Genomic DNA, 143,565 nt, shown 5'->3' with positions numbered 1-143,565 from the left:
AATCAGAGACATCACTTTGCCTGCCAAGGTCCAAATAGTCAAAGCTATGGTTTTTCCAGTAGTCAAGAATGGATATAAGAGCTGGACATAAAGAAAGCTGAGCACTGAGGACTTGATACTTTTGAATTGTGATGCTGGAGACGAGTCTTAAGGGTCTCTTGGACTACAAGGAGATCAAACCAGTCCATCCTAAAGGAAATCAACTCTGAATATTCATTGGAAGGACTGATGCTGAAGCTGAAGCTCCAGTCTTTTGGCCACCTGATGCGAAGAGTTGAAACAATGGAAAAGACCCTAATGCTGGGAAAGACTGAGGGCAAGAGGAGAAGGGGGTGACAGAGGATGGGATGGTTGGATGGCTTCACTGACTCAATGGATATAAGTTTGAGCAAACTCAGGGAGATAGTGAAGGACAGGGAAGCCTGACATGCCGCCTTCCATGGGGTCACAAAGAGTCAGACAGGACTTAGGGACTGAACAACATACACACTCATGTTCACACATACAATGAGCTTTGAAATTCACAACTCTTACACAAATGCAGTCATATTTACATACAGTCAATGCCCACACACATATTCCCATGTGCACACCCACATTTATATGCACACACTTGATCACATGCTCACATACCCACTTCACACACACACATTCACACTATGTGACTTACACCCCCACACATATTGTGCCCCCACATTTAGACATACTCACACTTTATCTCAGCTCTCTGAGGAGAACCAGAATGAGATACATTAGAATTTTTTTCCTTAATTTTCCCGTGTGGGCCGGTTAGGGATCTTATCATTATTATCTTATCTATTATTTCTCTTGCATTTATTTGTGTTTTTCTTCAAAAGCTTTTCAGGGCCTTTCATCACAAAATAAAATTTTTAAAATCATATTAATAGTACACATAGGCATGTTGCACATAAAATTTGCTTAAACATAATAGAGATTCTTGCTAAGCTTGAGAATGCTAAAACCAAAGAAAAAAATCACAATGTATACCACACTACAGAGTTCATAATTACTCCCTCTCAGCCTGTTTAATTTAATATGTTTTAAACAGAGCCTCTTTAGTTGGTTCAAGTACTGTTGAAGCCTGGCTTGGTGAATTTTGAGCATTACTTTGCTAACATGTGAAATAAGTACAATTGTGAAGGAGTTTGAACATTCTTTGGCATTGCCCTTCTTTGGGATTGGAATGAAAACTGACCTTTTTCAGTCCTGTGGCCACTGCTGAGTTTTCCAAATTTGCTGGCATATTGAGTGCAGAACTTTCACACCATCATCTTTTAGGATTTGAAATAGTTCAGCTGGAACTCCATCACCTCCGCTAGCTTTGTTTGTAGTGATGCTTCCTAAGGCCCACTTGACTTCACATTCCAGGGTGTCTGGCTCTAGGTAAGTGATCACACCATCGTGGTTATCTGAGTCATGAAGATCTTTTTTGTACAGTTCTTCTGCGTATTCTTGCCACCACTTCTGCTAGGTCCATACTGTTCCTGTCCTTTATTGAGCCCATCTTTGCATGAAATGTTCCCTTGGTATCTCTGATTTTCTTGAAGAGATCTCCAGTCGTTCCCATTCTATTTTTTCCCTCTATTTCTTTGCATTGATCACTGAAGAAGGCTTTCTTGTCTCTCCTTGCTATTCTTTGGAACTCTGCATTCAAATGTATACATCTTCCCTTTTCTCCTTTGCCTTTAGCTTCTTTTCTTTTCTCAGCTGTTTGTAAGGCCTCCTCAGACAGCCATTTTGCCTTTTTGCATTTCTTTTTCTTGGGGATGGTCTTGATCACTCTTTTTCAGAAGGATTCCCTAGATCATAGAGTCTGGACCCCAAAGGCCAGCTACTGTTTTCTTTCCAAATGTACATGCTGCTCATCACCAGGTGTGAGTAGATCCTTAGGCCCCAGGCCTCAAAAAGGGAAAACTACCACTCCTTTTCCTTTCTCCTCTTTTAGGGTCAAAGCAGGTCTACTAATCCTCTCCCTTTCAGCTTTATTTTAGGGTTTGCGGCCAGTGAGTATAGACCAATATCCTGTTTTTCAAACTGAAAGATCTGAATTTATGGGGCAGGACACTGGTGATAGTAGACTGGAAACAGTCGTGGTGATGGTTTGTGCAATGGAGGTGGGAACGCTGATGTTCTTAGTGAGGACATTGATGTTAATAGTGGTGGTGGGGGATGGGTGTTGATGATGGTGGTAATATTGATGGTGAGGGTGGTGTGCTGGTGGAGCTGGTGGTGATGATGGTGATGAGCTGTGTATGGAGGTGGTGATGGTGGTGGAGGTGGGGGAGATGGAAGGCATGATGGTGATTTGGTGCTGCAGGTAGAATGGTAATATTGGTGGAGTTGGGGATGGTGGTGAAGGTGATGGTGGTGGTGGAGGTGATGGTGGTGGGGGTGATGATGGTGGTGGAGGTGATGTGGTGGTGGACGTGATGGTGGTGGACGTGATGGTGGTGGTGGTGGTGATGGTGGTGGTGATGGTGGTGGTGGAGGTGATGGTGGTGGGGGTGATGGTGGTAGGGGTGAGGATGGTGGTGGAGATGATGCTGGTGGAGGTGATGGTGGTGGTGGAGGTGATGATGGTGGAGGTGATGGTGGTGGTGGTGATGGTGGTGGAGGTGATGGTGGTGGTGGAGGTGATGGTGGTGGAGGTGATGGTGGTGGTGGAGATGACGGTGGTGGAGGTGATGGTAGGGAGAGCATGTGAGATGACAAAAGTGGGGGAGGAGGTGGTAACTGTGGGTGGGCACTGGCATGATGGTGTGTAGAAGTGAGTCCTGGTGGAGGTTCTGGTGCTGCTGTTGGCCATGGTTGGTGGCTGATGTACAATTGATGGTTTACTCCTCATAGCTAAGAGTGGCCCTGAAGACTTGCTCAGCTGTGACCTGGCAGCCTCTTTTGCTGAAGAAGAGGGAAAGAACCCTGGTGGACCCCACCCCGCGACCCACTGAGTTAACCACAGTTTTTAGCTGACTCAGGTTTGAGTTACCACAATAAACTGGATACAGCTTCTGCTCCACCTTATGGGGCAGGCATCCCTCAGCAGACCTGTTCTCATCCTCATAAAGTCTCTAGTAAGTGAAGCTCCTCGGAAGCCCCAGCAGGAGGGGCCTGGGTATGTAGGGAGGGGTCTGGTGCCCTGGGTGGCACTCAGCCCCTCAAGCTCCCTCTGCCCCCAGATGGAGCCTACACACGGGGCGCCTTCCCAGCATCTCCTGCTGTCACCCCACCCCAGACTGCCTGTGTCAGGGCTCACATAACTGACCTCAGCGTAACTCTTCACCATATGGTGTGAAGAAGGCAGGATTCTCCCCACTGTATGGATGAGAACACTGAGGCTCAGAGAAGGGCAGCGGCTCCCTGGGACTGCACAGCTAAGGAGCGGGCAAGGCCCCGCGTGCCCGCTCTGCTTTGCCTCACTGTGCCTTCTGCCCATCACAGAACGGAATCCCCAACAGCAAAGTCTTAAACCCGGCCAGGCTTGGACAAATAACGGCCAGTGTACCCACAGGGGTACAAGGCAGGCAGGAGCTACCACTGTCAATGTGGATTTTCAACATCCTGTTAAAAAGCCAGCACTGAGTTTCTGACCAAAACAGAGACATTTCTGCAACTGGAAATCAAGTTATTCAAGAGTTGCTCCCAACAAAAAGATGAATTCCTCTTGACCCAGGAATGCCCTTTCAGAAAAATACAGAGGCTTAGAAGGAGCCTACGTGTCTCTACCAACTTCTATTTCAAAATAAATATTTAAAGAGGTTTCTCTTTGCAACATGTTTTGCTAATAGACAGACAGCGGCTCGGGTCTCCCCTGGGGAGCTGAGGAAAGGGGCCAGGAGTGATGATCTGGAGCTGGGCCATGCGGAGGCCAGGCTGGCACACAGCCAGCGGCTGCGGGGTGCTAGGAGCTAGCGGCTGTCCCCATCTCCCGGCTTTGCAGCTGTCTGGGTACCTCTCAGTGCCTCGTGGCAAAGGCCTGGGGACTCTGAGACCATCCCATGCAGCTAAACCAAAGTCCCATGCCCTGCTCCAGGGGCAGGGATCGAACCTGGAGCTCTTGCCAACCCAGGGATCCAACCCGGGCCTCCCGCAGGGCAGGCAGGTTCTTTACCCTCTGAGCCAGAAGGGAAGCCTGACCAAAGCCCACATCTCAGGATTTTTCCGGTGGTCGTGTTTGCAAACACGTGAGGAGCAGGGAATGGGGCCCAAGAGTTGGCTCTGAGTGCTGGTGGCCATGAGCTGCTGCAGGGCCTCCTGGAGTCCCTGCCTTCAGCACTTCACGGCCACCTTCCACAGTCTACTGCATTTAGAAAAGTCCCCAACCCTGCTGAATTTTCATCCATATATCAGTCCTGGAATTATTCCTGCCTTCTTCCACAGTTACTGATGAAGTACCTCCTATGGGCTGAGAACTTACTGGATGATGGGGAGACTAGTATAAAACCCCATGTTTACTGGGTGCATTATTATTCCCATTCTACAGATAGGCAAACTGAGGCACAGAGAGGTGTTAGAGCAGTGAAGGTGCTAGATCTGTCCCCTGCCCTTGGGGAGCTTATGTTCCCGAACCGCGGGTAGACATACAATGAAGAATGACCTGATGACTTCATCGTAATTGTGGTGGAATGTTAAAGAGGAGGTGGGAGCTTGTCTGGGGAAAAGATACGAAAAGAGGTTGGGAGATGGCTTTGGAAGACATAGAGACAGGCCAGGGCTGGAATGAAACAAGCGGGGCCCCGAGGGCTGGAAATGTGAGGGTACACTCCCGGGGGCCCTAGATATACCCTCTCCTGACCCACCCTGGTCCCAGAGGTTGGAGAAGGCAAGAGGGAGGTGTTGGCTCCAGACTGGAGCAAAGATACTTCATTTCAGCAAGAGGGAAAGCTGGGGGTTTGGGAATGCACGCAGGTGAAGTGAGAGGTGGGGCTAGGACGATGGGAGAGAATTTCTGACTGTTTTCTATTTTCTCGGTAAAATCCCAGACAAGATCGTCATCTGGGAGTGAAGCCGGAGGAGGGGACATGGGCAGTTTGAGGGCAGGAAAGAAAGCCTGTGTTCAGGAGTGGCAGAGCCTGCTACGGCCGTCCTGGTGAGGCCCCCTGACTCATGGGCATCGTGAACTGAGGGTGAGACCAGCGGCACGGCTGTGTGTTCTGCTCCAGCGGTGGTTTGTTACTCAGGCAGAGGTGTGGAGTGGCTGGTTGGGTGGATTTGACCTGAGCTGGGGTTTAACCAGGTGAGCACAAGGCGGGGAGAGAGGGGACAGGTGGTGGGCAGAGGCTGGCAGGTCATGATGGATCAGAGGATGCAATTCGGGGGGAAGAGGGACATGGGGACCTGAGGGGGCTGATGAACAGACAGAGGCTTCGGAACCCAATGTCTCCTCGGGGAAGCAGGGCTGGGTGAGGATGGGCCATCTGAGGAAGAGAGCTGGAAGTTTTCTGAGTGGTGTTTTCACCAGTGGTGTCAAGGTCAGGAGGATGACTAAGGGGGAGGGGGTGCGGCTGGCAGGGGGGATGCATCAGAGGAAAAGTGCAAAGGAGAGGAAGGAGTCAAAGAGTGGCAATGCCAAGGGTGTGGCGAGTCCTCTGGAGTGGCCCTGAAACTGTGATCACAGAGCCAGAAAGAGAGAGGGAGTCAGGGGCTAGAAACTTCCACAGGCCAGAGGAGATCGCTTCGGGATTGTTAGATGACAGGACCCGAGATGGGCTGAGATGCTCCAGTTTGAAAGCATGAACTTCAAGGGAGCTGGGACTTTGGCACGTGGAAGGATGGAAAACGGCTTGAAAGTGGTGATGGGAGACAGGGAGGGCGATCATGAGAACAGAGCGTCTCCACTTGGTGGGGCTGAAGCGGAGATGAAGCCTTCAGGGCGGACCCCGGTCCAGAGTTGGGGCAAGAGGCTGCGGGGAAGGTCAGAGAAGAGGTGAGGCACTGATGGTGGAGCGTGAGCTCCGAGGGGCCCAGCGGGAGGGTTTGAGGGCCCAGAGGCACAGCCTGAGGTGGAACAGGGGCTCAGGACAGCCCAGAGCAGTCCCGGGAGAGAAGAAGGGGGTTATAGTTGCTTCAGAGACTGCTACAGCTCATGGTCCATAAGGTTATTGTTTGGAGGTGAGAGGGAAAGAGTGCTAATAGCTCTGCCAGTAGTGATTCATGTATTTTTAAGAAATGATTTCCATTTGTAATCCTTTGATTGCAAAAGGTGATTAAAAAAAAAAAATCTTAAACACACCCTGGGTTGCAGTTTTGTTGAAACTATCACCAAATGCCCGGATCTTTGGTCTCTGCCCACCGAGACCCCCAGCACCAGAGTGTGGTAAGGAGGGGCAGGGAGTGTTGAGTCTGCAGCTCTGTCTGAAGCCACCCCCCCCAGGCCGGGGCCCTCTCCACATCCACCCAAGACGTCAGCCTGAGTGTTCGGGCCGCGGAGCTGACCGGAAGCTGTGCAGGAGCTCCAGAGACTGCGCTGGTGGAAACGATCTGGCCACCCTTCCCCTCCTCCTGCCCAAGTCCATCCTTCCCCAAACACTCTTCCTTAGCGGGAAGGAGAGGACACTAGGGAGGAATTTTATATTCAGGATCCCAAGCAAAATTTTATGATTTTTTTTTCTGCCCTTGTCTCTAAAACTAGTACATTTTCTGGGGGACGGGGATTCTTTCCTTGGGGAATTCTGTCCTGCTTTAAAAGGGCCCATGTCTGGGAATTTCCTGGTGACCCAGGGGTTAGGGTTATGGGCTTTCATTACTGAGGGCCCAGGTTTGATCTCTGGTCAGGGGAACAGAGATCCGGTAACCTGCATGGCATGGCCCAAAAGCAATTCGTGTGCCCATGGTGAGGTTTCCGGGGCAACAGCTCATGTGCCACAGAGGGCAGCTTTGTGCCGGGCCAAGAACCATAACAATCACATGTGGGAAAGAAAATAGGTGAAGTTATAGAAACCCCAGATGCAACAGAGATGCAAGAATTCAACAAACTGGGCCCAGAAGGAACACCCGGACCCAGGCAAACACCGTCCAGACTCCCCCCACCCCACAACTGTTTATTGCGTGTCCAGAGTAAAGAGACTGCAGAGCTGACTGTGGCCCGCAGGGGCCTTGATGGAATATCCTGGGGGCACACTTGTAGAGGGTGCCCAGTTTACAATGTCACGAATCAGAGTGACCCCAGTGAGTGATTATACCCGATATTCAGGAGGACACACGCGTGTGCACATACACACACACACACACGTCAAAACACTAGAGGCAAAGCCTGTGAAATCTGTGACTCATTCTGAGCTCTAGGTCTAATCATAGCTCTGTTTGGGGATGAGAATATAAACGGGCGCTGGGTTAAGACTGAAAACACTTCCAGGTCTGATTTGGAATTTTCCCAGCAAAACGCTGAGTTTGCACACTTGGAGTTGACGTGTCTGTGAAAGAAGAGAGGGGCTAAGAGATGGGAGGCTAGAAGATAGGAGATGGGAGATACGAGGTTTTCATAATCTTCTACCTAACATGCTGCAGTTTACAAAGGTCTTTCACCCAGATTGTCCATTTGATTTTCATGGCATCTTTAAGAGGTAGCTAATTCCCTGTCCTCTTTCTGGAGGAAGAAAGCGAGGTGTCCGGAGTTTAAATCTCTGCAGATCCAAGATCTGGGGGATTCAAGCTCATCAGCTTCCACCCTTTCACTTTTAGAAACGAAAATGCCAAGTACAATCCTTCTTTAAAGACAGTCACGTGAACTTATACCTGAGAAAAATTCCGTAGAAGGGTCTGCACAAATCAATGAGTTTTACCTGATCTGTTTACACAGATGCCATTTCTAACTGTTGAGGTGTCTCATTTGTTCCTGGGAAGCATGGAGACTGTGTTGTGGAGCTGAGCTGATTGTTCAGTAGACCTTAAAAGATACATCATTTTCCAGAACGTTCTAAGAAGAGGTTAATTGCTGAATGCTTGAAGGAACTTAAACCAGCTAAAACAGCTACTAAATCAGCCATAAAACCAAGTGGCTATTTTGCCAAGGGTGCCCTGACCACCACCTTTCAGATAAATCTGTGCACTTCTCCCCAGAGCAGCCAATCCATTTGGAATTGCCCACAGTTCTTAGCGACCCACCAGTGCCTTGCAGCAGCGTGTGCGCCACTAAAGTCATGCCTCCGGGTACTCTGCGCTGTCCATTTGGCTTCCGAGACAGTTCAGCCTTTTATCTGTGCAGACCTCGCTGAGGGGCAAGTCTTGCTGTGAGTTGGAAGTAGTTTAAATTAAAAGCTGCCCTGTGGGGGGAAACCCTATGAGTCCTCCCAGAAAGAAAGGCATTTTCTTAAGACTGTGACCTCATTCTTGGTGACCAGCTTCTTGCTTGTCTTTGTTTCAGCCTAGTCCTCGAGGGGTAGCATCCCAGACATCTGCACTCCAGCCGCAGGAAGTGGGAAGGGAGACGAGTCCCTGGGAAGGGCTAGGATGGCCCAGCAACTGGGGTGGGGTTGGGGGGAGCTGAATGCAGACCCAGAGTGGGGCCCCAGAAGCTGCACCCATCATTGGATGCAGGAAGCCCAGCAGAGGCGGGGGAAGGGGGGCTGGTTGGGACTCGGATGCCCAGCTCACAGCGGCGCCAGGCAGCGGGCACAGGTGGTTTGTGCCCTGTGCGCAGACACCCTGGTTCCCATGGCACAGATGGCCCCCCCGGGTGGTCATCAGGAAGCTGAGACACCCCGGTCCCCGTGTCTGGGTGACAACGTGGGCCGGTCTTGGCCTGTACTTCTTGTGGCTGAGTGCGGCCTGGGAAAGGCAGGGGCTGAGATATTTAAAGGAATAATAATAATAATAATAAAAACTCATCTCAAATTATTTCAACTACTAAAAGATGACAATCATGCGATAGAGGTCCTCATCATGGCTATAGTGACAACCATATGGCATCATATATGTGGATCAAAGTAACATTGACACCTTAAATTCACACAATGCTATATGTCAAATGTATTTCAGTTAAAAATTTTAAATACATAAAATTTTAAAAGCTCACTTCTCTAGGAGAGTGCGACCTCATGATAACCCAGGCTGACTTTCCTGGAGAGCGGAGGGAAAAGGGTCTCCAGGGGAGGGGCTGACCCACAGGCCGTCGGGGAAGATGGTAGGAGACGGGGTGGGGGATGGGTTTGGTGATACAGGTGGGGCAGAGACTCCAGGCTGGACAGACAGACAGTGATCTCTCCTCTCTGGTGACTGCCACGCCCACTGGCCAGCATGACTTCTGGGGCAGGGAAAATGTGCCATGGGGCTGGAGGATCACAGAGCACCAGAGCGGGCAGACAGGAACAGTCTCCTGGGGTGCAGGTGGAAGCATGGCCCTGGAATACCCGTGGGGGCCAGTTCAGTGTGGGGGGTCTCAGAAAGCCCACACTTGGGTTTAGAGCCAGGTCGGGTCCCCTAGAAAGTCTCCCTCTCCGAGCAGCTTGGGAGACAGCGCTGACCTCACACTCCGCTCGCTCAGGCTGGGCCCACACAGCATCCCAAGCCTGCACGCTGGCTTCCCCCTCCGCCTGCTGTGATTTCCCTCCCCCTTTTCCATTGCCACCTCCAGTGAGGCCCTTTCAACAAGGCTCAGCCAAAGCCCCACCCCTTCTCATTAAGCTTTCTGCTCAATTTCACATCAGTGTTTTTGGAGTAAAGATTTCTAAGTACCTCATAGGGTTCTTGGAAGGGGAAAAATGAAACAAAGTATGCAAAAGCCACTCATCCAAATACTAAGTGAAAGTGAAAATTGCTCAGTCCTGTCTGACTCTTTACAACCCCATGGACTATACAGTCCGTGGAATTCTCCAGGCCAGAATACTGGAGTGGGTAGCCTTTCCCTTCTCCAGGGGATCTTCCCAACCCAGGGATCGAACCCAGGTATTCCACGTTGCGGGTGGATTCTTTACCAGGGAAGCCCAAGAATACTGGAGTGGGTAGCCTATCCCTTCTCCAGGGGATCTTCTTGATCTAGGAGTTGAACCAGAGTCTCCTGCATTGCAGGCAGAGTCTAACCAACTGAGCTGTCAGGGAAGCCCAAATACTAAAAACCTATGAAAATGTGAGAAAGTTACATTTTATTAGGAGATGTTGTCTTTACAATTAGAGTCTATCCCTATTTTACCTACTACATGACAAAGAACCTATACTGTGTACTATTTTATTGCTGAGTGCAAGGTAGGTACCAGAAGGGTTAGTTGACTCGTTTCTGCCCTCCATTGGAACAGCCTGCCTCTCAGATAAGACAGAGGACAGAAGTCCAAGAGACCCCTAACAAAGCTATTCACGGGTCTGATTTACTCTGCTAACAGTATAACTATGGTAACTGGATTAGCCTCCAACTGTCCTTTGGAAAGAGCTCAGCTTGGAATACAGCTTGGTTCCAGAAGCGTTTATTCAGATAGGGCCGGGTGGAACCACACGGCCTTTTGCGCCCCCAGCCTCTTTATGGGGGTGGAGAGGTGGCAAGGAAACTTTTCCTTAAAGGATTGGAGAGTAAATATTTCAGGCTTGCCTGAATTTAAAAATATGGCAGGCAGGCTTGCCTGCCATACAGTCTGTGCTGCAGCTCTTGGACTCTGCCGATGAGGTGACCATCGACAAACCGGGCAAGACTGTGTTCCAAGAAAACTTGACAAGAACAGGCGGCTAGTCTGCAGGCTACAGAGGGACCCCTGTTCTAGAAAAGTGTATATAGTGAGAGATGCTGCTTTTTGAAAATACACCTGGCCACAGCCCACTCTCTGATCGGAGGAGAGAGAATACCGTCATATCATGTTAATATCATGTGTTCTAGAAGGTTCCTCTGAGTGGGTCAGAGGTCAGGCTGGCTCACAGAACCTTGGGAAACTTGAATGACTTCTTGATGCTTCACCATGTCAAGAAGGCATTACAGGTCCCGTTGAGAGAGTGTCTAAGTCAAGGGAACTCTCCTCCCACTCCATTCCCACCCCTTCCCCTCGCCATGGCAGCCGTAGCCTGGGCTGTTGTCAGGGGAGCCAGGAGGAGGAGCCCATGCTGGCTTCCCCCGGTAGGTGAGCTTCGTCTTCGGGGGTCCTCAGGGGCCTGCTCTTCCTCTCTGAAGCTCCTGGCATCCTGTGGCCTCCACGGATCAGCCAAGAGCCCCAGATCCAGAGTTGATAGAACATCCTGGACTTTCCTGGTGGCTCACTCACTGATAAAGAATCCACCTGCCAATGCAGGAGACGCAGGTTCAATCCCGGGGTCGGGAAGATCCCCTGGAGGAGGAAATAGCAACCTGCTCCAGTATTCTGGGAAATTCCATGGACAGAGGAGCCTGGCGGGCTATCGTCCCTGGGTTGCAAAGAGTCGGACGGGACTGAGTGACTAAACAGCAACAGCTTGGCACCAACAGGACTGCCCGTGTCTTCCCCTGAGTGAAGCAGATGAACGCCAAAGCTTGGAACGGGAAAGCTGATGTCGCGGAAGGCTAGAAAGCAGGCACCGGTCTCTGGTCTCCCTGTCTAAACTGGCCATGAAGGGGCAGATGGTGGCCTATGCAGGAGCCTTTTGCTCTGCCCTGGGCTGGAGCTGGGTTGCTCTAATTCCCTGTTTGCACTGATAGGGTCCCGTCCACAGGCCTCTTCTGGAGCTGGAAGCTCAGCTCTGATCTACTGCCTCCGCTGAGCCCAGAAAGGATGTCTGTCTCCTCTTCCTCCATCAGCTTCCAGTGCTGCTTTAGTTGTGTTTCTGTGTTCTTTCCCCACCCACGCCCTCTCTTTCATCCCAGTACACACACACAAACACACACACACACACACACACACACACACACAGAGGCATTCACTCTTTCACAGAACAACTAGAATCAGAGACCTAAAGACTGAAGCTACACAAGCAAGAGACAGGAGAAGACTCTTGGAAAGCAAGGAGTCCCTTGGACAGTAAGGAGATCAAACCAGACAGTCTTAAAGGAAATAAACCCTGAATGCCCTTTAGAAGGACGGATGGCAAAGCTGAAACTCCAGTACTTTGGCCACCTGATGCGAAGAGCGGACTTGTTGGAAAAGACCCTGATGCTGGGAAAGATTGAGGGCAGGAGGAGAAGGGGATGACAGAGGATGAGATGGTTGGATGGCATCATTAACTCAATGGACATGAGTTTGAACAAACTCCGGGAGACAGTGAAGGACAAGGAAGGCTGGCGTGCTCCAGTCCACGGGATTGCAAAGAGTTGGACACGACTTAGCAACTGAACAATAACAAAGAGACAGAAACTGATCTTTAGAAAAAAACAAACCTGACATTGAGATTGCTTCACTGCTGAATACAGTCCACAAGAGTAGCTGAGCTGGAGGTCTCCTGTCAGGACAAGTCCTATTCCTTCTGACCATTCCTCCAGGAGAGGGAGTGGTGAAAGGGGTGCTGGGAAAATCTCTGACCACTTTATGTTTTGAGATGGGCCCCAGGGGAAGGCACATTGGAACAGCAGCTCCCTACAAAACTGGGCTTTTGTCCCCTTTCCTGTGATGGATCTGAGTCTTCGTCTCCCTACAGAAGTTTCTGTAACAAACCGACTCCTTTATAAAACTAAACGCATTTCTCTCCTACATCTGATTAGGCTGGAAAACGCATGCAGGACAGAAAAGACCATGCACCTCCTTCCCACATGAGCCTGTGTGTGATGTGATGTGGCCAGGAAGAATGAAGACAAAGTTTAGCTTCCTTTCACATGGGTTCTTGGTACAGAGATCTGGGTTCTGGATCTCAAGCACTAATTGATCACAAGCCAAACCCTGATGGGATACGCCTTTCCTAGTAGCAACCCTGCCCTGTCCCCTCTCCACAGCCCCAGCGTCAGTAGATTCACTCACAGATAGCAATGACTTACGGAAGCATCTTGGCTCAGGCCTGCTGGGCAGGCGCTGATGCTGGGCAGGCAGGGAAGACCGCCTCAGCTTGGGGCAGGGTGTGCGGGACCTGGTGAGAGGCAGAAGGCCAGACATTGACTCCTCCTTTGCTCCACTCAGGCTCTCCAGGGACACTGTTGCTCGGTGCAGTCAGAGGCCCATGCCTGTGGGGAAGCCAAAATGTTTAATCGCTGATACTGTGGCTCAGAGGGTAAAGAATCTGCCTGCAATACAGGAGACCCAGGTTCATCCCTGGGTGGGGAAGATCCCCTGGAGAAGGGAAAGGCTACCCACTCCAGTATTCTGGCCTGGAGAATTCCATGAATAGAGGAGCCTGGTGGGCTACAGTCCATGGGGTCACAAAGAGTTGGACACAACTGAGCAAATAACAACATGCACACACACACAGGAACTAACTAGTCACAATGATTTTCTGCCACAATGGCTGGAGGAAGGTCCCAAAGTCTCCCTGCTGGGTCAGGCATCAACCCTTTCACTACTGGATTAGTCTGGGCTCTCCAGAGAAATAGAAAAACCGTATATGTGTATCTCCAAATCAAAGATATATGTATGTATACTAGTTCAGTCACTCAATTGTGTCCAACTCTTTGAGATCCCATGAACTGCAGCACGCCAGGCTTCCCTGTCCATCACCAACTCCTGGAGTTTACTCAAACCCATGTCCATCGAGTCGGTGATGCCATCCAACCATCTCATCCTCTGTTGTCCCCTTCTCCTTCCGCCTTCAATCTTACCCAGCATCAGGATCTTTTCCAATGAGTCGGCTCTTCTCATTAGGTAGCCAAGGTATTGGAGCTTCAGTTTCAGCATCAGTCCTTCCAATGAATATTCAGGACTGATTTCCTCTAGAATTGACTGGTTGGATATCCTTGCAGTCCAAGGGACTCTCAAGAGTCTTCTCCAACACCACAGTACAAAAGCATCAATTCTTCAGCACTCAGCTTTCTTCACAGTCCAACTCTCACATCCATACATGACTACTGGAAAAGCCATAGCTTTAACTAGGTGGATCTTTGTTGGAAAAGTAATGTCTCTGGTTTTTAATATGCTGTCTAGGTTGGTCATAGCTTTTCTTCCAAAGAGCAAGCATTTTTTAACTTTATGGCTGCTTTCACCATCTGGAGTGATTTTAGAGCCAAAAAAATAAAATTTTTCAATGTTTCCACTGTTTCCCCATCTATTTGCCATGAAGTAATGGGACCAGATGCCATCATCTTAGTTTTCTGAATGTGGAGTTTTAAGCCAATTTTTCCACTCTCCTCTTTCACTTTCATTAAGAGACTCTTTAGTTCCTCTTTGCTTTCTGCCATTAGGGTGGTGTCATCTGCACGTCTGAGGTTATAGATATTTCTCCTGGCAAACTTGATTCCAGCTTGTGCTTCATCCAGCCAGACGTTTTGTGTGATTTACTCTACATATAATTTAAATAAGCAGGGCTGACAATATACAGCCTTGATGTACTCCTTTCCCAATTAGGAACCAGTCTGTTTTTCCATGTGTGGTTCTGTTTCTTCTTGACCTGCATGTAGATTTCTCAGGAGGCAGGTAAGGTGGTCTGATATTCCTATTTCTTTAAGAATTTTGTACAGTTTGTTGTGATTCAAATAGTCAAAGTCTTTGGCATAGTCATAAACCAGAAGTAGATGTTTTTCTGGAACTCTCTTGCTTTTTCAATGATCCAATGGATGTTGGCAATTTGATCTCTGGTTTCTCTGTCTTTTCTAAATCCAGCTTGAACATCTGGAAGTTCATGGTTTATGTATTGTTGAAGCCTGGCTTGGAGAGTTTTGAGCATTACTTTGCTAGTGTGTGAGGTGACTGCAATTGTATGGTAGTTTGAACATTCTTTGGCATAGCGTTTCTTTGGGATTGGAATGAAAACTGACCTTTTCCAATCCTGTGGCCACTGCTGAGTTTTTTCCAAATTTGCTGGCATATTGAGTGCAACACTTTCACAGCATCATCTTTTAGGACTGGAAATAGCTCAACTGGAATTCCATCACCTCTACTAGCTTTGTTTGTAGTGATGCTTCCTAAGGCCCACTTGACTTCACATTCTAGGATGTCTGGCTCTAGGTGAGTGATCACACTGTCATGGTTATCTGGGTCATGAAGATCTTTTTTGTATAGTTCTTCTGTGTATTCTTGCCACCTCTTCTTCATATCTTCTGCTTCTGTTAGGTCTATACCATTTCTGTCCTTTAATGAGCCCATCTTTGCATGTAATGTTCCTTAGGTATCTCTAATTTTCTTGAAGAGATCTCTATTCTTTCCCATTCTATTGTTTTTCTCTATTTCTTTGCACTGATCACTGAGGAAGGCTTTCTTATCTCTTCTTGTAATTCTTTGGAATTTGACATTCAAATGGGTATATCTTCCCTTTTCTCCTCTGCCTTTCACTTCTCTTCTTTTCTCAGCTATTTGGAAGGCCTCCTCAGACAGCCATTTTGGTTTTTTGCATTTCTTTTTCTTGGGGATGGTTTTGGTTACTGCCTCCTGTACAATGTCATGAACCTCTGTCCATAGTACTTCAGGTACTCTGTCTTATCAGAACTAATCCCTTGAATCTATTTGTCACTTCTACTGTATAATTGTAAGGGATTTGATTTAGGTCATACCTGAATGGTCTAGTCATTTACCCTATTTTTTTTTCAACTTAAATCTTAATTCGGCAATAAGGATTTCATGATCTGAGCCACAGTCAGCTCCTGGTCTTGTTTTTGCTGATGATACAGAGCTTCTCCAGCTTTGGCTGCAAATAATATAATCAATCTGATGTTGGTATTGACCATGTGGTAATGTCCATGTGTAGAGTCTTCTCTTTTGTTGTTATAAGAGGGTATTTGCTATGACCAGTGCGTTCTCTTGGCAAAATTCTGTTAGCCTTTGTCTTGTTTCATTCTGTACTCCAAGGCCAAATTTTCCTTTTACTCCAGGTATCTCTTGACATCCTACTTTTGCATTCCAGTCCCCTATGATGAAAGGACTGGAAGGACTGATGTTGAAGCTGAAACTCCAACACTTTGGCCGCCTGATGCAAAGAACTGACTCACTGGAAAAAACCCTGATGCTGGGAAAGATTGAAGGCAGGAGGAGAAGGGGATGACAGAGGATGAGATGGTGTGACATCACCGACTCAATGGACATGAGTTTGAGTAAACTCCAGGAGTTGGTGATGGACAGGGAGGCCTGGCATGTTGCAGTCCATACGGTCGCAGAGTCGGACATGACTGAGCGACTGAACTGAACTTAATACCTCAGAGTCATCTCACGTCAAGACAAATGTGTTCTGCCTCCCCTTGCTTTCCTGTATTTATTGTGTTTACTTTTAATTATATTTACTCTGAGATCTCCGTCTGATAATAGGTAATAGAACATGACTGGAGTCTCACCGCTCAAGCTCTCCTGAAAGGACAAAATCTATCCATTTCTACTATTGATAGTAGTGGTCGAGACTTCCTGTGTCACCGCCCAGCAAGCGTTGTTCTGATTACACAAATGGACTCATTTAATCTTCACAACAGCCTGATGTAGTGAGTACTTTTTATTATCACCTCCATTTTACAATCATGAACTCCCAACGTGCCTTTTGTGTTGCTGCCGATCACCCTCTACTTCCTCTTCCGTGTCTTTTCACACAGACCTTTCACAGCCGTTCTAGAATGTTCTCTAATTTGATGACACTTGTCAAATGGTTGACAACACTTGACAAACACTTGTCAACACAGGAGAAGTGGAAGACAAAGGTGAGAGGGCCTTAGGAAGTCAAAAAGAACGTGCATTTCTGATTAGGCTCTATATTGTCTTGGGGAAAGCTATTACTTACTGCGGGGAATCAGGCTTTCCATTAAATGTATCAGAGGAAGCCAACTGGAGCTCTTGTTGCTGGAAAGGCCAAGCTGGATTGTGAGCCTTTCATCCCATGAGGTCACAGGACTAGAACACCAGATGCCTGTGACCTCCGGATGCAGCAAAACTCTCCTAGGTTGTTTAGTCACTAGGCTGTGCCTGACTCTTTTGCCACCCCATGGACCATCTCCTGCCAGGCTCCTCTGTCCATGGGATTTCCCAGGCAAGAGTACTGGAGTGGATTGCCATTTCCTTCTCCAAAACCTCTACTAACATCTGGCCGATTGAGGGCACCAGGGTTTAGAAGACACAGGCTGTGGAGGGCTGGGAGGTGGATCATGGCATTTGCAGGAGACAGGCTGCCTGTTCCATCCTGTGCCTGTGCTTCAAATGTCCTCTGTGCACCTTCCTGTCAGCTTAACTGCAATATTTACATGTCAAACAGCTTCCTAAAGCTGAGCACAGAAGAATGGATGCTTTTGAACTGTGGTGTTGGAGAAGACTCTTGAGAGTCCCTTGGACTGCAAGGAGATCCAACCAGTCCATCCTAAAGGAAGTCAGTCCTGGGTGTTTATTGGAAGGACTGATGTTGAAGCTGAAACTCCAATATTTTGGCCAACTGATGGAAGAGCTGACTTATTTGAAAAGACCCTGATGTTGGGAAAGATTGAAGGCAGGAGGAGAAGCGGCTGACAGAGGATGAGATGGTTGGATGGAATCACTGACTAGATGGACATGAGTTTGAGTAAACTATGGGGGTTGGTGATGGACAGGGAGGCCTGGCGTGCTGTGGTTCATGGGCTCGCAAAGAGTTGGACATGACTGAGTGGCTGAACTGAACTGTACCCTTTAGACTCTCTATTAACTTCCTGGGAACATGTGGGAAGAACTGACCACACACCGAAGGCATGTATTAACACACAACATGAAAGCTTTTCTCAAGTTCTGAGAAGACTTGGAGTTTTAGGGTCTCTTCCTTGAGGGCACTTCCTGTCTCCTGCCTGGGGTTCCCAGTGGGAGAAGAACACAACGGTAGAGACTGGGGCCGACTTAGGTGGAAACAGCTGGGAGATCTGTGAACGCTGTCTCAGGAGATACAAACAAGCCCTCAGTTAACTCCTAACATATCAGGAAAGGCGTCTCTCCCACCGGCTCCCAGAAGAGGTCTGTGAAAGGTCCTGGTCATCTGTGCATTGGACAGAGCTTCAAAACCAGCCGGCTCAGCCTTCTTGGCAGCATCCTCGAGACTCTCCAATGCGGTATTGCGGCAGACACGTGGGCCACCACAAAACTGTGCTGGTCAGGACTGTAACCTCCCCACCCTCCCCAAAACATCTAAGGTTTCTGCTGGGAATCGGAAAATTACTGAGTGATACTATTCCGTCTTTCCCTGCCCAGGCCAATTTTTTCATCTACCACAGAACCCACAACTTGGTATATGTACTACATCTCCAGGCATTTCTTCCCGGGAGGTTCTACTCCACAAATTTCAGTTACATATGCTCTCTGCAGGACTGTTGGTGAGTCTCCAAAAAGAGGGCTTGAAGAAAAGTAGGTAGAGCTGCAATAAAGTTGCCTCCAGAAATTTGGAGACAAAGGGAAGATTCTTAGGAACTAGTACAAATTAATCTGAGTCGAGGTAAGCAGCCTCCTTAGAATATTTCAAAAGAATATAGGATGCTGTGTTATCAGTGTATAGACTTTCACAGTTGAAACAAACTATGCGAACGTTGCTAGTAGTATCTGACATGGTAGGTACTCAACAAACGCCAGCATATTATTTTTTGTATCTTCTAGTCCAAAATCTATTTGTTGTAGAAATCATTTTGGGCCTCTTTGCTAGAATCTTCTTCTCTGAGAGTGAGCATAAATATATTTCTCTGCAGTTTTTTCTTATAATCTTCTATTTCTGGAGACTTTACAGAATAAGCCTTCTCTTTCTTGGCCGTAACAAATTTTGAGGGTAGTCATTTTGTTCCTCAAACATTCTTTTCCATTTGAAAATCCCCAAGGTCCTCAACCTTTCTGCTATGACCTGTTTTTGAGGCCTTCAGCATCCTCTTCACTCCCTCTTAACATAAGTACCTATGTTTGTCCCTCTTGGAATGTGGACACGAATGGGACACCTCAGGGCCATCATGTTTTCTCATTGTCATCTACGGAAGGTGGCATGAAATTTGTTTCACTGTCCAGTTTGTGCTAAGAAACTATCTTACTATCTTGCTAGTCAAGGAAACCTTCACAGATTTTTAAGTCACGTCTCCCATCTAAGAGTGAAGATGGCTGATGGTTCATGCACAGCTGTTTTCCTCTCCTTTCATGGTAGTTGGATACCTGGCTACGTAGCTAGAGATTACATTGCCCAGCCTTCTCTGCAGCGAGGGTCCTGACTCCACTGTTGTCAAATATAAGTGATGCACTCAACTTCCACATTTGGGCCTTTAAACATTGCCTCTGTGCTTCTCTGTGCCTTTTTCTTTTACTGATAGCTGGAAGCTGCACAGGCCTGTGACCAGGCTCTAAGGATGCAGATGAGGACCACATTCAAGGGGGCTGATGGAATTACAAGAGGGAGACTGAGGCCCTGAATGATCAGTGAAGCAGGGAACTGGCCAATCGGGACCTTTAACAACGAGATTTGTATCAGTCAACCATTGGCATGGTAGTGTGTAACAAACATCTCCCAAAATATCTGTATTCACGCCTGTGGGTCCGTCAGTCAGGGGCAGCTAGGCTGATCTAGGTTGGGTGCATCTCCTGGCTTGCTCCCCGTGTGTCTTATCCTCACGGGACCAGTGCCTCCTTCGGGTTCAGTCTTCCCTGGCAGGCCTTTAGAGTAACAGCACATATGAAGAAACATGTGACATCTATGAATGAATAGTGGTTTATGGTGTTCATTTTCTACAACCCTCTAACACATCATTACTTGCCAGTGTTCCTTAAAGATTCTTTACTAAGGTCCAGCTGTCTCATTCCTCTCAGGAGTTTGGGACATACTTCAGAAGACACAGTTTTAGGGTACCCAGAAGATCTTCTGTTACTTCTTCACCAACTTAGATCTTAATCTCTCAGTGTCCCAACACCAAAGTCAGAGGAGACAACCAGGTTGTGCCAGCCCAGAGAATGGCTTGATTTTCCCGGCTCCGGTGTCCACTCTGATCCAATTGTCTGTGGTCAAGGAGATAGGATCTTAAAATAACACGACACTTTCAACATCTTTCTTTAGCAGGGTCTGTGGATGAGAGGAAATTTCAAAGAAAAGGGTGGAGGGAGCTAGGTGCAACCCTAATCATACTGAATTCCTAGAAATGCAAAGTCATAGACCAGACAACGGGTCATGCATCCTTACCCAGAAACTGACAGCTAGGGAGTCCCAGCCTACATTGATCTCCGCCGCTGGCCTCCAATGAACCATACCTCCTGATGTTTACACCCTTCAGTGCTCCTCTCCCACATGACTCTGGACTTGACCATGGGCTTGCTTTGGTTATTGAGACATTAGCAAAGTGATGCCAACAGACTTGCTAAATGAACTCACACTGGGAACTGTCCTCTGGAAATGCTCCTTCTTAAAAGCCAACTGCCATTCTATAAGGAAACTTGGGCTACCATGCTGAATGGGAAGAGGAGGCCCCAGGCCCAGTCACTGAGTACATCCCACGAGTGACCTCAGACGTACCACATGGAAAAGAAGAACCACTCAGCTGATGCCAGTCAGTCCAGAGAATCATGAGAAATAATAAATTGCTGTTGTTTTAAATCACTGTTCAGGGAAGGTTTATAAGGCTACAAAAGATTTATTAAAATACAAGCCTTGTTTAAAATTTCCTTGGCTACAAGACTCATCTAGACATCCACATGTCTGGCCAAGGACTCTTGGAGAAAATTTTCTGGCTTTGGGAATACTGCCAAAGAGCCCTAAAAATGAAATCTGGAGATGTCTTCATTCTCTCTTGGAAATTGAGAAAATTTCCCCCTCAGATCTTGAACAGAAAAGGAAAATCCTTAAGTCACAAGGCATAAGAAAGTCTTGCTAACCAGCCAGGTGAGTCTAGACTCTCACAGAGCTCCACACATTCCTCTCTTAGGCCTGTCACTCCTGTTTTCTCCTCAATAAGTACATCAGCTTGAAGGGAAGGCTGCAGTTGTTTTTCTTGCTGGTTCTCCCAAGATACCAGGGGCGTTCCCAAGTGGTACAGTGGTAAAGAAGATGATCGCCAATGCAGGAGACTAAAGAGATGAAGGTTTAATCCCTGGGTCGGGACGATCTCCTGGAGGAGGAGAGGGCAACCCGTTCCAGTATTCCTGCCTGGAAGTTTCCATGGGCAGAGGAGCCCGGCAGACTACAGCCCATGGGGTTGCAAAGAGTTGGGCCCGACTGAGCAATTGAGTGCCTGAGCACGCACATGCACACACACACACACACACACACACACACACAAAGACACCAAGAGAGAAAATTGTTTTCAAGTAACTCCTGTTTTATCACCCAGTCTCCTGTGAGATTGCCTGTAGTGTGATGGGTTTAAGTCCTTAAATATTGAAGGGTAAATTTTCCTAATGACAAAGAAAGCTACCTAGAGAGGCAATCACCATCTTCTGAGGTCATGAAAAATACTACTAGGTGGGACTTCCCTGGTGGCAAGTGGTTAGGAATCCGCCTTGAAATGCAAGGGACACAGGTGTGATCCCTGGTTAGGGAACTATTATCCCACAAGCTGCAGAGCAACTAAGCCCGCGTATCATAACTGGAGAGCTTGTGCTCTGAACCAAAAGATCCCACATGATGCAACAAAGACCCGACTCAGCCAAATAAATACTTTGAAAACCATAAAAAATTCTTCTGGGATCTTGGGAATATTTTGGCTGGGTATCTCAGAATAACTGTCTCTGGCTGAAGGTGTCCCCAGTTACTTTCTGATTCCATTCAGGATGCAAGGCTCCAAGTACTATTAAGTGTACCAAGGGATTTCTATTCCAAAACACCAAGACTGACATTAAAAACCTCTTAAGTCAGAGACTAAGCACTGAACTTTGCCCAGAAGCAAACTTTCATTCATTCATTGAACAAGTATGTTATTGGGCAACTACCCTATGGATCCATATGATGGCTGAGCAGATATTTCTTCTTTTGAGGCTTGCCAGCATGCATTCTCACCTTGGGAAGAGTGAATCAAACAATTTTTTTTTTTTTTTTTGACGATGGGAGATAGCCTCCTTCTTTTGGATCCAGTTCGATGAGTCTTCTCTCCCTCCCCAAGCCAAGAGAGAGGCTGTGATCCAAGCCAGGCCAATTAAATGTTCTTGCTCTGGATTTTAAATCAAAACAGATTAAAAAGACTGAAAACAAGTTGGCACTCGGGGATCTCACACCCCAATCAGGCTGCTTTTACTAGAACATTTCCTGCCACTTTAACTTCACACTGTTTAGGACTGCCTTATTACTACTCGTTTCCAAGCCCTGTTCTCTGGCCTATTGATTCCAGATGTCCTTCCAACAAATCTCATTTTCCTTAGATTAGCCACACCGATTTCTGTTGCTTTCATCCCAAACACCCTGACTGGACACAAGAAATGAATGAAACAGACATAATCCCAGCTTTCAAAGTCTATCAGTCTGGTCGGGAAGATACACACTAAACAAATGAAAAAGTGTACATTACAGAGAGTTGTGAAATAAAGGGACAGGGTGTCATGAGAGCCAGGAATGGGGTGACCTAATTGACATTTCAGTGGTGTTGCTGAAATCTGAAGGCTGAACGGGCTCAGGGAGACAGGGTGGAGGGAAAGAACCTCTCTGGCCGAGGACAGAGAACAAGCAAAGGCCCTGAGGCAGGGAGATGTTTGCTATGTTCCAGGAAGGAATGGAGGCTGGTGTCTTTGGGAGGCATGAGCTAGGGCTACTCCTGGATCACACAGTCTCGTAGGTTACGGGGAGAAGTTAAGTTTGACATCAAGACAAGAGGCAGATGTTACTGGAACATTTTAAGTCTGTGAGGATGTGATCTGATTAGATTTTTAAACAATTCCTCTGGCTGCTGTGAAATGAGGCAGCTTAGAGGACAAGAACTAGGGAGCCATTGATTGTTCTGGGAGGGTGACAATGCTATTTAGGCTACATAGCAGCAAAGGAGAGGGAGAGCAGCAGAGTCCTACTGGAATTTGTCGGTTTGGACACAGGGCCTCCCGCTCCAGAGTGTGACTGCCCGTGGCAAAGACCAGCCTTGCTCCTGCCTGAACCCCCTGCAGATCTGCATCCACTGTGCTTCTCCAGAGTTTCATAATTTATGAAGTGCTGCTCTGTCCAAATCTCACTCGATCCTCGCAGCAACCTCGAGGGGTTGCTGAAAATCAGATAACGAAGGCTGGAAAGGGGCGGTTGAATGGCAAAGATACACAGCTGCTAACAACCAAACCAGGACTCAGATCCGACACCTTCCGTGATCGCTGCTGCCTCCAGCTTAGTAGAAGGAAAAAGAAAGTGAAGTCACTCAGTTGTGTCCAACTCTTTGCGACCCCATGGACTGTAGCCTATCAGGCTCCTCAGTCCATGGGATTTTCCAGGCAAGAGTACTGGAGTGGGTTGCTATTTCCTTCTCCAGGGGATCTCCCCAACTCAGGGATTGAACCCAGGTCTCCTGCATTGTAGGCAGGCGCTTTACCATCTGAGCCACCAGGGAAGTCCAACTTAGTATCTAATGTATAAATTGTGCAAGCCCCAGGAACGTTCACAGATCTGAAAGTGAGTCGAGATCTTCTATGCCGGTCGTGGACATTCCTCGCCCAGATGAGCCTGAGCTCTGTCTGTAGGATGGTCCTGCCACTTCATTTGCATCCCTCTCCTTCCCTTGCCTCGTGGCTTCTGAAACCACTGTCCAGCTTTGCCCAGCACACGCTGAGCCCTCTTTGGCCAAGACATCCATGCCTGCCCCCTTTCATCACATTCTGCCTGAGTCTCCGTCAACATTCTTTGAGTCATTTCTGCCATCCTTCCCTGGAACCTCTGCCTCCCTCTGCCTGGGTTAATGTCTGGACTGGCAGCATCAGCGTTCCATGGCAACTTGTTAGAAATGTGAACTCTCAGGTCCTGCCCCAGGCCTACTGAATGAGGAACCGGGGGGTTGCCCGGCCATCTGTGCTGTCACTGGCCTGCCAGGTGACTGATGCATACCAGAGTTTGAGAACCACTAGCCCACGTCTTCTCAGGAACAGCCCTGGTGCTGCAGACAGCTGAGCCCAGGGAAGGCTGTGTTTCCTATAAACCCAAGTCAGGGGCTGAAGTCCCTGACGGCTCTGACTGCACTTCTGGGCCCGCATGGCTGAGAAATGGGGACAGCCCCAAACTGAAGAACTCAATGAAGCTCCGAGAGGTATTTTCAGGGCCAGTCTCCCGTTAGGCCTCTCTCCTTGGCTTGCAGACAGCTCCTTCTTGCTGTGTCCTCCTGGAAGTCTTCTATCTGAGTGTGTGCACAACTAGGGTGTCTTTTTGTGTCTGATCTCTCTTCTTATAAAGTCACCTGTCAGGCTGGGCCAGGGTCTATCCATATGACCACGTGTAACCATGTGGTGGTAGTGGTCAGTCACTCAGTCGTGTCTGACTCCTTGTGACCCCATGGACTGTAGCCCTCCAGGCTCCTCTGGTCCATGGGATTTTCCCAGTGAGAATATTGCAGTGGGTTGCCATTTCCTCCCCCAAGGGATCTTCCCATCCTGGGGATTGAACCCCCCTCTCCTGCATGGGCAGACTGATTCTTTACCACTGAGCCACCTGGGAATTTAACCAAAACCACCTTTTTAAAGGCCCCGTCCCCCGATACAGTCATATTGTGAGGTGCTGGGGGGTTAGGACTTGAATATATGAATTTATGAGGGGACAGCTCTGTACAGACTATGACTAGAATTCTCTTCAGTGGAGTAGGGAACAACTGTAAGAGGTGGTCAGAGAGGGTTTCCCAGAGAAGATGATGCTTAACTTTAGTCCTATAATATGTTTCCAAGTGGACAGGCATTGAGAGTGAATTCTGGGCAGAGCAAGGTACCCTGGGCAGGTAAAGAAGTGGGACAATTGGTTGGCTTGGAGAGAAGTATGTCAGTGGCTAGAGTATGCGGTCCATGATGTTGTATCTTGCTGCCCAGGTCAGGGGAGTCCAGGGGCCCAGTCTAGAGTCTCCAGTAGCTTTGACTAATGTATCATTTGGGTTCTTTGGTTACTGACTCAAGTTAGGGTAAGTCAGCATGGAATTTATAAAAGGATATTAGGGAGCTCAGAGAATTGTTGGGACGGCAGAAGAATTAAACACAAAAATGGTGCCTTGGGGAATGGTGCCCATCAGAACTGCTTAATTACTTTGACAGAGTGATCCCTGCCAAGGGACCAACAAACAAGCTCTGACAGCTTTCTCTGCCCTTCAGTTCAGTTCAGTTCAGTCGCTCAGCTGTGTCCGTCTCTTTGTGATCCCATGGACTGCATCATGCCAGGCTTCCCTGTTCATCACCAACTCCCAGAGCTTACTCAAACCCAAGTCCATAGAGTCGGCGATGCCATCCAACCATCTCATCCTCTGTCATCTCTGCCCTTGAGACCCTTCAATCAAGATGCAAGATCCCAGACTGATAACATCAAGTATTGGTGAAGATATGACTGATAACATCAAGTATTGGTGAAGATATGACTGATAACATCAAGTATTGGTGAAGACAAGGAGCAGCTAGAACTATCCTAAAATGCTGATGGGAATGTGAACCAGTACCAAAACTTTGGAAAGTTGTTTGGCAATATCTACTAGATATAAAACATACTTACCATGATTCAGCCATTCCCTATTTTCAAATACAAGAACATTTGGTGACACTTGAAGGAATTAGAGTGTATCAAGTCATTGCACTATTTCCTTGCTTTTCCTTTAGCATCATCTTCTTTCAGTGCTCTTTCAGATCAACAGAAGTCTTGCCAATGAACACACATAATTTTTGTTTGTTGTGAACCATCTCTTCTTTTGTAGCCAGTGGTACTCTGAGCTATACTAGCATATAGCACAGTCATGGAACTCCACATCCTGACTGCTTTCACTGGAACAATGGGTGTAAATAAATGGAAAATAAGTAGAAAATAATTACTGTAAATGTTTCACATGGATATAAACTTGGCAGCATCACCTGAAAGTTTCTCTGTACACCACTGTGCCTGTGGAATGGGTTGAAGAGCACAGAGCTAGTCTTTGTATCTAGCAGGGGCTAATGCCAGGTAATAAAATGGCATTCATTGAGTTGAATGGACTCCCCATGATTTGCTTGGGGAAAGCCCTGCCTGACTTCTCCTGTTGGTCTGATTCCAGGCTGGATCACTCAACCACTGCCCCAGTGATGACTCTGCTCAATGCAAAAATAATCTTCAATTAGATACTTTGCTCAGTTTAAAAATTATGTTCATTTGGCCTCTTCTGACTTCTTGGCCAATGTTTTTCAGCCAAAAAACTAAAATCTGAAACTGTTGCCTGTGCATGTCCTTCAAAGGACTTCCCCCATTACAGTCATTTTTTTAGAGTGTCTGTACAGAGCAGTGTGCCCATCAGTGTGGTTTAGACCAATATACAGTTGATCCTTGTTATTCAACTTGGTATTATGGTATAATGGTATAATATTCTTGGTATTATGTCCTCTGAAGTCATCAGGAACACTGAATTAGTGAACACTGAAACATTGTTCCTAGCGGAAATAGAACCTTGACTATGAAAGCAATGCAAGTATTTGACTGGGGGGGTTACACATACATTTTAGTGAGTAGGTACCATTTGCAAATATAGACTCAATGAATAATGACGACTGGCTATGTATGGTTCATATTCTTCATGAGAACTTAAATCCTCTAACCCATCTTTCCATCCTTGCCCTTTCTCCCCAGTCTATGCTTAGCCTCTGGACTCCAAGCTTTTCAACAGTCATTTATCTTTATGCCATCCAGGATGGCAGGCTGCAGTATCCTGGAAGGCACACACTGCCTAGTGTGAGCATATATATACCTGATGGAAGGTTATAAGAGATACTCTCAAGATTCCTCCCACCCCCTACCTCCTTCAGAGCCCTTTTCCTCCTGTTTACTCTCCTTTCTCCCCCTTCTGCACTTCTTCCTGAGGCCCACTCCCCCACACTCTCACCTAGCTTTGCTTTCAGACCACATTTCCTCTCCCCTCACCTGTGACCCTCCTCCCCAGAAGGCCCAGAAGGTCTTTCAAGTACTTTCCTTTAGAAAAACTGATCCCTTGCAGTTTTGGTGACTGCAACTACATTGCTGGCTACTTTGTGATTTCATCCTGACCTGGAAGTTGAGGATGGAGAGTCCTTCAGAGGAACCAGCTTGCAGAGGCCCCCAGGGGCCCTGGTACCGTTAGAACAGAGCTGGAACCACCACGGTTATCTGGGGGCTGATCAGTTCTACCGTTGCAGGACACATCCATCTACAGCTCAGTGCTTGAAAACAAGCATGTTTCCCTCATACATCAGGGACTCCAGGCTGGGCTCAGCTGGGTGGTTCTGCTCTTCTCTGTTTGGCTTGATCATCACAGTCCACCGGGGGTCAACTGATCTGGGATGGACCTGTTGGAAGTGGCCCTGCTCCAGTGTGTCTCTTTCCCCTCCTGGAATGGTGGGTAGACTAGAGCATGCCCTTCCTAAGGCAACTGCATGAGTGCAAGAGAATAAGCAGAAGCACTCATAAAGCCTTAAAAGCCTAGGCTCAGAATCAACATACTGCCTGGAGTGTGGGGACCCCCAAACCCCCCTCTCAGGTGTGCCAGAAGTCACAGGGCTCAGTATCAGACGCACACTAAATCAGCAAAGGAACAAGGCACCAAGGGCCGGGTCTGGGGGCCAGCTGTCCTCTCCCGGGGGGGTCTACAGACAGGGCCTATCTCTCCTAGCAGCAACATATGATGACACAAGGGGAATATTGGCAACAAGGGACACTCCCCTGAGCCTTGGTGGCCAGGGTTCTCACCGGTCATGAAGGCACAGCTGGCTGCTGCTGTGTTTACCGCAGTGTGGACCAGCCCCTCCGAAGGTCCATGTGATGCTCTGTAGTCCCAGGCATCACCATAGATAGCACTGTGTCACTATCTGGTTTGGCTCCGGGTAAACAAGGACACTCTTGTCAGGCAGGATATCCCCGGGCTTAATGCTACCTCCCAGGAAGCAGGAACCAAGCCTTCTTTGGAATATGCAGAGTTTGGAGTTAGTCCTTTAACACAGGCTGTCTCTTCTGTCTCAGTCTAGTGACTGTGTCAGAGTCAGGGGGCAGTGTGGTGTCACAGCTGAAGGCATAGCTGCAGGGATGGAGGGTGAGCTGGGGCCACTCATGCCACCCAAACAAGGGCCTGTCTAGGGTGAGGACGGGGCCACAGTCCACCATGTTCTCATCATCCTAGAACACCACACTCCCTGCATCCCGTGTGCTGTCCTCCACTTTCCCATAGCTCCTCATTTACCAGGAAAGTCCCAACTCAGGCTGTAAAATTGAGGGCGCCCCAAAGCTCTCTCTGATGACCCTCAGCAAAGGCAGAGCCTTCTGAACTGACTCAAGCTCCACCCTGCCCAGTGCTCTGAGATGAGATGGCCCCTGTCCCACGCTCCTTTCGATTCTTCGTCTGTCCTCTTCTCCTGATTGGTCCCCGACTTAACTTAACCAGGACAATGATCTCCCTGCCTCACATGTGCCTTGGAGGCTCCCTGGCCCAACCGTCTGCTCCCATTCCTGACAGCCTGCCCACTGCCCAGCGTGGAAAGTGCAGATCAGTTCTTCTGAGGGCTGTTTCCAGTCCCCAGTCCCCATATTCCCACCTGGTTCTTCTCCTCCCAGCTGCTGAAACGATTTCCAGATTTTCAAGGCAGGGAGGAATTGGTGAGAACTCTTCACAATCCACGTCCCTTTGCCCAGGCTTGTAAAACACTTTATGTGCAAATATATTGTCTCCTCCTTGGCACCTGGGGTGTGAAACTGGGCTGGCAGCAAATCTGGTCTGAATCCAGGCTACTCCTGGGCCTCAGAGCAAAACCAGGCCACTCGCAGAGATTATTGACCCTGAAGATGAAGCTTTCCTCTTCCCAAATGTCACCTCCTCCATGAAGCCTTCCTTAGACCCTTAGGGGATAGTGATTTCTCTCCAGTCTGAAACCTCATGAAGGTCTCCATACAGATTCTTCCTGGTAGTACTTCCTTTTCCCTGAGAGCCCCATCTCATCTGTGTTGTAGGTAATCGGAACCATATCTATCCCCTTTACATCTACCCCCTAGAGTCAATGTTTGTTGAATGACTATATTTGATGATAGCTGACAGATGGCCCCATGGGCCCTAGTCTCTAAAAGGCAGATCTAAACTGGAAAAAGAAAGGTCAGCAGAGTTCTTTGTTCACCTCAGCCCTAAAGCAGGTACAACAGGCCACCCCATGGGGAGCCTGGCGCAGGGACCTTCCAATGCCTGGCAGGCGGCCCGTCAAGAAAGAAGAAACCAGGATGCAGGCTCCCTGAGGGTGGGGATGTGTTTTAGTTTATACCTTCAGGGCTCAGCAAAATGCTGCCCACCTAGAAACAGTGAGGTCCAACAAAGCCACAAGGAGCAGGTAATACAAGGCTCAATTTAGAGACAGAACTGAAGCAAGCAGCTTCTTAAAATAAGGCCTTCCAGTGGGGTGGGGGTGGGAAGGGTGGGGGTGGGAGAGTGGGCCCAGAGTCAGCCAGTAGGTTCTTTTTCTCTTCTGCTCCCTCCAGAGTTGAGGCTGTGTTCTTGGAGCAGCAGCGCCCCCACCATCACCGGCTCCCACAGACCCCCAGGTGCCAAGATGCCAGCAGGCAGTGGAGGCGTGGAAGAGGCTCCCTCCACAGCCGAGCTGCTCACCCTTCAATGTGCACGTGCTCAGCCCAGGTTTTGTGAACCTGCAGCTGCTGGGTTTGTAGGTCTGGGTAGCGCCTGAGATTCCACAGTTCTCCCAAGTTCCTGGGTGATGCGGATGCTGCTGGCTGAGGAAGGTATTTGAGTGGTGATGGGCCAGGCTAGCAACGGGTCTCAGAGCTGGCAGCCTATGGTCACCTGGCAGAATTTTAAGCTGCTGCTGCTACTGCTGCTAAGTCACTTCAGTCGTGTCCAACTCTGTGTGACTCCATAGACGGCAGCCCACCAGGCTCCCCTGTCCCTGGGATTCTCCAGGTAAGAACACTGGAGTGGGTTGCCATTTCCTTCTCCTATGAATTTTAAGCTACTGAGGCCTATTGCCAATAACTGGATGGTTATTGTGAGGTTAGTGGGTCTCCAAGTTCAGGCCCTGGGCTGGCAGCACCAGCATCAGCTGGAAACTTGTGAGAAATGTAAAAGCTCAGGGGCCCTCACAGACCCCCAAACTGCAAGGGCGAGTGCAGGAATCTAGGTTTTAACAAGCCCTTCAGGTGCACACTGAAGCCTGTGAATCTCTGCATTTTCTGCCTCCCAGTGTGATATAACAGGAGGTGCAGAATATCACACAGAATCACCATATGGGCTTCTTACCAGAAGTACTTGACCTGAGTCTCTTCTCAAGGAAACAGTGGTTATCCTATCCTGGTAATGCTGTGTGGTTGTGGAGAATGTCCCTTTTTTTTTTTTTTTTTTCCATTTATTTTTATTAGTTGGAGGCTAATTACTTTACAATATTGTAGTGGTTTTTGTCATACATTGACATGAATCAGCTATGGATTTACATGTAATCCCCATCCCATCCCTCTGGGTCTTCCCAGTGCACCAGGCCCGAGCACTTGTCTCATGCATCCAACCTGGGCTGCTGATCTGTTTCACCCTTGATAGTATACTTGTTTCAATGCTATTTTCTCAGAACATCCCACCCTCGCCTTCTCCCACAGAGTCCAAAATTCTGTTCTGTACATCTGTGTCTCTTTTTCTGTTTTGCATATAGGGTTATCGTTACCATCTTTCTAAATTCCATATATATGTGTTAGTATACTGTATTGGTCTTTATCTTTCTGGCTTACTTCACTCTGTATAATGGGCTCCAGTTTCATCCATCTCATTAGAACTGATTCAAATGAATTCTTTTTAATGGCTGAGTAATATTCCATGGTGTATATGTACCACAGCTTTCTTATCCATTCGTCTGCTGATGGGCATCTAGGTTGCTTCCATGTCCTGGCTATTATAAACAGTGCTGCAATGAACACTGGGGTGCACGTGTCTCTTTCAGATCTGGTTTCCTCAGTGTGTATGCCCAGAAGTGGGATTGCTGGGTCATATGGCAGTTCTATTTCCAGTTTTTTAAGGAATCTCCACACTGTTCTCCATAGTGGCTGTACTAGTTTGCATTCCCACCAACAGTGGAAGAGGGTTCCCTTTTCTCCACACTCTCTCCAGCATTTATTGCTTGTAGACTTTTGGATAGCAGCCATCCTGACTGGCGTGTAATGGTTGTGTAGTGGTTGTGGAGAACGTCCCTTTTCTTAAGGGAGACATGCTGAAACATTTAGGGGTGAAGTGTCAATGTGTGCAGACTGCTTTGGCATGGTTTGGCCAAAAGAGAATGCATGTGTAATAAGAGAGACAGTATGGGTGTGGCAAGATGTTAATAGCTGGTAAATTTAGATAAGAGGTTTAAAGGAGTCCCATGAACCCTTCTTTCAAATTTTCTGAATTTGGGGAATTTTAAAAAATAAACGAAGAAATAGTAACCATGCAGGGTCTGGCCTCTGGTGTTCTCTGATGCAGTTGCTTGAAGGTAAAAGCTGAATCCATTGTAAAATCTCCTTCTGGTAATGCAAACGCAGAGCCAGTATTGAGGACCTCAGTTGCAGGGCAGCTTTTCTTAAACTGTGTTCAAAACAACCACCTGCACCAGAACTGTCTGGGCTGCTGCTTTAAAATGCAAGTCCTGAGCCTCATTTGTGCCCTGGAATGAGGATCTCTCAGGCCAGCACCATGGAGAATTCTGATGCTAATATTTGAGAATCATTGTTTAAAACCCTTTGTCAGAGCATTAGGTCACCAATCCAGGCTACAACAGGGCCCAGGACATAAAATGAACTAGTACATGTACGCCCATGGCTGATTCATGTCAATGTATGGTGAAAACCACTACAATATTATAAAGTAATTAGCCTCCAATTAAAATATATAAATAAATTAAAAATAAAATGAACTAGTAAAGCAGGCTGGGTATAAGGCAGTAGGGAGCAGTGAGAAATAAAGGAGACAAGAGAACAGATGCTCCCTTTAAAGCCCCAGCTTCCAGCTGACTGTGGCAAGAATGTGTTGCCAATGTTGCCCAGCATTGTCAAATCTTTTTTTTTTGGAAGATATACAAGAAATTCAGAATTTTTAATCCCCCAGTTTAAAAGTGTTGATGACTTTCTCAATCAAAATCCAAACACTGTAGGGTCTGCAGTGATGTCCCTTCTTTCATGACTTATATTTGTAATACATGTGCTGTCAATGTGTGTGTGTGTGTATTCAGACAAAGCTAAACAAAACATCTCTGGGGGTAATGTGCAGCCTCCTTACCACTCATCTGTAACTTCTGACTTGGACTTAGCTAAGCAATCGGGATGCTATGAGGGTCATGGTTCAAGGGTTCTATAGCTTATCAGAGAAAATCCCACAGCCGGCATTCTAATCGTGTTGTCACATCCTGGAACAATAGTTTCCCCTGCAGGAATCTTCCCAAACATCCCCTGCAGATTTCCTCTGTTGTTCTTTAAGCCTGATGGGGCTGAGGGGGCGGGAGAACCTGAGTGAGTGGTGCTTCCACTCCAAAGGGGTTTCCCACTTACTCTGGGTACTTTCTATGATCCAATGGATGTTGGCAGTTTGATCTCTGGTTCCTCTTGCCTTTTCTAAATCCAGCTTGTATATATCTGCAAATTCTCGGTTCATATACTATTGAATCCTAGCTTGGAGGGTTCTGAGCATGACCTTGCTAGCATGTGAAATGAGTGCGATTGTGCAATTTGAACATTCTTTGGCATTGCCCTTCTTTGGGATTGAAATGAAAACACTTTTCCAGTGAGAGTTGGACCATAAAGTAAGCTGAGCGCTGAAGAACTGATACTTTTGAACTGTGGTGTTGGAGAAGACTCTTGAGAAACCCATGGAAGGCAAGGAGATCAAACCAGTCCATCCTAAAGGAAATCAACCCTGAATATTCGTTGGAAGGACTGATGCTGAAGCTGAAACTCCAATACTTTGGCCACCTGATGGGAAGAGCTGACTCATTAGAAAAGACCCTGATGCTGGGAAAGATTGAGGGCAGGAGGAGAAGGGGATGACAGAGGATGAGATGGTTGGATGGCATCACCAACTTGATGGACATGAGTTTGAGCAAGCTCCAGGAGATGGTGGAAGACAGTGAAGCCTGGTGTGCTGCAGTCCATGGGGTCGAAAAGAGTCGGACAGGACTGAGCGACTGAACAGCTACAGCAACTGGGCACTTTCTGCGGCTCCAGCCCAGCAACCACGCCACCTGCCTGCACGTCCTGGGCTGCAAGGTCTCCGTCCCAGCAACTCTGCTGCCCTGTTGTGTGAACCTGGGCAAGTCACATCCCCTCTCTGCACCACCAGCTCCTTTCCGTGGCAAGAGACTATAGCCATTGGTTTTTTTTAGCGCAGAACTCTTTTTTTTTTTTTTTAAATCGAATGAAAATTTATAGCAAAACCCAAATATAAAGCAAAATGACACAAGGTTAATTTTTCTAAGGTTGACTGGGACACATGAATACTTGCCAAACCTCTCATACCGCCATAAAATCCCAGGAAAAGAGTTTGAAAACTACAGAGCTTAGTTATTTTCAATAAAGTTTTCCAATTTGGAGATTTGCTTTTTTTTCCAATTTGGAAATGCCATTTTTATGGGATTTATGGGATTTCAGATATTTATGGGCAATTTGCTCTAGGTGTCCCACTTGTTAATATTTTACTTACAACTGTAGGGAAGGCCACTTCTTCAAAGCAATTTTTGAAGCCTCCTGATTATACAGAATTGTGCTAGAAGCTATAAAGGAAAACAGTCATGGCTCCCAGTTACCTGGCATTAGAATTAAAAATACTGAGAGGTCAAAGAGGAAATGGGCTTTGGACAAATTCTCATCCTGTGCTTTTTGACCTTTTCTAACCTATGGCTTCCTTATGACAAGCATAAAGATCTCATGGACTGAGAGTTCTTGATGTCATCCCACAACTGCTTTGAGAAAAATTTTGTTCAACTTTTCTTTGTGTAATTTATCTAACAATAAATTACAATTTATTGTAATAAATTAAAATAATTAAAAGACAATAGGTATTATATTTTCATGTTCCACATGAAATTATTTAACAGAGCATTATTTACTTGCTTTTTCCAAAACACACATGTATGCCACCACCAAAGAATGGAACCCTCTCCTTCCTTCCAGTCATTGAGTATAACTGACCAAATCCATTCATCCTCGTTTGTGCTTAAGCCTTGCTGTCTTCAGTTATGAAGTGTGAGGCCTTAATACTGGAAGTGAGGTGGGTCTGGGGAGTTGGTGGGGATACAGGTGAAACCAGAGTAGCCTTGGGTTGATTATTGTTGAAACTGGGCAAATGGTCTATGGAGATTCTTTGGTGTTCTCTCCACTTCTATATGTTTCAAAAATTCCCATAATGAAAGGGTTGAAATGAAGATGCTGTCATCTGCCTGCATGTTGGAGTGGAGTGTTTCGCCCCGCTGCAAACCTGGAAGTGTGTTGAATGGCATCTTCAGTTGCTATAGCCACTCCTGACCATGTTTCTCCTGCCTCCACTCCCCGACTCTATCCATTTTGTCATACCAGAGTATCCTACTGCGCCCCTCTGAGGACACCCAGGGAAGTGCAGCAGTCCAAATCCCAAGTCAGCGGAAGCCCCTCATTCTGGGTCCCTTCACTGGCTTCTTTTCAGTAACCAGTGGAGCTGGTCCCGGCCACTGCAAGTCCTCTCTAGCCTGGGGTACAGAGGGTTAACACTCTGCCTCTGGAATGACTGGGTTTCCCTTTGGTCAGAGCTGCCTTTTAGGCTCATGCCTTGGTGATGACTCAGTACAGACCAGCATGACCGTGAGTCTGTGGCTCCCGAGTCCGGCGTAACTGACCTGTATTACCAGAAATTAAGACTGTTTACACTTGACTTCTTCATCCAGGTTGAAACAACACACCTGTGTCCTGAGTGGTGGGAAAGGCTTCCGTAACACTGGGTGCCTCATGGACGGCAGCCTCCAGGGATAAAACAAATCAGAAGCTGCTGCTAACTAAAGAATCTGTGGCATTCAAACGCAGGGAAGGGGTTGTGGGGGTGCGGAGTGGGCGGGCAGGGCACCAAAAGGACTGACATGCGAAAAATCCATCTGTGACAAAATGGCTTCCAACTAATTAAACAGAGAAAAACCTCTTTTAGGGAAGATAATCCTATTGGATCAACTTGCAAGATTTTTCCAGCCACCTTCTGCCTCTTGGAGCTTCAATTAAAAGCTATTTAGCAGATGGCAGTTTCTGAGTCACAAACTTAGACTGTTTCTGAGTCACAAACTTAGACTCTGGCAACCATGTGAGCTGTTGGTTTCCCAGGGGGTCCCGGCCACATATGGCCCTGGAAGAGGTGTGACCGTACGTTCCTGGCGGTCAAGAGAGAGTCCTTGCACATCCTAGCATTCAGATGACAGGCATGTCAGTGCGCCCATCAAGGGCGATGAGCAGGAGGGACTTTACTGCTAATTCTGGAATTTGGGGGCTCTGGCCCCCAAACATAACATAGCAAGGCTGGCAAGGAGCCTAAAAACACATCGTGTGTGTGTGTATGTGTGTGCTCAGTCGTCCACGCGTGTCCGACTCTTTGTACCCCCAGGACAGTAGCTGGCCTGACTTCTCTGTCTGTGGAATTTTCCAGGGAAGAATACTGGAGTGGGTTGCTATTTCCTGCTCTAGGGGATTTTCCCGCATCTCTTGTATCTCCTGAGCTGGCAGGCAGATTCTCTACCGCTGCACCACCTGGGAAGCCCACCCTGGAGATATCATCTGGCACAACCCCTTCTTTTTATAGAACAGGGAAACCGAGACTCAGAGAGGCGATGTGGTCTATCCAAAGTCACCTCGCAAGGGAAAACCAGAGTCAGGAATTAGTCTCAGTCTTGCTTACTTTAGAAATGACTTCTCTGTTTATTTTAGGGACTTGATTCATTGCCTGGTTCTCTCCCAAGTTCTCTCCTTACACTCAGGGGGTGCCTCAGGGACATTTCCCCCATGATCTGACAAACTTGTCAGTAGAGAGGCTGGAAAAGGTCACTGTGTCCTTCCTCCGGTTCACTGCAGGAATCAGAGCTTTACTGCCCTCCTCCTCAAAGCGTCCTACTAAAGCTGAAGTCCCAGCTTCCCTTGGGTGCTGTCAAAGAGAAGCAAAGCCGAACATTGTTCAGAGGCAGCAAGACAGATTTCATTCAGTTCTACTGCAGTCGGGGAGAGAGCTCAGCTCAACTCCACTGAAACAGAGGACAGGAGGCCTTACACCCTGGGGCATGCTAAAGGAACGTAACAAAGGATGTGATGGAGGCTGGGTGATGGGTCAAGGCCACCCGTATTTTGTTGTTTTGTTTTTTTTTTTAATAATTTTATTTGTTTGCTTTTGGCTGTGCCGCATCTCTGTTGCTGTGTGGGCTTTTCTCTAGTTGCAGCAGGCAGGGGCTGCTCTTCATTGCGGTGTGCGGGCTTCCCATTTGTGGCAGTTCTCTTGTTGCAGAGCAGGGCTCTAGGGCACTCAGGATTCAGTAGCTGGGGCTCCCGGGCTCCAGAGCACAGGCTCGGCGGTTGTGGCACACAGGCTTGGTTGTTCTGCGGCTTGTGTGGTCTTCCTGGACCAGGGATCAAATCCGTGTCTCCTGCATTGACACGTGGATCCTCCACCACTGAGGCACCAGGGAAGTCCCCACCTGTGTTCTCTACTGAAAGTGGGCTCCCATCTCCACCCACGTTCCCCCTCCTCCCTTTGGAGGCTGGGAGACACGGCCCTGCCCTTCTTGATGATTACCTTTCAAGTGATGGCTCCTAGGTCCTCAAAAAAGATAGTACTGGCTTATGGAAGATACATCACAACAGCACAGAGAAAGGATTTCCAACTGCAAGTTCTTCAAAGTAAATGCTCATAAGAAAAGGGAAGTCAGGGGCATATAATCAGGTTTTGGGAACAAACAGTAAATCCTTTTGGCAGTGTTGAGATTTCTATGAAATTAAAACAGGCTGGCTCCTTGGAAGGAAAGCTATGACAAACCTGATAGTGTATTAAAAAGCAGAGACATCACTTTTCCAACAAAGGTCTGGATAGTCAAATTTATCATTTTTCCAATAGTACGTATGGATGTGAGAGTTGGACCACAAAGAAGGCTGAGTTGGACCATAAAGAAGAATTGATGCTTTCAAATTGTGGTGCTGGCGAACACTCTTGAGAGTCCCAAGGACAGCAAGGAGATCAAACAAATTAATCCTAAAGGAAGTCAACCCAGGATATTCATTGGAAGGACTGATGTTGAAGCTGAAGCTCCAATACTTTGGCCACCAGTTGCAAAGAGCCAACTCATTGGAAAAGATCTTGATGCTGGGAAAGACTGAGGGCAGGAGAAGAGGGTGACAGAGGATAAGATGCTTGGATGGCATCACTATCTATCTTGTCATCTGTTCTTGACTCAGTGATCATGAATCTGAGTAAATTGCGGGAGATGGTGAAGGACAGAGGAGCCTGGTGTGTTGCAGTCCATGGGGTCACAAAGAGTCCAACGAGACTTAGCAACTGAGCAGCAACAATTTCAGGGGACTGGGACCGTTGTCCTGGGGATGCAGACCTGAGGTGTGTGTGTTGTTCAAGTGTCTTAGTATAGAGCATGGACAAAATCATTTGTGCCAAGAGCCTGCAGTTCTCATGGGCCAACAATGAGGCCCAGCCAACAGTCAGAGGAGGCTGATTCGAGTTTGGTCAAAGAATAGTTTCTGTTAGCGCCGATGAGACTTCTGCTGCCCTGGCAGTCAGGAAGTTGATTCAAATGTTTTCCCATGCTCAGTTCAGTTCAGTTCAGTCGCTCAGTCGTGTCCAATTCTTTGCGACCCCATAAACCGCAGCACACCAGGCCTCCCTGTCCATTACCAACTCCCGGAGTTTACTCAAACTCATGTCCATTGACCAGATGGACCTTTGCTGGCAAAGTAATGTCTCTGCTTTTTAATATGCTCTCTAGGTTGGTCATAACTTTCCTTCCAAGGAGTAAGTGTCTTTTAATTTCATGGCTGCAGTCACCCTCAAATTTCCCATGTAACCTACTACAATTTAAGCTTATTTCTACCTGTTCTGTACTGTGGCTGGAAGTTAGTTCATGTTCTACTTGGATTGCCTCTTATGTTTATAGTCAAACTTTCCCAGACTGGATTTTAAGTCGTTTGAAGATAAGATCCATGTATCACATTAAAAAAAAAAAAAACAAACCTTCCATTGTACCTTGTAAGTAGCTGATTTGATAATTATTTTCTGATCAAAATCCCAGGTCACATTCCACTTTCAATGGTACTCACCAACATTCTACATCCTATTTCTGGAACCAGCTCTGTGGTTTTTCTCAACCTTCTTCCAACATGGGAGGCCAAAATCAGGCTCAGCAATTCATGTCTGTACATCTCGAGAGCACATTCTCTTTTCAGAAGGCCCTCGAGAATTCAGTTCATCCGGTTTTCGCTGAGCGCCTGCTATAGGCCAGACGGATGCTGCTCTGGGTGCCGAGGAGAGATCAGCAGGGCGTTGTACTCTCATATGATGCCAAGTGGACCAGCAGGAGACTGAGCGGTAAGTCAGTGATCTCAGGACTCAGTGAGGCGCTCAGAGGTAGAGGTGTGTATGTGTACAAGTTCCTCAGTCGTGTCCGGCTCTTTATGATCCCAAGGACTGTTGCCCGCCAGGCTCCTCTGTTCATGGAATTCTCCAGGCAAGAATACTGGAGTGGGCTGCCATTCCAGGGGTCCCTAAATGCGAATGGATGGAAAATGGTCAGGAAAGGTCTCTCCAGAAGAGACAGTGTTTGCCTGGGCTGGCTTCCCTCAAAGCAGTGTTGGGCGGGGGCGGGAAACCATGTACAAGTGACTTATTGAGAGACATCTGAAGAAGCCTGTCAAGACATGAGGGGAGTGAGATAGAACAAGAGACCAAGTTAGGTCTCTGCTGGAGTCTAGCTCTCATCCCAGGGGACTTTCCATGGGGAGTGGGAATAACACCAGAGCTGTCTCTCTTTGAGCCAAAGAGGACAGACTTCTGGACTCTTACCAGCCAGTCACTGGCTAGAAGCTGCATCCCAGGGGTAGAGTGCCTAGCCTCCCATATATTTCTAGGGGAGAAGCCCCTGTTGGCAGAGAGTGAATCTTGGGGAAGGATCTGGCTTTGAGCTGTTAGAAGCTAACACTCGTAGCACTTGGGGGACAGGTGTCCTGCTCAGCTAACAGGGATCAGGGTGAGTGCCCCCAACCTCTAGCACAATGCCTGAGCTGACTCTAGAGAGGGTATAGTCAAGAGTAGTATGGGAGGGGGATACTAGGGTATTTCAGGGCAGAGTTACAAGGGGAAGAGAGAACACGATATGTTTGCCAAGGACAGAGGTTCGGTGCATCTTGGCTCTGGGTGCTGTAACAAAATATGAAGTGGGTGGCTTATAAGTAACAGACGTTTATTTCTGACAGTCCTGGAGGCGAGAAGTCCGAGATCAGGGGGCCGGCACGGTCAGGTGCTGGTGAGAGCCATCTTCTGTGTCGCGGATTGCTGTCTCCTCGGAGTGTCCTCATGCGGCAGAAAGGGGCCACGGGGGCAATCTGGGGTCCCTTATATAAGGACACGAACCTGAATGGCCTTTCAAAGGCCCCTCCTCCCTGCCCCATCACCCAGGGGGGTGAATTTCAACTGGTAAATTGGGAGGAAGGGGACATATACATCAGTCCACTGCCCTGCAGATGGGATAGACAGAATCCTGGGCTTAAAAAGAAGGGAGTGAGACTGCCCTGGTGGTTCAGTGGCTAAGATTCCAAGCTCCCGATGCAGGGGGCCCTGGTATGCTGCAACTAAAGATCCCACATGCCGCAACTGAGTCCTGGAGCAGCCTAACACACGAAATATTTGTAAAAAATGGAAAGGAGGTGTGTGGCAGCAGTTAATTGCAGTGAGGGCAGGAGTCTTCCCTAGTTTGGTGATTCGTGTTCACCCTTCTCCCTCCTCAAAGGAGAATGGGGGTGCCGTCACTGGAGCAAATGAACCAGAGGGTGGAAGAGGGCTCTGGCCAGGACACACGGAAGGATGACTAGTTGGAGCTATGCTTCATGTGAGTCATTCCAACTCACAAGATTGTATGAGCTTCTCCCCCAGTAGTAGGAGATGTTTATAAAACCTCCTCAGGCCCTGTTCTTTGAAGAGGCATTTGATTTATTCACCTGCAGTCCAACACCCGAGAAGCCCCAGTAGCATCATTTGTTACTGTGCAATTGTTTACCCAGCCTGTCGCTCTCACTGGAGGCTGTGAGCTGGTCCTGGCCCCAAACCCATCTCCCTGAAGCCAGATTCTGCCTGGTGACCACAAATTGATAAATTGGTGTTTCGTTCTGTTTTCCTCCTTTCCTGAGAAGTTATTTCCTTTTGAGAAGATGAGCACTATTGTAGCTTTCCCCTCGCTGGGACCTCAGTCTACCACATGGTCCCAAAAATAATAGCTGAGTGTTTTGCAATAACACTTGTCAACAACTCCATACCTCTCCCATTGTACTGGCTTGAATATATTCATCTTCAAGCAACTCTTCCTCTGTGGAATTTAATTGGACAAACACCTTCCCACTTACTGGAGATGATGCTTGTTTTTGGTCTGTGATTGCAGTTAAATCTTTGGTAAATGCATTAATGAAGTTGTATGAACCAAGAATCTACTCTGAACCTCTTAAGAGTGTCAAAAGATTATCAAAGGCTTTTGCTGAGATGATCTGTGTGACTGTGTACACACAAATGTGATTGGATGGTGGACATATGCAAAATTACAAAGCAACATCCAAGCTCCACAGATGTCCTGTATAAGCTACATGTCCTCCCCCACTTCATTGATTACCAAAATAACTGTGTATCCTCAGGAACTGTTCTGATTTTCATTTTCACCTTGGTGGCATTCCTTATGCATTTTTCAGGCTGTGGTACTCATTCATTCACTCCGTAAATACATCTCAGAGCATCTGCTGTGTTGCAGCCACAATCAGGTGCTGGAACAGCAGCAATGAACAAAGTATTTAGGGTCCTGGCTCTCGCGGAATTTCACAGTTTTGGTAGAGAAGCAGATATTCAGTAAATCATTTTAAAATGTTTAATCACAGGAAAAAGAAAAAATGTAGAATCGCAATTGGGACCGTTTTAAGAAATAAAAATACAGTGGTGTTCTGATTACCTGTAGCTGCACAACAACCGTTCCAATGCTCAGTCTTAAGGACAATAGACTATGATGTTGACGATCACTGGACAGGAATTGATCATCCTGCAGCTCTGGCTGGCATTGGCTGGGGTGGCATAAAAGCTGGATGCTGGAATCATTTGCAGGAAAACCCCCTGCCCTGTCTCTGGGACCTCAGCTGTATGTGTCAGATGGAACACACCACCTTGCCTCTCCGCGCAGTTTGGGCTTCCCCGCAGTATGGCTGGGCCCAGGGTGTGTGTCCTGAGAGAGGGCGGGCAAGATGCTGAGCCATCTGTGCAGTCACAACTTCCTGCCCAGCTTCAAGGGGAGGGGAAACAGTCCCCCATCTCTTGATAAGGTTTCAGAACCGCAGGTAGGATCAGAAATGCAGCTAGGGCAAGTTTTGGAACGTGTAATATCTCATAAGCGGCTATGAGAGAGAGAAGACTTCATTAGAGGGATCCAGGATTTTTTAGGGTGGGATCCGGAGGAGGTGGGAAGAAATGGAGAGCATTCCAGACAGTGGGTACTGGCTCAGGAGGAGGGTGCCTCGAGGGGGAACAGAATGAAAGGGCGGCTGCGGCAGAGTGAGCCTGCATCATGGAAAAGTGCCAGCAACGTGAACGTCATCCGTGGGCACCTCAAAGCGCTTCACCAGCCTGTACCTAGCATCCGGCTTGTCTGTCGCTGCACAAACCACCTCAAACTCCTTAGCCTAAGAAAGGACCGTCACGTGTCATTTTTTTCTCCCGCCGTTCTGGATTTGCCTGGGCTAAGTCTCACAGCTCTCCCTAAGGGCCTCTCATGTGACTGCAATCAGATGATGGCCAAGGCTGGTCGTCACAAAGCCTTCCTCACTCGTATGCCTTGATCGGCCTTGATCTGGAAGACCCTGAACAGTAGGGGCTCCCCAGGCATCTGGGCTCTGATCTCTGGTCTTTGCATGTGGTGCCTCCAGCACGCAGCTCCTGGGCAGCCAGACTTCTTCCAGGGGTCCCTGCAGTCAGACACTGCTCATCCAGGCAGTCACAAAAGCCCACCCGTTTCCAAGGAGAAACACACGCTTCTTCATGGTAAGCATGTCAAAGAATGGGCAGATGTGGTTTCAAACCACTACGTTTGGGGAGCTGGGGGGGTAGGTGGGGCAACCCTATAACCCACTGTCCAGAAAAAGGCATCCTTGAAAGTAGGTGCTTTTCCAGCTTGAATCAGGACTGTCCTGGCCGGACCAGGACGTGCGGTCCTTCCTGCTCCAATGTCCATAGCCCTCTTCAGCTCCTTTGCCCTCTGACCGTTCACCGTGTCATTTCCAAACACATGCTTGTTGAAATTTGGGCTTTAAAACGTATTTTCTGTTTCTTGATCATTTCTCACTTCTAGATCATAAAGAGTATCTTAAGGTTGCTTTTTCCTGATGAGCCTGAAATTTGATTGTTATGTATTTTGTCCCACAATATCTTTCATGCAAACTGAGGCAGCTTCTGGCCTGTGGAAATAACCATTCAGGATGCCTCTCTGTCATGAGAGAAACCCAAGCAATGGAAGATTTTGTTTCAAGAAATGCTTTTTAAAAAACCTCATTTTTTGGCTAAGTGGTTTAAAAAAAAAAAACACAGAGATGACTCATCAGTTGAAATCAAATCCTTCATCCCAAAAAAGTGTTTTTATAAGAAGTGGGTGTTTTTTTCTGTCCCTGAAGGCAGACGGCATAATATTTGGTGCCTTTCTCTTCTGAGTAATATATTCCATCTCAGTGGAAAGTGACAGCTTCAGACTGGAGCCAATAACATTTTATTTTCAGAGCTGGGCGTGATACCCCCTTATGCACCTTCGGCCCTGAGAAGAGTTCAGCCTGGACCATTCCACACAGGCCCCTTTGCCTCCCTCCCCTCCAGCCAACTGTTAACCTGTCTTTCTGAGGACACTGGATGCCTAGGCAGGGCGTATGGAAACAGCACCAGAGGTAAACAGCCCCTGACTATCAACAAGCACGACGTTTACTGTCCTTCAAGAGTCCACCCACTGTCCATCTTCCTCTCCTAACCTCAGTTCCCCACTCAGGAGCCTTTATTCCTTTTGCAGATCTCCACCAGAAGGTCTTTTCTTTCCCAAGACTGTACAGCTCTCTGTCATTTACTGAAAGAAGGAGATGGGATTCATTTCTGACCCATGAAAACAAACGTCCCATTCCACTTTATCTTCTTGGAGGCTTCCACAACACCTCCTTGCTAGAAGACAAAAATGCAAAATGTGTATCCATTTCTTTTCCAGATTGAAGTCCACAGGGAACTCGTATAAGCCCTGAGCTATTGCTGCAGCATCATAAATTAAAGGGTATTTAAAGGAGATATTACATGAGAGGAAGACTAGGAGAGCAGAGGGGGAAAAGTGAAGAGAGCCACTCGGGGTGGAAGAGCAGCACCTACAGCTGCTCGGAACACAAGTGGGGCACGACTTAGGGTGGCCAGCGGTCCCAAGTAGCCTGGGCCATGGAAATTTTCAGTTTCCCAGTCCACGAGAGTCCAGGAACACCAGGCGAGTTCATCACCCAACTGGAGCCCTCTTCCTTTGTTCTCTTTATTTTTTTTATTTTATTGAGGTATAGTTCACTTACAGTGTTGTATTCATTTCTGCTGTACAGAAAAATGACTGCATTTTATATATATTCTCTTCCATTATGATTTATCACAGGACACTGAGTATAACTCCCTGTGCTATACAGTAGGACCTGTGGTTTCTCCATCCTATTCTTAATAGTTTGCACCTGCTAATCCCAAACTCCCAGTCCATCCCTCCCCTCCCCTCCCCCACACCCCTCCCCCTTTACTGGAGTCCACTTCCTTAATCAGAATCTCCACTGGGATAAGCTAGGTTCTGCTCTGGAACAGGAGGTGGAAGCAATGCCACGGTCAGGCTGGGGCCTGGAGGGGAAAGGACAAAGGCAGAGGAGCCGCCGGTCACTTAGGCTTCTTGGTTCAGGGGACTAAGGGACGTTTGGGGTGAGAAAGTGGCCATGGTGGTGGTGAACACCGTCACAGAGACATGGAGTTCTCACTGTCTATCTGCATGCTCAAAGGGACCGAGGCAGGACTCCACTCCGTAAGGAAGGGATCTCTTAAACTATAAGAGGAACAGGTCCAGCTGAGCTTTTAAGGTCCCCTCCAGGCAGCCTTGCAGCAGAAGCCCTGGGGTTAGGGGTGGTCTGGCTTCTAGCCAAATCCTAGAGTTCTCCTCTACTCCTCTTCCAGGCTTTGGGCCCTCCTCTCCACCCATCCCTGGTGGGATGGCATTAATTATTCAAACTTCCTTTTTTGTCTTCACCAGCCACCTGTGCATCCCACTGCTTCAGCTCCAGAGAACAACCCAGCAATACTTCCCTGCTCTGAAATAGCTGGAGGGGACAGTTAACACCACCATGGGCTCCCCTTTCCAGAAAAACAATGTCCAAAAGTCAGAAATCAGGCAAAAAAGGTGCAAAACAGAATGTCTGCCCCTTGGGAGCATTAGACATTTTAGAAGGATATAACTTTGATTTATTGTTTACTCTTGATTCAGTATTTTATAACTCTTTAAAATCAGCTATTAATTTTGAAAACCATTAGGGTACCAATGCGGAGAAGGCAATGGCACCTCATTCCAGTACTCTTGCCTGGAAAATCCCATGGATGGAGGAGCCTGGTAGGCTGCAGTCCATGGGGTCACTAACAGTTGGACATGACTTGAGCGACTTCACTTTCACTTTTCACTTTTCACTTTCATGCATTGGAGAAGGAAATGGCAACCCACTCCAGTGTTCTTGCCTTGAGAATCCCAGGGACGGGGGAGCCTGGGGAGCTGCCATCTATGGGGTCGCACAGAGTTGGACACGACTGAAGCGACTTAGCAGCAGCGGCAGCAGCAGGGTACCAATGGCTTTTATCCAGTAGTGGTGCAAATTATTTTTTTCCTGTAGAGATAAAAATGATGTTCTGTTTATAGAGAAGATAACACTAAGGGTTGTAGCTTTATTGCCTTGAAGAAAATTAACCAGTTTGTGCCTAACTCAGTGACCTTACCCCCCATTTTTTCCTCTCACTAACCATGCATCAGATCTTACACACCTGGTTCTCATGAAAGAGTTAAAATAAAACTTTGTCACGTACACCTTAGATATTTATAGGAGGATTATACTTCCTTTTGCTTTTTTAACTTTTGTGTTTGTACATTTTTTTGCTTTTTTAACATTTTAAACATCCTTTCTACAGTCCCCTGCTCCTCCCACCACCCCCCATTTCTGTTTCTGATTTCTTTTGGATTCACCAGAATGCAGTTCTAAGTCCCAAGTCCTCTTCATCTTTCTGTCCTTCAAACATTGGTGACACCCTGGGCCTCCTTCAAGGGCTGTGGTAAGCACACCTTTGGGTATAAATTCTTTTAAAATGAATTGCTCAATTGTAGTGACACAGATAATAGCAGAATCTGGACACCAAGATGTCCTGCAATAGGAAATTATGGCACATCAACACTAAACATTGTGCAACTATTAAGCATAACCATTGTCAGGTGTATCACGGCCACTTGACAAATGACTCAAGTGGAAATGCTCAAACTTGTGAGAAGACGGTGTATAGGGCTTCCCTGGTGACTCAGTGATAAAGGATCTACCTGCCAATGCAGGAGACATGGGTTCTATCCCTGGCCGGGGAGCATCCCACAGGCCGCAGAGCAACTAAGCCTGTGTGCCACAGCTATGGAACCTGTGCGCTAGAAGCCGGGAGCCATAACTACAGAGCCCATGCACCCTAGAGCCTGCGCTCTGAAACAGGAGAAGCCATTGCCAGGAGAAGCCCATACACCGCTCCTAGAGAATCGCCTGGGCTTGCTACAACTAAACAGAGCCGCCCATGCTCAGCAGCGAGGACCCGGTGCACAAACACAAATAAGTAAATAAACTAAGTATTAAGGGGAAAAGTATATAAAAAAGATGTTGTATAAAATATGAATTGGAAGGTAAGATAAGCATGAAAATATCTGTGAGGAGGGGCCATTAGGAAGCTTTTTTGTTTTTTTCTCAGTGTTTTTAACCATGGCTTTTGTCCTTTCAATGAAAAAATGTAAGAAAGTTTAAAACCCAAGCAAGCAGAGCATTAACATTATGTGATATTATTGATATCATGATTTATTATATATTATTATTTATTAATATATATTATATATTATTATTGATAGTTACCACCAACATGGTCACAGAACCATGGCCAGGAGATTTCACTGAGTGACTCTCCTGAAATCTCCCACACTTACCCATTCTGACACCCTTTCATCTCCAAACACTTAGGGAGCTCTGTGTGTGCATGCAAGTCGCTTAGTTGTGTCTGACTCTTTGTGACTCTATGCACTATAGCCCGCCAGGTTCCTCTGTCCATGGGATTCTCCAGGCAAGAGGACTGGAGTGGGTTGCCATGCCCTCCTCCAGGGGATCTTCCCAACCCAGGGATCAAACCTGCACATGGGTTCTTTACCACTAGCACTTCCTGGGAAGCCCATGAGCTCTGAGGTCACTTTAACTCCATCTGCTATATGACTGGACAGGGAAAGGCAAGACCCAGGGCATTAGGTGAAACTTGGTGGGGGAAGACTTGGGGGAGCTTCCGAAGGCTTATAAGGGCATGCAAGACCTCAACTTTCAGACTCATGGTCAGGTATTAGCAGCTCTGCTCACAGACTTCCAGCAGGCCTGCAGTCCCTTTGGAGGGCTGTCAAGATCCAGAGGACCCTGTCAAGGACCCCTGCCCTTGACATCGTCACTGCTGCTAGCCCTCTGTTGACCTACTCAGATCCACCTGTGGGCCAGAGAAGGTGAATGTGCACCCTCTAGACCCCAAACTGGGACCCAGGCCCAATACTCCTTTGTCCATCCTGCCTTCCTGCCACGTGGAGTATCCACGGCTGGCCACGGAGAGGCTTTCCAGCCATGGACGTGGTGCTGGCTGTCCTTCAGAGCCCAGACTTCCCCCCGCCCTCTTGGAGGAAACCACAAAAACAAGGCAGGAGCCAGCTTTGTTCCGAGGGGAATATTTTCACCCTGTTTCCGCTTCATGGAACTCTTTGGCCTGTGACACAGGCGGTGAAGCATCCTGAGGCTCCCAGAGGTACCCATGCCGCCAGCCCGATGACCTACCAGGTCCAGCCTCACTTGGAGTTGCTTTTATTTTTCTGGCAGCTTTTTGAAGTTGGCTCATCTTCTGCATGTATGTATTTACAAACAGACTTTTACGTTCCTTAAAAATCTCCCTTCTTTTGGGTCCCTGAGTCAGTCTTTGTTCAGCGAGTAGCAGAGTCCTACTTTGTTTGATAGGTTGGTACATTCTTAGCTATTTTTCAAGCACAGATCCCGAGCATAAGCTCCTGATGGGCAGGGACATACTTAACATTTTTTAATAGCTAACATAATGCCCTACACAGAATAAATATCTACTGGCAACCTGGAAACAGTCCTAATGTTCATCATTAGGAGAGTGGATAAACAACTTATCTATTCATACAATGGAATACCATTTAGCAATAAAAAGGAGTGCTTCACTGATGCGTACAAGAGCGTGGATGAATCTCCAAAACATTACACTGAGAAAAAGCAGCCAGTTGCCAAGGAGCATGTACCGTTTGATTCCATCTGTTTGAAGCTCTAGAACTAGCAACGCTAGTCTATGTGGATTGAATGCTTGTACCCCTCTCCCCATTGCTATGTTGAATCCATAGCCCTCAGAGTGGCTATATTTGAGAAGGGGCCTCTATGAAAGTGATTAGGTTAAATAAGATCATGAGAGAGGGGCCCTGATCCTAGAAGATTAGTGTCCTCTTAAGGAGAGACACAGGAGAGCTCACTGTCTATCTGCCGGTACAAAGGGGAGGTCGTGTTGGGATACGGTGAGAAGGTAGCTGTCTGAGTCAGCTGGAACCTTCCTCCTGGACTTCCAACCTCCATAGGAAAGTAACCACGGGAAAGTACATCTCTGTTGTTTAAGCTACCCAGTCTATGGTATTTTATCAATACTATGGCAGCCCAAGCTAAGACAAGATCAGAGCAGGGGTTGCCTCTGGGGGAGCTGGCATGATTGAAAAAAGACACAGAGAACCTTCTAGGGTGAAGGATATGTACTACATCTTGACAGGGTGGTGGTCACGTAGATATTTACGTGGGTATATGCAAAAAAGGGTTGAGCTGTACCCTTCAGACATATGTATTTTACTGTATGCAAACTGCAACTTGATAAAGAACTGAAAATTAAATCTGTTGGTAAGAAAGATTATCTCTTCACTGTGACTCACACCCTGCAACGGATCCATTTGGGATGAAGGTTTGACAAGCACCTGCCATGTACAGATTCTTGTACTAATCACGGGGATAGCAAAGGGCGGTGGGTGGAGCAGCCCTGGTCCCTGGTTCCCAGGGAGACGTTTCCACCTCCTGACTCAACACCTGAAGTCCTCAAGTCACAGCCGCTGAGCCACATCAGACCAAATGCTAAGGGTTCGTTAAGAGCCTTTTTGACACCTGGGAAGCCATGTTAACCTGTCATGCTTCCACGGAGGCAGCTGTTGCCTGGTTCCTTTGAGAACCAGCCCCGCCCCAAGAGCTGCTCAGCAGCTGGCAAATTCCACCAGGGAAAGCAAAAGGGAAACAGGAAAGCCGATGCAGAAAATCTTACTGAGATACTGAACTGTGCAATTCTGACCTCGAAGACTACTTCTTCGCAAGCAAAGGAAGCTGAAAAACAATCTACACCCACATTCCAGCGGTTGGCTTTTCTGTGATGTGCGGTAATAATGGGGCTTTTAGCACCCCAGGACAGAACTGAGAAATGCCTCCCCAAGGGGCTCCCACTCCCTTCTCTCCTGACTTTGGCAATGCTGATGAGATGCAGTCAGACCCTAGTGCAGAGCACCATAAACAGGGCCAAAATTGAGGTGGTCCTCCCCAGGGATCCCAGGCACTTTGCCATTAAAAAACAAACAAACATTCTTTTTGAAAATTGCTGACATTCTAGAAAAGGTACACATGTGACATGCCTGCCACACTCCTTCCATCCTGGGTCCTTAGCAGATGTTCTTAGTTGATCATAGCATGTTTCACCACTCAGCCCAGTTCCAGAATCAGTGTTGTGCTAGATCCAGCTGGTACCACCTCATGAGAGCTGATGGTTAAACCTCAGGAATCTTGGAACTTCCCTGGCTGCCCAGTAGTTAAGACTCCAAGCCTCCAATGCAGAGGGCATGGTTTCGATCCCTGGTTAGGGAACTAAAAACCCCATGCCACATGGCATGACCAGAACATTAAAAATAATTCAGGAACTGGAAGCAACCTAGATGCCCATTGACAGATGAATGGATAAAGAAGTTGTGGTACATATACACAATGGAATATTACTCAGTCATAAAAAGGAATGCATTTGAATCAGTTCTGATGAGGTGGATGGACCTAGAACCTATTATACAGAGTCAAGTGAGTCAGAAAGAGAAAGATAAATATTGTATTCTAACACACATATATAGAATCTAGAAAAATGGCTCAGAAGAATTTACTTACAGGGCAGCAATGGAGAAACAGACATAGAGAATAGGCTTATGGACATGGGGAGAGAGGGGAGAGGGTGAGACGTATGGAAAGAATAACATGGAAACTTACATTACCATATGTAAATATACAGCCAACGGGAATTTGCTGTCTGGCTCAGGAAACTCAAACAGGGGCTTTGTATCAACCTAGAGGGGTGGGATGGGGAGGGAGATGGGAGGGAGGTTCAAAAGGGAGGGGACATATGTCTCCCTGTGGCTGATTCATGTTGAGGTTTGACACAAAACAACAAAATTCTGTAAAGCAATTATCCTTCAATAAAAAATAAATTAAAAAATAATAATTCAGGAATCTTGATAGCTGTTTGTCAAGCATATTCATTATTAAAACTAAATGATATAAGTTAATACTTAAATGAATTACATTAAAAGAAAAGGTAATAGATCCTCAAAATTCATCCCTTCTTAATTGCCTTATCACCTTTTATTATCATCTATGTGCCTGAGGTTATTTGTAAATATGGTATCTGGAAATGCTACATGACGGTGTGCTACTGGGTATCTCTTCCCAAATCTGTGTTAACAGATACAGTATTAGCTCCAAATATGTCACCATGACAGTATTTATATCCCAGAAACCAGTAAATCCAACAAGTCAAGGCACCACTCCCCACTCCCCCGGTGAGAGACAGTTTTTAAACATCGACCAGCACACCATCACTGGATGTCAACATCAGAAAATGAGAGACCCCAGAGGAGGCAGACTGTGCCAACCAAATTCCCTTCTGCCTCTAATAGGGGGAGGCGCGCTGGTCAGCATGCCTTTCCTCTGGCATGCAAAGATGCAACTCTAAGCACTCACAGAGGAAGTCGGAAGGAAGAAACAGAGAGACCTCCTGGATCCAGCCATGCCTGAAGCCAGAAAGAACTGCTACACATTTTTCACTAGTGTGAGACTTGCCTAGGGGCATCATTTTCTCAGTCTCATGAAGACATCAGGAGGACTTACAGCATCAGCCCAGCTGATGATTATTTGCCCCGGAGCCTTCCTTGGGAGTGCCAGAAGGAGTCCTCTGAGGACCACGGGCCAAGGTCAATCAAACTCAGGAGCAAACACGGGGTGTAGCAGCTGGAGAGGCTGGTCAGAAGGAGGGCATTTGGGAAGCCCTGAGACCCAAGAAGGGTGCAGGCAGGGGTGTGAGGCTCCAGAAAAAACAGATCTAGGGTTTCTCACTGGGATGTCTGGCCTGGCTGCAAAGGGTAGTAGAGGCTAAAACATGGGCAGAAAGTAGGCCCGGGCCTCAGAGAACTTGCTCACAGGAATGGTGACGTAGAGACTTTTTTCATAATTTCAGGCAGTGGAATACACAAAAGTGCTAAGTCGCCATGAGTGAGTGAAGTTGCTCAGTCGTGTCTGATTCTTTGTGACCCCATGGACTGTAGCCTACCAGGCTTCTCCCTCCATGGGATTCTCCAGGCAAGAATACTGGAGTGGGTTGCCATTTCCTTCTCCAGGGGATCCCGACTCAGGGATTGAACCCTGGTCTGCGTTGCAGGCAGATGCTTTAACCTCTGAGCCACCAAGGAAGCCCATAGCCAGCGCCAAATGAGGGTTCTGTAGGTCAGGGTGGGGGCCTCAAATTCGGCCTGAGTCAGTGGCTCCAGCAGCTGCTTACCTCTCACAGCTTCCGGCCTTTCTTATCCCCCTTTATTTAACTTAAAATCCCACTCTAAAATACTGGAGCCCAGTCTTCACCATGCAGCAGAATCACACAGGTACCCCTCCTAATATGCAGGCTTGGGGGCTGTGCCCCTAGGAAATTCGATTGAGAGGTTCTGAAACTAGGCCAGGAATCTCAGGGCGTGAGTCCCTCGGGGAAGATTTCCCATTTTACTGTCAGTTTTCACCTCTGGCAAAGGCAGCAAGAACCAATCGGGGCGGGCAGGACTGGTCACAGAGTTTGCAGAGTCCAGCATAAAAAGAAATTGCAGGGCCCCTTATTCAAAAGTTGTTAAGGATTTCAAGACAGCAGAACATTTAAGCAGGCACAGACCCGTCCAAGCAGGGGCCCCGGGTGACTGCCCCAGGGAAGCCCTGCTAACCGGGCCCCATCTGCCTGTGGGGCTCGCGTGTCATCTAAGTATACGTGTTACCGACCGGGTTCCTTGGCCTCCTAACTCAATAGAAATTAATATGAGGCCGGATGGGAATTTAGGCAAGGCTTTGCTGGGGCCCCTGCCGCAGTGGGGGGAGCAAGAACAGTAAACAGTATCCTTGTTTGATCGCCCCTCACGCAGGGCTGAGCTGGTTCCCTATGTAGGGTGAAGGCCAAGGTGTGTGCGACAGGGGGCGGGGAGGACGGGTGGCTTGGTGGTCAGCCCATCCCAGGGTGGTGCAGGGCAGGGGGCACGCACAGTACCATGCTCTTGCCCCCGACTCCCTGCTTTTGCTCCCAGCCCTTCAGAAGTGGCAGCTGTGTGTTGGAGCCTTCTTCATGCTTCTGCTGCAGCTCAGGCAGCATGTCAGCCGTGTCCGCCTCTGCGACCTTAGGGACTGTAGCCCGCCAGGCTCCTCTGTCCATGGGATTTTCCAGGCACCCCCCACCAGTGAATACACACTGTTATTATTCGTCCCTTATCATTTCTATTTTGCTGCTGGAGGAGACATTCACCTAAGGACAAGCACTACAGCAAAAGGCCCAGGGCCCAGGGCCCAGTCGGTCTCATCTGCACCCCAGGGGTTGCCCACCCGCCTTTCAAGGACAAAGGCTCCAGGCAAAAGGCTGTGAGTCTTAAAACCCAGTGTCTTGACTTTGGAGGAAAGCTGTGGTCCTTCAGGGTTGGACAGAGCAGCTCTTCAGAGTCTGAGGAAGCTCCACTTCATCCCAGGCCCTCGAGGCTCTGGAGCTATGGCTGGGTCACTGCTGGAATCTGGAACAAACACAGAAATGTCTCAGGGAGATGGAAATGAGGCGGGGAGAGGACCCTGTGTCCGAGAGCCCAACTAGAAAGGACGCCACAGATAAACATCCACAAGGGGTCAAAGCCCGCTGAGCCTCAGGCCTGACTCCTGTTGGCCGGATCACTCTTTCCACGCTCTGATCCTGTCCTGAGAAGACACCAAAGCCTCGGGGTGACCAACACGTCCCAGTTTGCTTGGGTCGGCCCTAGATTCAGCAACAAGAGCCCCGAGCACTGTTCACTGGGTTAGCCTGGGTGAACCAGGAAGGCTGGCTAGTCAGCCTCCGTAAATGCGAGTCACAGGGCCCTGTGTGCAAGGGTTCAGGGCCTCCTGTGGGTCCTCCAAGACTCGTGGGCTAAGTTCCCACGATCTGATGCAGCAGCTCAGTAGCCTCACTCCCGGCAGCTGCACTTTTCCTCCGAGTTCACCAGGACCTTCCGCCACTCAGTCAGATCTAGCAGGCGCAGCTTACTAGTGTGGCTGTGGCCTGTGATGGACGGCTTTTGGTTTTTCCTCCCCAAACAACCTCACACTCCAGGCGGTGCTCCCCGTCTCTGGGGACATATGAGAATCCCCTACAGGACTGGACTTCTGTGCCATTCAAAGCCCCAAGGTCATTCTGACCCACAGCCAGGGTTAAGGTCCTGAAGCTCTAGGACCTAGAATGCCAGGCACGTGATTTCCCCTTTGTCCAAAACAGTTTATCTTTTTTTTTTTTTTTCCAGGAAAATCTTGGCTCTGCTCAGGATCTCCTTCAGCTCACCTTTTTGCAGATGTGAACGGGCCTCCACTCAGGCATCATCCTGGTTTAAGCAATTCTTTTTTTAACAAAAAAAGATCAGTCCTAGATTACATTTTCTTGATAGTCAAAGCATTTGGCACTGTTCCTATGATCAATGCAGACATCTTATCTCCAGGTACTTACTTGCCTCTTAAATCTGAAAATCCTGAACTCCAGGTTTGATGACAGGAGGATCTATTGATTGTCCAACTGGAACATTCTTATTCCAAGGATACAGTGAATTTGATGACCAACCATGTTCCCTTCTTTACATTGGCTACTGGGAAGCTCAGAGAGTTTCACTTTTGCAATTGCTTACACAGTGATATTGAATGGTTTGCCTTGGAAACGAACAGAGATCATTCTGTCATTTTTGAGATTGCATCCAAGTACTGCATTTCGGACTCTTTTGTTGACCATGATGGCTTCTTCTAAGGGATTCTTGCCCACAGTAGTAGATGTAATGGTCATCTGACTGAAATGCACCCATTCCAGTCCATTTTAGTTCACTGATTCCTAAAATGTTGACATTCACTCTTGCCATCTTCTGCTTGGCCACTTCCAATTTAACTTGATTCATGGACCTAACATTCTGGGTTCCTATGCAATATTGCTCTTTACAGCATTGGACCTTGCTTCTGTCAGCAGTCACATCCACAACTGGGCCTTGTTTTTGCTTTGTCTCCATCTCTTCATTCTTTCTGGAGTTATTTCTCCACTGATCTCCAGTAGCATATTGGGCACCTACCAACCTGGGGAGTTCATCTTTTAGTGTCCTATCTTTTTGCCTTTTCATACTGTTCATGGAGTTCTCAAGGTAAGAATACTGAAGTGGTTTGCCATTCCCCTCTCCAGTGGACTAGATTTTGTCAGAACTCTCCACCATGACCCGTCCATCTTGGGTGGCCCCACATGGCATGGATCATAGTTTCAATATCACGGTAATCCAAGCCTATGCCCCAACCAGTAACGCTGAAGAAGCTGAAGTCGAACAGTTCTATGAAGACCTACAAGAGCTTCTAGAACTAACAACAAAAACAGATGTCCTTTTCACTATAGGGGACTGGAATGCAAGAGTAGGAAGTCAAGAGATACCTGGAGTAACAGGCAAATTTGGCCTTGGAGTACAAACGAAAGCAGGTCAAACGCTAACCAAGTTTTGCCAAGAGAACGCACTGGTCACAGCAAACATCAATTCCAACAACACAAGAGACGACTCTACACATGGACATCACCAGATGGCCAACACCAAAATCAGAGTGATATATTCTTTGCAGCCAAAGATGGAGAAGCTCTATACATTCAGTAAAAACAAGACTGGGAGCTGGCTGTGGCTCAGATCATGAACTCCTTATTGCCAAATTCAGACTTAAATTGAAGAAAGTAGGGAAAACCACTAGACCATACAGGTATGACCTAAATCAAATCCCTTATGATTATACAGTGGAAGTGAGAAATAGAGTTAAGGGATAGATCTGATAGACAGAGTGCCCGAAAAACTATGGACGGAGGTTTGTGACATTTAACAGGAGACAGTGATCAAGACCATCCCAATGGAAAAGAAATGCAAGAAGGCAAAGTGGTTGTCTGAGGAGGTCTTACAAATAGCTGAGAAAAGAAGAGAAGTGAAAGGCAAAGAGAAAAGGAAAGATGATATACCCATTTGAATGCAGAGTTCCAAAGAATAGCAAGGAGAGATAAGAAAGCCTTCCTCAGTGATCAATGCAAAGAAATAGAGAAAAACAATAGAATGGGACACTAGAGATCTCTTTAAGAAAATTAGAGATACCTAGGGAACATTTCATGCAAAGATGGGCTCAATAAAGGACAGAAATGGTATGGACCTAGCAGAAGCTGAAGCTACTAAAAAGAGCTGGCAAGAATACACAGAAGAACTATACAAAAAAGATCTTCATGACCCAGATAATCATGATAGTATGATCACTCACCTAGAGCCAGACATCCTAGAATGTGAAGTCAAGTGGGCCTTAGGAAGCATCACTAGAAATAAAGCTAATGAAGGTGATGGAATTCCAGTTGAGCTATTTCCAGTCCTAAAAGATGATGCTGTGAAAATGTTGCACTCAACATGCCAGCAAATTTGGAAAACTCAGCAGTGGCCACAGGACTGGAAAAGGTCAGTTTTCATTCCAATTCCAAAGAAGGGCTATGCCAAAGAATGTTCAAACTATTGCACAGTTGCACTCATCTCACATGCTAGCAAAATAATGCTCAAAATTCTCCAAGCCAGGCTTCAACAGTACATGAACTATGAACTTCCAGATGTTCAAGCTGGATTTCGAAAAGGCAGAGGACCCAGAAATCAAATTGCCAACATCCGTTGGATTATAGGAAAAGCAAGAGAATTCCAGGAAAATGTCTACTTCTGCTTTATTGATTACTCCAAAGCCTTTGACTATGTGGATCACAACAAACTGGAAAATTCTGAAAGAGATGGGAATACCAGACCACCTGATCTGCCTGCTGAGAAATCTGTATGCAGGTCACGAAGCAACAGTTAGAACTGGACATGAAACAATAGACTGGTTTCAAATTGGGAAAGGAGTAAGTCAAGGTTATATATTGTCACCCTGCTTATTTAACTTAAATGCAGAGTACATCATGCAAAATGCTGGGCTGGATGAATCACAAGCTGGAATCAAGATTGCCAGGAGAAATATCTATAACCTCAGATACACAGATGACACAACTCTTATGGAAGAAAGTGAAGAGGAACTAAAGACCTTCTTGATGAAAATGAAAAGGGAGAGTGAAAAAGTTGGCTTCAAACTCAACTTTCAAACAACTAAAATCATGGCATCTGGTCCAATCACTTCATGGCAAATAGATGGGGAAACAGTGAGAGAGTTTATTTTCTTGGGCTCCAAAATCACTGCAGATGGTGACTGCAGCCAAGAAATTAAAAGACACTTGCTCCTTGGAAGAAAAGCTGTGACCAACCTAGACAGCATATTAAAAAGCAGAGATGTTATTTTGCCAACAAAGGTCCGTCTGGTCAAAGCTATGGTTTTTCCAGTAGTCATGTATGGATGTGAGAGTTGGACTATAAAGGAAGCTGAGTACCGAAGAATTGATGCTTTTGAACTGTGGTGTTGGAGAAGACGCTTGAGAGTCCCTTGGACTGCAAGGAGATCTGTTCAGTCCATCCTAAAGGAAATCAGTCCTGAATATTCATTGGAAGGACCGATGCTGAAGCTGACGCTCTAATACTGTGGCCATCTGATGCGAAGAACTGACTCGTTGGAAGAGACCTTGATGCAGGGAAAGATTGAAGGCAGGAGGAAAAGGGAACAACAGGAGATGAGATGGTTGGATGGCAGCACCTACTTGATGGACATGAGTTTGAGTAAACTCCGGGAGTTAGTGATGGATAGAGAAGCCTGGCGTGCTGCAGTCCATGGGTTTACAAAGAATCGGACACGACTGAGCAACTGAACTGACTGATTTTTAGGAAGGGGAAGAGCCAAAAAAATACTGGAGACTCTACATAGCAGATCTTGCTGACTCTCATGATGCAAGGTTTCCAGTTTTGGATGAATGCTTCTGTCTCACCCCATCTCATGCAAAATAAAAAATTAATGACCAAATGCCCAACCCAGGGAACTCACTTCAGCTTTCTCTATGAAACTGTCTCCTAGCCTCTCCACACAGTCCAAGCTGAGTAGCTGACTAATGCCTTCAACAGCACATTTATCCTTCCCGATCAAGAGGACAATTATCTTGATTGGTTGATAAGCTCAACTCTGTGCTCTATAGGGGTGATGTCATTGCTGGGTTGGAGTGCTACCAGAGTCAGTTGTTCTAATCAATTTATTTACTTAGTCACTGAGGGGGCCTTTTAAAATAATACGCAAATATCATTTAAAACTTACAGCAATATTCTGAGCCAAGAGCACGGCCTTTTTAACAGGAATGCAGGGAAGTCTTAAACACCTGAAGTTAAGCTCTTTGTGGCTGACGACTTGGTTCTCAGTGGGGTTATATTTGTATATTCCAGAAACTTGGTTATTCCAGGAATGCTTTTGCTCAGAAAGCAGGGAGGCTGGGTAGGATATCCAAGATTTCTTCACTTTCTTCCAGCTGTGTGACTATTGGGAGATTCTGTGTAAATGGCTCAGGCACAATCTCCATTTTATAACACCTGTCCAGTTTCCATCATAGACTCTTAGTGCTGAAAAATCTCTGGGGAATGTTTAATCCAGCCCTTCCTTCCATGCATACATAGAAATTTGTCCAGGTTCACACAGAGAATAAGTCGCAGATTTTGGATTAGAATTTAATCTCCATCACACCTGTGGCCAACCCAGAATCAGGTGCACTGAATTCAGTTCTAAGGGGCAAGGGAGAGATAAATTAGGGATTTGGGATCAAAATATATCTCTGAAAGAGATGGGAATACCAGACCACCTGACCTGAATCTTGAGAAACCTGTATGCAGGTCAGGAAGCAACAGTTAGAACTGGACATGGAACAACAGACTGGTTCCAAATAGGAAAAGGAGTACGTCAAGGCTGTATATTGTCACCCTGCTTATTTAACTTATATGCAGAGTATATCATGAGAAGTGCTGGGCTGGATGAAGCACAAGCTGGAATCAAGATTGCTGGGAGAAATATCAATAACCTCAAATATGCCGATGACACCACCCTTATGGCAGAAAGTGAAGAGGAACTAAAAAGCCTCTTGATGAAAGTGAAAGAGGGCAGTGAAAAAGTTGGTTTAAAGCTCAGTATTCAGAAAACTAAGATCATGGCATCTGGTCCCATCACTTCATGGCAAATAGATGGGGAAACAGTGGAAACAGTGTCAGACTTTATTTTTTGGGGCTCCAAAATCACTGCAGATGGTGACTGCAGCCATGAAATTAAAAGACGCTTACTCCTTGGAAGGAAAGTTATGACCAACCTAGATAGCATATTAAAAAGCAGAGACATTACTTTGCCAACAAAGGTCTATCTAGTCAAGGCTATGGTTTTTCCAGTAGTCATGTATGGATGTGAGAGTTGGACTGTGAAGAAAGCTGAACACCAAAGAATTGATGCTTTTGAACTGTGGTGTTGGAGAAGACTCTTGAGAGTCCCTTGGACTGCAAGGAGATCCAACCAGTCCATCCTAAAGGAGATCAGTCCTGGGTGTTCATTGGAAGGACTGATGCTGAAGCTGAAACTCCAATACTTTGGCCACCTCATGCGAAGAGTTGACTCATTGGAAAAGACCCTGATGCTGGGAGGGATTGGGGGCAGGAGGAGAAGGGGATGACAGAGGATGAGATGGCTGGATGGCATCACCAACTCGATGGACATGAGTTTGAGTAAACTCCGGGAGTTGGTGATGGACAGGGAGGCCTGGTGTGCTGCGGTTCATGGGGTCGCAGAGTCAGAACCGACTGAGCGACTGAACTGAACTGATAATAGAAGTGAATGTAAAAAAGGAATATATCTATTTATATATATGTATAATTGAAGAGCTTTGATGTACATCTGAAGCTAATGCAACATTTTAAATCAATCATACTTCATTTAAAGTTAAACAAAATAAAATCCTAAAAAATTTAGTTCTAACTTGAGACAAACTTTCAGAGACTTCCTCCAAGCCCTTTCCAACGTACTCAACGCATTCATTCAAGATGCATTCACAATGATGTTCGTCCTCCAAGCATTGCAGGGGTTGCCTGAAGCATTTATGCCCCAAACCATCTGGATGAACAGCCTTCTGAACACATAAAGGAACACAAGTCCTAATGGAAAGTCCTGTAGGCAATGAAAATTCTCTGTTTGGGAATCCAGCCCTGCCTTCTCTCTACGGGCAGCCAAGACCTACATTTCTGCCTGCCCCATTCTTGCATATTAGCAAAACACTTCTGTCAAAAGCTGTCTCCAGCTTTATACACACACACTCTCTCGAGGATCATCTCATATTTGCTAAAGCCTCCTTTAGAGACAGTCTCACCCCTGTAGATTGGGACACAGTGCAAGGCACATCCAAGGGGTAAAATCCAGCTGCCATCTGAGGAACAGTTGTCCTCATGGTCTTCCTCCACCCACGTGTCCTATCGTGGGCCGCCATCCCCTGCCAGGTCCTGCATAGTGTTTGGGGAGAATTGGGTGCTAAATTGACGGCATCTGGATCATATCAGATTTTTAAATGTCAGGCTAAATGTATTTCCTAGTCTTTTCCCGAGGGCTAAGATTGGACTGCTCATAAATTTGTCTCCTCTCTCTCTGCATGGATTTTACACTGTAGATGTTCACAGATCAGCTGTTTCCAATGCCTTCCTATCTCAAATGGCAGATAAAAATGGAAAAGCTGAGGCTCAGCCATGATGCCAAGAAGACACAAGCTGTGGGCGTGTGACCCATTGTTTGGGTGTTCAAGACGACAGTAATGCTGGCTGGGGTTTATTTCACATAGCCCCTGCTGTCTCCGGCTCTGGTCCAGCCTACAGAAGGGAGAGAGAAGCTTTAAAAAATGATGATAAACAATGAGGTCACAGCCCAGAACATCCCAGCCTTCCTGGACCCAGCCAAACAAAAGCAATCTTAGTGGCAACAGAAGCCGTGTGGGTCCTTTGAGTCAAGGGATCATGGCTGGTAGAACCAAGCAGGATGGGATTCATGAATCGGGGGTTCCCTTAAGAATCATGGCTTAGAATAGAAGAATCTCAACACCAGACCCGGACTGTCTTCTATCCTAGGGTCTAAACTCTAACAACTCAAGCAGTGTCCAGCACACAGCAAGCAATGACCCCTGACTACCTTCTCTGCTTGGCTGTAGTTCCAGAGCCCAGCACAGAACTTGGCATATCATAAGTATTCAATAATTGTTGATGGACTGATTGCATTCATAGAAAATAACTGAGTGTACAGACTCACTGAAGGAATGAAAGAAGGGAGGAAGGAGGGAAGGGAGAAAGGAAAGGAGGGAAGGAAGGAGGAAGGAAGGATATTATTAAATCTCTGCCTAAAGCTAACAAGTCAAAAACTTGGACTCCTTTTCTCACAAGTCAACCCCTTCAGCTGTTGGACAATTTGCTCTCAATATTATAAAGTCCTCCCATTGATGGAGCCAAAATCTGCCATGTTGTAACTCCCTCTTGGCAGTTCTAGTTTTCTCATCTATGTCTTCCTGGCTCTTTCTAGAGGGTCCTTCCCAGAAGGAATCAGACCTTCTGCACTCTCTATCTGTTAGTGTTGGAAGCTAGCAGGAAACCACAGGGTTTTTAGCCACAGAATCACAGGAAGGGAGAGTCTGAAGAAATCAACAAGTCTGTTTCGTCTAAGAATTCATTTGCTCTGGTTTCCCCAGCCATCTGTAGAATGATGTCTTTAAAAAGACCTAGGTCTGCCATCCTTGTTACCAATGCCAAGAGCAAGCTTCCTATACCAAGATGGCGGCCACAGAGCAATGAGGCCCATGGACGCTATGGTGACCTCATCATGTGTCAATTAGGCTGACCCACATTTTCCAGAATGAACTTTTTTGCATGTTTTCAGCAAGGTTGGTTACACTGTTTGCCCCAGTTCAGATATCAGAAAGGATTCCCTAGACTCCACAGAATATACTCATGTTCAGTTCAGTTCAGTTCAGTTGCTCAGTCGTGTCCAACTCTCTGCGACCCCATGGACTGCAGCACGCCAGGCCTCCCTGTCCATCACCAACCTCCGGAGCTTACTCAAACTCATGTCCATTGAGTTGGTGATGCCATCCGACCATCTCATCCTCTGTCGTCCCCTTCTCCTCCTGCCTCATGTTAAGACTTTTATTTAAAGCCAGAAGATCCATTGCAAGGAAAGAAAGAGAACGCAGGGCAGCAGTGTAGCTCTGAGACACAGGATCTGTGTACCGGGGCACAGCCTTTGTCCACACGGACCGCACTGAATCTCTGGATTGGATTGCCAAGACCAGGGTGAGGAAACTTGGCTTCAGGAGAACTCATTGAAAGGGGAGCTATGTCATCCAGCCAGGCTTCTCAAAACTGGCAAGGCCGTTGCAATCCACCAGCAAAGACGAGATCCCTGAGGCTTGCCAGGAGAGTTTCGGACCTCAGACAGGACATCACACACCTCATTGCCTTCATCTTGGTCATAAGTCAAAACCCAGACGTTCAGATGTCCCCAGAAGTTAAGGCAGAGCTGTTCTGATCTCTCCGCAGGTGGGGCACAGGGGAAATTCTTGGACAGAAGGGAAGAAACAGACGTGTAGGACATGTGCGTTGTCACTGATCTGCTAGCTCACCTCATCTGCCCAAAGTGGCAGACTTCTCCCTGAATCCTCCTTCACACCTCTGCTCTGATTTCTGGGCCAGGGGTCAGCGTTTAGATTCACGACAGAGGGCCCGTCTTCTGCTGGACACCCATACTGCTCACATAGAGACAGCAAAGACGGCAGGGCATCAGTATGGGGTTCCAGCTCCTGCTTATGGGTTCCAGCTCCTGCTTATGGGTTCCAGCTCGTTCTTGATTTCTCCCGCCTTGGTATTATCTTTCCTTCATAGCTGCCTGTCCTGACTTGAAGCTGCAGCATCAGATGTGAAGACAGCAGCCTTGCAGAGACCACATGCAGCTCCCACAACTCCGTGAGGCCGTATCTCTGTGACAAATCCTGGGTCTCCCGTTTTTGTCTCTCGGTGGATCTGCCTCTCTGGCTGACTCCTGACCACTGGCTGACGGATGCTCTGCCGTTCCCTGGGAGCACAGTCCTCATCTTCCCCTCTCCCTCTGTGCATGTGGCGGCCAATTCCCTGGGCTCTGCTTCCACACACAGGACCACTCGACTTGCGAGCGCCTCTGACGATCTCTGGTCGGCGTGCAGGTGGGAGGCTGGGCGGGCAGCCCTGATCTCGGGGATGGAGGAGGCTGACCGTCTATGCAGATGAGCAGGTCCCAGGCAAAGAGCCTAGAAGGCTCAGCTAACTTCTCACAAGAGGAAAAATGCCAAATGGTGACAAGAAATGGCTGGAGACTCCACTAGCCACAGGGAATGGTGATCCTTAAGTCTCTCAGAAGCCTCAAAGCAGGAGAGTGAGGTGAGCCCACTGCACAGACACAAGCGTGACTCACCACGTGGGTGTTGGGACAGACACCTGGCCCGCTGAACCCTGGGAGGCTCGGCGTGCGCAGAAGATGATGATACCTTTTCTCCAGGCTCATACCCAGCGGGTGGGATCTCGGGCGCCTTCCATCAGAGAGGCTGCAGACCTTGGGGCTGCCGTTGGCCTGCTGCCACGTTTCCTTCAGCCTTAACAGTATATTTAGAATTTTTTTTTAATTCATTGCCAGTTTTTACAAATTTGGGATTTCACATTTTTAAAAAAATCTGCATTTCCCACTTTTCTTGAAAAAAATCAGGAGATTTGGCAAGTCTAGTTCCTATCTTCCAGCATGGCAAAAATTGGCTATAGCTGAGAAACAGCTGTTCTTGTTAGACAGGGAGAGAATCTCCTGGCTTCTGCGGCCTCTCCCAGCCTACAGCCCTGGCTTACGTGACCTGCCCGCTCTTGGGGGCTCCTGAGTCCACAGGCCCCCGCCCTTCCATCTGTGGCTCACACGCGCTCAGACCTGCCCCCACTGTAGTGGGCACCCCAGTTGCCAGCGTCCGCACCTCTTTGCCTGAGGACGGTCTTTGGCGGTCACTGCCTCTGTCTGCTCCCCAGCAGGCTGTGAATGCCCCTCTGCAGCTGTCCTCTGCTGATGGGGTTGGTGCATATACACCCCAACTCCCCCTTCCTTAGCTGCCATCACTCTGAGGCAGGCTGCCCTCTGACCCCCAGTATCCCCCAAGATGTTATGCCCCAGGTACCCACAGTAGTAACTGCCCTGATTACGTGCCCTTCAAAGCCTGCCCACCTTCCCTCTCTTCCCCTCTCCCCTCCCTGAATAAACCATCTGTTCAGTTTTTTTGTGTGTGTGCAGTAACAAGACCTCATATGAGTGTTGTTCTACCAAGTCACTGTGAATGCTGGCTTAGAGAATACAGAACCGCTCACTGCTCTCTGGCCTTCTGGTCAACCAATAAATACATAACCTTGCTTTAATATAATTATGTTCAAAGACACCTTATTTAATATATATTGTGGATTCATGAACATTAAGCCCACAGCCAACAGCACTGGAGCTTATGCGGGAATGAAGCTCACCTAACTCTTGCATTTCCCCCATAAGGCTCATGGCAGCCTTCTGAGCTTAGGACGCTAGCCAGCACTTCTGCGCTAGGCTTGGGGTCATTTTAAACAGCAAAATCACCAACACAAAACACAAAAAGGTGTAAACACAGTGCTAAATAGAATGCGAGAAAGACACTTCATGAGAGCTGGAACAAGGTCAGACTGTCACCTTGTGTGACCTCAGCTGGGAAGGGGCACATCATGCAAGTTAACATTCGTGCCACTCTGCGCATGTCCACAAATGATTCTGAGGTTACAGATCAACTGTAGCAGGTAGGTGAAACCACAAAAACAGAATCCATCAGGACACTCCCACACCCGCTTCTAGGGGACCCCCAATGAAGACATCTCAGAGGTGTTTTCCTCCTCAAGTAAATCAGGGGCAGCTAAAAACCCCAGAGGAAACGCAAAACAGTAGTTTCAGGACTTGCCATCAGGTAACAGGGAGGTGACTGAGAGAGAGGTGGGAAACCAAGGAGGTGAGCCCTGGGATGTCCCCAGTGTGTTGCCTGGAGACAGTTTCCAGGCCGGAGGGTGGAGCTTCTCCGGGTAGAACTGGGAGTGGCGGTGATCTGGGGAGGTGGAGCTGGGAGACCCGGAGGCAGGGGTGTCACAGTCCTGTAACAGAGCCCTGGGGAGCAGAGAGCTGTGCGCAGAGGGCTCTGGGGACCAGCGAGGATCAGAACCTGCCTTTGGCGAAGCTCACCAAGGCCAGGGAAAGGAGTGCCTGGAGGAGCTGAAGGAGGAATCCCCAGCGCTCACACAGGGTGGGCAGCAGCCCCGCTCCGAGAGAGGAGATCCTCGACATGCATGGGAAACCAGGAGAGGACTCAGGCCTTGTCTCAGCAGTGGAGACACTGACCCTCAGTTAAATACGGCTCCAAGGCCAGACCTTCTGGGGAGAGCTCAATAGTACTTAGAGAAATACAAAAGTATCCGATATCCAACAAGATAAAATCCACAGCATCTGGCATCAAATTAAAAATGATGAGGCATGCAAAGAGTCAGTAAAACATGACCCATGAGGAGGAGGAAAATGAATCGAAACAGATCAAGAATATTGAATATTGAGAAGAGCCCCAAAGATACGGAGACAGCAGGGGTGACAAAGCCACACGTGGATGGGTCTCCCTGAACAGGCGACTCTGGGGTTGACACCCAAGTGGAGAAATGAGGCATATGGCTGGACCTCTGCGAAAAGAGCCCTCAAGCGGAGGGGAGATCAGGTAAAGGCCCTGCTGTGGAACGAGGCTGGCCAGCCTGAGGTCGGTGTTACTGGAGGGGGGAGGAGGTGCTCTGCCCGATGGTGGAGACCCCACACCCTTAGGTCTCTGAGAGCCCCCGGGAAAGGGAACTCTCTCTCCCATCATCCTCAACCCCCAGAGTCCCTATATTCTAAACCACACCTCCCAGTGGCTTCCCGGGGGGCCCAGTGGTTACGATTTCACCTTCCACTCCAGAGGGTATGTATCGGTTCAATCCCTGGGTGAAGAGCTCAGATCCCATGTGCCTTGGGGCCAAAAAACAGAAAAACAGAAGCACTATTGTAGCAAGTTCAATAAAGACTTTAAAAATGGTCCACATAAAAAAAAAAAAAAATCTGAAAAAAATAAATAAATAAATCACATCTCCCAGAATGCCTGCCTCTTGAACCTGGAAGTCATGCAACTCCCACCTCCTGGACATCCTGATGTGGGATTTGAAAAATACAGTCTAATCTGTCAATTCCAATGAGCTGCCTTCTGGGGGCTTGGCTGTTGAGAACAGTTGTTTAGGACCCACTCGTTCACCTCTGACTCTGAGTGGCTTCAGGGAAAACAAATATGAGCACAAATACACACACGCACACACTGGAAACAGCAACTGAGTCCAAAGGAAAAACATTTTTTTCCATGAGATGTTTTATGCTCACAATCTAAGATCAAAATCAAATCAGAAAATGAGCAATCCATTTGAGGAAACTGCCCCCCACACCCCGGTTCCTCCTACAGTTATCAAAAGAGTCGCTTCTCGTGATGATGTTACCTACCCTCCATCAATCCGGTCCACCAGATGCCCGAGGACTCTGAGCCTGCCGACGCCCCTGCCGTCTCTTGTCGCCATCAGTTCAGTTCAGTTGCTCAGTCGTGTCCGACTCTTGGCGACCCCGTGGACTGCAGCACACCAGGCCTCCCTGTCCATCGCCAACTCCCGGAGTCTACCCAAACCCATGTCCATTGAGTCGGTGATGCCATCCAGCCATCTCATCCTCTGTCATCCCCTTCTCCTGCCCTCAATCCCTCCCAGCATCAGGGTCTTTTCAAAAGAGTCAGCTCTTCGCATCAGGTGGCCAAAGTATTGCAGTTTCAGCTTAAGCATCAGTCCTTTCAATGAATATCCAGGACTGATTTCCTTTAGGATGGACTGAACGGATCTCCTTGCAGTCCAAGGGACTCTCAAGCGTCTTCTCCAACACCACAGTTCAAAAGCATCAATTCTTCAGCACTCAGCTTTCTTTATAGTCCAACTCTCACATCCATACATGACTACTGGAAAAACCATAGCTCTGACTAGATGGACCTTTGTTGGCAAAGTAATGTCTCTGCTTTTTAATATGCTGTCTAGGCTTGTTATAGCTTTTATTCCAAAGAGCTAATGTCTTTTAATTTCATGACTGTAGTCACCATCTGCAGTGATTTTGGAGCCCAAGAAAATAGTCTCACTTTTTCTATTGTTTCCCCATCTACTTGCCATGAAATGATGGGACCGGATACCATGATCTTAGTTTTTTGAGCCTTGTCTAACTCAATGAAACTATGATCCATGCCGTGTGGGGCCACCCAAAGATGGACAGGTCATGGTGAAGAGTTCTGACAAAATGTGGTCTACTGGAGAAGGGAATGGCAAACCACTTCAGTATTCTTGCCTTGAGAACTCCATGAACAGTATGAAAAGGCAAAACGATAGGACACTAAAAGATGAATTCCCCAGGTTGGTAGGTGCCCAGCATGTTACTGGAGATCAGTGGAGAAATAACTCCAGAAGGAATGAAGGGACAGAGCCAAAGCGAAAATAATGCACAGTTGTGGATGTGACTGGTGATGGAAGTAAAGTCGATGCTATAAAGAGCAATATTGCATAGAAACCCAGAATGGTAGGTCCATGAATCAAGTTAAATTGGAAGTGGTCAAACAGGAGATGGCAAGAGTGAATGTCAACATTTTAGGAATCAGTGAACTAAAATGGACTGGAATGAGTGAATTTAACTCAGATGACCATTACATCTACTACTGTGGGCAGGAATCCCTTAGAAGAAATGGAGTAGCCATCATAGTCAACAAAAGAGTCTGAAATGCAGTACTTGGATGCAATCTCAAAAATGACAGAATGACTGTGTTCGTTTCCAAGGCAAACCATTCAATATTACAATAATCCAAGTCTATGCCCTGACCAGTAATGTTGAAGAAGCTCAAGTTGAACGGTTCTACGAAGACCTACTTCTAGAAGTAACACCCAAAAAAGATGTCTTTTTCATTATAGGGGACTGAAATGCCAAAGTAGGAAGTCAAGAGATACCTGGAGTAACAGGCAAGTTTGGCTTTGGAGTACAAAGCGAAGCAGGTCAAAGGCTAACAGAGTTTGCCAAGAGAATACACTGGTCATAGCAAACACCCTTGTCCAACAACACAAGAGACGACTCTACACATGGACATCACCAGATGGTCAATACCGAAATCAGATTGATTATATTCTTGTCTCCATCACTCCCAAAATCTTCAAAAGCCATATCTATACTGCTGGCGTCTGATTTTACATCTTCAAGCCAGACCTGTCCCCTGACCTCCAGCTATTATAAACCCCCATGTATCCATACGTCTAGCTGCCCACGCCTCCCCTCCCTTTGGCCGTTGAAACACCGTCTTCAATGATGTGTGTCCCCACCCCCTGAGCCACTGCTGACCCTCTGCCCTCCGCCTGCTCCCAGCCTTCCCGTCTCCTTCGAGGGCAACTTGATTCCTCCAGCCGCCTGGACCCGAAGCTTGTAACCATCCTTGACTCACATGTCTCTCACCCACAAATGCACTGACAAATCTTACAGGCTCTTCCTTAAAATACTTGCCCAAGCTGAGCACTCACCTCTGGTTCCAGGGATGCCCTCGTGTCTCCCTGCAGCAACGCCTCAGTCGGTCTCCCTGCTTCTGCCCTGCGCTCCCGCTGTCTAACTTCAGCAGCCAGAGCGTCCAGTTAGCATCCCAGTCCACGGTGCCTGGCTCCTGCTTACAGCCCTCCAAGGGCTCCCATCTTAGAGGAAAAGCCCACGGGCTCGCAGTGTCCCCCAAGGTCCTAAAAGATGCCCCCCTTACCTCTCTCATCCCATCCCCACTCGCCCACCCTGCTCTGGCCTCATGGGCCCTCTGCAGGTCCTCCAAAGGCCAGGCACGCTCTTGCCTTTGCACCTGCTATTCCTCCCCCTGCACTGAGCCGCCCAGCCCTCCTCCTTCAGCAGAGCTTCTGGGACCCCTTCCTCACTCCCGGTGGATTGCCTGCCCCCAGCCCCTGCTCTCCAGCCCCCTCCCTCTGTCTCTCCCACTGTAGGTCTTTCTTAATCACGCTTGCCTCTCCCACTAGGCTGTAAGTTCCATGAGGCACACATTTTGCTGTTTTATTCGCTGCGATCTCTGCGCCCAGCCCCCGCGGATAGTTTCGGCAGAAGGTGGAGGCTCATCATTATGTGTGGTTTGAATGAAGGAGTGGACAACGGAGAGAGAGTACCCGTCCTGTTTCAGCATCCCCCTCCCTGTCCCCACCTGCTCAGTGGCCAGGGCCAGGCAGGCATTCAGGGATTCGGGTGGGCAGGGGAAGCTTGTTATGGGAGCATCTCCACCAGCTCGCCCCCTTTTCAGAAGGAGGCGGACGGGGTCCTCAGGAAGGGAGGGAGGGCCCAGCCTGGCTCTCCAGGATCACCTGAGCCCGCCAGCTCCCTGCATTTCCGTCCCAGGAACAGCCCTCTGGAAATCAAGCGGGAACCCTCTCTCCCGCCCGTTTGGGTGGGGAGAGAAGCCTTCCTGGGATCAGATGCAGACCGGACCTCCCCGGGGTGTTCCCGCTGGGATTGGTCCCAGGAGCGCCAGTGTTTGTTTACCCGGGTCGCGTTCCCGGGAACAGTGAGGGCTTTAGGACCAGGAGCCCGGCGCTCGCCCGCCCGCCGGGCCCGCAGCGTCTTGGCCGAGCGCAGAGCGATGTATGAAAGCAAATTAGGCTGCTCCGGCTTCACATCTGTGGATCCGACCTGACCTGAAGGGTCCAAAGGAGGACGGGGGTCAGCTCTGCCGGACCGACACCTCCCTGCTCCCCGCAGACACCCCACAACAACCTGACCCTTCATGCAAGCGGCGAGAGGGCTGGGAGCGAAACACGTGGGACTCGCCCCCTGAGCAGAAAGGAATTATTCTTTTTCCCAAAGAGGAAAAGGGCACCAGGGTTCAGTCTGAAGTACCCTCCCCTCCCCGCCTCGGCCCCCCGTGGATGAGCTTTCGGAAGGCAATTAAAGACATCCGCTCAGAGAGGACCTGGGAGGGGACCTGGGTCGGTAGCTTTCTGAGTGGCAGCCGGTCTTACACACTCTGCTGGCAAGTGTCAGCTGCGGGGGGGGGAGGGGGGCGGGGGGGGAAGGACCAGGTTAAGTGAGCTGGCAAAAATAGAAAAAGAAAAAAAAAAAAAAACGCTTCCAAGTGGACCCAGGAAGCCAGGTTGTGCTGCCAGCGTGGAGGACCCCGGAGCGGGAGGAGACGGTGAAGTGGAACATGACCTGTTGCGTTTGGCAGCTCCCCGCAGCATGCTCGTAAGGAAGCGGCGCAGACACGGACCCTGCCGGCGGCAGGCGCTGCTCGCCCTCCTGGTGCTGGGGTGCGTGCTGCTGATGCTGGGGGCCCTGCACCCGCCCCCGCACGCCCTGCCCCGGGCGCCCCCAGTGCCCCAGGCGGCCGTGCGCAGCCCCCAGGCTGCCTACCGCCTGGACTTTGGGGACCCCCAGGAGTGGCTACTGGAGTCCGAGGAGGAGGACCAGGAGTACGGCCCCCTGCCGCCCCTCGTCTCCCTGCGGGAGGACCAGCTCCTGGTGGCCGTGGCCTCGCTCAGGGCCGGAAGGAACCGGAGCCGGGGCGGGCGAGGCGGCGGCTACCGGCTCATCCAGCGGCCGCACAAGCAGCAGGACGCGGAGGCCCCGGAGAGGGACTGGGCGGCCGAGGAGGAGGATGGGGAGGACGAGGCGGCGTCCGAAGAGGGGGAGCGGACCGCGCTCAGCCGGGAGGAGGCGCCCAGTGCCCGCAGCCCCGCGCACAGGGGGGGCTCGCGGCATCCGCTGTAAGTAAACCCCGGCCGCCCCTTCCCGGTTCCTGGAGGGGCGCAGACGCTCCGCCCGCCGCTCCCGCTGTGGCAGGCGGCGCTTCTCCAGGTGTGGTCCCCGGATCCGCGGCATCACCTGGGGACTTCTTAGAGCCGCAGAGGCAGAAACCCCGGGTGCGGTCCGGCCGTCTGTCTTTAACCAGCCCTCCAAGGGAGACCCACCGTCCTAGAGACGGAGAGGGAGGAACTCTTCCCCGTCCCTTCTCTTCCCCACCGACCCGGGTTCCAGTCCTTCCGGCTCTGGATGGCTCTGGATCGCCGGTCAGCAGCATCTCTAACCCCGAGGGGCCTGGGAGCCGATGTTCGCCGAGACGCTTCCAGGGCTAAGTCACTCCAGCACAGTTAGATATTGTGATTGTTGGGCTTGCTTTTCATTTGGATGAAAGTAACGACTGCAGTTAACATTTATGTGGATCTTGCCATTGCTTGGCTTTAATCAAAGAGCTTTTCATGTATCGACTGATAAAGGCCTTACAACTTAGCGAGACGGGTGCTAGCTCGGCTATCATGCCTATTTTATAGGTATGAACATGGAGGAGGAAATGGCAACCCACTCCAGTACTCTTGCCTGGAAAATGCCGAGGACGGAGGAGCCTGGTGGGCTACAGTCCATGGGGTCGCCAAGAGTGAGACACGACTGAGCGACTTCACTTTTTCACTTTCATGAGGCACAGAGAGGCCAAGTGACTCGTCCACAGTCACACAGCTGGGAGGCGCCGAAGCAGGGATTTGCTCCAACCAGCCCGAGCCCCTCCCTACACTATGCCTTCCCCCTTAGCCCACTAGACGAGGTGGACCGCGCAGGACCCAGGAGCTAGAATACTGCGTTCATGCAGTCTGGCCTGGCAGGGTGGCTCCAACCACCTCCAGGACCAGCCCAGGAGGCAAGCTGGGAGGTCTGATGACCCACAAACTGTGCTCAGGGAGGCGGTGGACTCATCCTGGAACCCCTGCGCTCCCCACCATCCCCAGCATCCGGGGGCAGGGCAGCTGGGTAGCCGGTGATCGGGTCCCTTCCCTGTAGGCACGGCTCTTCCCTGAGCCGGGAGAGTCTCCCAGGAAGCAAACCCACCCTCCGCGCCTCTGGGTGGGAGGGGCGGAGCGGGGCAGCAGGGGGCGGGGCCACGTCGTCCTCGGAGCCGACCCGGCTCCTGCGGCGCGGCTCCTTGCCTTCAGGAAAGGGCAGATGCGCAGACTCTGGGCTTCAGCGGCTCGTCCAGGTCGCAAGCTCCCGCCCTGCGGCTCGTCTCCAGGTCTCAACCGAAACAGCTCCTTTCGGGAAACTCCCAGACCCCGCCAGGCCCGCCCTGTTGCCGTTTTGTGCTGCCGGCCGCTTTAATTCACAGCACTCGCTGCAGCTGAGGCTAAATGGTCCTCGATGTATTGGTTTATTCAGTGCCTGCGTCCCCTGCCGTGCGGTGGGCCTAGAGGCCCAGCACACAGCAAAGGAGCGATTGCTGAATGAGCCGGTATATCGTCTTCTAATTCCATGATGCATCTTTTCACTGGCCTAGAGCAAGGTTTTCCAACCAGACACACGGCCTCAATCAAGTCTGTGGCTGTGTGTGTGTGTGTGTGTGAGACTGGGTGTCTGCCTCGTGCAAGGTGAATGCACTGTGTTGCGTGGTAAATGGACGATGTGCAAGTGTGTCGTGTGCAGTGTTAGCGGTGCGCGGGGTGTGATGTGCTGTCACGTACGCGTGCGTGTCTTCAGGGTGTCAGTGTTCATGTGTGTACACGTCATGATTGCATGACGTGTGCACACCTCACACATGTGGTGCACGTGGCCTTGTGTCTCCGTCGTGATGTGATGCTCAGGCGGCATGTTTTTGCGGTACGTGTGCACGCATATTGTGCTGTGACTGTGCTGCACATGTATGGTCCGTATGATGCGCCGTGTGAGTGGTGTGAAGCGCATGGGTGTGGCCCACCATGTATGGTACACGTGTGCATTATGTGTGCGGTGCCTGTGGCATGGAGTGCGCCTGCGCTTTGCGGGTGTGCACGCGTGTGTGCTGCGATGGACTGCTCGTTTGGCGTGTCCGTGTGGTCTGTGAGCATGTGTATTTGTTATGAGTGTGCTGCTCATGTGTATTGTGTGCGTGTGCCGAGTGTGTATTATAAATGCGTTGTGCAAGTGGTGCGTGTGTACTTTTGCCGGTGTGTCGTTGGTGTTGTGGCCTAAGTGCACGTATGAGTGTTGTGCGTGTGTGGACCCCCTGTGTTATGCATGTGATGTGCATACGTGCATGTGTGCACTGGTGTGTGTGCACCACTCCCAGTCAGAGTGACCAGCTGTCAGAGTTTACCGGACGTTCCTGTCCCGGAAGCCCCGTGGTCCCGGCCCGCCCGGCTGTCGGGCTGTCTCCCCTCCCCCGGCTGGCTCTTTCCGGAGGTGTGCGGCGCCCTCTCCCGGTTGCGGTCTGTCCCTGCAGCCGCGAGCCCGGCCCTGGGTCCCCAGCTCCCCTCCCCCAGGGGCACCCGGGGCGCTAGCGCCTCCCCCTTCTGGCGGGGCTCCCGGATGACAAGGGGTTCTCTGCAGAGTAAGGCCTCAACCCCACCTCCCTCCAGGGTGACAGGACTTTAAAACCGGCCCCAAACGCAGTCCTTTAAAGAACAGCCGTCTCAGAAGCACATCTCCTATGTGTCTGAGGACACTCTATGTCCGCCAGGTTGCACAGAGAGCGCTTCTCAAATTCCAGCGTGTATGCAGATGGCTGGATGGCATCACCGACTCAAAGGACATGGGTTTGAGTGGACTCCGGGAGCTGGTGATGGACAGGGAGGCCTGGCGTGCTGCGGTTCATGGGGTCTCAAAGAGTCTGAGACGACTGAAGCGACTGAACTGACCAATACTGATGCAGATCCCCTGCACATCTTGTGAAAGTGTGGAGTATGACATATTTGGCCAGGGGGGCTGCCCAAGGTGCAACATTTCTATCAGGCTCTGGGTTGGTCCCAGCACTGCTGATCCATAGACCACACTTTGGAGCAGCAAGGGGCTTTATCACTGGTTCCCAAATGTATGTGCATGTCAGATTCCTGCAGATTGCTTGTTTTAAAAAAAACAGATTTTTCAGACGCCGTTGCTAGGAACTATCAGTGGTTCTGAGTTGCAGCCCAGCGACCTGAATTTTGACAAGTTGGTACTAGACAGTTGCGGGTGAGTGTGAAGCCGAATCTGCCTCTGTATTCTGACACTGAGCTAAATATTGGAGACAGAGTTTGGGGTCAAGTAAACAAGAAGAGCTTTATTGCTTTGCCAGGAAAAGGAGACCCCAGCAGGCTAATGCCCTCAAAACTGTGTGTCCCCCAACCTGGATGGGGCAGCGAGAAGGTTTATAGTAATGGTTCAAAGAGGGCGTGAGAAGCTCATGGACATTCTTCTAATTGGTTGTTAGTTGGGCTTCCCTGGTGGCTCAGTTGGTAAAGAATCCGCCTGCAATGCGGGAGACCTGGGTTCAATCCCTGGGTTGGGAAGGTCTGCTGGAGAAGGGAATGGCTACCCACTCCAGTACTCTAGCCTGGAGAATTCCATGGACTGTATAGTCCATGGGGTCACAAAGAGTCAGACACGACTGAGTGACTTTCCCTTTCACTAGGTAAGTAGGAGTCAGCATCTTTAACCCTCTGGTTCCAACTGGTCTGGGGTCTACATGCTTGTGGGCAGTGTACAGTTAACTTCTCCCAGCTGGAGGGGTTTTCAGTTACTGCAAAACAGCGCAAAGGTATTGCTGTGTGCATCCCTTGATGGGGACCCGGGACCCTGGCCCAAGGCTCCACGATTGTTCCTCTCGACTGTTTCTCCCTGCTCTCACGTCCTTCCCTCCTCCCCTAATTAACAATTGCTTGAATCCGCCTGTTGGCACTCAGGGAAGGTCATGGAGGCTGAATGAAGGCTGCTTCCTGTAATCAGATCAATGGGGGAGACGGAAAGTCTTCCTGCCCCAGGAGGCCCGTAGAGCCCTGCTGGGTGTGAAGTGGAGAGGCAGTGGGGTTCTGGATGTTTCCACAGAGGAGGTAGTACTGGGATTGGAAAATAGAGAGGAGAGGCAGAAAGGAATGCAGTCCCTTTCACGGTCCAGGGTTTGTACTTGAAGACAAATGTCTGCTCAGCTGTAGCCGGCTATGCGCTACTTGCTTACGCCAACTTTGTGTTTATGCTTTGGTCTGGGTTTCCTTGGCTATACACCCACACATGACTAAGCCATACACCCATGGAACAGTGGCCCTGGGGTTGAATTCTGGACATCACCCCTTACTGTGTGACCTTGCGCGATCACTCAGCCTCCCTGAGCCTGTTTCTCCAACTGTAAAATGGTGATGACAGTAACACCCTCGCGAAGGGTTGTGATGAAAACGAGATGAGATGTGTGCGATTTCCCCTAGTGCTCAAGTCCAAATGGAAGACACCCTTGGCATATTCTCAAGGGTAGGACCGAGGAGTGAGGTGGAAAGAAGCTTGGAGAGCGCCCCCGAGGACTGCACACCACTGTCCTTTCTCTGACCCATGAATTATCTTCTGCCCCCTCCAGCTGCCGAATCCTCACAAACTTGGCAGCACTCGGAATTGCCGGGAAAGTCTTAAAAAGGACTCCTGCCTGGGTCCTGCTGGCAGGGATTCTTATATAGTCAGTCTGGGCTGAGGCCTGGGTGTCCCCTGGAGTTGTGACGTGTTGTCAAGGAGGAGGGGGTGTGGCCCTCACAGGGTCAGGTCGATTCCTGCCAGGAAGCCAGACACCACAGGATGGCTCTGTCACCTGGGCTGCAGAAGAGGGCAGCTGCCAGGGCATCAGTAAATCTGAGCGGGTGGGCCCGGCCCTAGGGCAAGTGAGGGGACCTCTGCTGATTTGGTAGGAGTTGGGGGGGGGGGGCGGGTGTCAGTAACTGGGCAGAGATGAGAGGCTGAAGCCCAGCTAATCCCCCACCTGTAATGAGAGGGAAAACAAGCCAGGGTGTGTTGGTGCCTGGCTGGTCAGCTCACAAAGGTACCCCATGATCACCAAGCACCCTAAGTCCAGCAAAGCCACGGCCATGGAGGGCACCTCTCTGCATCTCCAGTCTGGATCCAGCCCCCACGAGGGGGCTGCGGTGTAGACTGTGCCGAGTGCCATCCTCTGAGTTGGAGCATGCAGTGCCCAGGGTGGGGGGGTCCTGCCTTGTGCTTCGAGGGTTTGATCAGAAGTGGTCAGCTTGCATCTTATCCTTTTTAATTACCAGTGAAAGTGAAAGTCACTCAGTTGTGTCTGACTCTTTGTGACCCTATGGACTATATAGTCCATGGAATTCTCCAGGCCAGAATACTGGAGTGGGTAGCTGTTCCCTTCTCCAGGGGATCTTCCCAGCCCAGGGATTGAACCCAGGTCTCCTGCAGTGCAGGCAGATGCTTTACCAGCTGAGCCACCGGGGAAAGCTGGTATTATTTACTCCAGGGCCACTCAAAGTGTGGGGCTTCAGACCTGCAACAATTGGAAATGCAGAGTCTCAGGTCCTCTCAGCCCTACTGCTGGAAAATCTGTCTCTAACAAGATTCCCAGGTGATTTATGTTCATGTCAAAGCTTGAGTAACACTGATGAAGGTTACAGTTCACAGCGCTGCCTGGGTGTGAGAATCAGCTGGAGGGTTTTATGAATGACTGTGGCCAGGCTCCTCCCCCCAGACTAACCAAGTGAACACAGCCCACAGGGACTCACTGTCTGACAGCCATCATTAGTCCAGGGCAAGGGAACCAGGATCAGAGCAAAGCCAGAGATGCCTGGAGCCCCTCGGAAGGAGGCTGGGAGATTTCCACAAAGAGAAGAGGATTGCGTGCACCTTGCGTGACTTGTCCCCTGGGCAATGACAGGCTGGCAGCCGCAGCCTCATATGTAGGCTGCTTTGTCTGTCCCTCTAAGGCCGGGGTCCTCAACCCCCAGGCCACGGACTGGCACCGATCCATGCCCTGTTGGAAACCAGGCTGCACAATAGGAGGTGAGTGGTGGGCAGGCAAGCAAAGCTTCATTTGTATTTACAGTGGCCTCCCGCCATTTGCATTAGCACCTGAGCCTCGCCTCCTGTTAGATCAGGGGCCACATAAGATTTGCATAAAGTGAAAGTAGTGAAAGTGTTAGTCGTTCAGTCGTGTCCGACTCTGTGCGACCCCATGGACTGTAGCCCACCAGGCTCCTCTGTCTATGGGGATTCTCCAAGCAAGAATACTGGAGTGGGTTTCCATGCCCTTCTCCAGGGGATCTTCCCGACCCAGGGATCGAATCTGAGTCTCCCACATTGCAGGCAGATTCTTTACCATCTGAGCCACCAGGGAAGCCCTAGATGCTCATAAGTGAAAGTGAAAGTCACTCAGTCATCTCCGACTCTTTGTGATCCCGTGGACTATACAGTCCATGGAATTCTCCAGGCCAGAATACTGGAATGGGTAGTCTTTCCCTTCTCCAGGGGATCGTCCCAACCCAGAGATCGAACCCAGGTCTTCCACACTGCAGGCAGATTCTTTATCAGCTGAGCCAGCAGGGAAGCCCAAGAATACTGGAGTGGATAGCCTATCCTTTCTCCAGGGGATCTTCCCAACCCAGGAATCGAACCAGTGTCTCCTGCATTGCAAGCAGATTCTTTACCAACTGAGGCATGAGAGAATCCCTAGATTCTCATAGAAGCACAATAAATGTAGTGTTGTTGAGTCTTCCCCAAACCATCCCCCTCTCCAGTCCATGGAAAAATAGTCTTCCATGAAATCGGCCCCTGATGCCAAAAAAGTTGGAGACCACTGCTCTAAAGCATCACCCCCAGGCCATGTCCCAGCAGCCCTGTGCCTGGAAATTGGGGTCTCCACAATGAGTTCCACCAATTAGGGGCACCAAGGGCTGAACCCAGGGGTTCTCATAGAATGCAGGGAATTTGTATCATTATCCTGTACCTATAGACAGCCAGCCTGTACACCTCTTGAGAGCAAGAACAGCATCCTCCTTCATTCACTGAATAAATATTTCTTTGTGCCCGCATGCATTCGAAATCCCTTCCGTCATGCCCAGCTCTGAGTGTTTGGTTAGCAACTGTTGAAGGTGGGAAGGTGAGCACGCCCCAGCCCCACCCCTGAGGAGCTTGGGGTACCCTGAGGGCTGCAGGCAAGCAACCAGCTGCGACATAGGTGGGGTCAGGGCTAAGACAGGGAAGCCCATGTCAGTGGGGGACCTCAACTGATTTGGTAGGAGCTGTGGAGGGACTTAGCATGCATGGGAGTCAGGAACTCCAAACCAGCTTCAGAAAATCCAGCAGAAACCTTTCTACTTGGCCAGGCAAGGGGAGGGCGGACAAGGGTTTGCGTCATAGCCCGGCCATCTGGGGCATGGCTGTGACTCCTTTTCTTCAGAATCAGCCTCCAAATGTATGTTCTGAGGTCATGGGGAACCCCGGAGCTGCAGGAAGCCGGGGCATGCATCTGTGTGTCAACACAGACCCAGGCTCTTCTGATCTCCGAGTGTGAAGTTTGTGTACATTGAGCAGCTCTCCTGAGCCATAATGATCCCTGGATTAGAGGGGAGTCTCAGCCTCTCTATGTTGGCTAATTAGGGGATATAATAGTGGAGCCAAGATTCAGAGCCACATTGATTTGGTTCCAAAGCCCTGGGCCCTTCCTTCCTCCCTGCTGCTGCTCAGAAGGGGGACAAGTGAGCTCGGGTGGGCTTTCGGACACTTGCGTGATGTCCACACACTGAGATAGTAAAATATGCACCAGGTGTTTGGTTGAAGGACAAAGAAAGCGGCGCCATCACTTAATAATAAAAGCAAGTGTTTCTTGTGGGAGCACCTCATTGGAACTGGTCACATTCGAGCATTGCTTCTCGGGGTCCAAGAGCTGTTTCTCTGCCCTGCCTCACCCATCCCCCTGGCAAAGCCGTGGTTCTGACTGAGCAGGAAAAAACCCGCTTGACAGAAAAAACGCCGGTCACCCCAGGAGGGGAAGGGACTTGCCCAGGGCCCCTGCATGGACCACTTACCTTTGCTCTCTTTTTTGCCTTCTACCTACTGTATTCCCCTGAAGGACTTGAAGATACATCATGAAATAGCAAATTGCTCCTAACATCCTGTTTAGTCAAGATAAAGGGAAGCGTACTTGGGAAAATCTTTCTTTCCATTCCTGGTACACGCCAAGCCCCTGCCCACCTCCAGTCCTTAGCAGAGGCTGTGACATCCTCCAGGAGCACCGTTCCCCACCAGGCACCTTCTCAAACTGTGTCCTGCCCACCCTCAGGTCCTGGCTTCAGCTGTTGAATAATTCTTTGGTTTTCTATTTAATGGGATATAAAGTCCACGACATCAGAGACTCTCTGAGTTTGGGTTCCCCCCAAGGCAGACCCCAAGGCAAGGATTTGTTTTGTCCCTGGTGCCAGGGAGCCCTGCTGGGGGGCTGGGACGGTGAGGCAGGGAATAGGAGGCAGCCGACGAACAGCAGGCTTGCAGGCGGTTACCTCTGTGGGAAGCTGAGGCTCTGCCCCGCGGGGGCACCTGGTGATGCCACCTTGCTGCCCCTGGCTTAGGGTCTGGGTTTGCTGGATATGAATACACTGACTCCTTTTAGGCGCCGACTGAGGGCAGCTCCCAGAGTTGGAGGAGGTTACTCTGTAGCTCTTCAGGAGCTGGTGCTTAAGGAGAACGTCTCTGGCCGTCAGAGAAAACCGCCAGACAATTGAAACTCGGGCTGTGCTGTACTCTAGGATATCCCCCAGGGGATACGGGCGGGAGCATCACACGACTCTGCTTCAAGGCTTTTATCTACCACGAGTTCCCTACATATGAACAAGTTTCGTTCCAAGAGCACATTCCTAAGTCCAATTTGTTCGCAAGTCCAACAAAGTTAGCCTAGGTACCCAATGAACACAATGGGCTACATAGAACTGTTCAGTTCAGTTGAGTCGCTCAGTGGTGTCTGACTCTTTGTGACCCCATGGACTGCAGCATGCCAGGCCTCTCTGTCCATCATCAACTCCTGGAGTTTACTCAAACTCATGTCCATTGAGTCAGTGATGCCATCCAATGAGGATGAGATGGTCGGATGGCATCACTGACTCAGTAGTACTGTACTGTAACAGATTTATAATACTGTTCACACAAATAATACATTAAAAAATCACAAAAAGTAAGGAAAACGTTCCTACTCTTATGGGGCAGTACCTTGAAGGGTACAGAAGGGTGCAACAGCTGTCACACAGGGGCTGGTGTTGGTGGACAGGCAAGAAGGGTTGCTGACTGGAGGAGACGGGAGGCGGGCGACGGTAGAGCTGAAGGGTCGTCGGCCTTGGGAGACGGAGGGCGAGCTGCAATGTCGCTCACCCCTGACGCTAATGGCACAGGATCTGCTTCCTTGTTGGAATCAGATGCACATTCACATCTTTGAAAGTTTACAACTTGAAGATTCATACGGAGGGGACTTATTGTATTTAATCCACCTCCCAGTAGTAGTAGGTTGTCAGTCAATAACTGTTATATGACTGGATAGGAAATGGAAAGTTGAGATGAAAGAGAAAATTAGAATGAGAATAGGCAATCAAGGGCTGGTGAAGTGGAAGTCGCTCAGTCGTGTCCGACTCTTTGCAACTCCAGGGACCATACAGTCCCGTGGAATTCTTCAGGCCAGAATACTGGAGTGGGTAGCCTTTCCCTTCCCCAGGGGATCTTCCCAACCCAGAGATTGAACCCAGGTGTCCCGCATTGCAGGCAGATTCTTAACCAGCTGAGTCACCATTTTCTTACTCTGGGCTTCCTGGTGGCCAAAGTGAAAAGGGAAACACCATAAATATCGAAACCCTTGCTGCTCAGGAGGAGGACACACACCAGGTCCTCAAAGGAGGAAAGGATTTTCCTGGGACTTCTATCTTGAGAAAATTTCCCTCCAGAGTTGTGTATGGGGATAGAAAGTGCTGGAGTAGACCTTGCCTCCACAGGTGTTACAGTGACCGTAACACAAAGCAGTTCTCATGAAAGGCTTTCTTTCACTGTTCTCTGAGAAAAGCTGAGAGCATGGTGCCAAGCAAGACTCCACAGAAGCAAGTTTCTCAGGCAGCCAAGACAGTGGGATCAAAGGAAGTTGCTTTCTGAGGACTTTACTAAATCAGTGTAGATAGCCCAGAGCATTTGATGAAACAAATGTGTTCTTTAAATAATCCCCTCCCATCACAGTCACTGGAACACAGGCTTTATGACTGAATCCACAACATTCTGTTAGCACTTCAGTCTAAGATGCTAATATACGTACACTGGTCAAGAACATAACATTTAGAGTCACACTGACCATCAGCTATTTGCTGTGCATGCAGGCATGCTAAAGCACTTTAGTCATGCCTGACTCTTTGCAATCCCATTGATTGTGGCCCACCGGGCTCCTCTGTCCCTGGGATTCTCCAGGCAAGGATACTGGAATGGGTTGCCATGCCCTCCTCCAAGGGATCTTCTTGACCTAGGGTTCAAACCAGAGTCTCCTGCAGCTCCTGCATTGCAGGCAACTTCTTTACCACTGAGCCACCGAGCTCAAAGCCCTGTTTGCCCCCGTTTGCCCCTGTTTGCCCCCGTTTGCCGTGCAACTTTAAGCAGGTCACTGAAGGTCTTTGGGTTCTAGTTTTCTCATCTTTAGAATGGACTATGTATGCCTCATCTAGTGCTACATACATACAACCTCAACATTTAGTGACTTAAAAAATAAGTAAATTGGGCTTCATAAAGATTTTAAATTATGTGCTTCAAGAAAGTGAAAAGACAATCCAGAAATGGTAGAAAGTATTTGCAGATCATATATCTGATTAGGGACTTGCATCAGAATATATCAATAGCCCTCATAATAAAAATAAAAAGATATCCTACTTAAAAATAGGCAAAGGATTTGAATAGACATTTCTCCAAATAATGCAGAGGAAATTACCAAAAAGTACACGAGCTGATGCTCAGATCATTAGTCAGTGGAGAAATGCAAATCAGAACCACAATGAGGCACCATTTCAGCACCACTGAAATGACTAAAATTAAAAAAAAAAAAAAAGACGATAGCAAGTGCTGACAAGGCTGTAACGAAGTTGCTGGAGTATAAAATGGTGCAGTTGCTTTGGAATACAGTTTGGCAATTCCTCAAAATATCAGCATTCATTTACCACATAGCTCAACAACGCCAGTTCTAGGTGTATACCCAAGAGAATTCGAAACACATGTTCACATGAAAATTACACATGAATGTTCATAGCAGCACCACTCATAATAACCAAAAATGGAAATACTCAAATGCCCATCAGCTGGTGAATGGGTAAAGTGAGGTCTACTCAAACAATGGAACAATATTCGTCAGTAAAGAGGAGTGAAGTACTGATACGTGCTTCAAACAACGAACCTTGAAAACACTGCAAAGTGAAGGAAGCCAGACACGAAAGGCGACAGATTATATGATTCCATTTACATCAGGTTTTTAATCTTCCCATAGTCCTTAACAGTCACTGTACATCTTATCCGCATTTTATGGATGAAGAAGCTGAAGCCTAGAGAGCTAGTCAGGCTCTTGGAAGGCTTGCAGGAAACGATAATCAACAGCCTCTATTGGAAGGTTACTTATGAGTAGGGCACTGGCCTAAGCACTTTATATGAATTCACTCATTTGCTCCTTGCAACAAACCCATTTTTCAGATTAAAAAATTAAGAGTAAACTGCCTGCTTGAAAAGGACTTGCTGGAATCAAAAAGATTCTGAAAAATAAGCACTGGTAACTACAGAAGTGACTGGGCCTGTGGATCTGGAAACTGTTGAAGGATGGCTATCAGCCAGCTTGTGTCTCTTGTCCAAGTCACATAAGGACAGTTCTGGGATTTGAACTCAGCGTCAGAGTTTGATATGCGCTCTTCCTAAGCATCACTGACTCGATGGACATGAGTTTGAGCAAGCTCTGGGAGTTGGTGATGGACAGGGAAGCCTGGCGTGCTGCAATCCATGGGGTCGCAGAGAGTTGGACACAACTGAGCGTCTGCACTGAACTGAACTTCCTAAGATTCCCTCAACTGTCAGGGTGTTGGAGCTCTCAGGGAATCCCCTCCCACACCCCCTCTGCCCCTGTGCTACCACGTGGACCCGTATAGCCAACCCCATGAGATTCGGTGCTGCCCAGAGGCTGATGAGGCCATCCCTGGAGTGATGACCTTGGACCCCAGAAGCCCAGGCATGTATCCGGAGCCTCTTCCTTCCATAGGGGTCTACACAGCCTGCTCGGCCCATAGCCCCCTGTTCTCGCTCATTCCACCCCCCAGAAACACAAGAATCAATCCTGGCTCCTCTGAAGAGCATCTCGCAGGCCCTGAGACACAGGCCTCACCAAAGCTCTGTCTCGGATATTCTGTGCTGCTCTCAGAGCCTCGGTGGGAGAGCTGGCCTGCCCCCAGCAGCCCACGCCGGTCCTCCTGGGAGCATCACATTGCCACCATGATTATTTTCAGCTCACAGCCCCAGCAGCTCTGTGGTTGCCTGAAGAGGTATTCCAGGGCCATCTGCTTATGTCCTGAAGACGTGTGAGCATCTTTCCCTGGAGCACGTGAAGGGTCCTCTCTGAGCTGCTGCCAGATGCCCGCCTCCACGGCTCAGGGAGCCCCCCGTCCGACCCTTAGCCTTGAAGAGTTTTCCAAAGCTCGCTTGCTTTTCAAAGTCCTCGAAGCCGGTTGAGTTCACCCCAGCCATGCACCTTCCCTGTCATCTCTTCACCCCTCTCTCTCACCAGGAAGACAGAACACAGTTCTCTCTGCTCATAAAACCTAGAAAACTCTGGAACAGGATGTGGAGGGAGAAGAGGACAGTCCTATGAGATTCTCTTCGAAAACCCTGCTCCCCTGATTTGTCCTCATCCCTTCTCCCTGTTCTATGCAAAGGGCTCTCTGAAGAGGCAGGAGCACAGAATTTCAAGGCTTGCCAGAGCCTTTGGGATCCATCCTGCAGTAGTAATATATCTTCTGATGAAGGCAGTGAATGCAGAGTGCTCACTCAGGGCCAGCACCATTCTTTTTATTATTATTATTGGAGTCTAGTTACTTTACAATGTTGTGTTGGTTTCTGTTATACAGCAAAGTAAATCAGCTATGAGTGAGTGAGTGAGTGAGTGAAAGTCGCTCAGTCCTGTCCGACTCCTTGCGACCCCATGGACTATACAGTCAATGGAATTCTCCAGGCCAGAATACTGGAGTGGGTAGCCTTTCCCTTCTCCAGGAGATCTTCCCAATTGGGACTGTACAGTCCATAGGCTTGCAAAGAGTCAGACAGAACTGAGCACCTTTCACTTTCACTACAAGGACACATGTGCACGCACGCACGCATACACACACACACACACACACACACACACAGGTATTGTTTCCTGTCCTCATATTCTATGGATTGGGGTAGAGCAAGGAGTCACTCCCTTGGGATGGTGCAGCTGTGTTCTGAGGTGATGGACTTCAGTCCCTCTGAACCTACACCCGTGAGAATCCCATATGCAGGCCTCTTTGTCCCCAGCTCCTCTCCTATCTGACCTGGAAAACAGCCATCATGCAATCAACTGCCCAAATAATGTTTTGGGGTTTTTTTCTGTATCCACTGGGTTCACTGTGGCAAGATTTCTTTTCAGTAGCCATTGGGGGCCCCTGTGTCTAGGACCCTTGGGTTTGCCAATCCTGGTATTATTCCACTTCTGGTGTGTTATTTGAATGGCCCTGAAATCAAGCTGCAAAAGTTCATGTATAGGTCACTATTTTGTTCATCTTGGGGATGCTTCTAAGAATACGCCATCTCTTTAAGAGGGCCTTCTTTCTAAAGTCCACAGGAACTTCTCTTTTTAAATTTTCTTTATTTATTTATCGCTGCACTGGGTCTTCACAGCAGTGCAGGCTTGTCTCTCTCTAGTTGCCATGAGTGGGTTTCTCATTGTGGAGGCTTCCCTTGTTGCGGTTCCCGGGCTTGAGAGCACAGCTCAGTAGTTGTGGCCCTTGGGCTTAGTTGGGCTTCCCCTGTGGCTCAGTTAGAGAATCCGCCTGCAATGCAGGAGACCCCAGTTAGTTGCTCTACAGCATGTGGGATCTTCCTGGACCAGGAATTGAACCTGTGTCTCCTAGACTGACAGGTGGATTCTTTACCACTGAGCCACCAGAGAAGCCCTAAAGTCCATAGGGATTTCTTTTAGAAATCAGCACTAGATGTAAAAACTGATGAAATCTAAATAAGGCCTGTATTTGACTTAATAGTATTGAACCATGTAAAATTCCTGGTTTTGACAGTTGTGGGTGGTGGTGTACAATACTCTCCCTGGATGGAGCTGGGTAAAGATAACATGGGAATTCTTTGTATTACTTCTGCAACTTCTTGTGAGTCTTAAATGATTTCAAATTAAAAATTTATCCATTGTATTAAAAAAAAAGTCTACCTGGTACGTAGCTTTTCTGACGGTAACAATTCTGTAAATCTCCCATTTTACTTTGGGCTCCAGGAAGCTTAGAGTCAAATTTCAAATTCTCTCTAGAAATACCAAGGCTCTTTAGACCTATACATGTATGTCCTCCTCCAAATGTTGACTTTCCACTTGTCAACTAAAGAAAAATGCACAACTTAAAAGTTGAGAGTTGTGTTTTATTTGGGAACCTTACTGAGGACTGTAACCAGGGAGACAACAACTCAGGCAGTTCTGAGGAACTGCTCCCCAGAAGTAAGAGAGGAACCAGATATGTAGCAGTTTTTGCTGGAAAAAAGAAAAGCAAATAAACCATGGAGTCAACATCGAATAGAGTCGAACATCAAAAGATTACTGCCAATCACAGAAACAGACATCTCGAGTTAGTGATTTTAGTGCGCTGCTCTGTATGGGAAGAAGCAAGAATCTGGGCTCATTGAAATCATTTCTTAGATACTCATCTTCAGTATCCTGTTTTCCTCTATCCTGAATCCCCTCGGGGTGCACTGAGGTGGGGGTAGGGAGGGAGCTGCACTGTCTGCTGGCCGCAACATTCTTTTTTTACAGGACTGGCAGGCAGCATTCTGTTTAGGCTTTTTTAAAAAATCATTATTTTATTGTGTATACTTCTTCAGAGTGACTTTGAATCAGTTCAGCTCAGTTCAGTCACTCAGTCATTTCCAACTCTTTGCAACCCCATGGGCTGAACCATGCCAGGCCTCCCTGTCCATCACCAACACCTGGAATTTACTCAAACTCAAGTCCATTGAGTCGGTGATGCCATCCAACCATCTCATCCTCTGTCATCCCCTTCTTCTCCCGCCTTCAATCTTTCCCAGCATCAGGGTCTTTTCAAATGAGTCAGTTCTTCTCATCAGGTGGCCAAAGTATTGGAGTTTCATCTTTAGCATCAGTCCTTCCAATGAATATTCAGGACTGATTTCCTTTAGGATGGACTGGTTGGATCTCCTTTCAGTCCAAGGGACCCTCAAGAGTCTTCTCCAACACCACAGTTCAAAAGCATCAATTCTTTGGCACTCAGCTTTCTTTATAGTTCAAATCTCACATCCATACATGACTACTGGAAAAGCCATAGCTTTGACTAGACAGACCTTTGTTGGCAAAGTAATGTCTCTGCTTTTTAATAAGCTGTCTAAGTTGGTCATAACTTTTCTTCCAAGGAACAAATGTCTTTCAGTTTCATGGCTGCAGTCACCATCTGCAGTGATTTTGGAGCCCCCACAGTAAAGTCTGTCACTGTTTCCATTGTTTCCCCATCTATTTTCCATGAAGTGATAGGACCAGATGCCATGATCTTGGTTTCCTGAATGTTGAGTTTTAAACCAACATTTTCACTCTCCTCTTTCACTTTCATCAAGAGGCTCTTTAGTTCTTCACTTTCTGCCATAAGGGTGCTGTCATCTGTATATCTGAGGTTATTGATATTTCTCCTGGCAATCTTGCTTCCAGCTTGTGCTTCCTCCAGCCCAGAATTTTCCATGATGTGCTCTGCATATAAGTTAAATAAGCAGGGTGACAATATACAGCCTTGACATATTCCCTTCCCAATTTGGAGTGACTTTGAATACTTTATGAAAAGAAGCAGTGTATAAATACAGAAACAATATTACAGTTGTCACAGCTAGCTTACGAGACGTTCATGTGCTTTGTTGTTTCACCATCTAAGATTTTTGTTTTTCTGTTATCTGAAAGCACTCACCTAGAACCAATTCCTCACCAGGTAGCATTTTTCCCAGAGAGTCACAGGCAAGGTTCTGGTGCATTGAGAGCTCCAGTTTCAGCTGGGACACATCCGGCAGAGTGGTGCCCAGCTGGTGAGCAGCTAGGGCTGATCCCCAGGCCAGCACAGATGCCTTTATTTATGTATTTTTTCCATTTATTTTTATTAGTCGGAGGCTAATTACTTTACAATATTGTAGTGATTTTTGTCATACACTGACATGAATCAGCCATGGATTTACATGTATTCCCCATCCCGATGCCCCCTCCCACCTCCCTCTCCACCTGATTCCTCTGGGTCTTCCCAGTGCACCAGGCCTGAGCACTTGTCTCATGCATCCAGCCTGGGCTGGTGATCTGTTTCACCTTAGATAATATACATGTTTCGATGCTGTTCTCTTGAAACATCCCACCCTCGCCTTCTCCCACAGAGTCCAAAAGTCTGTTCTGTACATCTGTGTCTCTTTTTCTGTTTTGCATATAGGGTTATCGTTACCATCTTTCTAAATTCCATATATATGTGTTAGTATACTGTATTGGTCTTTATCTTTCTGGCTTACTTCACTCTGTATAATGGGCTCCAGTTTCATCCATCTCATTAGAACTGATTCAAGTGAATTCTTTTTAATGGCTGAGTAATATTCCATGGTGTATGTGTACCATAGCTTCCTTATCCATTCGTCTGCTGATGGGCATCTAGGTTGCTTCCATGTCCTGGCTATTATAAACAGTGCTGCGATGAACATTGGGGTGCACGTGTCTCTTTCAGATCTGGTTTCCTCAGTGTGTATGCCCAGAAGTGGGATTGCTGGGTCATATGGCAGTTCTAATTCCAGTTTTTTAAGGAATCTCCACACTGTTCTCCACAGCGGCTGTACGAGTTTGCATTCCCACCAACAGTGTAAGAGGGTTCCCTTTTCTCCACACCCTCTCCAGCATTTATTGCTTGTAGACTTTTGGATAGTAGCCATCCTGACTGGTGTGTAATGGTACCTCATTGTGGTTTTGATTTGCATTTCTCTGATAATGAGTGATGTTGAGCATCTTTTCATGTGTGTGTTAGCCATCTGTATGTCTTCTTTGGAGAAATGTCTGTTTAGTTCTTTGGCCCATTTTTTGATTGGGTCATTTATTTTTCTGGAATTGAGCTGCAGGAGTTGCTTGTATATTTTTGAGATTAATCCTTTGTCTGTTGCTTCGTTTGCTATTATTTTCTCCCAATCTGAGGGCTGTCTTTTCACCTTGCTTATAGTTTCCTTTGTTGTGCAAAAGCTTTTAAGTTTCATTAGGTCCCATTTGTTTATTTTTGCTTTTATTTCCAATATTCTGGGAGGTGGGTCATAGAGGATCCTGCTGTGATTTATGTCGGAGAGTGTTTTGCCTATGTTCTCCTCTAAGAGTTTTATAGTTTCTGGTCTTACATTTAGATCTTTAATCCATTTTGAGTTTATTTTTGTGTATGGTGTTAGAAAGTGTTCTAGTTTCATTCTTTTACAAGTGGTTGACCAGTTTTCCCAGCACCACTTGTTAAAGAGGTTGTCTTTTTTCCATTGTATATTCTTGCCTCCTTTGTTGAAGATAAGGTCTCCATAGGTTCGTGGATTTATCTCTGGTCTTTCTATTCTGTTCCATTGATCTATATTTCTGTCTTTGTGCCAGTACCATACTGTCTTGATAACTGTGGCTTTGTAGTGGAGTCTGAAGTCAGGCAGGTTGATTCCTCCAGTTCCATTCTTCTTTCTCAAGATTACTTTGGCTATTCGAGGTTTTTTGTATTTCCATACAAATTGTGAAATTCTTTGGTCTAGTTCTGTGAAAAATACCGTTGGTAGCTTGATAGGGATTGCATTGAATCTATAGATTGCTTTGGGTAGTATAGCCATTTTGACAATATTGATTCTTCCAATCCATGAACATGGTATATTTCTCCATCTGTTTGTGTCCTCTTTGATTTCTTTCATCAGTGTTTTATAGTTTTCTATGTATAGGTCTTTTGTTTCTTTAGATATACTCCTAAGTATTTTACTCCTAAGTAGATATACTCCTAAGTATTTTATTCTTTTTGTTGCAATGGTGAATGGTATTGTTTCCTTAATTTCTCTTTCTGTTTTCTCATTGTTAGTATATAGGAATGCAAGGGATTTCTGTGTGTTAATTTTATATCCTGCAACTTTACTATATTCATTGATTAGCTCTAGTAATTTTCACAGATGCCATTAGATGTTAGAAGTTTGAGGTCCTTGAGACAACCCCAGTTCAAATGCAAATGCCTCTCTGAGGACAGACTGGTGGTTTCAGCAGCTACAATCTGGAAAGGCATGCTCTAGCAGTGCATTTTAAGAAAGTGCCTTTGTGGACAAGTATGAACTGCATGCTGCTTTATGGGTCAGGGTGTTATTAGAATTCTTTCCACTGTGGATTCACTTAGAGTCCTCACAGACCCCATGCTCAGCAAACATAGAGCAGAGCATTCTCTTCACCTGGAGAGGAAAGTGGGAACCTAAGAATCTCCCGGCAGCGATCACACCATCACACACCCACACACCCACACACACACCCATTGGTCCAGTCACAAACCAGCAAAGGGGAAAGGGCGTGACTGCTGTGAAGGTATAATATCCAGCTCTGCCAATCACTGATCATGTGGCTTTGATGATCCTTGTTCCCTCTGGGCCTCAGTTTCTTCATCTGTAAAGTGGGGTGAAATGGTCCAACCCACAGACTCAACAGGCAGTAATGTGCATAAAGGGCTTGACACAGCATCTGGCATGTTGTTACTGCTCCCAAAGGTTCGATCCTTGCCGCTTCTTCAATAATAATTATAATATTAATCATAATAATAATTAGCATGTAGAGAGCTCTGATCAAGATGGCAGAGTAGAAGAACGTGGAACTCACTTCCTTCTACGAATACATCAAAAACACATCTACAGGCAGGGCAGTTCTCACAGAGCACCTCTTTCCTGGACCCAACAGAAGATCTCAAACTCCTGAAAGGACAAGAAAGGTTTCTATGCAACTGGGTAGGATGAAAGGGGGGAAGGGGGTAAGTGGGACATCTCCTGGGTCTCTGGGAGGGAGCTGAAAAGAGGAAATGTTCCTGAACTCTGGGAATCCCCTTCACCAGTGGGGAGCTCAGAAACAGAGGTTCAGAGGCTCAGAGGCGAGCCCAGCCACCAGTCTGCAGCAGACAGAGCAGAGAGGCCTGCACGGACAGTCCAGCCACCAGCCTGGGCACCCAGTCTGAGACACAAGTCTGCTGCTACAGATCGGGGCTGGGTGCTGAGACTCAGAGTTCAGAGGCCTGGCCTGGGGAGAGGAATGGTGCTGGCTGCTCAGAGGTAGCCTGAAGGGCCTGGAGCATGACCCAGCTCAACAAGGGGTATTCTTGGAAGAAGCCCAGCCTTCCACAGTAGCAACGCACCATTGCTAAGTAGTGTGCCAAGGGCAGGGTCACTATAGCAGCCGCTGTCTCCACACACTGACCCTACCTCCGCGGGCTCCTAGAGAGTGCACCCCAGCCACCGCTCAGGGGCTCGGCAGCAGATGCCACAGGCTGCCCATGTGCAGAAGGGTAGATGAAACCACAGCTGAGCCCCAGGGGCCATGCTACTTGGGAAGCAGGGCTGAATTTTCTCTCCCTTCAGTTGTGTGCACCATGGATTTACACCCCTGCCCCTGGCTTTGTAAAGTCAGCACCTGTGAGTCATCTGAACAGACACAGGTCTACACCCACCAAGACAGATGATAATTAAAATGGCAAAAGTCAAAGAGAGGATGACAAGGGAACCCCTATAAGGCCATCAGCTGATTTCTCTACAGAAAAGTTGCAGGCCACAGGGGAGAGGCAAGACATTTACAAAGTCCTGAAAGGGAAAAAATTGCAACCTAGGATACTCTACCCAGCAAGACTATCATTTAGAATAGAGGGACAAGTAAAGGATGTCTCAGACAAGCAAAAACGAAAAGAATAGAGCAATACTAAACCTATCCCAAAGGAAATATTGCAAGGTCTTCTCTAAATAGAAAATAAGTAAGAATCTATAGGAAGGAGAAAATTATAATTGGAAGGTAAATCATGTAAATAAACCAGTACACAGATTAAAAAAAAAAAAAGACAATTTTTTTCTCTGAAAGTGATGACAACCACAATGAACAGCAAAGGGATGAATCTGAAGATGTAAAATCATAAAATCATCAAAATCATCAAATGTGGGGGATGAGTAAGAAAATACTCATAGTATTTAAGAAAATACTCTAGTTCTTTTTTCTAGAATGTGTTTGAACCTATATGACTACCAGTCTAATACAAGAAGATATAGGAAGGGATTAATGTACTTGAAAAACAGAGTGACCAAAAATCTAAAATGTACAATAAGTCCACAAAAACCAAGAAGCAAAGAATATAAGCTTAATACAAAAGAAAATCATCCAACCACAAGATGGAAAAGGACAAGGAAGAAATATGAAATCAATGGGAAAACAAGGTTTAAAATGACAATAAATACATGTCTATCAATAATTGCCTTAAATGCCAGTGGGCTAAATGTGCCTCTAAATGTGCCACATCTAAAAGATATAGAATGGCAAAGTGGGTTGAAAAAAAACAAAAACAAGAACCCACAATAATGCTGCCTGCAAGAGACCCACTTTAGGGCAAAGGATACACATAGAGTGAAATAAAAATTAACATGTATTGTGTCAGATGCTATGCTAGATTGCAGGAATACAAAAATAAAGAAAATAGCGTCCTTGCTCTTAAACAGACGATCTTTCATGTTGACAGGACACTTACTGTGTATCTTGTCCTGTTAGGGCCTCGCACCATCTCTAAGAGGTGGGTGATCTTGTCATTCATTTCCATTTTACAGATTAGGACAGTCGTCTGCTGAGAAATGGTGGTAATACCGCTCAGCTGCTAGGGGAGAGGCAAGGATAAACACTGTAAATCAGTTCTTGGAATCCAAGGCCTGGGAGACAGTGGACAGCACATCTGTGAGGGCATAATGGGTTCTCTTTAGTGGAAATTCTGAGAAAACCCAGGGAGAGAGCCATTGAGTTGGACAGCACTTCTGTGTAATGGGTTCTCCTTAGTGAAATTCTGAGAAGACCCAGGGAGAGAGCCATTGAGTTGGACAGCACTTCTGTGTAATGGGTTCTCTTTGGTGGAAATTCTGAGAAGACCCAGGGAGAGAGCCATCAAGTTGGGAGGAGAGTCACTGGCAGGCGCCGCCCCAGCTGAAGCTCCCCTTCCCCTCACATCCTGCCTCTCCTCCCTGCAGGTGCCTGCAGCAGCCGCCGCCCACGGACAGCCTGCCCACCGCCAGCGTCGTCCTCTGCTTCCACGACGAGGCCTGGTCCACCCTCCTGAGGACCGTGCACAGCATCCTGGACACGGCGCCCAGGGCCTTTCTGAAGGAGATCGTCCTAGTGGACGACCTCAGCCAGCAAGGTGGCTGCGGGCTTCCTCCAGGCTCTTTCGGGAGGGCCTGGACCCTGGGGGGCTCCCTGCACAGACTGGGGTTTGGAGCTTGTGTAGACGGGGTTCCCGGAAGCGGTCCCACAGACGGGGATTCAGGCGCAGGAGACTTATCCGGGAAGAGCCCCAGAGGCTCCGCCCCACTGTGATACCCACAGGGTGTGATGCTGGCCGCAGGCGCGGAACCAGCAGCTCGAGGGTGACTGTGCTGCCCTCTCGTTGTTGGTTTTTTTGACCGCACTGCACGGCATGTGGGATCTTAGTCCTGCGCCACTATATTGGAAGTGTGGAGTCCTAACCACTGGACTGGCAGGGAGGTCCCTTGTACTGACCTTTTATGTAAGGGACTTGAGCACTAGAGCACCTGCAGATTTTGATGTCTGTGGTGGGTGGGGGGACTCCTGGAACCAACGCCCTCACCCCGACTCTGAAGGATGACTGTCCGGTGGTCTTCCCATCTCTGCTAGTTTCCTCACCTGGGCGCACTCACACCTGTCCATTGGCACAGTTTTTCTGATCTTGACTGTGCAGTGCTATGCTTAGTCGCTCAATTGTGTCCAACTCTTTGCAACCTCATGGACTGTAGCCCGCCAGGCTTCTCTGTCCATGGGGTTCTCCAGGCAAGAATACTGGAGTGGGTTGCCAAGCCCTCCTCTGGGGGATCGTCCCAACCCAGGTCTTCCACGTTGCAGGCAAATTCTTTATCAGCTGAGCCCCCAGGGAAGCCCAAGAATCCTGGAGTGGGTAGCCTATCCCTTCTCCAGAGGATCCTCCCGACCCAGGAATCAAACCTGATCTTGAATACAAAGCCTAAAAAGCTTCTCTCGACCTGTATCCTCTATAGGATTGTCATTCCTGAAAGAACGTGTAGACTTTTGCTCTCAGTCTCTAGCCTCCCATTTTCTCTTCACTGCGGCATTGCTCACTCCCCACCACTAAAGTTAAGACCTCTCCGGCCAGTGCCACCTTCCTGGGGGCCGCCTACAACGGACCTTCTGCCTTTGACTTCCTTGACCCCTGTGTCTTAGGTCAGGTATGCTAGAAGCAGAGCCTGAGATGGGGACTCATGTGTATGTTTATTGGGGGGTGGGCCGGTGCTCTCAGGGGAGCACTCTAGGGGAGCAGGGAAAGCAGGAGGAGGCAGAAGGAGTTGAGCTAAGATTCGGTGTCAGGTGAAGTTCAGCCACAGCCCGTCCCCAGATGCACCTCAGCATCTGTCTTGCCTTGAGGCAAAGAGTGGGTTTGGTATTCAGGCAGCGGTCGGTCATTGCCAACCACCCACCACCCACCTGGGGTGAGGGGTGGCATTCTGCCCAACTCCCTGCTACTTGCAGGAGAGGCTCACAGGACGTCCCCTGGGGCATGTCTCCAGGGAAGGATGGGGACTTCAGTTAGCAGCCAACCCCCAGCAGCTGGGCACCTGCAAACCAAACCAGAAAGAGGGGTCCCAGGGCATCTGAGAGGGGTACCAGCAGTGTCTGCTGCAACCTCGCTGCTGCCTTTGGAGAATGTGAGCACGTTCTCTTCTCTTCTAGCTTCACAATGCCATTTGTCCTGGTTTTTACCAGAGAGAGCCCCGATCCACCCAAAGGAACAATGCCTCTCGTATCTTAGCAACAACCACCCGGTAATGTAGGTGACGCTCACCACCGCTCCCAAGAGCAGCCTGTTGGCGATGATCCCAGTGATGGTCATCGCGCTCTCGGGGGCTGTGGGATCCCATGACCTCACTGACCACCACCCTGTCGATTCCAGGACAACTCAAGATGGCTCTCAGCGAGCACGTGGCCCGGTTGGAGGGGGTGAAGTTGCTCAGGAGCAACAGGAGACTGGGTGCCAGCAGGGCCCGGATGCTGGGGGCCGCCAGGGCCACCGGGGACGTGCTGGTCTTCATGGACACCCACTGCGAGTGCCAGCCGGGCTGGCTGGAGCCCCTTCTGGCCAGAATAGCTGGTGACAGGTAACTCACTACCGGGGGCTGTAGAGCAGGAGGCGGGAGAGGGAAAAATGGTGTACAGCCTCAGCCACTCACAGAACACACCCCCCTCCCCTGCCACCACTGCCTGAGCCAACTGCAGCTCCAGTGCCCAGGCCAGGGAGGAAGGGTCATGGGCAGAGGAAAAGGGAGATCTCCAAGGGCAAAGGGGCAAACCCCCCTCTTAGGGGTGTTCCTGGCTCAGGAGCCTGACCATGCTGTTTCCCACTTGAAGACTGGTCCAGGCTCCTGCCTTAGGGACATGTAGTTCTTTTTTAAAAATATGTGTGAATCACTTTATAGTTTCAAAAGAGCTCCTGGATCACTGGTCAAAGGGCAGGGTCTGGGATGTCTTCATTCTATTTTTTTTTAAATAGACTCTATTATTAGAACAAATTTTGGTACACAGCAAAATTGAGAGGCAAGGATGCTGTAGTGGATTGCCCTTTCCTGCTCTAGGGGATCTTCCCGACTCAGGAATCAAACCCGGGTCTCCTGCACTGCAGGCAGAGTCTTTACCAACTAAGCTACGAGGGAAGCCCAAAATTGAGAGGAAGTTACAGAGATTTCTCATATATCCTCTGCCTCCACACGTGCATAGCCTTCCCTGTTGTCAACATCTTCCACCAGAGTGATAAAATTGTTACAATTGATGAACATACATTAACAAATCAAAAGCATCCAAAAGGGATGCCTAGTTCTCAAGGTCATCCAGTCCTCAAGGTCATCTAGTTCTCAAGGTCACCTACTTCTCAAGGCCATATAGTTCTCAAGATCACCTAGTCCTCAAGGTCACCTAGTTCTCAAGTTTGTCTAGATCCCAAGGTCACTTAGTTCTTGAGGTCATCTAGTTCTCAGGGTCATCTGGTTCTCAAGGTCACCTAGTTTTCAAGGTCACCTAGTACTCAGCTGAGGTTTAGGCCACTCCATATTGGAGGGCTTAAGTGATGGAAGGCAGTCTGAAGAATCCCATGTGTGTGCATGTACGTGTGTGCATGTGTGTGTGTGTGTGTGTGTGTGTGTGTGTTGAGGAGCAGCAAGGGATTAAGATGCCTCCAGCCCTGCAGAGTGAGCTGCCTTCCTCCGTCTGTGGCCCCAGGGAAGCTCTCAGCCCCTCTCCTACTCTGCCTGCCTCAGCAGACAGGGTCCTGGGAGGGCCAGCGTCAGTCTTGGGGTCGCACCTGAGCAGCAAAGCTCTGGGAAGAGAGGCTTAGAGCTTCTTGCTTCTCAGTATAAGACACTTCCCACAAACACCGAGAATTTGCATGAGCTTCCAGAATGACTTTCTACATCACAGAGCAAGAGGAACAGTCAGGTCCAGGGGAAAAACAAAGAGTGGTCAGCTAAACTAGGGTCGTTCCTCCTTGTGGTAAAAGTTTGGTGGATGAGTTTGCAGCTGCAGTCAGCTTTTGGCTCTCTGGACAGTGGTGCCTTGGTTGACCTCACGTATTTCAGTTAGTTGGTGTTTGTTGACGGCTCCATTGAAACCCAAATGCTTGACTAGCTAGAGTTTAGAAAGGCTTAGGAGAGGATTGACCTCAAGTCTGCCTGTGAGTTAAAACTCAGTTCACAAGTGACAGGATGGTGGAGAGAGTCCTTTCCTCGCTCCTTCCAAGTCAGACAGGGAAGCTTTGCTATTTTGCCCTAAGTGAATTCCAAGAACTCCAGATACATCTGTAGATTTGAAAAACAAAGCTAAGTATGACTTTTTTTTTTAATCACTCCTTTTCAAGTCCCTCCACTCCAGTGTCTTCCTAATTCAGCCCTGACCAAGTAGCCGCTCTGGCCCATGGGAATAAAAACCAAAATAAGGAAACATCTCTCATTTCATTCATTGACATTTTAATCTTCATCTTTACCCGAAATGTATTCAGAGGCTTATGATGAATCACTTATGTAACTGGCTAAAATAGAAGTTCAAGAAGACTTCAGAAAGTAAAAGACGGTGTTGGAAACTGGGGGTAATACAGTTAATAGAAACAAGATTTACATATGACCCTGAGCCTCCAGCGAGACAGAGCAAAAAGAGAAACTTTAGGGTGATCATTCTCTGATGAAAAGGGATGTACAACTTTTTATCAAGAAGGACACAGCTAAAAGCTCTGGGACAAATTGATGGTGTAGACACTTGAATGCAGTTTCCTTTCTTGTCCTGTTACAATTACTAAGATGGCACAGACTTGATGGGATTCTTCAGAATTCAGCCACACTGCTTCCCTGGCTCTTGATTCTGAAATTCTACAGAATGCTCTGCCAGTTGCCAAATCCATCCCCTCTGCACAGCTCATTCAACAGTAAGCAAACCTGGGAGGGGTCCTCCTGAAATCCTTGCCCGTACTCCTCAGTTTCCTTAGGTCAATGCATCGTGCTCCAAAGTGGTGGAGGCCAGAGGTATTAAGTTACCATTACCTTCCAGAAGGCGGGGAAAATATATCAAGATCCTTGCTGTAAATATAAACCCCATAACGCTTCATGCCAAGGCCAGTCACTGGAGGCCACAGATTAAAGCAGATCTTTGAATTCCAGGACCACCCTGGCCCTCTCCACATGGGCTGGGCTCGTGCCAGCCCCGGCCGTCTCTGAGCCAGCCCTGGCCATCTCTGAGGTGGATGGAAACCGATGGGAGTGTAAACAGCATGGCTGGCATCTCTTTCCCAGGAATATTCCTTTTCTTAGACTGGTAACTGCCAGCCAGTCTAAGACTTTTCTTACCAATCTAACTGGGTAACCCCTGAGTTCATGCCTAACTCATTCCAAGGTACAGTTTTTAGAAGAAACTGTCATGAGAGGCCAGGGAAAAAATGTGACTGAGATATGACTAGGTGGAGGGCAGCTGCTGGTATACCTGAGTGATGCGTCAAAAGGCAGGGTTTCCAACCTGTACTGAAATCTGTACTGATTTCCCATAGGGCTCTCTCTGAGATCATGTAGTCCCAGTCTGTGCAAAAAAACTGGGATGAAATACAATGCCAACAGCTACAGTAAATGAACAAGTAAATCTAGTTGCAGGACTTTGCTGAGAGACACCATGAACTCATATACACGCACGTGTGCACGTGCATGCATGTGCGCGTGTGCGCACACACACACATGCTTTAACATCAAGGAGACTTATGGGGCTTGACAATCCTGGTTTCCCAAGACAACCAAGTTTCATGACCCAGGTAGGAACCAGAACTAGACCCTAGAGCAGGGACCCGTGAGCCCTCTGCAGTTGTACACAATATTTTGTATATGTGCATACGATTATTTTTCTGAGGAGGGATCGATTATTTTCTCATGATTCTCAAAGGAATCAAAGACCTCCAAAGAAGTCAAGAGCCATAGTCCTAGAGCATTACAGCTGAGAAAGAAAGAGCTTTCTGGGAAGTAGTTCCACCTCCCATCTGACAAATGAGGAAGCTAAGAACCAGAGAGGCACAACAGCTATCTCAAGATCACACCGCGCATTAGTGGCAGAGCTGAGCCTAGGTCACTGTTCTTCTGTCTCTCAGTTTTGTCCAGAGAGGGTGTGTGTGTGTGTGTGTGTGTGTGTGTGTGTGTGTGTGTGTGTGTGTGTGTGTGTATGTGGTGTGTGGTGTGTGTATTTGTACTTTTTTTTTATTGAACAGAGAGATTTTTAAAGAAAGGGGCAGGGATAGTCTTTAATGAAACGGGCCCCTAACTCCCTGTGGAAAAATGTATTTTCTAGAACAGCGCTGTTCAGGAACCACAGGTGTAACGTAAACATTTCTAGCAGTCCCATTGCAAAATAAAGAGACAGATGATATTAATTTCAACAAAATGTTTTAGGAAACCCAGTATGTCCAAAATATTGTCATTTCCACATGCGATCCATACGATAATTACTGAGATGGGCACACCATTTTTCATACTAAGTCTTCTCAACGCAGTGTGAGCCTCACACTCATATCGCATCTCGGTTCAGACACCTGGTGTTTTAGGTGCCCAGTGGCCGCGTGGGTGGTGGTTGCCACTTTGGAGGCTGCTGGCTAGATTATGTTTCTGCGCCCCCAGCAAGTGGAATGTGTGTCTTGCTTCTCTGATCTCACGGTTCCTTCCAGGAGCAGGGTGGTGTCTCCCGTCCTGGATGTGATTGACTGGAAGACTTTGCAGTATTACCCCTCCGAGGACCAGCAGCGAGGAGTGTTGGACTGGAAGCTGGATTTCCACTGGGAGCCTTTGCCGGAGCGCGAGAGAAGGGCCCTCACTTCTCCTGTCAGTCCCATCAGGTGAGGCTCCTCCCCCGGCCGGCTTTGCCGCTGCCTCCCCCATGCGGGCTCGGGCCAACCCGGGCTCTCCCCCTCTCCTACCAAGTTCAATGCAATTCAGTTCAGTCGTTCAGTCGTGTCTGACTCTCTGCAACCCCATGGACTGCAGCACGCAGGCCTCCCTGTCCATCACCAACTCCCGGAGCTTACTCAAACTCATGCCCATCGAGTCGGTGATGCCATCCAACCATCTCATCCTCTGTCGTCCCCTTCTCTTCCTGCCCTCAATCTTTCCCAGCATCAGGGTCTTTTCCAGTGAGCCAGCTCTTTCCATCAGGTGGCCAAAGTATTGGAGCGTCAATATTGGAGCTTGTAGCAAGTTACCTAATCAATAAGCTGGGGATCACAATGGTACTTACCTTCTAGGGAGGCTGTGAGGTTTCAGTGAGCTAATATATGAGAAGCATGCAGAAACTGTCAGACACTCAGGGATGGGTGTTATTATCCTCACATTGTTATATGAGTGGAGTCCGGCGAAGTTTCCAGAGCATGGAAGTAGGAAGCGGAAGCATCTTATCTGGGGTCTCAATCCAGCTCTGTCTCACCAGGAAACTCTGGAGTTTCCCAGGGCTCAGATGCTTTCTTGGTAAAAGGGAAGAATTCAGCTAGGTAAATGCTAAGAAACCGGAAGTCTCAATATATGTCCAGCTTTATGGTTCGCTTCTCACGAGTTTGACTTTTAGGCAAATATCCTATGTTTAACATAGGATATGTTATGTTTAAAACCTAGTCAATGTTCTAGAGAGCTTCTGCTGTGTAACAAACCATCCAAACTTTAGGATGTGGAGGAACTTTTATTAAGAGCCTGGACTCTGGGTTGTGAATTCTGAAAGGAGTAGTGATGTTGGCTGTTTGCTCCGTGGTGTCTGGGGCCTCAGCAGGACCAGCCTCGACTAGACTAGACTGGCTGGAAATGACTCAACATCTCGGGGCAGGATTCCCCAGAGTCTGATGCTGGCCATCACTGGGACCCAGTGGGAGCTTCTTCCCTGTTCTCTCCATGAGATCACTGCAGGCGGGTTCCCTGGGGCTTCCTACACCCTGGCACTGGTTTCAGACAGCAAGGGTCCCAGAAGACTCAGGCAAAGCAAGCTGTAATCTCCTACCCAGTTAAGAAAATAACGTATTGAGACGAAATTCATATAATATAAAATGAGCCATTTCTAAGTGAACAATTCAGTACATTCGCAACGCTGAGCAACCATTGCCTCTTTATAGCTCCCAAACATTCCCCTTTTCCTAAAGGAAAATCCCTTCCTTGTTGCCTCCCATTGTCCCCTTTCTCCAGCTGCTAGCAATCCCCAATCCACTGTCTGTCTCCATGGATTTACCAGTTCTGGATATTTTACACCAAGGGGCTCACACAATAAGTGACCTCTTGTGTCTGGCTTCTCCCACTTATCGTGATGTTTCAGAGTATGTACCCCCTTTAATAAGCAAGTCTCAGAGGTCACCCCGGGTCACTTCTTCCACAGCCGCAGGCCCCCTAGGTTCCCAGGAGGGAGACGTGGCCCTAACTCACAGTGGGGTCAATGTCACATTGTAGACAGAGCCCAAGGAACAAGGATTCTGCCACCGTTGACCTGCCCAACACCAAGCAATCACCCAAGTTGTTTCCGTGTGCCTAGGCTATGGACACAGAGTGAGGCGTTAGTCACAAACAGGACTTCCAAGTGTCTACCCGAGGGTGTGTGACTCTAGCAGCTGACCTAAGCCACCAAGATTAGAAATGTAAAAAGTATCTTTTTATTTTCTACTAACTGAATTTAGGTAATTTCTCTCTTGATCCCTGTCTGCTAACGGCAGAAAACTTCGGGACAAATTAGACAGGTTCAGTGATAGCTTAGCCACCTCGTCATTAGATCTGTCATCCAGGCGTGTCCACCCTCCCGTCCCTCTGGGGTGGACTCTGGGCTCCAGGCTTCCGTGGTGGATGCTGGTGGGGAAGACGTGCTCCACGTCAGGCTCTGGCTGTCTTGTGTTGGGTTCACCATGATGTGTGTGCTTTCACCAGCCGTGGCCATAGATGGGGGCTGGCACGTGGGTCCCGCTGGCCTGCACCCTCCACATGGCATCTGCCGAGGTCCCACGTCTTCTTCCGGCCCACCCTGGCGTGCTGATGCTCTGGGAGCCTCTAAGGAGCTGCACCTACCACCTGCCTGCCCGGGCACCACCTAGACCCTATCTCCTGGGGCCAAGGGCCATCCGGGGGGTCTGAACTCCCAGGGCAGCCAGCTGGGAGGTGGGCCATGCGCCCTCTGCTCTCTGGTCCCCAAACAACAAGCAAGGGATCCCCCTCCTCCTGGAATTGCCCTGAAGGTGTCAAGGTGAATACCAGGTCCTTCTCGGGGATCTACCTGAATCTTTGTGTCTTGGTCTCCCCATGGGCTGTCTCTTCTCTCTGAAGGCTGGAGGATCTTATCTAGTTTGGACATAGAAAATCCTGGCTCTGCGAGGATGAGCCCTCACCTTAGGCCTAGACTGCAGCTTTGCCATTAGACTTGAAAACTCAGAGTCTATTGTCTCTGTTCTTGGCTTTGGGGCCACGTTGTAGCCAGCTCAGCAGTCACAACAAAAAACCACAGGTTGGATGGCTTAATCAACATGAGATTTATTTTCTTATGTTGCAGGATCTCATTTAGCCTTAATTACTTCTTCAGAGGCCCCATCTCCAAATCCAATACACTGCAGGTTAGGGCTTTGACATGTGGATTTGGGAGGGACACAGACATTCAGTCTAGAACAGGCCCATACCAACCTCAGGCCTCATTTTCCCAGTGGGGAAGGGTCATGGAACTAAGATGCAGGTGTAAGGGGTGGGGTGCAGAACCAGATATGTTTTACCTCCTTCCGTCATAGGCGTGCATCCTGGAAGCACAGAAAGCTAATTCTAACTTCATTACTGGCCTGTCAACATCTCCTGAGCCCCTGTTTCATGCCAGACACTCTACTGAGGGCTGTGAACCCAAAGAATTAAAAGAGAAGTTTCTGGACCTCTCTGAGTTATGATGTGGGAGGATGGTAGATCTCAGCATTATGAGGAGTGCTGGATAGGTGCGTCCCCAGAGAGTTAAGAGAGGGGCCTGCCTGAGGGAGCAATGTATTCTGCTCCAGCCAAAGCGAAGGGATTCCATTCAAGAGAACAGACTCCTCAGAGGACCTCTGCCCAACCTGAGGCAAAGGCTCCTTGACTCCAGGCACCAGTCCTCTCTGGAACCTTCTTTTAGGCCTCAGGGTCTCTCTGATGCCCAAGGTCACTGCAGTCACCTTGACCCACCCAGTTTGACCTACCATTGGCCAAAGTTCCAGCCAGAGAGAGCCCAGTCACCTTCGCCCGGGGCGGCTGCTCCTTCCCTGAGACCCAGCTGCTGCCCGGCCCCTGTCGAGGCCTCAGGCTCCCCGTGAAGGGCCCACATCTCTTTTCACACTCGTTCATACATTTCTAACTGTGTCTTCCCCACCCTGGTTACTCTGACTGCATGGCCTCTCTCATCAGAGCATGAAAGTGGAATTAGGATGAGGTTGGGTACTGACTATATACAGATGCCAAGAAAATTCCAGAAAGGATATCATCATTTGTACATTTGCAAATGACAGTATTAAGCGATATTTATTGAACATGTTCTTAGTTAATGCTATAAACGTATTATACATATCAGCTGGCTCAGTGGTAAAGAACCTGCCTTCCAATGCAGGAGACATAAGAGACACAGGTTGGATCCCTGGGTCATGAAGATCCCCTGGAGGAGGGCATGGCAACTACTCGTTTTCTTGCCTGGAGAATCCCATGGACAGAGGAGCCTGGTGGGCTTCAGTCCATAGGGTCACGCAGAGTCTGACACGACTGAAGTGACTTAGCACGCACATGATTCTGTGAAGCAGTTACTGGTAGTAATTACTATTAGTCCCATTTCACACATGTGAAAATGTAGGTACACAGAGGTTAAATTAGAAATGAACTCTCCAGAGGTTGCCCAATTGCATTAAGTTGTTAAGTGGTAGATCCAAGGTTAAACTTGGAGGCCAGTCTCCTGCCACAATGCTCTTCATAGCTCTGCCCTGCTGTGTTTTAAAGACAAGTTTGAAATACAATCTGTCATTGCCAGGTACATAAAGGCTATACAGATACCCGTGTCAGTTCAGGGCAGGGCTTGCTGCCAAAGGCATCATGAAAAAGCACTTGATTTTCAGAGATCTTTGGGTTTTGGCAAGCAGAGGTACTTTACGTGACATTTCTTTGAGTTCCCCAAAACTCCATTATTGTCCCCAATTAGAGGTGATGAAATTGAGCCCAGAGTGGTCATCTATCTCATCCAAGATCTTACAAATTGTAAGTGGTAAAACTGGAAAGAATTACACTACTGGTTTTTATTGTGGTGTAACTTCATATTTTTAATAGCCCAAACGTCAGTAGTTTTGTTCACGTAAAACTATTGTCTTAGTAATTTAAAACATCTGAACTCTGAGTCATCCACCCCTGAGGCACACCCAGAGTTTGGCCATATTGAAATGTGTACTCTTTTGAATGAAGAGATTTTGATTCTGAAGCCTCTGGCTCTGTCCTTCTCAGGTAAGCTCTTCTAAAGGATGTTGCTGTCATCTTAATTCCCTCACTTAGGGATTCCAGCTTTCTGTGTTTTTAAAGCACGTGTATTTCCCCCAGAGCATCTGGGGACCTACCTATTCCAGAGTCCCTGCAGCATTCGTCTTAGGGGGTGCGTGCTCGTGAAGCAGATAAGAGTGTGAGGTCGAGTGAGGGCAGGAAGAGGCCTGCTGGTCCCTCTGGTCCAGGCCTGGGGCTGCTGGCCTCGGGGCACCTTATTTTAACCAAGGTCTTCTTTCCAAAGACCTCACCAGAGAGGGGGCCCTCCCTGAAGGAGCAGAGTCCAAGGGGTATAAAAGGTCCAGGCAGCCAGCACTCTCTTTTCATGAAACACCAGAACTTGTGACATGCTCGCTTGGCCCCAGTCTTGCAATTAAAAGCCCTGAGGTCTGACTGAGCCCCGAGTCCACTCTCTGGGCTCCTGGAGCACCCCCACCTGCCATGCCCACCCCCAGGCGCTCCGGGTTCTGAACTGCGGTCTGTTCCCTCCCTCTCTTCCCAGGAGCCCCGTGGTGCCTGGCGGGGTGGTGGCCATGGACCGACATTACTTCCAAAACACCGGAGCGTACGACCCTCTCCTGTCACTGCAGGGAGGCGAAAACCTCGAGCTGTCTCTCAAGGTATGCCCTGGGCCGCAGGAGGCCTGGGAGGTATCTCTGGAGCCATGGATGGGGTCACAGCTTGGAGGTCAAGGATGAGGCTTCAGACAAACACAGAGACATCATCCAGGGGGTGTCCCACCCTGCTTTCTGCCCCTCTGGCCTCTCTCTTGGCTTCAGCACAGCCTCCCTCCTGAACCCACTTGAGTCCGCTTGTAGGAAAGGGCGTGTCTTCAGCCATCTCCGCCTGACACAGAGCTTCCTAGACGTCCTCCGAGGCCAGCAGACTTAGCCCCTGGAGAGTTTTCACTGTGCCCACTGGCCGGAGCAAATACCACACAGTTCTGTGTGCTTCGTTTGATCCAAACAACTTAATGGGGCTTCCCCTGTAGCTCAGTTGGTAAAGAATCCGCCTACAATGCAGGAGACCTGGGTTCAATTCCTGGGTTGGAAAGATCCCCTGCAGAAGGAAATGGCCACCCACTCCAGTATTCTTGCCTGGAGAATCCCATGGGCTATAGCCTGCCAGGCTCCTCTGTCCATGGGGTCACAAGAGTCGGACACGACTTGGCAACTAAACCACCACCAAACAACTTAATGAGCATTTGTCCAAACAGTGTAGCCCCACTGCGCACCACTCAATTTCTCAACCTTGGATCAGATCGGACCCTCCACCCTCATTTCCTGTTTCTCATTGATTTCTAGCTTGCTTTTTCACTGCAGCAACCCCTGAAAACCCAACCCAGAGAAGACAAACAGCATTGAAAGTACAGCAATCTGAGGTTGAAATCAGTTTGCAGAACTTCCAACAGGTGTCATTCTGTTTCTCCTGAATGTTGAATATAGCCCACTCAGCCATCTGAGTTTGCTCTGGCACCCTGGGGTGCCTTGGCACCCAGTTTGGAAAGACCATGGTTTGCCTTCTTGATGTCTTTTGGTTCATGTTCTGCCTATCTGAGGCAGGTTTTTGCTTTGCTCTTTGTTCCCAAGTAGGGAATAAGACACTTCTTGTCAGACGAACTCTAGGCATTTGGGAGTAGGAGTGAGTGGAGAGCAAAGAAAGTCCTAAAAGTAGGAAAGACTCTGAGGAAAGCTTGCTTTGATCTCCACCCAGATGGCTTCTGGTAACTTTGCAGCAGACTTCACAAGCTTTTAGAGATTCCCTGGCCACTAGGGGTTCCCTTTCCCCTCAGGAAGCAGCCTTGGGAGAGTCCAGGTGTTAACAGCACAGATGCATCCTCTAAGTGCTGAATCTGGGCATGTGTTTCAGGAGCGGGGCAGGGACATTCAGGCAGTTGCAGGGGTTCAGTTCAGTCTCTCAGCTGTGTCCGACTCTGCGACCCCATGGACTGCAGCAGGCCAGGCCTCCCTGTCCATCACCAACTCCCAGAGCTTACTCAAACTCATGTCTATCGAGTCGGTGGTGCCATCTAACTATCTCATCCTCTGTCGTCCCCTTCTCCTCCCGCCTTCAGTCTTTCCCTGCATCAGGGTCTTTTCTAATGAGTCAGTTCTTCACATCAGGTGGCCAAAGTATTGGAGTTTCAGCTTCAACATCGTTCCCTCCAATGAATACCCAGGACCGAGTTCCTTTGGGATGGACTGGTTGGATCTCCTTGCAGTCCAAGGGACTCTCAAGAGTCTTCTCCAACACCACGGTTCAAAAGCATCAATTCTTCAGTGCTCAGCTTTCTTTATAGTCCAACTCTCACATCCATACATGACCACTGGAAAGACCATAGCCTTGACTAGACAGACCTTTGCTGACATTTTGAATATGCTGTCTAGGTTGGTCATAACTTTTCTTCCAAGGAGTAAGCGTCTTTTAATTTCATGGCTGCAATCACCATTTGCAGTGATTTTGGAGCCCAAGAAAATAAAGTCTGCCACAGTTTCCACTGTTTCCCATTGTTGCAGGGGTGTGACCCCTCAACCCACAGGTCCCGGCCGGGGACCACCACCCTCGTTCTCCCCACCTTGCCCCTCACCCCCCTGCCCAGAACTCTCAGATCAGGAAACTCTATTCCATCCTGAGAACTAGCGTCATTCTGCACTCGGTACGTCCCAGACATTTTGCCATCCCCTCCCAGGGCCCCTCGTGTCCCATGTCTCTGGAGAGGAGCACAGAGGTGTGAGTTTTCTCCTTTCCTGGCAGACCTGGCTCTGTGGGGGCTCCGTGGAAATCCTGCCCTGTTCCCGCGTGGGGCACCTCTACCGAAATGAAGATGCCCACTCCCAGCGTGAGCGGGAGGCCACCCTGCAGAACAAGGTCCGCATCGCTGAGACCTGGCTGGGCTCCTTCAAAGAAACCTTCTACAGGCACAGTCCAGAGGCCTTGTCCCTGAGCAAGGTAAGGGGGAGCCCAGCAGAGGCTTCTGGGCCCACCCAGGGCTCCCCCAGCTGGAGGCTGGGCCAGGAGTACCTCCCCTCCGCCTTGAAGGGCAGACAGAAGCTTCCAGCGGGTACTTCCATGGGGGCCCTCTCAAGGGGCTCCCCCTCCCGGTGGAGTTGTCCTCTGTCTCTCCCAGCATCTCTGGGGGGCGGGGGGAGCTGGAGGGGGAGGCAGTCACAGCTGGTCCTGGCCTCGAATCCCGGGATGTCTGTGGGGCAGGGTCTGTCATCACATTTAAAGCTGCGACCCTTCACCCTGGGCCCAGAGGAGAGACTGGGTGGGGCGTAATTGCTGAGATGGGTCCCTGAGGGCCCTTTCATCCCAGGGAAAATGTTCAAGGCTATGCAATTACCCCAAGACATTAAACAAATAGAAGCATAAAAGTAAATGTAAAGGACCTCCGGCCAAAGGCCCAGAAAAATAAACCTTTCAAACACTTGATTAAATGTCCACAAACAGGGCATTTTCAACTGGTCCATGACCACTCAGCACTGTTCTGATGGCAGGACATGTGAATACTGTTTGGCGTGGGACGCGGCTCACAGTGACGTGTGCGGTCCCACATCCCTCAGCCTCCTCCCAGACCCCCGGTCCCTCCCCGCCGTGAGCTGTGATGTAAAGCCGCTTTCTCCGGGCTGCCGCCTGTGTCTCCCCCTCCCCAGGCTGGGAAGCCGGACTGCATGGAGCGTCAGCAGCTGCAGAGGAGGCTGGGCTGCCGGACCTTCCACTGGTTTCTGGCCAACGTCTACCCCGAGCTGTACCCACTGGAACGCAGGCCCAGGTTCTCCGGAAAGGCAAGGCATGAGAGAGACAAAGGGCAGAGGAGGAGGAAACGGGGCCGAGTCGCTTCCGCAGCCAGGGCCTGGGTTCAGAGGCTCTCCCACCGCCCCGGGCACCCAGGCCCAGCCCAGCGGGGCCTCCCTGCGGGGGATGGCTGGGCTGGGCCGTAACCCACCGCGGGGCCCCTTGCCCTGGGGTGCTTCCACGTCCTTCGGGAGGCCCGGCTCTCAGGATCGCTGGCTTGAGCTTGGCCTCCCTCGATTCTGCAGCCCGATCGTGGGCCTTGAGCGCCACCGTAGAGAGTGAAGGAGGGGAACGCGGCCGACAGAGGGCGTCTTCGCGCGGAGGGCGGGATTCACCCCCGCGTGTGTCTGCTTGCAGCTCCACAACACCGGACTGGGCTTCTGCGCCGACTGCGCGGCGGAAGGGGCCGCTCCGGGCTGCGCCGTGGTGCTGGCCCCTTGCAGCGACGCCCAGCAGCAGCAGGTGGGTGGCCAGCGCTCCCAGACCGCTGGGGGGTCTTTGCCGGGATGCCCCTCTCTTCCTCTGGGGGCCTCTCCTTTCCCGGGTCCCGCGTCCGTGACTGTGCCTGGTCCCCCACTCTTGTGACCCGTCCCCCCCAACCTGTCCCCAGCTCCTAGCCTAGATGTGGAGCCGTCAGAGAAGGCGAGCCTCTGAGCTCCAGGGGAAGGGCCAGGCTGTTTAGCCAGTGCGTTCAGCTGACAGATAAGGAAACGGGGGCCTGGAGGGTGGCTAGCCCGGGGCGACCAAAGCAGGTGTCTCCAGAATCCCGGTGGGTAAGGGGCAGTGGGAGCGGAGAGGTGCGCCTGCCCCTGCCGCATGCATGTCTCTTGTCTTGTGTGGAAGCGGATCCAGTATTACAAGATCATCCAAAAACATAAAAGACACTGGAAATCCAGAATTCATGGAAAAGACTCCCATTAAAAAAAAAAAAAAGAAAAATTATTTACTGGCCAAGCCTCACAGTATGCAGGATCTTCCCCAACTAGGGATCAAACCCATGCCCCCTACAGGGGAAGTGTGGAATCCCAACCTCTGCCCTGCTAGGGAATTTCCTCTTTTTCTTTTCATTGGAGTGTAGTTAGTTGATCTACAATGTTGTGTTAGCTTCTGGTGTATAACAAAGTGATTCAGTTCTACATATATACCTATTTATGTTCTTTTTCGGGTTCTTTCCTGTTGTAGCTTATTACAGGATATTGAATATAGCTCCCTGTGCTATACAGTAGGGCCTTGCTGTTTATCTATTTTGTATGTAGTAGTTTGTGTCTGCTAATCCCAAACCCCTAATTTATCTGTTCCCCCCACCCTTTTTCCCCTTTGGTAACCGTAAGTTTATCTTCTCTCTATGTGGGTCTGTTCCTGTTTTGTAAACATACTAAGTGAAGTAACTCAGACAGAGAAAGACAAATATCATAAGATGTCTCTTGTGTGTGGAATCTAAAAGATGATGCAAATGAACTTATTTACAAAATGGAAAAGTTCATCATTTAAATTAAAAATCTATAATCAGAGATCAAAGAAAACTTATGTGCAGGCAAATTCCCACCAGGGCACCTTTTTGAAACCAGTTCAAGACCAGTTCAAGACCATTAGCCAATTAGAACCAGAGACAGGGACAGTTGGTCACCAAGCAGGCGCTATAGGCACAGAAGCCCCAAGGAAGCGAGGAGACCCCAGAAAACGTCCCCCCTTTACAGCGGTGCAACAAACCCGAGACTCGTGACTGTGTTCCTGAGACTCCAGGCTGCTGGCGCTGAGTCTTGCCCGCGTAGATACGCTGTGTCTTTCAGGCATTTAATGCAGATCTCTGGGGCCAAGACTTCCAGGCCAGAGGAGTCTCTCAGGGTAACACAAGAGCCGTGTTTGTGTGTGTGTGTGTGTGTGTGTGTGTGTGTGTGTGTGAGATGGGGAGAGAGGGCTAGGTTTGGGCAGACAGCCTCATGGCCTCAGCGGCCCCCGCCCCACTTGCCAGAGGAGGGGTCACCCAGCTGGGTCATCGGCTGCAGGTCTCAGAGCAGCGGCTTCACTCCCCATGCACCGAGCATGTGGTCTATGAAACTCCTTCCTCGGGGAGAAGGGCTTGCACTCCACAGTCAGAAGGGAGGCAGAGGGTGGAAACGCCCCTGGGGAAGGGAGGGGAACAGCTCTTCTGGGGCGGGCATGCTGGAGACCGTCCTCAGATTCCCGGGGGCTCCCTCCGCAGCGAGGCTGGAGCCCGGGGTAGCCGGAAGGGCGGGCTGCCCTGTGACAACAGAAGCTTATGACCCGCTGCTGCTGCTGCTGCTAAGTTGCTTCAGTCGTGTCCGACTCTGTGCGACCCGATGGACAGCAGCCCACCAGGCTCCTCTGTCCGTGGGATTCTCTAGGCAAGAATATTGGAGTGGGTTGCCATTTCCTTCTCCAGCTTATGACCCGAGGGGCGGCCTAAGGGAGACGATGAGCATGACTGGCAGGTTCTCCCACATGGGGGGGTCTCCTTGACCCTGAGGTCCTGCTCGTGGGCACATGTGGCCAGCAGGATGGACTAGGAGATCGGTGCCGAGTGAGGGGGAGGATCGAGAGGCAGAGGGTGCTTCCAGCATCATGCGGGGTCCTGTCTTATAAGGAAGGGCTCCTTCTGTGTGAGGGCGTTTCTTCTCTTCAAATTCCCATCACACAAATACCTGCCCAGGTAATGGGATGCCCCTGTGACTATGGCTGAGGGTTGGGGGGGATTCACTTCTTTTCACAGCTTGGATGATAACCTAGAAAGTCTAGCCCAAACCTCTCTGCTTTCAGCCTGGGATGGGGCTGTTGCATTAAGCTGTTCTATCTCAAAGGCCTCTATTAAAAACGAACAACAAAGTGTGAGTTCCTGGAGATACTGATGGAACGAGTCAGATAAGCCCCCGAGAGCCTGGGGCCAAAGCCAGGAAAATGCTTTGGAGGGTCCAGCCCTGAAGGCAGGACCAGCAAGGCTCTAGGACCGCAGGGGAAGGCCCTGGGCCTGGAGGAAGCAGGGAATCAGGATCCTTTTGTCCCCTTCCGGTTTTACTGTTTACCAGTGTTCTAGAACACACCCATAGGCACTCACTCCCAGCCCAGAGGACAGAAAGAAAGCGGTAAGTGAGGAGGCCTTATGACGGTGGAAGCACCTCACCTTCTGGCTGTGTGACATCAGGCAGCCTTCTTAACCTCTCAGAGTCTTGGTTTCCTCACCTGCAAGTAGGGATAATAGACTCCCTCATGCAAGAGGAATGTTTTGGAGTTTTGGAGTTAGTTAAGATTCTTGGGCTTCCCTTGTAGTTCAGTCGGTAAAGAATCTGCCTGCAATGCAGGAGACCTGGGTTCAATTCCTGGGTCCAGAAGATCCCCTGGAGAAGGAAATGGCAACCCACTCTAGTATTCTTGCCTGGGGAATCCCATGGACAGAGGAGCCTGGTAGGTTCCCAGTCCCTGGGGTCACAAGAATCGGACACGACTTAGTGACTAAACCACCACCAAGATTCTTGGTGGGGAGGTGGGGATTAGCAATGGCTTCTGTATCCAGAAAAATTGTGAACTAGCTAAGCTGAAACCACCATCTACTATACTAAGAATAAGAAGAAACACACTCTTTTATTAAGGAACTAAGTTTATAGCAAAGAGAAATCTCCAGAGACCCTCACAAAACACAGGGCATCCTTCATTGCTTCACCTGAAAGGAAAGCGAAAGTCACTCAGTCGTGTGTGACGCTTTGCGACCCTGTGGACTATACTGTCCATGGGATTCTCCAGGCCAGAAGACTGGAGTGGGTTGCCTTTCCCTTCTCCAGGGGATCTTCCCAACCCAGAGATCAAACCCAGGTCTCCCGCTTTGCAGGCAGATTCTTTACCAGCTGAGCCACCAGGGAAGCCCAGGAATACTGGAGTGGGTAGCTGATCCCTTCTGCAGGGGATCTTCCTGACCTGGGAATTGAACCGGGGTCTCCTGCATGGTGGGCGGATTCTTTTACCAACTGAGCTATGAGGGAAGACCGATGGCTTCGCCTATGTTGCAATAAATAGAATAAAGGAGGAAACTGTCAGAATGTATAAATATGAATGCCACGAAAACTGGAGTGAGGCGGTGTCAGAGGTCAGGGCTAGTGCAGCATGCTATCTGTGGACCTGACAATGAGACGGGGTCTTGCTGACTCCTGCGGAATCTGAGGCTTGCCCCCAGACCTCGGCCCTGTTGCGGTGAGCTGTCCTCCCCTCGTCCAGCTTTGGGCAGGGTCTCCTTCTAGCTGTGCTGACGGCCGTTCCTCTGTCCCAGCGCCTGGAGCACATGGGCCGGCACGCCATCCGCTACGGCGGCCCACGGCACCTGTGCTTTGACGTCAGGGGAGAGCAGGTGATTCTCCAGAACTGCACTGAGGGGGCCCCTGCCGTTCACCAGCAGCACTGGGACCATCAGGAGGTGAGTGACCAGCCCAGGAGGAGCTCGCGAGGCCGCTGGCGGGCACCTGTCTGGCTCTTCCGAGAGGTCGTGTCTTACCACACAAGCCTGTGTCCCTGTGGCTGAACTTAGCGGCCTGGCACTAAGGCCTCAGTGGGTGGTGAAGCCAGCCTTGCAGCCCAGTTATCCGCCAGCATCTGGAAAGGTGCTAATTTATCAGTCTCTGTGTCGCTCTGGTCTTCATGCCCTGGAAAGAGGAGACCCCCTGGCTGTAAAGTTTATCAGCTTTAGGCCTCGAGTAGGACTGTGGGGCGTGTTACAGAGGCTGTCAAACCCCACTGGCGGTGTGCTTTTAGGAGCAGAGGAAAGGCCCGCTTCCTGTTCCACAATCAAATAGATGATGGCATCAATCATACTTTCTTCCTTGGCTAATTCCATGCTGAGCATTTCATCATTTTCGTAAGAATTTAATTCCCGTTACCCAGAGAGAGGCTCTAGCTCCTTTCCAGAGGTTAGCATCCATAAAGAGGAAATAGGAGGAGTCTAAGTGTTTAGACAGAGTTAGCAGTTTAAGGATTGGAAGGAAACAGTATTAACAACTGTCTGTACATTGTTTTTCCTTCACCTCAAATCCCTTCTGACGTGAGCTAGGGTATAACTACATGAAAAAAAAAATTAATACACACATCTTTTTAAAATGTCTTATCTTCGCCTTTTGCTTGGAAATAAGGGAGGTTAAATAACTAAGCAGAACTCCATGCCTCAGCGCTCTTAAAGCAGGCTGTGAAAGAGGAAAATCATATAGTGTAAGACTTAAACTGAACTCACAATAAGTGTTGAGAACAAAGCTCTTGGGGCTTTGGTGACAAGTAAACCCAGGGCTCAGGGGGCCACACGTGCTCAAGGAATTCTTAGAAACCAAATTAAGGCCCTTTATGAATGATCACAAAGGATCGTTCTAAGCAAGGCCTCTGGATAAGATAGATTTAGAAACAGCATTTAAACATAATGTGTAAAAGATTAGTGACTAAGATATACCCAGCATCTTTCAGGCATTAAAAAGTAAGGCTTTAAAAAAGTATTCTTATTCAGCCATAAAAAGAAATGAGGTACTGTTCATAGCAACACTATTCACAATAGTCAAGAGGCAGAAGCAACCCAAGAATCCAGTGATTGATAAATGAATAAACCAAATATGCTATGTACATACAGTGGACTATTATTCCATCTTAAGAAAGAAGGAAATCCTGTCATTTGCTTCAACATGGATGAAACTTGAAGACATTATTCTAAGTGAAATAAGCCGGTCACAAAAAGACAAATGCTATATGATTACACTTAATATGAGGTGTATAGAGAAGTCAGATTCATACAAACAGAAGATAGAATGGTAGTTACCTGGCACAATAGGAAGGAGGGAAAGGGAAGTTGTCATTTAACGAGTATGGAGTTTCCGTTTTGAAAGAAGAGAAAGTTCTGGAGATCTGTTTCATCACAATGTGAATATACTTAACACGAATACATTTTACACTTAAAAATGGTTAAGGTGGGGCGTTTTGTGTTACATATCGTTGTTGCTGTTGTTTAGTTGCGAAGTTGTGTCTGACTCTTTCGCAACCCCATGGACCATCGCCCACCAGGCTCCTCTGTCCATGGGATTTCCCAGGCAAGGATACTGGAGTGGGTTGCCATTCCCTTCTCCAGGGGATCTTCCTGATCCAGGGATCCAACCTGTGTCTGCTGCTTGGCAGGTGGATTCTTTACCTCTGAGCCACCTGGGAAACTTAGGGCTGCATATATTATATTATATAGTAACCAGAATACTCCAATTCCCTATCAGGCCGGTTGACAACACTTTTATCATTCTCTTAATGACTAGCACAAATTGAAGATATTTCTTTCTTTGCTGACTGATTGTGAGGGTCCAACTGGTTTTCTTTCTTTTTTTTCTTTTTCTTCTCTCCTTTCAGAATGGAATGATTGTTCACATTCTCTCTGGGAAATGCATGGAAGCTGTGGTGCAGGAAAACAATAAAGATCTGTACTTGCGTGAGTGTGATGGAAAAGCCAGCCAGCTGTGGCGATTTGACAACGTCAGCACCGTGGATGAACGGTGAACGCCACCCTCAGAAGGAACACAGAAGCGTGGCCATCGCAGTTCAACCCCAGGGAACTGCAGCAGCATGTGCCTTTCATGAAGCAGGCCCTTTACGTGTATGCAGTGGCAAAAACAGAGATGCAAGCTCCATGAATGGATACGGAACGTCTTTTCTTCCTGCCCTTTATTTCACAGCCCACTGTCTGTTTTAGACAAAAAATATGGACCCATTGTCTCACTGTCTTCATCACTGGTAGATGATCATAGCGTGGTACAGAAGATTCTTGTTTTTTTTTCCCCCTACTGAGCAGTATACCATTTCTTTTATCTCTGATTAAGGAAAGAAGGGTCTTCTCTGGTGGCTCAGCAGTAAAGGATCCACCTGCCAATGCAGGAGAAGTGGGTTCTGTCCCTGGGTTGGGATGATCCCCTGGAGAAGGAAATAGCAACCCACTCCAGTATTCTTGCCTGGAAAATTCCATGGACAGGGGAGCCTGGCAGGCTGTAGTCCATGGGGTTATAAAGAGTTGGACACAACTCAGCAACTAAACACCAACAAAGGAAGGAGGCCTGACAACATCTTCAGGATACATAATTCCTACTGATCAATTTATTCTAGACTGCCTTTCCTTGGACTGTCTGTGTTGACAACCATAAAATTAAAGTGTGAAGAAGGTGCAAAGTTCTGACATCCAAAAACTTTAGAATAAGCTTATGAGACAAATTTCACATTCACTGGTTGAACCATAGCTCAGATGAAGGAAGTAAGCTACTCAGAGAAAATAGTATTACAGAGACTTTTGCCCAATTTTCAGCTCAGCCTAGCAACTGCAAAGAGTCAGTAGACCTGGAATAAGATGTTTTCATGTTCATGAGAATTTTCTTGGGACTTTCTACCTCCATTCACCCTTGCCCTCACTGTTCTCTAGCTAGATTAACCATAATCAGATTCTCATGTAATACGCTTCTCTATAGTCATTGGTGTTGGGTCAGCTTAAACTGAATGCTCCCACTAAAAGGAAGTGTGTACAATTGAGAAACTCCTGATGTCCTGTTACCAGGCTTGCGTTGATGGGATCAGAACAAGCAACTTTTGCAAAGAGGCAAATCTCCCTGGGAGGGAAATGCCAGCATCTGAGTCAAAATTCCTTTGAGAGGAACTAGAGTGGGGTGTTGATGTCCATGAGGTTGAAAGGGCTGGGTCTGAGCCCCCAGGAAATGTCTGGTTATCCCCAAAGGGGCCCACATCTGAACATTCAGCCACAGGAAGAACACATCTTCGTCAGGGCAGAGTCCATGCTGGTGAAAGCCGGATGGCTCTGTTGCTGTGACTTGGCCCATCTAGATGGGACTTAAGGGTTGTTGAGTGGGGTTGGTTCTGCGATTAAGAAGAGGTGGTGCCCATTTCTCTTCCAGATGGAGTTCCGTCTTCACACAGTCAGCTTATAAATCTCCCCTCAAAGATGCTGATCTCCTCTGGGCTGTCTCGGGATACAGTGTGTTTCAGATAACAAACACTGAGGGTTTCCAAAAAATATCCCTCATAACTATGCATCTCTTCTCTACCTGTTGAAGTTTAACGGCACACTGTATTTTTCCTTCCTCAGAATACACTCTAGACCTGGGCAAAGAGCCACTGGCCACATGTGGCTATCTAAACATAAATTCATTAAAATTAAAGAAAATTTAGGCTCTGTTTCTCAGTGGTACTGGCCACATTTCAAGTACTCAAGAGCCACTGTGTTGGACAGCATAGATAATAGCACCTTCCATCATGAAAACAGGCCTATTGGATAGCACTGATCTAGACAGATTCATCATCCCATGGAAAGAAGAGATTCAGCCACCATCTTCTTCTTTCAGACTTGTTTATGTTCAACACAAATTCTCCTAATATCCTGAGGCTGAGACAGAGCTAAAAATTCTCAGATGACAACCTTGGGAAGACTGTTAATAGTTAAAAAAATAAAAGCTAAACTAGACTTCTGTTTTACCAATGAACATTGGTATTGGCATTGTTTGGTATTTAAAGTTGCTGGAATAAATTAATATAATTAAATGAAAGGCTGAATTGAATCGTATAAGTTGTGCTTGACAGTAATTTGCAAAAGGACCCAGATGGCTTATTGCTTAATTGGTTGAACAAAGCAAGAATGTGGTGTTCCTTGCTTCCTTAACCATCCCCATGATTTATTACTTTGTTAGAGAAATGGCTGTCAACTCAGTCCCTGGCTGGTACTTAAAGACCCTTAATTTAAACAAAACAGATGCCTCCACTTAATTCTCAAAGAAATTCAACCTTCTCCTCATCATAGAGTAATAGTATTCAAATCCTCTCCTCTATGGACTCAGTTCTGATTTTATCTACAATGATCAGTTTAAAAGTGGAGAAACCTGGCCATCAGAAGATTTGATTCCCAAGAGTTTCACTTGTCCATCTGAATTTTATAAGACTTTATTGTTTGGGTTTTAAGATTGAATTCACCATCATTAGTAAGTAATGATCTAGACAGATTCATCATCCCATGGAAAGAAGAGATTCAGCCACCATCTTCTTTCAGACCTGTTTCTATTCAACACAAATTCTCCTGATATCCTGAGGCTGTCCTGCTGTGGGGACAGAGAGTTTTCAGCCAACAATGTTAAGAGTCCAACACTCTTTGTGTTATTTCATAACAAAAGCAGATGTCATCCCCAGAGGGGCCCTGATCTATTTCCTCTTTGGTCTCAATGCATTAATCTCACTGGCCAACTTAGAATCTCAACTCCCATGAACATCAGACAGTCCCCCGGCCCAAGCTGATGGTGCGTCAGTCACTGTGCCAGAATTTGACATCATTGGAGGTCACGTTATCATGCCCACCTCAAGGGGAGCCTTCCGCTTTGCCCTGAGAGGCCATGAAAAAGCCAGTTGGGCACCAAACGACCTGTGACCAGTCACTAAATCTGGACACTGCCGTGGGCTGCCTGATGGGCAGCTCTACATATTGTGGACACTGTTTATGCTTGTTCTGTAAAGGCTCTGTTAGAAATGCAGCTTGTTTGGCCAAAGCCCAAAGCACCTACAAGTCCTGCCCTGACTCTTCAAATGCCTTGATTTGGGCATATTTTCAATAATTATGTTGAGCACAATAACCAAGGAGGTGATATTTCCAGGATTCTAGAATCCTCTGCTATTTCTGCGTTAATTATATTCCAGTCTCCAATGTTTCTGCAATCTCCTGGTGGCTCAGATGGTAAAGCATCTGCCTACAACACGGAAGACCCGGGTTCGATCCCTGGGTCGGGAAGATCCCCTGGAGAAGGAAATGGCAACCCACTCCAGTACTCTTGCCTGGAAAATCCTATGGATGGAGGAGCCTGGAGGGCTGCAGTCCATAGGGTCGCAAAGAGTTGGACACAACAGACTTCACTTGACTTCAATGTTTCTGCAGTTTCAACCTCCTCTTCTGTGAAATGTGCTCTTTAAATAGGGAAGTGTGTCCTCAGCATTGCCTTTAATATTGTGAGGATCTTTGCTGATGTGGCTGTTCTTTGCACAGGTCTGGGATGTTGATATTTTTTAATCACCAAAGTCTCTACATTATACCAATATGCTATGCTCTCATGAGATCAAAGCAAGTCACCTGACTCTTTTTGGGTTAAGAACAGAGTCGGCATGGTTACTTCACTTCCAGTGATAGTTTGCAAGCTCAGCCCAAACAGATCAGCATCATGTTTGAAAATTGTTGTTGTTGTTCAGTTGCTAAATCATGTCCAACTCTTTGCAACCCCATGGACTGCAGCACACCAGGCCCCTCTGTCCTCCACTATCTTCCAGAGCTTGCTCAAACTCATGTCCATCGAGTCGGTGATGCCATCCAACCATCTCATCCTCTGTCGTCCCCTTCTCCTCCTGCCCTCAATCTTTCCCAGCATCAGGGTCTTTTCAAATGAGTCAGCTCTTCACATCAGGTGGACAAAGTATTGGAGCTTCACCTTTAGCATTAGTCCTTCCAGTGACTATGCAGGACTGTTCTCCTTTAGGATGGACTGGTTGGATCTCTTTGCAGTCCAAGGGACTCTCAAGAATCTTCTCCAGCACCACAGTTCAAAAGCATCAGTTCTTTGGTGCTCAGCCTTCTTTATGGTCCATCCCTCATATCTGTACATGATTACCAGGAAAACCATAGCTTTGACTACACAGATCTTGTTGGGAAAGTAATGTCTCTGCTTCTTAATATGCTGTCTAGGCTTGTCATAGTTCTTTTTCCAAGGAGCAAGCATCTTTTAATTTCATGGCTTCACTTACCATTCGCAGTGATTTTGGAGCCCAAGAAAATAAAATCTGACACTGCTTCCACTTTTTCCCCTTCCATTTGCCATAAAGTGATGGGACTGGAAGCCATGATCTTAGCTTTTTTTTATTGTTGAGTTTCAAGCCAGCTTTTTCACTCCCCTCTTTCACCCTCATCAAGAGGCTCTTAAGTTCCTCTTCACTTTCTGCCCTTAGAGGAGTTTGAAAATTTCTGAACCGTACAGCTAACTCACAGTCAAGTGATATTCCAGAACCCTTGACAAACGCTAAATGAAGATGACGGGGCGAATCCTCCTGCAGCTTGGACTTAAGGTGTCCTTTCTCCTTGAGGACCAGTGAGTGAGAAGTAGAGAGAGGCCACTCATGTTCCACTAATTGATGCCCCTCCTTGTGGAAAACTGAAGCCTAGGGAAGCAAAGTTCCCCTGCAACACAGAAAATTTCCCTCTCATATTCCAGTTATTTTTCAGTTACTGGTACATACCAGTATTAGAGGATATCAGGTATACTCTAAATTAGGAGTAGAGAGCATGATAGCTCTCCAGAAGAAAGTGGAAGAGAAGGGTCAAACAATATCATGGACATCTAAAGAGCAAGATGGTCAAAAACATATTCCTAGTGGGGGCAGAAAGGGTTACCAGAGGGATTTTCAGAATTGTGTCTAGTCCTCAGTCTAAAACTTTATTTCCATTGCCCCGAACTTTCAGCCAAGCCTTCCACACTGACCAAGTCCTGTGTTGGAGGATGGGAATCACAGAACTGGGCTGAGCCCCTGTCTGGGACTGAGTCCAGAAAGAGCAGCCTTTGCAGGTCAGAAATAAAGTTTTAGATCCAGAAAGGCTGGGCCTCGGGAATCAGGGGGACACTGTTACAGAAAAGAATGGACACCAATTCTAGCCGCACATCACCACACAGTGCCAATCTGGATAAATGCACTTGGGTCAGATAGCATTTTAAAATGATAACTTAAGTTTTAAATTATATTTAGTATTTATTATTTTTCTACAGAGGGCTAGACAGTAAATATTTTTGGCTTTGCAGCCGCACGGTCTCTGCCCTGACTCTACAGCTCTGCCCTAGTAGCACAAAAGCAGGCAGAGTCAATAATAGACAGATGCACGTGCCTGTGTTCTAATAAAACTTTATTTACAAAAACAGGTGGTGGGGCTGATGTGGCTCACAGGCCTTGTTTACCATCTCCTTTGAGCTGCAGAAGGAGACAAATGATAGAGCCTTTAAAAACAGAAAACTGTTCCCAAAGAAACTGTGACTAAAGGTGGAAAGTTTAAAAATAGGGTGTTTTTACATTATAAATAACCAAAAGGCAAAGAAACCACAAGAGGGGAAAAAACAGGATCTAATTGTAAACAGACTCCAATCCTTTTTAGAAAGAGATAGAAATAAACAAATGACTCATTTTTTTTTAAATCAAAATATCAAACACTGACCCTGTAGCTGTCAGCTGCCTTTCCCTGGATGCACAGCTGCCTCGCACCTTCCCTCCTGACAGGTCGGGCAGGGCCAGCTTCCTAAATGAGACCACAGGCAGCATCACCAAGGAAGGGAGGGGTACTAAGGAGCAGAGTACCCCTCAGCATCTCAGCCAAGCCAATGGGATTCAACTGCAGGAACAGATGAAATCTGACGTGTTTCTAGGTTACGGTGGTGAAGACACTCACAAAGGACAAGGCACACCCTCCCCGCCTTCCCCCAACACGCTTCCCTTACAACTGGGATGTGAGGACCATCAGATATGTGCTCCTGTGTGGAGAAAGAACCATGGCCTCTGCGTGTTTACATAAACTCTGGTCCTTGGCAGCCCATTCAGCCAGACTTCAGCACACAAGCTGGAGTCAAGCCAAGCAGAGGGTCTCCCAATAGCAGGGCTCGGTACCAGGCTGTACGAGGCCAACCAGCCTTGCTCCTTGTGCTCCTGAGCCGACACGGCCCACGGAGTGTGTTGAAAGGCCAGACCCAGGGGCACCTCTTGCCTGGTGCAACCTACATGCAAAGCTGCCAGCCCGTCATGCCCTTTGAGAGCTGGCGCCCGCATGCCCAAGGCTGGCTCCGGATAAACAGCCTGGGGACGCCTCCTCCCCGCCACACACACAGCTCAAAGCGCCCAACCCCACCTCTGCTCTGCACGTCGCTGACCCCGCCTGTGCAGTAAGCCGTCACCACGCACAAGGGACAGGCATCTGCATCGCTCCGACCGCCCAGAGAGAGGCACGGCTGGGCACGCTGAGCTGCCGAGGACAGGGCTTGCTTTGTTTGCCCCTGCTGGTCAGATGCCTCATGGAACGGGAGGATGAGGAGCCCCGCTTCCTACTCTTTATTGGGAATGCTATTTTCTTCTCCAGTCAGCTCTTAAGAGTATCCTCAACCTCTCTCCACAGAGGCCCATGCCCATGGCTGTAGTGGTGGTTGCTTTGCTGGGTGGTGGAGCTGCTACCGTCTCCCCGAGGCTCCAGCCCTTGACAGGGACATCTCCGCATGGACCGTTTAAGCAAAGCCCCCCCAGCTGCTCAGGGCTCCGGCGCCCTTCTCAAACCTTGCATCGCCTCCCTACCCAGCTGGCTCGAGCCTAACAGGTGGGGCCCGGATGGACACGTGGTACCAGTTGCCTTACGACGGCCCTTGTCCAGCACTGCTAGTCCGCCTGACTCACGGCGGAACTCTGTCCCAGGCTGAGCAGCAGGCTTTCTTCAGCAAAGAGCCATGGTCTGCGCTTCCTCGTTCCCCCTTAAAAGTGAGTGAAACGGTTAATCACTCAGTTGTATCTGACTCTTTGTGACCCCATGGACTGTAGCCAGCCAGAGACTCCTCTGTCCATGGGATTCTCCAGGCAAGAATACCGGAGTGGGTTGCCATTTCCTTCTCTAGTGGATCTTCCCGACCCAGGGATCGAACAAAGTCTCCTGCATTGGCAGGCAGATTCTTTACCATCTGAGCCACCAGGGAAACCCCTGTCCCCCTTAGCACTTACACAAGGGCTGGGTGCTCAACTCCATGGATTCTATCACAGAGGGAAAACCAGGAAGTGTAGTACAGATGAACGATGTTTCAAGAGATTGGAGAAAAATCAAGTCGAAAAAGCTTTCTACGCTAACTAGGCAAGAGACAATAAGACCTCTGTGACAAAGACACGTACCCATCATCAGAAATAATAGTAATGACAGCCACAGGTGATAAATCTGTGCCTAACCCTTAACTCACGTGATTTCTTGTTATATTCACAATAGGCCAACAAAGTAGGTACCATTATAATCCTCATTTTACCTTTTCCCATTCTATAGTTGAAGAAAGAAAGGCTTACATGGATGAAGAAATCTTCCCAAGGCCACAAACTAAGAAAGGGATGCAGTTAGATCACAAACCCAGGTTCACCTGGTTCCAAGGTCTTTATTTTCAACCTCCACATTGTATTGATAGTTTACAGTGAACGATGTTGGATTCACGATCTCCAAAGAAGATTTAGCTTTGGGACCAGGGACCAGGCTTGATCACTCAAGAGCATTTGTGTAACAGAGTCTTACTAAAGTGTAAAAAGGGACAGAGGAAGCTTCTGACAGAGACATCCGAAGGGGGACATCAGGAGAGCAGCTCCCTCGCTAGTCTTATCAAGGCCTTATACACTTTTACCAGACCCACTCCCACAACATGCATCTTAAATTAACAAGATTAGAACTAACAATAGAAAGGTCTTACCAGACCCACTCCCACAACACAGTCTTAAGATAATAAGTTTCGTCAGAAGTTTCTTGTTAGGAAAAAAACATGTCCTTGAGCAAGATACATTGATGTTATATAATCATTGGTACAGAGGACGTCCACCGAGGGACGCCTTCCCTTCACCTTTTGATTTTGAGGGGAGGCTGTGTGGCTGAGCTGAGCCACAAGGGAAGCCAGTGAAGTGAGTGAAAGTTGCTCAGCCGTGTCTGACTCTTTGCAACCCCAAGGACTATACAATCCATGGAATTCTCCAGGCCAGAATACTGGAGTGGGTAGCCTTTCCCTTCTCCAGGGGATCTTCCCAACCCAGGAATCGAACCCAGGTCTCCCACATTGCAAGCAGATTCTTTACCAGCTGAGCCACAAGGGAAGCATGCTTTTGAACTGTGGTGTTGGAGAAGACTCTTGAGAGTCCCTTGAACTGCAAGGAGATCCAACCAGTCCTGCCTAAAGGAGATCAGTCCTGGGTGTTAATTGGAAGGACTGATGTTGAAGCTGAAACTCCAATACTTTGGCCACCTGATGTGAAGAGCTGACTCATTAGAAAAGACCCTGATGCTGGGAAAGATTGAGGGCAGGAGGAGAAGGGGATGACAGAGGATGAGATGGTTGGATGGCATCACCAACCCAAGGAACATGGGTTTGGGTGAACTCCAGGAGTTGGTGATGGACAGGGAGGCCTGGCGTGCTGCGGTTCATGGGGTCACAAAGAGTTGGACACGACTGAGGGACTGAACTGAACTGTGTGGTTCAGATGGTAAAGCGTCTCCCTGCAATGCGGGAGATCCGGGTTCAATCCCTGGGTCGGGAAGAGCTCCTGGAGAAGGAAATGGCACTCCACTCCAGTATTCTTGCCTGGAAAATCCCATGGACAGAGGAGCCTGGTAGGCTATAGTCTATGGGGTCACAAAGAGTCGGACATGACTGAGTGACTTCACTTTCACTTTTCACAGAGCGTAAGGGAGAACGTGAGTTGTTTTGTTGTGTAATCATTAGCTCTGGGCTTAAAGAAAGTCTTAAACATTATTGTCATAACAACTCAGAGTTTAAGAAAAGAACATCTTATGTGACTAAGACAAATCAATGTATAAAAAAAAAAGTTTGTCCCTTTCTCCTCCTTGAGGACCCTGGACTCCTTATTAACCTACCTAAGGATTATCTCTCTCAGTATTGCCTCCCAGTGTTTGTTACAATGACCTACACAGAAATGGGCTAAAATAAGGGTCAAGTTGTTTTCAGTTCAGTTCAATTCTGTCGCTCAATTGTGTCCGATTCTTTGCGACCCCATGAATTGCAGCAAGCCAGGACTCCCTGTCCATCACCAACTCCCAGAGTTTACTCAAACTCATGTCCATTGAGTCGGTGATGACATCCAGCCATCTCATCCTCTTTCGTCCCCTTCTCCTCCTGCCCCCAATCCCTCCCAGCATCAGGGTCTTTTCCAATGAGTCAACTCTTCTCATGCAGTTTTAGGATCTACCAAAACTTAGTCTGTTTAATGAGTTCAGGTGCAAGTAAAAAAATAACTGGCTCCCAGGGGATGATGAAATGGCACTCTTCAGTCATTTCAGATGCCCTGTTCAAAGGCAGGTAGGTCCCCATTGGCTGCAATAGCCCAGAGACCTCATTCATCAGCAAGCTCTTGGTGCCTTCCGCTTACCCTCCCTGCTGGCTTTGGATTCTGGCATCCACCCCATCATGCTTACAGGACGTCCATCCTGACACCTACCATGACGTCCTTGGCCAGCATCCCAGGTAGGAAGGAAGGGAGGTAGCAGAAGGATGCTCTCCTCCTGCATCTTTGTGCTGAGAGAGATCTTCCCCTGACCTGCCCCCGACTCCCCATCAGTAGACGTCCCTCTGCCTCATTGGCCGGAACTGGGTCACAGGGTCACAGAAAGTACCTCACACAGAGGAGGCTGGGCACCCTGCCTCCCAGACCTCACTGGGGCTCTGCCAGCCGGGAAGACCGGAGCTTGACTGGGGCAGGGCCGGTGTCTGCTGCTGAGACAACACCTCTCTCAGGGTTCTGCTCCTGTTCCTTATCATTATGAAATGAAAATGACCAGACCCTGAGTCCAAGACCTACAAAATCCTGGGCTTGTAACTCCTGGGTGTTGTCCAACCAGCTTCTGCCCCCACCTCAGTGTGGGGGTGGGGGGGTTCACTGGGTGCCTGCCATGCAGATCCCACCCTCCACCCCCGGGGGCTGCTCAGACAGGATGAGACGCAGAGGTGTTTTGATCTCTTTTCTCACACACCTTCTGGAAAACACTGTGGCCCCGAGCACCAGCCCGTAAAATTCTTTTCCTTTACTCCTGTCTCTGAGAGGCAGGTTTCCATTTGCTTTCTAAACGAAACATAAGCAGCAAGTACGTACAGCTTTTGAACATGAGGAAGTCGTGCCCCTTGGGATTTACAATGACATTCCTCCTGTCTTGTGAATGATACAGGAATTTGTTTGGGGGATTTTATTTAAAACAACAGTTTCAGCCTGCTGACTCATCTGCTCCTCATGAGTGGGAGAACTCATTACATGGCAGTTGTCAAGGGGCCTCTGGATTTCCTCAAGGCTTTCTCATAAGGCAAGTGCTTAAGACAAAATCCTCTAGCCCTTTGGTCCTAATCCTTGTCTTCTTTGCTCAGTGATTAACCAGAAGGTGCGGCATCTGCTGACACCCACAAGGACTGAGTTGGCAAAGTGAGAACCTTTTTGTGCTCTGATGAGTTTCAATGGCTGAGCTTTAGGAGGCATGCAGAGCTCAAAGTTAAGCTTCTGAATGATACATTTACTGTTCGCATCCCAGATTACATTGCTCTTTCCAGAGTGAATTCTAGACACTTCGGGTCACTTTCCAAATTAAAAAGAACCAAGTATTTCTTGAATCTCTATTATGTACCAAGGACACGGCTAAGTCCTCGTCCCATGTGTTTTGGGGAAGCTAAGCTTGGATGACTTTGATGAGCCATCCATGAATCAGAAAATTGCAAAACATCATCTTCACTGCCTATTATATCAGTGCAGACTCAGATGGAGTTGGATATGTACCCTCTGGTTTCTGGGAAGGCAAAGCTATTTCAAAAACAATTCCAGGAAAGTAAATGAACAGGCTTCTTAAGTACACTTGCCAAGTGGGACACAAAATAGACTTACATTTGTAAATAATTATCTTTTCCAAAAATGCCACAGCAACAGGCCCAGCATCCGGTGACCCTTCAAATACCTATGTGTGATGAAATAATTCACCTATATTCAAATAATTCCCAGGTGTTTCTCCAGCCTCGACTCCTCCCTTGAACCTTGGATTCATTCATTCAAGCACCTTCAATCTTTCCTACAGTTCAAGTGATCTCGATAAAATGCTTCCCTTGATGGAATCCCCTCTATGGCTCACCCATTATTTTCAGAGTAATGCCATTGGTCCCCAACATAGCATGCCTACAATGTCTATCCTAGCCTGGCCTTTAGCCTCTGGACTCACCGGCTGCCACTCATCCCACTGTCTCCAACACATAGTCCCTAATATAATGCTCTTTCTTTTCTACCTGCCTTTGTTACGCTGTGCCCTTTACCAAGACTGCCCTTTTCTAGGGAACCCTCCTACAACTGTCAGTAGGAATGTAGGTTGGTGCAGCCCCTTCCTCAAAAAACTAAAAACTATAGGTTGCTGATGAAAGCAATCGAAGAGGACACAAACAGATGGAAAGACACACCGTGTTTTGAATTGGAAGAATGAATGTTGTAAAAAATGACTACACTACCCAAAGCAATCTACAGATTCAATGCAACCAAATTACCAACAGCATTTTTCACAGGACTAGAACAAAAAAATCTTAAAATTTGTATGAAGACACAGAAGATCCCAAATAGAGAAAGCAATTTTGAGAAAGAAAAGCGGAGCTGGAAGAATAAGATGCCCCGACTGCAGACTATCCTACAAAGCTACAGTCATCAAAAGAGTGTGGCACCGGCACAAAAGCAGACATATAGATCAATGGAATAGGACAGAAAGCCCAGAGATAAATCCACACACCTATGGTCAATTGATTTACAACAAAGGAGATAAGACTATACAATGGAGGAAAGACAGTCTTCAATAAATGGTGCTGGGAAAACTGGACAGCCACATGTAAAAAACAGAAATTAAAACTCTCTTCAACACCATACACAAAAAATGAACTTAAAATGCATTAGAGCCCTAAATGTAAGACTGGACACTGTAAAATGTTAGAGGAAAACATAGGCAGAACACTCTCTGACATAAATTGCAGCAGTATCTTCATTCCACCCCCCAGAGTAATGGAAATCAAAACAAAGATTAACAAATGAGACCTAATTAAGCTCAAAAGTTTTTACGCAGCAAAGGAAACTATAAACAACACCAAAAGACAACCCACAGATTGGGAGAAAATATTTGCAAATGATGTAACCGACAAGGGGTGTTTCCAAAATTTACAAACAGTTCATGCAGTGTAATATAAAAATAAACAACCCACTCAAAAAATAGGCAGAAGACCTAAATAGACATTTCTTCAAATAAGACATGCAGATGGCTAATAGGCATATGAAAAGATGTTCAACAGCATTAATTATAGAAAGTAAAAAAAGTGAAGTCACTCAGTCATGTCCAACTGTTTGCAACCCCATAGACTGTAGCCTACCAGGCTCCTCTGTCCATGGGATTTTCCAGGCAAGAGTACTGGAGTGGGTGGCCATTGCCTTCTCCCAGGGATCTTCCCAACCCAGGGATCAAACCCAGGTCTCCCGCATTGCAGGCAGATGCTTTACCGTCTGAACCACCAGGGAAGTTCATTAATTATAAGAGAAATGCGAATCAAAACTATATTGGGATATCACCTCACACCAGTCAGAATGGTCATCATCAAAAAATTTATAAACAATAAATGCTGGAGAGGGTGTAGAGAGAAGGGAACCCTCCTACACTGTTGGTGGGAATACAAATTGGTGTGGCCACTGTGGAGAACCGTATGGAAGTCCCTTAAAAAACTAAACGTAGAGCTGCCATATGATACTGCAGTCCTGCTCCTGGATATACACCCAGAGAAAAACATGATCTGAAGGACACGTGCGCCCAGTGTTGACTGCAGCACTGTGAACAACAGCCAAGACGTGGAGGTAACCTTCATGTCCATCCACAGATGAGTGGATGAAGAAGAGATGTACATATAGGCCACAAAGGAATATTACTCAGCCATAGAAAAGAATGAAATACAGCTATTTGCAGCAACATGCGTGGATCCGGATATTGTCATACTGAGTGAAGTAAGTCAGGGAAAGACAAATATCATATGGATACTGCTTACATACTGAATCTAAAAAAATAATGATACAGATGAACTTATTTGCATAACAGAAATCGACTCACAGAGAACAAACTTATGGTTACCGGGGGAAGGGGAGGGGGAGGGAGAATTAGGGAATTTGGGATTAGCAGAGGTAAACTATTATATATAGAATGAATAACAACAAGGTCCTACTGTAAATCACAGGGAACTATATTTGATATCCTGTGATAAACTATAATGGAAAAGAACGTCTATATATGTATAACTAAATCACTTTGCTGTATGACAGAAATGACAACATTGTAAATCAACTATACTTCAATAAAATAATTTTTAAAAAAGAGTTCCCGTTTCTCCTCCTATCAGCTTGTTCTTATCTATCATGCCTGACAGTTCATGTAGCATCTCCCCCAGAGAGTCCTCCCCAAGCCCCAGGGCTGGGCTAAGCACCCCTCTTCTTGGGAGCTGGGTATGTAGCTTTGCATGAACATGGACCACTCTGTACTGAAATGATCAAACATATGCCTCCTCCACTAGTCTAGAGTTTTGCCCATATTTTTACCCAGAGTCCCTAGTGCAGTATCTGACTCTTGTTAGACACATAATACACGCTTGTGGAACTTTAAGGGAAGTGATAACGTGTTTGTGTGTGTACCTTGAGTCAAGTAGAGTGAATGCAAGAAAAGTTACAGAACTTCAATTTAAGAGCTCTTATTTGAGCTCAAATTTAAGAAGACTTTGGGAATTTCCCTGGTGGTCCCATGGTTAAGACTCCACACTTTGACTGCAGGGGGCATAGGTTTGACCCCTGAGCTGAGAACTCCCACATGCTGTGTGGTGTAGCCAAAAATATATGTATATATTAAGAAGATGTTGTCCTGATTACTTTCCAGTCTTCCAGACTCTTTAGATTAGGAGGCAAAAGTTCTAAATAAGCTAAAACAATTTTTTAAAAGAACTCACAAGTCTAGTTCTTTGGAATAAAACTTTGCCAAAAGAGTATCATCTTAAAAAAAATAATAATGATGCATAAAGGCACACGAATCAGGCAAATCAGTGTGCTGACTATAGAAGCAGACTGTGTGCAATCCATTACTTTAAATAAGGACACTGAAGAGAATCGCTTCAAAGCCTGGAAATGATTACCCAGAAGATAACTGCAGAGGACAAGTAAGCCCCAGAACCTCACATGGAAGACCTGGCCTTCTACCCCGAGTCTGTGGGGTCCCAGAGCAAACCAGGGAGATGAAGACACACTGCGGACTCTGGTTAAACATGGAGCAGTGGATTCCCGATGGGGGTGGGTTCTTATACAGTCGCAGAATAAACGTAGCAGCCACGCATACAGTTCCCAAACTCAAACGCGCTTTTATTTTCGCTCCTCGGGAGTAAGTGGATGTAGGGCACCTATCCGGTGAGTGCCAGGCGCCTCCCCTGGGTGGAGTCTGAGTTTTCAGGGCTGGCACAGCATAGAGGCGTCAGAGGCCAAGTGGGCATTTTTGCTTTGGTCTACACAAGTGACTTCTGAATCTTCTTCGTTAACACGGAAAAGGTCTCTCTGAGCCCGGACTCCTGAACTCAGGATCTGGAAACAGTGCTTCACCCTGCGCCTCTCTGGGGCCACAGGAGACTTGCTGGGTGGGTCCTGTGTCCATTATTACCTCCGGGATATTCCCAGGGGCGGGAAAGACTAACTCCCATCCTCAGCTGCCCCACGCTGGATGTCGGGGACACCCTCTGCCCTCACTCTTCCCACAGCCACCTGGGCTCCCGTGCTGAGTTGACCCCGGGGACACGCTGAGGGTTTGTCATCCTCTCGGGTCCTCCTGGGAAGCCACAGATTCACTCTGCCCTTAACAGGCCCCTCACCCCACCTGGGCTGGCCCAGCGTTTGCTTCACCCCAGCTCCGTCCCACTACAAGCTGGGGGTGACCAACCTCTGGGACAATGGGGAGGGGCATGGTGTGAGTTTCCCTCTGACTCTGCAAGGAAAGCCTCAGAATCTGTGCGTCTACCCTCAAGTCCCCTTAGAACCTAGATTTTCATTTGAATTTTTATTTTTTCCCCCGAGATCGGTGCTACCAACCGGATGGGCCTAGGCATCTGTATTTTTTAAAGATCTCTCAGTGTTTCTGACAGGTAGCCAGAATCAGGATTCTCATGCCCTTGAGACGTAGCCTTATCAAGTAACTGCCTTTTAACCACTGCAGACACCAGGACAAAACTAAACTTTATATTCTTCATAGCTTAAAAAAAACTGGGTGCTGGATTACTTAGGATGCTTTGGTTTATAAGCAGAAGAAAACCTAACCCTAACTGGCAAAAGAGGGAAATAGTAGACTTGTGTAACTGGCAAACCTGGGACAGCTTCAGGTCAAGCTTGATCCAGGATTCAAAAGGATCACCAGATCCATTACCTGGTCTGATTTCCTGGTTCAGCTCTATTACCTGGTCCCCAGGATGGCTAATTGCTGGCTTTAGACAACCCCACTTGTGGCCACAACAACTCTTGCTGCATAACAAATTATCCCTAAATTAATGGACTAAAACAGTTACTTTGTTATAACTTGCAGTTTCATGGATTGTGAGTTTGGGCATAGCTGAACTAGGCAAGTCCTCTGCTTCATGTGGCAACAACTGGTGTTGCTTGGTGGTTTTCAGCTGGTGGCTGGCTGGTCTAGCCTGGAGGGTCCAAAACAGCTGCACTCACACACCCAGCCCCTTGGCCAGAGTGTCCGGCAGGCTGCTCGGCTGGGCCCTCCCTACTCAGGGCCTTTCCCATGGTCCCTGCAGCAGCGCTGTCCGGCCTCTTCCCTGTGGCTCAGTGGACCAGCACAGAAGCTACTGGTCCTTTTAAAGGCCTGACCTGGAACTCGTACACACCCCTTCCACCATTCTCCTTGCTCAGAGCAACCACAGATCAACCCACATTGAAGAGGAGGGCAAACAGACTCTGCCCATCAAGTTCAGTTCAGTTCAGTCGCTCAGTCGTGTCCGACTCTTTGCGACCCCATGGACTGCAGCACACCAGGCCTTCCTGTCCATCACCAACTCCCGGAGCTTACTCAAACTCATGTCCATCGAGTCGGTGATGCCACCCAACCATCTCATACCCCAGTCATCAAAGGGAGGAGTTAAAAAAAAAAAAACAAAAAAAAAACCCTGCGCTCATCAGTAAAGTGAAGTGAAGTCGCTCAGTTATGTCCGACTCTTTGTAACCCCACGGACTGTAGCCTACCAGGCTCCTCTGTCCATGGGATTTTCCAGGCGAGAGTACTGGAGTGGGTTGACATTTCCTTCTCCAGGGGATCTTCCCAACCCGGGGTCGAACCCAGGTCTCCTGCATTGCAGGCAGATGCTTTACCATCTGAGCCACCAGGAAAGCACCATCCTAACAAGCCCAGTGGCAGGGCCGGAATTCGTGTTCAAAATCCACAGCAAGAGCTCTGAGGGTCACTCTGGTTAAACTGGCTGGGGGGATGCACCTGCCCCTGGCCCACCATCTGTGACCAGGAGCTTGGGGACTGTGATCGGAGCCGGGAGTGGAGATAGCCCCAGGCCACACTGCAGCTCGGAAACTCTGCAGGCAAGAGCTAGCATTGGGCGGGTCCTGGGGAGGCAGGCTAGCTTGGGGCAATCCTAACAGCAGATGGGAATGAGGCTGTGGATGTGGGTGCCTTCTTTAAGAGGTGACCCCAGGAAACAGGAGTCAGTGAGTCAGGAGAGTGGGGTAGAGAGTGAGGAAAAGCCAGTGGAAGGGTGACATGAGCCAAGGGCTTGGTTCTTTCTCCTCTGAGACACCTACAGGACTTGGGTGTTCCAGAAGCGTCCACAAGCAGGGCAGAGGCTGGGACCTTTTTCCACCAGAGCTCCTCTCTTCCTGGTTGACGTGGCCCCTGGGGGTGTCAGCTCTCTTTGGGCACCTTAGAGACTGAGAGGGCAGAGAGCTTCCAGGCTTCAGAGAAGGCCCCGGGGCAGGAAAGCAGGGAGGCCTGGGCTCAGCAGCGCAAGATGAGTCTGAATCCGTGTGGCAAGGTGCCCTAGGGCTGAAACCTGGGCACGGCCAAGGATGCCACAGTGGGCACCAAAATGTCTGCAGCAGGAGCCAATCCAGTGCCCTCTTTGTCCGCCCTGGGGGAGGGGGTGCAGAGTGCCGATGCCCAGCCCAGGGGCTCCCGGGAGCACTTCTGCAGCTGATGAAGGTCACCAGGAGCTCCCGCGGGGCAGCTGGTCAGAACTGGCCTCTCCCCAGCCAGACGCCACCGCCAGGAACGCACCTACGGCCGTGCAAGCGGGACTCACTGCCGCCGGCGGGGGGGTCACACCCCGTGAGGCCATGGGGGTCCCAGCAGGAGGGCACAGAGGGGCTTGGGAAGCCAGAGGTGGAGCGAGGGGCCTTTGGAAAGGGTACCAGGAAACCCGATCTTGCTCTGGGCTGGAGGCTGCCAGGAAACAGAGCCATGCTGTGACTGGGCATCTCGGGTCTTCATACGAGGTGATGGGAAGGGCTAAAGCCCCCGCGGGTGGAGGGAGCGCCACCCCTGTTCGCAAGAGGGGCTCTGCTCATTCTGAGGTCCGCCCAGAGTTCTTGCTTTGTCCAGGCACACGGATGATGGCGTGATCGTTTCCGTCTTGCTCCCTCACCGGCCCAGAGCGGCCCTGTCCAATGTTGGTGTCCGGGAAACTGTGCTGAGAAGGGATGGGGGCTCTGCAGCCTGGGGTGGTGCCAGGCCCCGTGGATTTCTTCTCTCAGGTCTCATGTGACACAGGCACTGTGCCCCCCCATTAGCCCAGCTGTGTGACTCCAGACAGCAGTCAGCTCACGGGGAGCAAGAGCAGGGGACAGGCACAGAAGAGGCTCTTCTGTCTGAAGAGCTCTTTCCAAGTGTGGCCGCAGACATCTGAGCGGATTCTCTCCGTATCCTCGGTGACTTGCGGCCCAGGTGCCCGCGGTTGAACCCAGCAGTGATGCCAGCAGCAAGAGAACCGACAGGGCTCACCCACCCGCCTCCCGCCCCCCATCTCAGGGTGACAGTGCATGATGGTGACCGCCCAGATGACAGCCTGGGCCCCCAGATCTGCAAGCTAAACAGGGCCAGGCTGTCAGGAAGGAGAGTGGCAGGCGCTCCGCATGCTGTAGGCTCGGCCACCAGCTGCAACCAGCCACAGGAGAGCTTAAAACGGGGTTCGGAGCCCTCAGACCAGTTCGGGAAGCAGAGCTTGTGCACAGGCTCTGTGTTGACCAGGGTCAGTGGCGGCCCGGGCTGGAGGACCGCCAGGGGTCTTAACGCCGTCGGGCAAATCAAGGGTTGGAGGCGGTCGGCAGAGTCGGGGTCCACCGGGGAGAATGCGGCATGTGCCAGAGCAGGTGCAAACTCATGGTCCCCAAATCAGCCCCACCACTGATGCTCAAATGGTGCAGAGTCAAAGAAAGACCTCCTCAGAGGTTCTGAAAGCTCAGCTCTTTCTTGCCAGGCCTCTGCTTAAACCACAGTTACGCACGGAGGCTGTGTTCTGGAGAGAAGCCAGAGGCGGCCCCATCTGGGCTGGGGTTAGGGAACGCACAGGACGCTGCAACGTTCAGCGAGGCGCTGATGCAGACGTGTCCTGCGGGCGCCGCTGTGCCAGCCCTGGTGCCCGGACAGCGCTGAGTGGCTCAGTTTCCCTTGGCCCCGTGCTGAGGCTCTTCTCTGCCCCAGGGTCTTCTCTGAAGGCAGAGCGGTCCACAGAGCCAGGAAGCATGCTCCCCGGAGAGTGAGCACTCCAGGGCAAGCCCTCGTCACTGAGGGGAGGGGACCAGCGGAGGGCCCAGCCTGCATCTCTCAGGGGGGTGATTCCGAAGGAAGGCATCTCGTACTCTTCTCAGAAGGGCCTGCGGCATCCAGCAGCAGCTGGGAACGTGCCCTTACACTCACCTCTCCTTCCCCCTCCCACGTCCTCACTCACACGCCCCTGCTTCTGAGGCTCACCTCCCACGGCAGCACCTGCACCTAATCCTTGCCTCTGGCTCTGCCCTCAGGGGACGCCAAGCCAAACCTCAATGAAGGCAGCCTTCCTTGATGTGGAGGCCCAGGCTACCACAAGTGATGCCAAGTGGGCCTTCAAGCTAATCCTGCCCCCAGGGCTGGCCCCACATCCTAACACAAGCAACCGGTTCTTATCCGCTTCCTTCAAGGGCTCCGCCTTCCTGGCAGAACCTTTAGGTGACAGGTAACAGAAACACAAATGACACAACCTTAGTCCTTCAGAGGCCGGGGAGATTATAGGAAAGTAACAAAGCATCTTGTGTAACTGGAGGAAAGATTGCTCAACCAGCCCTTCCGAATGGTGGCGGTGTGGCTGGGCCTCAGAGAATAAGTCACGATGCTGGCCTTTTCACATGGGGAGGCAGATGGCCCCAAGTCGCTCAGCCATGTCCGACTCTTTGCAACCCCATGGACTATAGAACTCCAGGCTCCTCTGTCCGTGGGATTTTCCAGGCAAGAATACTGGAGTAGGTTACCATTTCTTTCTCCAGGGGATCTTCCCAACACAGGGATCCAACCCGAGTCTCCTGCATTGCAGGCAGATTCATTACTGTCTGAGCTACCAGGGAACAATTGTGGTGGCCCAAAAGAAGACAAGTGCATATATAAATATTGTAACGTGAATGAGTGTAAGTTCCAGAAAGACTCTTTGTCATTGTTGCTCACTGATTGACTCAAGGGCCTAAAACGTATTTGCAATTGGTGTATGGTTGAAAAGTGCAAGTGAAAGTCACTCAGTTGTGTCCTACTCTTTGCGACTCTTTGCGACCCCATGGACTATACAGTCCATGGGATTCTCTAGGCCAGAACACTGGAGTAGGTAGCCTTTCCCTTCTCCAGGGGATCTTCCCAACCTAGGGATCCAACCCAGATCTCCCGCATTGCAGGCAGATTCTTTACCAGCTGAGCCACCAGAGAAGCCCAAGAATTCATAGATAATTATTGAATGAATGAATGAAGATAATTATTGAACGAATGAATGAGTGAAGCATTGAATAGAAGGAGGAGAGGACGGGAAAGAGGAGGTGGGATAAAGGAAGAAGGTTTGGGTGGGGTTAAGGAGGGACTTACCTAGCCCGCAGCCTTGGACAGCCACTGCTCTCTCTAGGGTGTGGGGCAGGGAATGCTGCCTGATCATCCCTCAGTCCAGAAGGGGGCTGTGTCCGGCCCCCACCCAGTCCGGCTCCATTCACCTCTCCACCTCTCCTTACAGCCCTATAACCCTGCACTCAGGGCTTGCTGGTCCACGAGCCTGAGGCTGTCCTGAGGGAGATCTCCTGAGTCAGCATCACTGTCCCTCCTCTGGGGAAAACATCACACCTGTTTCAAGAAGGATTTCAAGTTAGTTTTATGGAGCAACATCTTATCTTGTCTGTATAATCCTCTACAGCGGAGCCCAGTGGGGAATATCAGGTTCTGAACACATAGTTAACACTCTTCTACAATTGCTACATCTTTTACCATTATTTTTAGCTCTTCAGAATGTGGCTGGTCATACTGAAATGCATCTGAACAAGAGGAAATTTTGGGTGATTTAGGAACTGGGCGAGGTTGGGGGAGAGGGAGGCCATGTCTTTTATTCCAGTAATATACAGATGTGTGTGTATGTGTGTGTGTGTGTGTGTGTGTGTGTGTGTGTGTGTGTAACAGTGTAAGACACTCTGCTACATTGCAGGGGGCTTGGGGACAAAGTCTGTGTGACTCACAGCACAGAAGCAGGGGCTGATAAGTGTGAATAGAAGTGTGAAAAGAGGAAAGAGAAAGGCAGGGATGATACAGCATCCACTGCGCGCTTGACCCGTGTGAGGCACTTAGCCTGTGTTTAACCTCAAGGCCGCCCTGCAAGGTGGTTTTCACGGTTCTGGGTTCGCAGGAGGCGAAACCGGCTCTCCCAAGGTCACGGTACATCAAAGGACTCCTAGGAGCGGCCCTCTCGCCGCTGCGCTGAGCGGGGAGCCTGCGCCACCTGGTGGCCGGACTGCAACAGGCGGACGCCCGGGAACCAGGAATGCTTCCAGACAAGGACGGATGCCCAGGGGCTCAGAGGGACTGATGCTGAAGCTGAGACTCCAATGGCTGCGGCCACCTGATGGGAAGAACCGACTCACTGGAAAAGACCCTGATGCTGGGAAAGACTGAGGGCAGGAGGAGAAGGGGACGACAGAGGATGAGATGGTTGGATGGCATCACCGACTCAATGGACATGAGTTTGAGTAAACTCCAGGAGTTGGTGATGGACAGGGAGGCCTGGCGTGCTGTGGTCCATGGGGTCACAGAGAGTCAGACACGACTGAGCAACTGAACACCACCACCAATAAATCCAGTTAAAACAGCTCAGAGACAGTGAAACCAGAAGCAGATAAATTGGAGGTTATCCCCTGGCGGCGTGTCGGTAAAGAACCAATCTGCAGTGCAGGAGATGCAGGTTAAGTCCCTGGGTCAGGAAGATCCCCTGGAGAAGGAAATGGCAACCCATCCAGTATTCTTGCCTGGGAAATCCCATGGACAGAGGAGCCTGGTGGGCTACAGTTCTTGGGGTTGCAAAAGAGTCAGACACAACTTAGCAACTAAACAGCAACAAACTTCTAGATGAAGCCTAGTTTCCTACTGAAATACTTTTTTTTAAAAATCTTGGAAACACAAAAGGCTCTTGTCATCCTCCTGCCCCTGACAAATTTCCAGGGTTTCCATTGATCCCAACTTGCTGTCTCCACACTGACCCAGCACTGTTTTATTTATTTTTTATTAATCTTTATTGGAGTATAGTTGCTTTACAATGCTAGTTTCTCTTGTACAGCACAGTGAATCAGCTGTATGTGCACATACATTCCCTGTTTCTTGGATTTCTTTCCCATTTAGGTGGCCACAGAGCACTGAGACTCAGCGGCTGAGCCACAGGAGCACTGAATGGAGCGACCTGTGCTGTCCGGCCGCCAAGTCCAAGCTCGCCCCGCCCACTGCACGACAGGCCGATGGATCCGAGAGTCAGGTGTGGAGGCAAGGAAGAGATTTGAATTGCGGAGCTGGCAGACCGAGAAGATGGCAGGCTCAGTCAGCTCAGCTGTGTCTGACTCTTTGTGACCGACCCCATGGACTGCAGCACACCAGGTCTCCCTGTCCATCACCAACTCCCCGAGTTTACTCAAACCCATGGCCATGGAGTGGGTGATGCCATCCAGCCATCTCATCCTCTGTCATCCCCTTCTCCTGCCTTCAATCTTTCCCAGCATCAGGGTCTTTTCTAATGAGTCGGTTCTGCGCATCAGGTGTCCAGGGCCTAGTGGGCCACATTTGCCGCAGACCTGGGCTGAAGCTCCCGCAGGTGGTATTGGCATGCGGTAGCCTGCTCATTTGGACAGGGCACACGGGGCCCAGCGGGCAGGGCTTGGGCTGCCCACACCCGTGCTTCCCACACCCCGTGGGGCTCTGGCTTCTCCCACAGGCCTGATGACTGTCACTCACGGCCACTCTTGAGAGGCTGTCCCCTCCCCTGCTCTCTGGGTGTGCCCCCTCCCAGCCTAGGGCACGGCAGTCCCCTCCAGGAGGCCCCCTCGGGTTGCCAGGACAGCTTCATCGGAGTCTGGAAATAGTCACCTCGTCAAAGTCACGGCAGAACAGAGCCAACGGATCTCTGAAATCACTCCTTCAACCCCTCTCCCGTGTTACAGCAGAGAGACCAAGGCCTGGACAGGTGACCGGCACCGTCCTTGGGCGCTTTGCCCAGGACCCTGCCCTCCGGATCCCACAGATGGGCGGGAACACGTGTGCAAGCTGGGACAGCAGAAGCCATCTGGCCGAGATTAGGGCCCTTCTGCCTCATTGTGTCCATACGGTGCTTAATTCCTCAAGATTTCTGAGGAGGAAGGGGTATGCTCGGCAAAGAGAACAAAGCTTCCAATCATTTATAATATCTGCCAACACATATTTGTCACATTGGTGAAAAGCATTTCCATTCTGCTCTTAAACTTTCTCTGTAATATGATTATATTTTTTTGAAATCCCCTCTTGGCACAGAGATTTGGCCCAACTCATAAACAAAAGTGCTTACGGCATCTTTGATTGAGTGACACTGCTTATCCAATTTGGTGGCTGAGTGACTACTAATAACCTTAACACTTTTACAAGCAGAAAGTCCTTTTTCATGTCTAACTTCACAGATTTTTTTTTCTCTAGACCTCAGCGTCGTGTGACAAGCGCTTAGCCAAGCCAGATGGACAAGTCATAAGTAGGTCGTATTTTGCCAGGAATATATAAACAATATCTGGCAGGTTCTGTTCAAGGTCCAAGTTCAAGGTTTCAGACCATATCCGACTTGACATGTGAGCTTCTCACCCAATTTTAAACAGTCTGGATGAGAAACTGTTGGGCACCACTGAAACATATCAGGGAATCCATTGCAATAAAAACACTCAAAATGGGTCATCCCAAATTCCAGCAACCAGGAAACGACACATCAGTAAGATTCCCAGGGGTATTACATTTCACTTTTAATGACATTGTGTGACCACATATTCCATTTCTCTCTATAATTAGAGCTCATGTGTACCTACCTTCATGTGACTATATAGAGCAGACTTTGAAAATATTAACCTAAATTGATGCTTTTGAACTGTGGTGTTGGATGAGACGCTTGAGAGTCTCTTGGACAGCAAGGAGATATAGCCAGTCAATCCTAAAGAAAATCAGTCCTAAATATTCATTGGAAGGACTGATGCTGAAGCTGAAACTCCAATACTTTGGCCATCTGACGCGAAGAACTGACTCATTTGAAAAGACCCTGGTGCTGGGAAAGATTGAAGGCGGGAGGAGAAGGGGATGACAGAGGATGAGATGGCTGGATGGCATCACTGACTCGATGGACATGAGTTTGAGTAAACTCTGGGAGTTGGGGATGGACAGGGAAGCCTGGCGTGCTGCAGTCCATGGGGTCACAAAGAGGCAGACACGACTGAGCAACTGAACTGAACTGATTATTTAATGCTAGGGTGAAGTTGCTTTACATTTGAATACACAAAGCACAGCCAAAGCCTTGCTCATCTCACAACACAAGTGTAGCAAAAATTAATCCTATGGGACTGTTGTCTGATGTCTGGCCAGCAAAAGAGGCTGATGACCTAGTATTTCAGTTAATCCGGGGATGATGAAATCAACATCACAGTGTAATCTAAATGACACCATGCTAGGATCACTTTACCTGTTTAACAACAAAACGAGTGTCCCACCCCTGCCATGGCTTCCCCAACCTTGGGTATGGTGATTGCCCTGGGACTCGGGGACTACATTTCCCAGAATCCCCTTCTCTGTACGGTCCTGGGTGAACATTGACGTCCTGGCAGTCCAGTGGTTAGGACTACGCTCTCTTAAGGCTGGGACCTGGGTTCAGTCCCTGGCTGGGGAGCTAAGTTTCCACCAGTCACGTGGCCAAGAAAAGGGAGCAAGAAGGAAAATGGCAGATGTGTTTTTATGCTCGGAAGGTTGGAGCAGGGCCTCTGCAACAGTGAGAGCCCACACACACTGTTGCCCATCTACCAGCTTGCCTTGTTCTGGGCTAACTACTTACCCAGCTCCCCGGGGAACGGCGCCAGTCTCCCTCAAAAATCACCCACGGTGTCTAGGTTGGCAGTGGGGGGACAGTTACATCTCCAGTCTGTATTTTCTCTTCTTCACACCAAGCCTTTTTCTCCTCACCTGCGTGTTGGGCTGACATGTAAGTGGCTTTCGTCTCAACACCAGCTGCAAGATAACAGGCGCGATGCCTCCTTCTCATTCCTGCATCACGTGAAGCCTGATCCTCTAACAAACCCCTCATTCTCTACCACTCATGGCTCTTCCGCTTCTCTGCATCAAACCCTGACACATCATGGCTGGGTTCCTTGTGGTCTTAACCTTGGAATGCAGGCAAGTTTCTCAAACCGTAGTCCTGGGTCATTTCTGATACAGCAAGAATTAAGTGCAATTAAATAACTGTTTACTGAGCCCTTACTATGTGCAAACACCGCTCCCTGCTTTATGTGTATCATCTCACTTCATCTCATTACAGGGTTCAAAGCCCCCTTCCAGCTGGCTGACTCTTTCCTCATCACCGTTTGGTGGTTCAGAGAGTCCTGCTGGGTCCAGTAATAGTCCAGGCTTTGCCATTTGGGATTGTAGGCCGGGACCCAGTGCTCTCTGGGGTGACCCTGGGTGCCCAGTCCCACTTTCGGGGAAACAGCCTGGAACACAGGAGGTACCTGTTAAGAGTGTGTTTCCCCTCTTCCACACCCTCAGTCTTGGCATTAATCACTGCCCAGATGTACAAACTTTGACCCTACCCAAGAACTTAGTTCCCCTCCAAGAATAAAGTCTGGCCTCAAATCTCTGCCTAGGGACTGGGTCCTGCTTGCCTGTCACAGTCCAAAGTGTTGACCCCCTGAAGCAGTGTCTGGGCTCTGTGCCACTTACTAGGATACCCCATCCCTTACTAGACATTCACTCTATTTGGAAGTCACTTTGTCTGGAATCCCTTCCCCATCAAATACCCTTCATTTGCCGGACTGAGGTGGCTGACATATCCCTCCTGCATTTTAAGCATGTTGTGGGCTAGGGGACAGTCTTTTTAACTGTGATTTCTTTTTCATGTGTCCTTTGTTTTAAACCCTTAAAGAGGAATAATTTGAAAAATTGTTTCCCAGTCAAATATATAATCCTGAATAATTTGCTCTGTAGGAAGTAAGGGATGGCAGGCACCCCCAAATGGATTAAAGGAATCCTAATTACTTACACCTGCAGAAGCTGTCACCTCTGTAAGCTGTGCAATTAGCTGCCCAAGTGTGTGCTGGGAAAATGTGATTGTTTAAGCCTGGGGCACAGCTCAGAGCCTGCCCAGATTGAGGCTCTCCTGCTGGGGTCATTAGCCCAGCTTGGGCTCTGCCGGCATTTGTTAAGGTGTATTGCATACCTGGACATAAAAGCAGGTGGCCAAGTGAGCCCACACGCCTGTTCCACATGCAAACAAGTTGTGACCATTGAAAAAAACTGAATCCTTCTTCTTTTGTGAGTGTGAATCCTCTATTCCAGCTGAGTCTGGTGGTTCACAGCATGGCCAGCACGTTAGAATCACCAGGGAGACTCTACAAACCCTGATGTTCAAATTGCACCTAGACCAAGTAAATCAGCCTCTCTTGAGCAGCACAGTTTTATCTTCATTTTTTTTTTAATTGGAGGAAAATTGCTATATAATGCTGTGTTGGTTTCTGCTGTACAAAGAGAATCAGTCATAATTATATATATTCATATCCCCTCCCAACATCCCACCCCTCTGGGTCATCGCAGAGCAACAGGCTGGGCTCCCTGTGTTATATACCAACTTTCCATAGCTACTGTGAAATGGAGTATTTCCTGCTATATCAGTAAACAAGGATGTCACAGCCATTGCAATTTTGGGCCACCAAACATAAATTTCTGAGTCCAACGGGCACCCAAAAGGGAGAACAATGCCTGCGATCCAGCAGCTGTCGGCTGCCGCCACTCCCTTCGAGGACCTAAGGATGGGAAAAATCAAGAAGCAGGATGCTGGCCCTAGACAGCTGAGATGCATATGAAAGGAGTGATGTCAATGAAATCACTGAATCACTGAGATCACTGTTTGCATCTTCCCATACATAGAAGAGCGCTAAATTCCTTAGTTTCAGGTATCTGGCTTTCCTTAACTAACAATAATCTCCAATGTTCAGAATACCTGCCCCCTTTGCTGCCAAACTTAGATATAAACTGACTCCTCCGCCTGCCTCCTCAGTTCTCTCAGTGTAACTTGTGATGCTATCTCCCAGGCTTGAAGTCCTAAGAATGACCACCAAATAAAACGTAACTCTCAACTTCTAGGTTGTAACTCCTTTTTAAGTTGACACTATCTATTTTACCCAATAGTGGATATATGTCAACGCTACTTTCACAATTCATCCTACCCTCTCCTCCCTGCCCCAACTTATCCACAGCAGGGCTGAGTAATATTTCAATGTAAACATGTACCATATCTTCTTTATCCATCCATCTGCTGATGGACATCTAGGTTGGTTCTATGTCCTGGCTATTGTAAATAGTGCTGCAATGAACATCGGGGTGCATGTGTCTTTTAGAATTGTGGTTTTCTCCGGGTATATGCCTGGTAGTAGGATTGCTGGGTCATATGGTAGATCTATTCCCAGTTTTTAAAGGAATCTCCACACTCTTTTCCACAATGGTTCCATTAGTTTACATTCCCATCAACAAAGCAGGAGGGTTCTCTTTTCCCCACATCCTCTCCAGCATTTATTGTTTATAGATTTTTTTTTTTTGATGATGGCCATTCTGAATGGTGTGAAGTGATGCCTTATTGTAGTTTTGATTTGCATTTCTCTAATAATGAGAGATGTTGAGCATCGTTTCATGTGTTTATTAGCCATCTTTATGTCTTCTTTGGAGAAATGTCTAGGTCTCCTGCTAATTTTTTGATTGGGTTGTTTTTCTGATATTGAGCTGTATGAGCTGCTTATGTATTTTGGAGATTAATCCCTTGTCAGTTGCTTCATTTGCAATTATTTTCTTCCTTTCTGAGAGTTGTCTTTTCATCTTGTTTATAGTTTTTTGTGCAAAAGTGTTTTATTAGGTCCCATTTATTTTTGTTTTTATTCCCATTAATCTAGGAGGTGGGTCAGAATCTTGCTGCAATTTATGTCAGAGTGTACTGTCTATGTTTTCCTCTAAGAACTTTATAGTTTCCGGCCTTAAATTTACGCCTTTAATCCACTTTGAATTTACTTCTGTGTATGGTGTTAGGAAGTGTTCTAATTTCATTCTTTGACATGTAGCTGTCCAGTTTTCCCAGCACCACTTATTGAAGAGGCTATCTTCAAAGACTCAAATTGTCTAAACGACTATACTACCCAAAAGCAATCTACAGATTCAATGCAACCCCTATCAAATTACCAATGGTATTTTTCACAGAATTAGAAAAAAAAAATTCACAAAGTGTATGGAAACCAGTTCAGTTCAGTTGCTTTCTCATGTTTGATTCTTTGCCACCCCATGGACTGCAGCACGCCAGGCCTCCCTGTCCATCACCAACTCCCGGAGCGTGCTCAAACTTATGTCCATCGGGTTGGTGATGCCATCCAACCATCTCATCCTCTGTTGTCCCCTTCTCCTCCTGCCTTCAATCTTTCCCAGCATCAGGGTCTTTTCCAATGAGTCAGTTCTTCACATCAGGTGGCCAAAGTATTGGAGCTTCAGCATCAGTCCTTCCAATGAATATTCAGGTTGATTTCCTTTAGGATTGACTGGTTTGATCTCCTTGCAGTACAAGGGACTCTCAAGAGTCTTCTCCAACACCATAGTTCAAAAGCATCAATTCTTTGGTGCTCAGCCTTCAATTCTCACATCCATACATAACTACTGGAAAAACCATAGCTTTGACTAGACGGACCTTTGCTGGTGAAGTCATGTCTCTGCTTTTTAATATGCTGTCTAGGTCTGTTGTAACTTTTCTTTCAAGGAGCAAGCGTCTTTTAATTTCACGGCTGCAGTCACCATCTGCAGTGATTTGGAGCTCAAAAAATAAAGTCTGTCACTGTTTCCATTGTTTCCCCATCTATTTGCCATGAAGTGATGGGACCAGATGCCATGATCTTAGTGTTTTGAATGTTTAGTTTTAAGCCAGCCTTTTCAGTTTTACTTTCATCAAGAGGCTCTTTAGTTCCTCTTCACTTTCTGCCGTAAGGGTGGTGTCATCTGCATATCTGAGGTTATTGATATTTCTCCTGGCAATCTTGATTCCAGCTTGTGCTTCATCCAGCCAGACATTTCACATGATGTACTCTGCATGTAAGTTAAATACGCAAGATGACAACATACAGCCTTGATGTAGTCCTTTCCCAATTTGGAACCAGCCCGTTGTTCCATATCCAGTTTTAACTGTTGCTTCTTGACCTGCACACAGATTTCTCAGGGAAACACTAAAGACCCCGAATAGCCAAACCAATCTTGAGAAAGAAAAGTGGAGCTGGAAGAATCAACCTCCCTGACTTCAGACTATACTGTAAAGCTACAGTCATCAAAACAGTATGGTACTGGCCCAGAAATATAGACCAATGGGGCAGCACAGTTTCAAAAGCTCCTCAGGTAATTCTAGTGAGCTGCTGAGTTTGAACACCAGTGCTCAGCCAGCAGTTCTCAAGCTTTAGCTGCATCAGAACCATGTTGAGGGCTTGTCAAAATCCATGCCAGAGATCAGTAAATGTGGAGCAAGGGTGTCCAATATTTTGCGTGTTTCATATAATGTTGTCAGTGCTCAAAACGATGAATTCCTTTTGCATCAGAACAGGTAATCTTTTTTGTTTTTGCACATACTACAGGCAGTACTGAATGTTGTCATCATTAGCTAAAGTAGTCATTTTTACGAGACTGTTTCATTTTCATTCTTCAGGTCTCAGAAAAGGTACAAGACTGAGATGCCTCCAGTCTGCCCTTTAGAAAGGCACTTGTATCACATCACGTGGTTTATTTCCTCCTGGGCCTTAAACACAGCCTGTTCTCTTTGTTTCCTCTCTTCTTCTTGCAAGTAAGCTCCGTAACGACAGAAACCTACCTGCCTTCTTCACTTAGGGGTAAGCATTCCACAGACCCTTGCTGAATGTGTGTCTGTTGTTCCCATGGAGCAACCCTGGGAAAAAAGCTACCATTATCATTTATTTTTCACAGACCAGGACACAGAGATACATAAAGATTGAGAAACCTGTCCAAGATCACAGTGGAGAAACTGAGATTCAACCTGTGTCCTGACCAGAGCTGGGCTCTTAAACCACTATAAGAATTATCATCAGTCTTAAGTAGCAACCTTCCTTCCCAGCAATAAACTGAAATACTCACCTAAGAATGTCAACTGTATCTGCCTTCAGTTCAGTTCAATCGCTCCGTTGTGTCCGACTCTTTGTGACCCCATGAATCACAGCACACCAAGCCTCCCTGTCCATCACCAACTCCCCGGGTTTACTCAAATTCATGTCCATCGAGTTGGTGATGCCATCCAGCCATCTCATCTTCTGTCGTCCCCTTCTCCTCCTGCCCCCAATCCCTCCCAGCATCAGGGTCTTTTCCAATGAGTCAACTCTTCACATGAAGTGGCCAAAGTACTGGAGTTTCAGCTTCAGCATCAGTCCTTCCAATGAACACCCAGGACTGATCTCCTTGCAGTCCAAGGGACTCTCAAGAGTCTTCTCCAACACCACAGTTCAAAAGCATCAATTTTTTGGTGCTCAGCTTTCTTCACAGTCCAACTATCTGCCTTACTGCCACTTAATTCAAAGTATATTTTT

At 48.5% G+C, this 143,565-nt stretch overlaps 1 protein-coding gene and 1 long non-coding RNA gene across 3 annotated transcripts; one reads left to right on the top strand and one right to left on the bottom strand.

Moving 5' to 3' along the window:
- Window positions 1-14,539: 14,539 nt before the first annotated feature.
- On the bottom strand, window positions 14,540-32,787 carry LOC122675190. Its single transcript, XR_006335218.1, has 3 exons — window positions 32,569-32,787; window positions 23,726-23,728; window positions 14,540-14,576 (listed from the first exon to the last, which is right to left on the bottom strand). It is a non-coding gene; the product is annotated as an uncharacterized LOC122675190 (long non-coding RNA).
- A 35,966-nt stretch (window positions 32,788-68,753) lies between these two features.
- Window positions 68,754-114,958, top strand: GALNT15 (polypeptide N-acetylgalactosaminyltransferase 15). Of its 2 annotated transcripts, XM_043874672.1 has the most exons (10): window positions 68,771-70,040; window positions 91,540-91,709; window positions 93,492-93,696; window positions 97,776-97,943; window positions 103,088-103,205; window positions 105,340-105,534; window positions 106,239-106,370; window positions 106,738-106,842; window positions 110,657-110,800; window positions 112,750-114,958. In XM_043874672.1, exons 1-10 carry the CDS (start codon window positions 69,514-69,516, stop codon window positions 112,894-112,896), a joined length of 1,911 nt encoding a protein of 636 aa, XP_043730607.1. In that variant the 5' UTR covers window positions 68,771-69,513; the 3' UTR covers window positions 112,897-114,958. The 2 variants fall into 2 exon arrangements, with proteins under 2 accessions (XP_043730608.1, XP_043730607.1); XM_043874673.1 differs by lacking the exon at window positions 110,657-110,800 and having other exon boundaries at window positions 68,754-70,040.
- Window positions 114,959-143,565: the final 28,607 nt, after the last annotated feature.

The sequence above is a fragment of the Cervus elaphus genome, chromosome 19 (assembly GCF_910594005.1).
Source record: "Cervus elaphus chromosome 19, mCerEla1.1, whole genome shotgun sequence".
In the NCBI taxonomy this organism is placed as follows: domain Eukaryota; kingdom Metazoa; phylum Chordata; class Mammalia; order Artiodactyla; family Cervidae; genus Cervus; species Cervus elaphus.
The sequence above is the reverse complement of the archived record's forward strand: the minus strand, read 5'-3'. Positions and strand labels throughout refer to the sequence as shown.

What these genes read in the sequence shown, in the direction of transcription:
- GALNT15 (XM_043874672.1), top strand. Translation starts at nt 69,514, where the DNA reads ATGCTCGTAAGGAAGCGGCGCAGACACGGACCCTGCCGGCGGCAGGCG. An exon ending in GGACGACCTCAGCCAGCAAG is followed by an intron (nt 91,710 to 93,491) that starts GTGGCTGCGGGC and finishes TGTCGATTCCAG; the next exon opens with GACAACTCAAGATGGCTCTC. An exon ending in ACCTCGAGCTGTCTCTCAAG is followed by an intron (nt 103,206 to 105,339) that starts GTATGCCCTGGG and finishes CTTTCCTGGCAG; the next exon opens with ACCTGGCTCTGTGGGGGCTC.